Genomic DNA, 144,179 nt, shown 5'->3' with positions numbered 1-144,179 from the left:
TGTAGGTTGATTCAAAGTAGGCAAGAAGGTCATTGTAGTTGTCTTCATCAGGGAACTCTGCTATCAAGTCATTGAACAGGCCTCTGACATCCTCCACTGGCACAAATTACAAATTTTGGTAATTTAAAAAAAGATAAAAATCAAAAATGTTACGTTTTAGCATGTTTTAAGAAAGATTCAAAAAATAATAGAATTCAACTTACCTGTTTCAAATTTTTAAAAGGCAAATTGTATATAAAAATGCATGCTTGGATAATGTATTTTTACATATTTATTAACAAGTAGCGTTTTTAAATAAAATAATGCTCGATGTGGGGAAACGGAGGGCACGCTTTTGTATCAATGTGGGAGTTGTGGAAGTGGGGAATTGCAATGTGGGAATTGCAATGTGGGGAATTGTGATGTGGGGAATTGTAATTGTGGGGAGTTGGGAATGTGGGGAATTGACTGATGTGGGGAATTGTCTGGCCACCAGTTTCAAATCTTCATTGTTCAAATTTGGGAAAACTGATCTAATGAAAGCATACAACTGAGTGCAATTTCTGTCCTGTTCCATATTTGTAACTGTAAAGAAAAGTGTGTTTTCTAATCTGTCAAACAAAAGTCTATTTATAAACAGTATAAACAATATATTGTACATCCCCCATGTGATTTAAAATAAAAATTAAACTGATAATGGCATGTGTTTCAGGCAAATGATGGAAGGTCCATGACTTCTGTAAGCTGGCAGAGGATAAAAGTCACCAAGACATTCAAAAGTACAGACTGTATACACTCAGAGTCCTGGTATATCTGAAACAAACCAAGATGTGGTACAAATGCAGAATAATATTTTCTAACAAAAAAATGCAGGTTTTTACTATCCTTGATTACCATTATCTCAATTTCACCAAATTCCAAATCTGAACCTTTATTTAGAATCACGAAAAATCCCTTTTTGTATAGTGTACCTTTAAATTGCACCTCCTCTGACAGAACTCTATCTGTCTCATCAAAATCAAGGCCCTCCAATGCTCTAAGCACAGTTTCATTGTACAAATTGGCACAAAAAGGGATACTTTTCCTTATTTTTAAGTCAGCAGAAAAGAAAGTCCCAGAAAAAAGATAGGCTTGAAGTAGTTGATGATGTTCAGCAAAGCTTTGACAAATGTTTTTGAAATTCTGAAAATGTCTAGCACACCTCTTAAAATAGGAATGTTTACTTTCAAATCTCATTGTCCATAAGTGTATAAGTGGACCAAATTTAAGAATTAAAGCAGCATAATGCCTTAAGTAATGGTGCTTTGGTTTCAGGGGCTTTTCAGGAAATAACTCTTTTCTCATTTCAAGATATTCCATTATAATCACTTCCAAGTATGCAACCAGTGCAGTAGATATCTGTGGTGCACATACTAATGCTACAATTTCTCTAAGCTGCAGTACAAGCTGCCAAACAGAATCGCTGTAGTTTAATATTCTGTCACCTACTACCACAGGTAAAAGTCTCAGCAAATTCCAGTTTTGTACTGCTTGTCCACCAAGTTTATCATTTTTCCCTCCAAACTTACAAGGTTTGGAACTGGCATCTGACCCACCATACTTGAACTGCACAATGCGTCTATTTAACCGAGAAACAGAAAACCATTTTTTAACATGTACAAAGTACTTCAGACACAGAGCTAAATCACTGGACACTACACCTTCGAACAGATCATGACCTAAGCATGGAGGTAGACCAGGTTGTGAAACATGAAAAAAATGTACCACATTAAACAATGAGTTAAACTTAATTCCTTCAACTTCTGAAATCTCAGAAGTTCTCATCATGTTAACTGCTACATTGTGCTGCTCCACTGAACGCAAAGGAACCATAGCACAATCATCTCTTACAAAGACATTTCTTTTTACAAGGTAGTACCTACAAAAATACTCACTGCTACTGAAATTTTCAGTAAATCCTTCAATGCTGTGAGATCCCAAATTATCACCAACAATGCAAAACAGACTGCCCTTTAACAAGCAATCAGAAATTTCCACACCATACTCCTCCAAGTTCTTAATGTCCTCTACTAATTTTGAGAACACCTTTTCCTGGCCAAATCATTTTAAATCTTTCTCATGGCACAGCATCACCAGCTGCATGTTGTCAGTATTACAACGATGATGAGGTTGACAATTTCCAAGAGTCAAATAAACAGCCATGACTTTGTAATTTTTCTTAGCTGAGCCAAGAGGATTGACAATCTCAAATGCATCTTGAAAAAGAACTAGCTGTATTGCAGAGGTAGACTGGATGAACAGAACATTTGAGCTAAACACGGAGCCATCGTGTATGTCAGAAAGAAAACTGGACCGTGGTTCAGAAACACTTCTCCATGTACATTTTTTTAGTACATCTTTATTGCTTAAAAACCCTAATAATGTTAACTTTAGAGGTACATACTGTAAATATCTTTGATTTTAGTTTTCATCAGTGCCAAGATAAACAATCTCAGGTTTTATGTAATTAAAATATGATTGATAAAAACTTTTTCTTGTGTGTACACTTCTTAAAGATGTTGCATTTGAGGCAGAAAACAAGTCACAATTGGGAAATATATTCATAATGCTACACACATTTTCATGCGACACTGATAACTTGCTCTTCAATTATAATTCCGGCTGTTGTTTTATATATTTCTGAGACATGGCATTCAAGTCTTCCATCTCTTCCACAATTCTCTGGACTGTGGAAGATGGTACCAGATATTTAATTTGCAATTTTAAATAAAACATTGCCAGGTTCCTTAAGTATAACTGTTCTAGATTTTCCACACCATCACCTATGTCATCCTCTGTGGGGTTATCTGTTAAGCCGCTTTCATTAGCCATACTGGAAGAACTTTGAACAGAGGTACAATAACTATTCCTAGAATTAGACTTGTGATTTCTTGAGATATGTGCAGTGAATGAAGACTTAATCTTAAAACTCTTTGTGCAGCCTTTGTAAGGGCAGGTCACAGTTTCACTCCTGGCCATATGTAACCTAAGATGGGAAAAAAAGATCCTTTTCATCTTTGCATTGCTTTTTGCACAACAATGAAGTGCATACAAATGACCCCAGATCACTGGGCAATTTGGGGAGTGTGTAGTTTGCATGATTTCTGTAGACATGACTTTGGAACGCATTGTATTTCATAAATTCACGTTTACAAGATGCAAGGCCACATGAAAAAGTTGCATGTGCTTCACTTTTGTGAAGCATACAATGGTCTACATATGGCTTGAATGTAGGGAAAACTGCTTTACAAAATTTACATATAAACATTGCAAAAAATGAAAATCAGTGCAGACTAATTGAAACGTGTGCAATAAGCAAGGAATTTGACTTTTGCGCCCACAAAGCACTGAAAAGGCACAAAAATGGATGTGACACGCTGGTACTGTTACCAGTAAAAGAACGCAAATTTCTCGTTTGCGTTTGAAAAACCGCTTAGCACGTGCTTTTTTCTCCCCAAGGCCTATCTATCTGTTTCGGCTCTGAAAAACTCTATAACACGAGGGCAGTAAACGTCGCGTAACCAATTTAGCTTCGTACAAATGTTTATATAACCATATTACAATTTTTTTAACCAAAAGTATCCAATGACAAAAGTAAAATGCCTCGCTTTTCTATCTTACTTTAAAATGAATATCGTTTACATCGTTTCAAGAGCAACTGGCGAAATAAACTAAAGTGTATCTTTGCATTTCAACACAAAGGGGACTTGCTTATTATTTCAGAACAAAAATAAGTAATTTCAATTGCCCTCAAAAGGTAAAGTAATTTAAACTGCTCCCTATTTTAAACACACTTTATAACTTTTCTGTAATACGCTAACTCTTCGACAACTTTGAAACGCCAAGTACTTACACAACCACATGACATAATAAGAACGAGAGACGTGCATGACGGGAAAATGACGAACACGTGTCAATCACATTAGGTAGCCACTCATCGTGTCCAAAAGAGGAGTCAATTATAAGGCGGAAGTATTAAAACATCTGCTACTGAACGCTGGCTGTGGAAGAATAATTCAATGACGCCCCTAGCAAACAGCAAAGTGTAACTGCTTGAATTTATACTGCTCAGTTGACGACATTAGCGGTTTCTGTAATAAATGAAAATAACAGTTTCAGCGAATGTGTGAATGCAAATAGCGTATGTGACAGAGTGAAGCATGTAATTTTGTGGCCCACTTCATGCATTTGGGGATGTTCGGTTTTGCCAAATGCCAGCAGAAGTCAGATAAACATCAACATACATAGGCAATTAAATTGGTAGTTTATGTATGTATTTATTTACCACTAGCAGAATACCCGCGCTTCGCAGCGGAGAAGTAGTGTGTTAAAGAAGTTATGAAAAAGAAAAGGAAAAATTTATTGTTAATGTAATTGTTTTGTCATTGATATGAGTGTTGTTCTCATATCTATATATATATATCTATATATATATATATATAGCAAAATACCCCGCTTAGCAGCGGAGAAGTAAAAAGAAAAGGAAACATTTTAATAATAACGTAACATGATTGACAATGTAATTGTTTTGTCATTGTCATGAGTGTTGCTGGCATATATATATATATATATATATATATATATACACACACACATATACTATTGGGTGCCAAACAGGCAAATAAATTGATTTTGTGAATATATAAAGTCGGAGGCAGAATATATAAAGTCAAAACTTGAATATATAAAGTCATTCCCGAATATATAAAGTCAAAACTTGAATATATAAAGTCCGCGTCGGTATACATAAAGTCAAAACTTTTTTCTGAGCTTTGACTTTATATATTGCAGCGCTTACTTTATATATTCCGACGCTGACTTTATATATTCAAGATTTGACTTTATATATTCCAGCTGACTTTATATATTTAAGTTTTGACTTTATATATTCTAGCGCTTACTTTATATATTCCGAAATATTCCAACGCTGCCTTTATATACTCAGGTTTTGACTTTATATATTTGAGAATGACTTTATATATTCAAGTTTTGACTTTATATATTCCAGCGCTGACTTTATATATTCAAGTTTTGAATTTATTTATTCCGACAGTGACTTTATATAATAAAGTTTTGACTTTATATAGTTAAATGTAGTCATTATTACATCATTTTTCTTTACCATAGAAATTTAAAGACTAAACTCAACTTCCATTCCTAACAAAGATATTTCTGGCGACTAAATAGAACCTACTTATATCCAAATTCGAGCTATTGAGCTGTTGCCTGCCTGCCTGAATAAGTCACCCTCGCTTCGCTCTTTGTTTTTTCCCGTTCATTTAACCATGGCTAGTGGCGGAAAAATTATAAAATGGAAGGAGGATTACACTGAGTATGGCTTTACCAAAACAATTATTGATGGCGAATCGATTATTCATAAAGCTTGAATTGGTGATCTGTTTTTCTGTGTTAACCTCATATTTTTTCATACTTCTCAAACCAAGGGGGTGCGAGGTTAAAATGAATCAGGAAGCGCTGATCAATGTAATCGGTGTACCAGTAAATCATGCATTGAGAGAAGTTCCCCTTTGCTTGGAATGCAAAGTGTGATTAAATGCGTGATTTTTAACGCGTTATGGAGCACATGCATCAAAGCTTCTCAGCTGTGCTTGTGCTAAGAAAAGGAAACATTTTAAAAATAACGTAACACGATTGTCAATGTAACCTTATGTAAATAGTGCCTGGAGGATTCAATGTGGAGAAACTGTAGAGACAGCGTGTGTATTAACTTGTGGATTTTTCTGTGAGTATTTGGTGGCAGCGTCACAAAGTCGCTTCCGTAACACTGCGGGAGTTAGCTGCAGAGCTCAGCTCAGAGCGAAATGAGGTGAATGGGAGGGGAGATGATGACGTGACTCCCCCACCCATCTTAACTGTCAATCCCCCACAAACACAGTCTCTCAGAATTTGCATAAGCACAGCCCTTCACGTGCCATTTTAACTTAGTTACAAAGTGATCAAAACTCTCGTTTATATCCTGCGTCCTCTCATTAAACTTGTATCCCGCATTACCCGTGGACATGACAAACGCCAGCGGCAGCCTGTCTATGAACTTAATTTAAAGTGTAGGTTTACATCGTGCTTTGTTTCCGAAGCAGCAGCACTCATGAATATGGTTGTATATGTCATTTACTCGCTTCTTATTGTTTCGCTGCCTTCTCAATTGTATAATGCATGTTTTCTTCAGCGCTTTTTGGAGCTCTTCGTGGTTTTCTACGCACTACGTTGACGATCAGTTCACGTGATTATGTGGGAGGCGTGATGATGTCACACGAAACTCCACCCCCTATGGCTTTCGAGCTCAACTCCATTACAGTAAATGGAGAAAAATAGCTTCCAGTTATGACCATTACGCGTAGAATTTCGAAATGAAACCTGCCAAACTTTTGTAAGGAAGCTGTAAGGAATGAGCCTGCCAAATTTCAGCCTTCTACCTACACGGGAACTTGGAGAATTAGTGATGAGTCAGTGAGTGAGTCAATCAGTCAGTGAGGGCTTTGCCTTTTATTAGTATAGATAATATGCAAGCTGAAAGTTTGTCGCCATTAGTTGAACAATACAAATTGCATCATGTATATTAAAATACATGTATATACTTTTTAAATGTCATCTTGTTTAATAAAAGTCCACTTTTTACACACTAATAAAAAGCAAAAATGTGTGAAGCTAAGAGAAAACCACCCAAACACAAAAATCATTAAAGCATTAAAAAAAAAAAAATTAAAACTAAACGTGCATGTTCGATTACTACGTAGCAAAACAATACTTCACAATACCTACAGCATTAAAGGCAGTGTTTGGCTAAGCTTAAACTGATTTAGTATCGATTAAGTTTAAAGAACTAAAAGAATCAACAATATTTAACTTTATTGTGTTATTAAAGATCTGTTAAGTAAATAAGGTGAAGCTGTAACATTTAGGATTTTGTATGAAAAAAAAAAAAAAAATAGCCCTACAACAAAACTAAATAAGGTACTTAATAAATTTTTGAGAAAACCTGGACATTAAAACTTTAATAGTACATACAGTATTATTACAAACATTCAGTGTTTTTATACAAAATTAACGTGAATTAATGGCAATACAACAGTTACCTAAAAAATATTCTTACACATTCAAACAACTAATTGACAATGGCCGCTAAAACACTACTTAAATGTAAATATACATACATTTTTCTGTTTAAATACATTTTTATACCATTAATTGTACTACGGTTTATTACTGTGAAAAATATACGCTAATTTACTGTATTTTTACTGTAATTTTTTACAGTGTAGAAAGCATTTTAAGATGGAGAATCTTTTATCTGTGGCACCTCTGCAAGAGAACCACCTCTTTCAACCCTCACAAACATATGCAGTTTTTAATATCTGGAAAAGATTTGGGATTAAATTGCTTAGAGATCTTTATATAGACAACATCTTTGCATCCTCTGAACAATTACAATCCAAATTTAACTTTCCAGCTACACATTTCCTTCACTATCTTCAAATTAGGAACTTTGTTAAACAGAACCTGCCTGATTTTCCTCATCTTGCACCTTCCTCCATTCTGGAAAAAATATTGGACTTTGACACCATCTTTGCAATATATAAAATTATTTTACAGTTAATTTCCAAGATCCAAGAGGACAATGGGAAACAAGATCTCTTAATCAATATATCAGAAAAGGAGTGGAAAATAGCAATGCAGAGAATTCACTTGAGCTCCATATGCGCAAAGCATACAATTATTCAACTCAAAATTATATATTGAGCACATCTGTCTCGCTTAAAACTATCCAAAATGTTCCCAGGTCAAGATCCAACCTGCAAACGCTGCAATCAAGTCCCAGCTTCAATGGGTCACATGTTTTGGGCAAATTAACACTACTTTGGACCAGAATGTTTAAGTGCCTTTCAGACAGCCTTGGTGTCACAATCCCTCCTAATCCATTAACAGCTTTGTTCAGGGTTCTTCCAGATGGGTTTAAAGTGGAGAAGGACAAACAAACTGTGATTGAATTCACTACACTATTGGCACGCAGACTTATTTTGCTAAACTGGAAGAATCCTGACTCTCCTCTTTTAAGTCAGTGGGAAACCGATGTTTTATACTATTTGAAATTGGAAAAAATCAAATATTCAGTTAGAGGATCTGTACAGAATTTTTTCAAAACCAGACAGGATCTAATCAATAATATTTTAGAGTAAGTTCTTAAAAGCACCGAGGAAGCAATCCTTTCTGCATTTCATTTTCTTCTCCGTTTATCTCTATTGCCCTTTTAAACTAATCAATTTAGGTATGTTTTCAAACTTTAAGTTTTACTCCGTTGGCCATGCTTTCTTTCTTAGGGGACGGGGATAAGTTGTTTTCATCCTATTTGTTTCTGTAAAAATGTATCTATTGGTATGGAATAATTGCAATATAATTAATAAAATTTCTAAAAAAAAAAAAAATGTTTATGGATGGCCATACATTATTACTTGAAAATATTCAGGCAAAAAAAGAAAATATGACTTTACAGACTTGAGTTCATAAACAGAACTAACTAACAGGATGAAACTGGTCTATAAATATGGTGGAATAGAGGAAGAGGTGGAGTCAGGGAGGCCAGAACATGAACTGATGTGGCAGGAAGATGGGTTCTGGGTACCAGAACTGATGTCATCAAAGGGTGCCAGAAGAGATGTCATCAGTGGGTGGACTAGTGGTGATGTCACTAAGAGGCACTGTCTTCAGCTTTTCTGCAGAGGGACAAAAGGAGAACTCCTATGTGCACATGTGTAACAGTATCTACATACTGTATATACAGTGAATTCAGAAAGTTCTCGTGTAACCTACTGCTACACTGCTCTTCTTCTCTTCTCTTTAGGTAATACAAAAGGTAACATCAGTTGCCTTGAATCTCTGAAATTGTTTTTCCCTTGACACCATGGAGAGTAAAAAGAAATACAGTTTAACAGAGACTACTTTCTGGAGGGTACTCCTATTTCTAACTTTCCTCTAAAATATAGAAAAACATTACAAACATGTTTATAAAAAATAATTTTAAACAGAAATTGATTTCCACAAAGCCCATCCTTATTCCAGTAAGGCAAGTTTGTGTCTATTAAAGACAGGAAATGAGTCTGTGCTCTGGGCAGGAGCTCTCCCAATAATGTCTATGTTAAATACGCATTGAACAAAATGGACACACAAATTTTGGGGGAATACAAATAAAAATATTCATATATAAAAATAAAAGTATAATATCAAACATGAATTAGCCTTGTTGCACTCGGACCCATTAATTGTCTGCGTGCTTTAATGTGTTGTAGATTTAATTTTAAATGGATACATTTTCCATTTTTCCCATCAACCTACATTCAAAACATATAATTATAAAGTAAAAAAGATGTTTACAGAAAGGTTTGCCAATGTAAAAATCAAAAACTGAAATCCCTTATTTATGCAAGTATTGAGACCCTTTACTCTGGCACTTCAAATTTTGGTCTGGTGCATACTGTTTGCTTTAATTCTCCTTGGGACACGTCCAGAACTTCATTAGAGTCCACGTGCAGCAAACTAAATTGACAGGATAATGTAGAAAGGGACACACCTGTGTATATGAGGGTCCACAATTCACATTGCATGCCTGGCCAAAAAACAAGCCAAGGAACTCTCTCTAAATCTCCACAACAAAACTGTGGTGGGGCATAGATCAGGGTATGGGTATAAAGTCATTTTTTAATTCTTTGAATGTGCCCAGAAGCACAGTGGCCTCAAAAAGATGAAATGGAAGATGTTTGGAAACCACCAGGGGCCTCATGCATAACGCCGTGCGTAGAATTCGCACTATAACATGATGTAAGCACAAAAGCCGAAATGTGCTTACGCAAAGAAAAATCCAGATGCAGGAATCTGTGCGTATTTCAACTTCCGCATTCTTCCGCTCCGTAAATCCCAGTCAGCGTGAAAAGTAATGTTCGTACACGCAAGTGCTGTCCTGCCCAAACTCCTCTCAGAATTACGCCTCTTTGAATATGCAAATCAATATAAATAGCCCTTAAGCTCAGCATTCTGTGAAAAGACAATGGAAAAGCACAGGGGAAAATATAAGAATTTCAGCGAATACCAAGTGGAGGCAAAAGAAAAACATACTATTTGTTGATTTAAACAGTGGAATAAACAACGAAAGGAAGTTGATCGAGTGACAAAGTGTGTCGGAGAAACTCGAAAGCTGAAGTTCACAAAATCACACAGTGTCAAAATAAAAAAAAGTCACAAATCAAATCTTAAATTCATTTAATTTACTAGTTTCTCAAATTCCATCGTAACTAAAGTAGCACGTTAAATGCTTTGTTTTGTATTTGATCTTCAATGTGCTCAATGTGTGTGAATCACTACGTGCTCCTGTTCTTTCTTTTTCTCCGATGGGACACAGAATCCATTACATTCATGATATTACAGCTCTCTGAATAATACTATGGCTATTCTCTGGGCCATTATATTGTTACAGGTAATATACAATCAGATGCATTACACTAATAAACAATATGCATTTAGTTTCAGTGTATTTATAAAGCCACATCAGAAATAATGTTCTAAGAAATAAAGGGTAACCACACAGGAACAGTAGCACTGCTTTGACGCTGGGTGCCGCCAGTTTGCAAAACCGATCACAGAACTTGCGTACAACAGGGTATGAGGTACCGTGGAAAAGTGCGTGGCTTTATGCCAAGTGTAGGTTTTATACATCATGATTTGAATGTGGAAACGTTCTTATGCAACATTTCTGTGCGTATGCACCGTTTATGCATGAGGCCCCAGGACTCTTCTTGAAGTTGGCTTTCTGAGAGACAGGGCAAGAAGGGCCTTAGGGCCTTGGTTATGAAGATGATCAAGAACCCAAATGGTGAGAGCTTCAGACGGGAGAACCTCTCAGAATGATGACAATCTCAGTCAGGTAGAACCTACTGTTGACTAAAAGGAATATGACAGCTTGCTTGGAGTTTGCCAGTGATATTCAAAGGACTGTTAGGACATGAGAAAAAAGATTCTCTGGTCTAATAAGACATAAATTGAACTATTTGGGCAGAACCCCAAGCAATATTTCTGATGAAGACCAAACACTGCTCCTTACCTGCCTAATACTATCCCTATGGTGAAACATGATGATGACAGCATCATGCTATTGGGGTGCTTCTCAGTGGCAAGGATGTGCAGACTGGTCAAAATTGAGGGAATGATGAATGCAGCCAGTTACAGAAAGGGTCCTTGAAGAAAAGCTGCTCCAGAGTGCATGCAACATCAGACTTGGGCAATGGTTCACCTTTCAGCACGACAGTGAATTGAAGCATACAGCCAAGACAATGCTGGAATTGCTTTGAGACAATTCTCTTACACTCCTTGAATCACTTAGTCAAAGCCCGGATTAAAACTCTGTAGAACATGTGCGGAGAGACTTGAAGATGGCAGTTTACAGGTGCTTTCCATTAACACTAGAATTACCAAAACCTGCAAAAAAATGTGTAAACCTGGCCCACCTTGAATCCCTTCGCACCTCTCTGTCAGCGTCTTTTGTCTTGTAAATATGTCGATAAGCACAAGCAGCCTGCTATACCATCCCCCCCCCACCGCCGCAGAAACGGGAAGAAGTTCTCTTAGTTCAAGCCTTGATTATCTGGGAGTGAGCTGCCTAGAGTTGTATAGGGAAAATAATTTCATGTGTGTTCTGTGTCTACAACAATCCTTGTAAACACATCGTTAAAACAGAAACTTTTTCATGTTTTAGTAATAAATGGCAAAATATAGACATGAACTGTATAATGTCTGAAGGCTGAAATCCAAATATCAAATAAACACTTTCACGAAAGGTACAAGTACAATACGACAGCTTCCGTGGTGCAGCAGTAAGAACTGCTTACTTAATCTAGAGGTCGCGAGTTCAAAACCAGCTCCCTCGTAAATTTACCATTTTGAGTATTCAGCTGCTTTTTATTGTTAATATTATACAATAAAAATATATATGCGATTTGTGTCTGTAACAGCCGGTGTAAATTTATAGTACTTGTCAAAGTTAGCGCTTTTGTTTTTACTTTTATTCTTTGAGTCATGATCATGATACAACAAGAGATCTAACTCTGTGTGAGAACCAGCCCGGACACCAACAGTTCTTAAAAACACACGCTTTATTTAAAGTAGTGTCCTCAAACACAAGTCCCGCACACACACAGTGCTCCAGCACCACCACACCCTTACTCGAGCCTTCAACTGTCCGAGGGCCACCTTTCTTCCTCTCATCACTGGAGCTTCGTCCACCTCCAGCTGCCTACTCTAGCTCCTCGACTGTAGGAAGTCAGCCCCTTTTATATTCACCTGGATGTGGTCCAGGTGCTTGCTGATGACCTTCCGGCAGCACTTCCTGGTGTGGCGGAAGTGCCGCACTAGCACCCGGAAGCACTCCGTGTGTCCCTGGAAGGTCCATCCTCCACCTTCCCAGGTGTGGCAGAAGTGTCGATCTCCCGGGCTCCACAACACTCGGGGCTCACCCTGGCGGTGGCCACGGGCCCCAGATGGATTTGAGCCTCCTTACTCCATCCCCGTGGTCTCCTCATCCCCTCATCATCCAGGGCGGTTGCCCCCTCGTGGCCTGGGGGACATATAGACCACCTCCCGGTCCTTCCAGGCATCCCAGCTGGGTATGGCCCCCAGCTTCCTGCCACAGCTGTTAGTTTTTATCTGAAACTGGGAATAACAATAGATGTGAGTGGTATTTTGAGACATTGGAACTGGAAATTCTCTGATCTGGATGGACAAAAGCTGACACACAAACACTGGTGAATCTGTCATCATCACTTGAAAATTTTCTATTCAGTTTTATTAAGTTTTCCTGCTCATACTGAATTAGTATGCACCTTATGGTCCATGATGTCAAAGCTGCACTGACAAAACCACAGAGACATATGTATATATGATATTTGGAATAATTAATTTTATGACATGTATAGTACATTTTGGAAAACATTGTGGCACTGATGCAACATTATTCATATTCATTTGCATGCCTTCTTGCAGTTGTAATCAGTGACCGCGTTTTTTGTTTTTCCGGTCTTGCCCAATCTCAACATTTTGGTGCAGGGTGGTGTTTCTTTTGTACTCCGGGACATGAAGAGGATTTTTGATTAAAATGCTTTGCAGTGTGTAAATTTTATTTATCACATACTGAAGGAGTAAACAATAAACAAACTATAAAAAATTATAGTATCGCCCTTTACAACACCCAGTCATATACAGCATATTCCAATTTGTGTTGTGTTTTGATGCAAGTACTATTTTACTAGATACTAATTCTACTATTAGTTACTCTAAAAGATATATCATTATCAATTAAAGCAATCTTAGTCCTAATACAGTGATAAATAAGAAAGCTATAGGATAGCAATAGGAAATCTGAACATTTTTTTAAATCAACTTCTTGCATCTTGAACACCATAATTTTCAGAATAATTTTAGAAATAGCACACATATAAATACAGTATATCTATTAAAAGTTGAAGACTCTGATAACAAAGCATATTTTTCTCATTTCCTTCATGATGTCTCCAAAATTAACATTCATTTACAGACAAGAACTGCATAAAACAAAACCAATACTTTTTACAATTCTTTCTACTTCATTTTGCAAAAATAAATAGAAAGTAGTCTCACCTGCTGTACTCTGCTTGATGGCAATGACCATGTTTCTTAATTCCGCTGTCATCTTCTACTGCCATTTTCCAATTTGTAAAACCCTGATTTAAAATAGTTTAGAATGCCAAAATTCCATCAGTGAAAACAAAAATAAACAACCTTCTTAACTGAATATTCCAGCCAAGACTGGGACTTGTGCATGCATGTTTACAGATAACTTCCTAAACTTTACAACATTGTGGAAAATAAGACATTTTTTCCAGACAATGCTGTGAAAATATTAGGAGATAATTATATGTTTGTCTGTATGTGCACAAAAAATCAATATTGATAGTCCAACCACTTGAATGCAACCAATGTTCTGACAAACCAAATGACATTCAACAGTGTTTTCTTCTAAACTGTGTTATCTTCAAACCAATCAGAAAAGACTGGAAGACTGCATCTTCTATCAATTTTTGATTGGGTGTGCAAAGAATATGATTAGGTCAGTAAAGCCTAACTCTATCCAATCATAACTCCACCCCTATCTCTAGATGACTTTTAAATTTTGCATTTGATAGTCCTTCATTTACTTTGTAAACCTCTAACCACATTTAAAGCTTTCATGGTTTGTAAATCACTGAAACACTCCCCAAAATGGTATATGAATGCATAAAATGTAATTCTTCATTAAGTGTGTAAACATAAGAGAAAGACAGAAAAATTTCCAATGTGGACTTTTTTGTATTTAATTTGTCTTGTTCTGATATTTTAAGAGTTATGAAGTTTGAATTTTATATCTTAATGTGATTAAGCACATTTAGCGTAAAAGTGTTTCCAAATAACCTGGGGTAGCTGAGACAGCATGCAAGCAGACTACATTAGGTTGTTAGTAGGAAGCTATATGTTTTTTTACTGCATAATAAAGGAAACCGCCTTTAGCTTCTGTGCTGATAAAGAAAGGAGCTGAAAATGGCAAAAACACGATGCTAGAAATGAACGATCTGTGTATAGGACAATTGTACATGTTTTTGCTAACCGTGCTTACTTATAATTTTAGTATGGTTAATTTTGTCCTGTGTCTGGCTAGCAACTGGAAGCAGCCTATGATAATAATAAATATTGCATGATGTAAGTGATCTAATTTTGTACCTTTTACTTGTGCATAAAACAACCTTAACTAGTAGAAAAGGTGTGCTTCTAGTTACAGCATCCTGAAATAGGAGTGCTCCCTCTTAGAGAATAAATGGTACACGATTTAAACTTACTCCTGCCTGTTTTCTCTTAGCGGTTTCGGGTCACCTAAGGGGTGACAGTCATGACTACCACACTTATGGCAGTGGAAGTAATTTTGCAAATAAAAAAACAGATACTGTATGTAAATTAACTTAGAAAGACTTTTTCTAGAAACGATGATCGTGATTTTTACGCCACAGAATAAATGACAACCAGCAAATAATGGATATTGTTTCAGTTCATACTGAAAGTAAATTTATCACTACACTAAGATGTGATGTATTGTTCCCATGTTTAATTTGAGTATGAATGGATGGTAAATAATGATTTATAATTTATAAATAATTATAATGTTACAGCTTTTACTATGCATATAGAGTTATAAGGACAACTTTCTGTGTCTCGTCTTTATACATTATTCTTTATAATTGTGTATGTGATAAAGACGTTCTAAGATGGCATCAGTGAGATCACATGCTCATCTCTTTTTCTTTTGGCATTTAATTCTTTCATTAACTGTATTATCTGCACAAGTTAGTTCCTACCTAAACAAAGAATATGGTATGAGATGGACACGTTCTATTCTTTTTATTTCAATTGGTGTAAAATGTTGAAATATAGTTATGCAACTGTTTTATGCAAATTATCCCAGCCTTTCTTATTTCATGCTCTTTTATATTTGTTAGCATTTGTGATTGTGAACTCAGATTATTAATATGTGAGTGCGCCCTCAGATCTGTTAAATAAAGGATGTCCACTGAAACAACTACAGGGGTGAACTCACCTGTTATTAAAAGGAAAACCCCTAACAATAGCATAAGCTATTTTAACTTAAAGATGCACCAGCATCGGCACTCTTCATGACCACAAAGTATATCTTAATATTTTCTCAGCTTCTTTATTCAATTATGACTACCCTTACTACAAGGTGAGCCAAAATGAAGTACCACATTTCTCAAGGTCATTGCGCAAGGTAGAGGTAGCCGAGATGGTTCGGGTGTGGGTCCTTTGATAGGCTATCCAATGTAGCTTTCAGTCGGCAACATGCTTTGGTCTCGTGTGCACCGTGCTTTCACTGTCAAAGCGTTGTTCAAAAACAACAAATTATTCATCACTACACAACTCACCTTCCGAATGCACTTCAGCATTCCTCCTAATGGTGATGTCCCAAATCAAAAAAAAACAATTCTACAGTGGATGGCTAAATTTAGATAGACGGGTACATCATTGAACAGAAAATATCCAGGCCATCCTTGGACTGTACAAAAACATCCAAGCTGTACGGGCATCAATTTTGCAGTTTCCTAGACATTCAGTGCACAAACATGCTTCTGCTTTAGGCATTTCCAACATGGCTTTGAGGAGGATTTTGCATAAGGACCTTAATTTCCATCCATATAAAATGATGGTACAGCAGGAACTCACTGAGAGAGACTGGGAGAGCCATAGAGAATTGTGCATGAACATTCTGTAAACCATTCATCAAAATGCCATCGTCATTTGCAGCGAAGAGGCACATTTCCATTTGAATGGTTGCATAAATAAGCAAAACTTTCTCTATTGGGCTGAAACTAACCCTTGTGAACTTCATCAGAGACCCCTGCACTGTGAGTATGTTACAATTTGGTGCGCCGTTGTAGAATTTGGAATTGTAGGCCCTTACTTTTTTGAGGCGGCGGGGAGCAATGGTCAAAGTCCCTTCAGAACGTTATATTAAAATGCTAGAAAACTTTTTGCAGCCCAAACTGGCAGAATTGGATGTGGTGTATGTCTGGTTTCAACAGGATGGAGCAACAGCTCATATGGCTTTGAGATCCATGCAAGTTTTGCAGGAGATGTTTCTGGGGAAGCTGATCTCCCTGCATGATAATGTCGGGTGGCCTTCAAGTTCACTTGATCTTGATTTCTTCTTCTGGGGCTATCTCAAGTCGAAGATATACATACCCCAACCTCAAAACCTTGAAGCCCTCAAGGACGCTATTCGCCACCAAATCGTTTCAATTCCTCTTGAAATGGCCGAACAAGTCGTGCAAGTGTTTAGAAATCATCTCGAAGAGTGTATCGCTAAAGATGGCCACCACCTTGAAGACATCATTTTTATAACACAGTGAAAAAAATCCATTTTGTATACCCTTTCTTGTGTCATAATGAAATTTATTTTATCTTCTAACGTTTTTGAAGAATAAAACGTTCGAAATGTGGTGCTTCTTTTTGGCTCACCCTGTACTAAGATTTAAAATAAAAAATACCTTAAAGTTTTTACGGACTACCAACCACTTCTCCTTCTTTTCCAATTTTTCTTATACATGATGCTGACATGTTTAAGCTCTATTTCAAAATTCTTTGGAAAGGGAAGAAAAACCGTAAATGTGCATAGTGAGTAAAATAACACAGTGTATGCTATGTACTTTAGACCTTCAAGAGATCAGAATCTCATCATCTCTCCCAAAGCTTTATGTTTAGAGTAATTTCCAATAAATTGTAAAATACCACCATCAGAACTGCTGCTCCCTGTGGGTTATTTCATTTCTGTTTTTATTTTTTCTCTGTTTTGAACACAATCCTAACCTAAACAGTGCGTTAAATGATGCCTTAGCTCCCATAAATATCTTCCTGCCTTACCTTGTTCAAATCAAAATGTGAATTCCTTTCCTAGGTTATCAGTGTGACATATAGAGAGCCTACCATGTTTTCTTTAAGGTTAATCTACAAACATCATAATCAAAATCACACCAGTTACCATTGTGATCTACAAATTGAGGTGCTGAGAATGAGCAGCAAGCTCTACTTCATAATAAGGTAATGTTGACTAGCTGATTATGACCCTTTGATTGAAGAACTAATATTAGGATTTCTACATTTTCTATGTAGTGAAAAGTCAAGCAAAATGACACCTTTTATTGGCTAACTAAAAAGATTACAATATGCAAGCTTTCAAGGCAACTCAGGACCCTTACATCTTGCCTGAAGAAGGGGCCTGAATTGCATCAAAAGCTTGCATATTGTAATCATTTTAGTTAGCCAATAAAAGGTTTCATTTTGCTTGACTATTCACTGCATTCATAATGGCTAACACGGTACAACACCCTAGTACTTCATTTTCCATAAAATACTGAAGAACTAACCAATTCTGTCTAATATATAAAAAGGCCTATCACAATATTATTATAAAATTACTGCGTAAGCAGTTGTACTCCACGTGTAATTATGTGTTTTTCCACTTTGAGATTAGCCAGAATACAATTAGTATAGGTCATATTTTTATATACTGATGTCAGACTTGGAGGGTGAGAAGTGCATTTTGTTCTGCAATTTTCTTATTTTTTCATCATTTTTTGTACCCTTCATTTCTTTAACATTACATGTGCTTGAGTGTGTCAGTGCATAATGTCATATAGGCCATGTTGTGTAAAAAGTAGACAGCAAGCACAGCTTGTCTGAGGGAATTTCTGCTAGTTTAAACAACTTGTTTATTTTTCTTTTCTCAAAATAAGTATATGAACTCATTGCTAAATCTTGCCAATAAATTAGAAACTTTGCTTGCTCACTTGAATGATTTTTACATTTTCATCAGCAGTTTGTCATGTTTCTAATTTTGAGTTTGGTTCTGTCTTACTTTAGAGGTCTTGGTTTGATAACGGTTATGATCTACTCCAAACACTGATGGCACATTTAAAGAACAGTTTACTTAACCTTTGCCACGTAATTATTAATTAAAAATCTAGAAAACAACGAATAATATTTTTTTTCTCTCCTAGACTGTGATAACATAAGGGAATCTCAACAGCTGAAAGTTGTGTTTCTAGCTTCTTTTCTTCAGCACATGATAAACTTGAATAATTTCATGATATTCAAAGACTGATTAGCAGTAACTGAAATACGGTACTAAAGCCATGCTAATCTAATTAAAAAGAACCTCATGAGATTCAAAAGAAATTAGATAAAATTGTGTGTGGAAATGTGCCAGATCACTTTTATATGAATTGCTTCTCAAAGCTGAAAGCATTCTTGTAAGCATCTCACATAGTTTTAATAGCTGATTTCTCATCAGACTTTGTACACAGAATGTTGAAAATCTGTCACAGATTGTTTCACTAAATCCCATGTTGCCTGACTAACTGAACTGCTTCTACTTTCCTAAAACTCAAACCTAATTTCTCAGGATAGCAGCATGTCATTTTGCAGCCCAGCAGTGAGATTTCATGATTAATACTTCAGCTTTCCATATTGTTTGTATTTTCCAGATGAGTATGAGTAACATACGAAGTGTGCTCAGAACACAGATAACTACAAAATGCATTTAGTAATTTCTTCAAACTCAAGTTATCTTAAAATGAGGTATTTTTATCAGGAAGTGCTCATTTTATAAAGTACCTTCCTAGTTAGTATTTCACCCATTTTTATTTCACTCTAACAGGTCAAGACTGAGAAAAAGTAGGCTTGAATTTTTACTCAGAAGGTAAGACAAATAAAAGGACAATGAATTAATCTGATATTTAGAGAAGAAAAATATATTTTCCTTTATATCATTATTCCAATTGATTTTTCACATTTAAATAAGTGTGGGATGCTTGGCTTATAACCACAGATCTTTAAAACTTTGAAAAGTGCTTTTTATTTGCATAATCATTAGGGTATTTATAAATACAATCACACATAATGAGTTTAGCTGCTTAATAAAGGAAATGGAGTTTAAGCTGGCTGAAAGTATTATTGGGTTTTACAATACAAATAAAAAGGAACAAATGTAAATTAGAAACGAATAAGTATTTATTTATGAAAACTTGTACTAGGCATTGTAGTCATTTGCAAGCAATGTGGCTAGGAGGCGCTATGTTACAGAATAAGTTGAATTTTATATTTCTATATAAGAACTATTCCTATTTTGCCTCTTAAATTTATATCAGAGCAAGCACAGCAAAATTAAATAATATGGCTGAAGCCATGCAAGAAGAGATACAAAATTGTGGCAACCACACCATGCCGAAAATCAAAATGTCATCACCAGAATGATATAAACAACCAATAAAAAAGACTAATACATGCAAACTAAGGCAAGACCTGTGCCGTATTTATCAAGCGTCTTAAAGTAGGTAAATGGTTGTGGCTGGTTCATAAATGTCAGAGCGACGCATATGTTGTCCTAGTGTTAGAAACAGAAGTAAAGGTATTTAATCCATTTTTGTAATTTAGGAAACTACTCCTGACTTTACCAGGATTTAGGAGAGCTTATGACCTGTCCTACGTCACTAGGAGCTGACAGAATTTGACATTCAGGCAGAGATCAACACACACATGCAAGGAAATGCAATATGTTTTGGAGTGGAAAACAGTGAACTCTCAAAAAGATATCTATTTGTCAGAGAAGAAATAATATTTATAACAAATCTTGTACATTACATTATCACTCCATCTATGCAGAGAAGCCATGCACTCTATCAGAGAAAATGAAAGTGTTGGTATTGTTATATTTTTTGGCCACAAGCAAAATGCAGCTTTGCAATAGTGATGATTTGGGTATGTCACAACCAAGTACTTCTCAGCTTTTGCACCAAACTTTAAAAGTCTTTCGAAAGTGTGGAGTAATAGGCAGATCCATTCATTTTCCCACCACTCCACTTGAGGTGATGTTAAAGCAAACTGTATTCATGTAGATTGACACACATAAAGTTTTCTGCTTCAAGTGTGGCTGAGTGTGCATATGTGAATGGCAAGTGATATCACAGTATCAAGGCATCACCGGTCATGGATGCAGACTGTATTGTAGTAGCCAGCAAATTACCCTGAAGATGCTGTAGGTGGGGCAAGATGGCTGATTGGAAACAAAATGTCACAGAGGTATGCCACAGAAGGTTCAAGATGCCAGGCAGAGACACTCAGGGTATAGGATAATTAGGGCCTCACAGAAGATAAGGGGGGATCATGGAGAGAGGCAGAGCATGCCACAGTAGGAGACGATTGGGAACACTGGAAGAGCGAATGTGATTTTAGAAATATCACCAGTTTCGGTATAACTGTTACTTTACCAGGTGTTTTCAGTGGCTATAACAACATGACAGTGATTATTCTGAAAGTACATCTGTAGATCATTTATTGTTAAATAAATGTGCTTGCTTTTTGACTTTGCTCCCATTCTGTGTATGTGTTCGGACACTACTTCCCACTTCTTCTTACTGAGTTATTCGTGATGTTGCTGCGAAGTGGCAACAATGTGCAGCTTAACACAATACCCTACCTTGTTATGTCTTCCTCCTATTTCTTCGTCTTTGAATATTATTATATTTATCCTCATGGTGAAGCCTAAGCATCATGATTTCCTAGGACACTACAAAATATTTTCATGATTGCCATTTTTTGGTTCTGCGTTTCATAAAATCATAACATCATTCATTCTCAAAAGTAAATGCTTACTCCTCATTGAGAGCATGTGTAGGGCACTTCATACTCTAACTACTTGTTATGTCCTACACTGGGGTAGGGTTAAATTTTATCCTAATCAGACTTTTAGTGCAATTCCTAGGAGTAATTGTGCAATGCTTGATAACTACAACTACGATAAAAAATAAATACTAAAATAAATTCAGTTATTGCAAAATAAAATACATGTTTTTGAAAGGCACTAATCATGTTGTAAAGTTTCTAAACTCTTTTGGGACTCCCCCCTACTGGACGACATGCCAAAGAGCGTCCCGAAGCGTGATTGCCGCATCTGTGGAAGACAGTTTATAAGTTGCTGGAGCAACTGTAGATCTCCCAATGCAGAAATATAGCGAGGGATCACTGTACTCTGTAAGATGAGGGAATGTGTTATAATGCACAACAAAACTGTAAATTAGTAATTGGTAACCAATAACAATAATATCTCTGATAAAAGCTACAGTGAGAAACTTTTAACGTAACTAAAGAGGAGTCGGAGTTGAACTTTGTACCATTTCTGAGTTGGGGTCTGAAGCGTATCTTAATGGATCCAAAACTTTGTTTAAAAGGAACAATTACGTTTCATGCTTAATTTTAGTTTGATTATGAATTCTTGTAATATTTCTAAAAATACAGCAGACTTGTAACGATAGTCTTTAAAGCAAATATTTGTTCTCATCACTGTGAATTGTTAAACTCCCTAATCTTTGTTCAAGAGGGCCCATGATTCAATGATGAATACTGCAGATTGTATAATTAAAAGCCAATTTGTGTTTTGACCTGAGCCATTTGCTTAAGTAGATTACTTGCATAAATCTGTTCTTAGATTGTAGATACTCAATGCATCTACAGTAAAACAAAAAAAATCAAAAATGGCCATCACTGTCATTTCTTATTATACAAAGAAGACCCTTTTGCCTCTGGCTGGATTGTTTAATATTGACCTGTATTTGTTTTTACTAAAATGGCTCTTTAAAGGCAGGCAATTTGCAATGAATGAGCACAGGTGTATCTGATAATTAATTAGTTTTTCCTCCGAAGAACAAACTAATTTGCACCTGTAAGCATTCTCTAGAATTTATGCCACTTTTGGAAATAGTTTAAGCAGAGAGTGCTTAGTAAGCACATGTTAAGATTAGTAACAATGTCGTGCAAATAAAATGTGTTGAACTTGGCTCTCATCCACATTTCTGTGGAAAAAAAGCTACATATGCTGCAGAGCAATTTTAAATCTACCTTGGGGACTGAATCATCTAATAAATAAATGGTAATTTAAACCAAGAGTGCAAGAGAGTATGGTATCTGGCCTCTGACTAAGAAGTTAATTGCAGTAAAAGCTGCCTCTCTCTGTATGGGTGATCATTAGTATATGATGAAAGGTCAGATGTATTTCCTAATATGAAATCAGTGGTAAAACTTAATTTGTATATACCATTTGACTTGTTAAACATACAACAGAAAACACAAATCAAATGATTACATTCAGATTAAATGGTACTCTTACTTAAAAACAATTATGACAATATTCTGTGTGGGTTCCAGTATGAGTGTGGCACAGAGTGAACTGGTACCTTGTCTGACGTTGGTTCCTCCTTACACCAAATGTTGCCAGGATAGGCACTGGTTTTCTGTAGCTCTAGCTTCAATAAGCAGGTTAGAAATTGAACAAATGGATAGAGGAAAACATCTTAATGTGGACATGTACAAAATATGTTCCATGTAGAGTATGCAACATTTCAAATTTAAAGAATATCAAAAACTTTACACTTATTTGATTACATATAATTCTGTTGGGGTAGCTTGAAGGTGCAGTGGTTAGTGCAGTTGGTCACTCTGTGTGTGGATTTTGCATATTTTCTGTGTGTGTGTGTGTGTGTGTGTGTTATGTATCACCTCCCCTGACAAATCTTACGTTCTTATGCTGAAATAATTAAATGACACACTTGACAGGGTGCTCTGCACATTTCCCCACAGAGTATTTCATAATTAAAAACACCTGTATAACCTAAGTTATTTTTGTTTATCCTTGTAATGTTAGTATAATTTGTACTTCAAGATCACAGAAGTGCTGGTGTACACATATTTATAATCTTTAAGTGTGAATTTGAAATCAAAGGTAAACTTGAGGCCAGTAAAAAATAAAGACTATGAATCTTATGATTATACAGGTAGGTCTTGGGTTACACTAATTCTTTTCAACTGAATTTCAGTTAAATTAATCTAGTGACTTCTGTTTTTCATTTACAAATGAAGCAAACAAAATGTGACGTAGGTGATTATGTAGCAACCGTCCCCCACAGTAAGGAACAGTATTGCACTCGTTGGACTTTGTCTACCATTTTTAATCATTTTGTGCTTTTGTGTACATGTGTGGCCAAATGTAACCAGTAGCATGTGTAGTTGACCAGTACACTCGATCACAGGTAAGCACCTCAATCAGTTATGCTAGCTATAATTCACAGCATCCTTAGTAGGTGTCCCAGATGCAGAGTGTGCATTTCTTTGGTTTAGCACAGTTTTCGGTTCAGAGGCTATTGTAACTGTTATATCGTCTGTTACATTTGTCATACATTACTATTCTTGTCAAAAATGTGATTATGGCAGTGTTGCAACAGAGTCATATATCATTTATGCTGAAGTGTTTTTATAACACAGTACAGCATAGCCATCTTCCATTTGTCACAGAAACACTGTAATTATATTTCTTTAAAAAAGTCAAAGCCAAAAGCTTTCCTTTGCAAAAAAAAAAAATTAACAACACTTAATTTCATTACATTTCCCAATAAGCATAGCAGGCACAACAGTCTACTCCCAATACATACTGTAAAGCAGAAGGATGTTTAGCACTTCTAACATATACTGAATCAAGGCATTCATCTGTCATTAAAACATAAGACAACTGATAGGAAAAGACAAAAAGAAGGTTTTGTTTTTTTTTTTAACTATGGATCATATTAGTTGTATAGTAACTCTTCCTTGATCGCGGGGGTTGCGCTCCAGAACCCCCCGCGATAGGTGAAAATCCACGAAGTAGAAACCATATGTTTGTATGGTTATTTTTATATATTTTAAGCCCTTATAAACTCTCCCACACTATTGTAAACATTTCCCGCACAGTTATACAGCATAAACCCTTTGTATTCTCTTAGATAGTAGGTAAGATTCATTAAAATTATGTATGTAAACACACTGTTTATATACAGTAAAACCTAAATATTATTTTAAAGATATCAAGTGTCTCCGATATCACGTATGTTACAGACATTACGATAGACAGGCCACCAGCAATAAATACGTGCAATGCAAGAAAAATTGTATACAGTAAATGTGTGTACAGTGAAACTAAACGTATGTACATGTACTAAGTACTGTAAGTTGAAAATTAATTATGGTTACTCGTCAACAATGACACGATGACTTGTCCGATAACGATGAGTTTAGTTTTACTGCACAACAAAGGAAAGCGTTACATCTCTTCTAAAGGAGCCTCTTCAGGCGACTGTGTAGCACCGCCGTTGTTCTTCTTCAATCCAAATCCCTAAAGCAGATTCCATCCAGACTACTGCCTTATTACATCCACTTACAACTCGTTTTGCACCCTGGTTAAAAGGACACTGTGGCCGTAGATCTTTTATTCCTCTCCTACTTTTTAAATAAAAAGAATCGTAGCCTCATTGATGCCGTAATGGCATCCTATAGCAGTGTAGCTTTTCCCTTCCTTCAACATATCCAAATCTTTTACCTTTTCAGCAGTCGTTAACATCTTCCGTTGGCGCTTGGGCACGGCCCCTGAAGCAGTAGCAGGAGCAGATTGTTTTGGAGTCATAATGAAGGGCTTGACTATGCACAAAGATAAACACAAAAGTTAACTCTTTACACAGCGAAACACGTTGATGCTGAATGAGCGAGACAAGACTTCCTGGTTAATGCCGCGGAATCGAATTTGGCGCTCTGTCGCTGAGCCATTCAGCACACAGGAACTTAACTGCATGCTCTGATTGGTTAGTTTCTCAGCCATCCGCCAATAGCGTCCCTTGTATGAAATCAACTGGGCAAACCAACTGAGGAAGCATGTACAGGAAGTAAAAAGACCCATTGTCTGCAGAACCCGCAAAGCAGCGAATATATATATTTAGATATGCTTACATATAAAATCCATGATAGAGTGAAGCTGCAAAAGTCGAAGCACAATATAGCGAGGGATTACTGTATAGATTTCTAAAAAATATTTTCCTAGGCAAATTTGCTTACCCGTTATCAGACTGTATTGTCACTGTGAATGAACGATAATGCTTCTCCTGTTTCTCAAGCAGATATTTTCACTATAATTAGTTAATGAAGATTTTAAAAATTCTAAATCAAAGAAAACAGCATTTCAACCTTACATAGTGGTTTCTAAGAGACAGGTTTAATATACTGTATATAAAGTCAATAAAGACGTTATATATACAGTGATCCCCCGCTATATTGTGGTTCAGCTATCGCGCCCCCGCTACATCGCAGATTTATTAATACTATTATTATTACTAGTTGGCTCTCCCCCCTGCTTCACTTCACTTCATAAACGATTTGAATAGATTGTTATTTTCATGGGAATTGTTACACATGCATTATTTTCATTTTTACTTTAAAACTTTTGTAAAAACAATATTTGTCCTTTATTTCCTGCCGTGGGCGTGGTTAAATCTCTTTCTCGCGTCACTTATAAGGCAGCTTGCTTTGTGAAGTGGGGTTCTGAACGCACACTGAAGAGATGCGATCGGTTCAGCTGGTGTCTTGCTGCTGCTGCAGGCCAGCTGTGTGTTGTGCTTGTTGCGCTTTGCGCCAATCACTTAGAAGTCTGTATAGCAGCTGTCCTTTTGCCACTTTGTGTCTCTGCTGCTCGCTTTGCAAAGGGGGGGAGCTGAATGCACGCTAAGCAGAAGTGGACGGATTTGCTACTGGCTTTCTGCAGCTGCTGGTGGCAAGCTACGTGTTCTGCTTGTCATTGTTTTAAGAGCTGGGAGCACCTGAAGTTTGTCTGCCAAAAGCATTCCAACAACTGCTAGGGTAGATGTCAGTGAACTTGTTTTAAATTGTTTGTACGTAGGGCGCGACGTGCAAAAGTCACCGTCTCACAGGTTTTGCTTCCTAAAGTTGTAAGTTCTAGTTTTGCGTGTCATCAAATTGTCTGTCCGAGATGATCTGGTCTCCATCGCTTCGCTCAAACCCCACCGGAGGTGTCCTACGCTCCTGCCACTTCGCGTTGTGAAGTGGGGGGGAGCTGAATGCACGCTAAGGCAGTGGCAGGGGTGCGCAAAGAACAAAAAGTGGGGTGCAAAGATGTGAAAAAAAGAAAACAAGAATCAAAAATATTAAAAAAATATCTGCTGAAACCAAAACAAATTAACTTAAACTACATTCTGATACTAGAACAATTAAATATAGAGTTAGATAAATGTCGATAAAAGTTAAGTAGATATTTTTTTTCTTCTTCTTTCTTGGGAAGAATGACTAATTGCAATTTCCTTTAGTGTGACTTGTTTTATATTCTGTTGGACACAGTGTTCCACAAGGCAGTTCACTCATCCCCTTAATGATCTTTTTGGGCATGGTTGACCTTCCTGAGTTTGTAGTCACTCAGTTACAAAAATGAAATCTATTGCCACATACCCAAAAATATGTGGACCTATAGAACAACCAAGTTTATTTCTATAGCACATTTTCATATAAAGGATACAGCTCAAAGTGCTTCACAAGATGTCAAAGAAATGGTTACAAGCAAAGAAAAACCAACTGAAAACTTGACAATAATGGATAAATAGTACATTTCCCCAAATAATATAGCAGGTGTAGTTCAAATATATATTTTTATTTTACATAAAAATATATTTCCTTCAATATAACATAATAAAAACATTTTCAAATATATTGTGTACAAGACATTCTGTGTTTGCAGAGACAAGACATATCATTCATGCCTTATCTTTTTACCTGGTAAAGACTAAACACGATATACCCCATGTTGAACTCCCCATAACTCACTAAAAGTACTTCACATAGGAAGTTGTGCTGTATCACATTGCAATTTGGTCTCAGACATATCTTAACTTTAGAAAACTAATTAGATATCTATTGGAAGTGAGGAAGAAAAACAAACAACAGGCTTACTAATTTGACTCACAGAAACATAGTTATATTTGTAATTCTGCAGAATTTAAGACATATGGTCAGAAACCTCAATGTAATGTCAAGGTGTCTATCTGATCCTTCGAATACAATTGCTTTTATATATTTTCCTCCATCAGATGATGCCATGGTAGTATGATTCTATCAACGTCTAATTACACGTGTAGAAACAAACAGAGTCAAGTTTAATAGATTTGCTGAATTCCCTTTTCTATTATTATATTTTTGTGCTATGTTTGAGCAGCTCTTATCAACTGCCTGCTATTTTAATATGAAAGAACAATAAGATTTCTACTACAAATTAAGATCTGAACACTTACACAAAAGAAATTTTCAATGCTGTTTTAATATATTTTTTAAACTATATGCAAAAATGACAGGTATCTTGAAATATAAACTCTAAAATATATTGTATAGTATGTTATAACTAGACTTTTTCTATCCATCTATCTATCTATCTATCTATCTATCTATCTATATATATATATATATATATATATATATATATATATATATATATATATATTGTCACACACATGCTCATGGGAGGCAGCTAAAGGGCTTAAGTAAGGGCAGTTCCAAAGCATGCCGGGATGTGGCAGAGTACACTGGCTCTTTTTCTCCCTTTCCTGTAGACCATTCACAGGAGATCCCACCTGGCTCTTTTGACGTCACTTCCGGGACCAAGCCTATGAAAGAAGACCTTGCCGGCCCCGGCCCCTGTGATGTCACATCTGAACTTGAACCAATGGCTGAAGACCATGAGCCCGATCCATATGATCTCACTTCCTGTCTTCCCCTTTAAAAACCTGCACCTTTTCCCTAGTCCCTCAGTTCTGTTTTCGACTCAGTTTTGTGCACATCAGTGCTGTATTTGCTAAAATATTACTTTTGCACCCAGGATACCAGATTATACAGGTGGCTGCCCCAAACCTTTATATGACTCTGTCTGATATTTATGACAATATATATATATATATATATACTGCTCAAAAGAATTAAAGGAACACTTTTTAATCAGAGTATAGCATAAAGTCAATGAAACTTATGGGATATTAATCTGGTCAGTTAAGTAGTAGAGGGGGTTGTTAATCAGTTTCAGCTGCTGTGGTGTTAAATGAAATTAACAACAGATGCACTAGAGGGGCAACAAAGAGATGACCCCCAAAAGAGGAATGGTTTAACAGGTGGAGGCCACTGACATTTTTCCCTCCTCATCTTTTCTGACTGTTTCTTCACTAGTTTTGCATTTGGCTACAGTCAGTGTCACTACTGGTAGCATGAGGCGATACCTGGACCCTACAGAGGTTGCACAGGTAGTCCAACTTCTCCAGGATGGCACATCAATACGTGTCATTGCCAGAAGGTTTGCTGTGTCTCCCTGCACAGTCTCAAGGGCATGGAGGAGATTCTAGGAGACAAGCAGTTACTCTAGGAGAGCTGGAGAGGGCCATAGAAGGTCCATAACCCATCAGCAGGACCAGTATCTGCTCCTTTGGGCAAGGAGGAACAGGATAAGCACTGCCAGAGCCCTACAAAATGACCTCCAGCAGGCCACTGGTGTGAATGTCTCTGACCAAACAACCAGAAAGACTTCATGAGGGTGACCCAAGGGCCCCATGTCCTCTAATGGGCCCTGAGCTCACTGCCCAGCAGCATGCAGCTCGATTGGCATTCGCCATAGAATACCAGAATTGGCAGATGCACCACTGGTGCCCTGTGCTTTATACAGATGAGAGCAGGTTCACCCTGAGCACGTGACAGAAGTGACAGGGTCTGGAGAAGCCATGGAGAACATTATGCTGCCTGTAACATCATTCAGCATGAGCAGTTTGATGGTGGGTTAATGATTGTCTGGGGAGGCATATCCATGGAGGGTCACACAGACCGCTACAGGCTTGACAAAGGCACCTTGGCTGCCATTAGGTATCAGGATGAAATCCTTGAACCCATTGTCAGACCCTATGCTGGTGCAGTGGCTCCTGGTGCACGACAATTCCTGGCCTCATGTGGTGAGAGTATGCAGGCAGTTCCTGGAGGATGAAGGAATTGATACCATTGACTGGCCACCACACTTTCCTGACCTAAATCCAATAGAACACCTCTGGGACATTATGTTTTGGTCCATCCAATGCCACCAGGTTGCACCTCAGACTGTCCAGGAGCTCTGTGATGCCCTGGTCCAGATCTGGGAGGAGATCCCCCACAACACCATCTGTCATCTCATTAGAAGCATGCACCGATGTTGTCAGGCATGTATACAAGAACAATTTTGAGTTGCTGCAATTAAATTTTGGCAAAATGGACTAGCCTGCCACATAATTTTTTCACTCTGATTTTTGGGGTGTCTTTGAATTCAGGGCTCTGTAGGTTGATCATTTTCAGTTCTTTGGACAACAATGAGATTAGAGGCATGCTCTTTTTTTCTCATGTTTCTATGATTTTTCTCCTGAGAAAAAATACCCTGCATACAACCAAGACAACGCTGAAGTGGCTGTGGGACAAGTCCCTGATTGTGTATGAGTGGGTCAGCCAAAGCCAAGGCTTAAACCCAAAAAACATCCGTAGAGAGATCTGAAGATGGTCGTTTACAGATGCTTTCTATTCAGTCTAATGAAGCTTGTGAGGATCTGCTAAGAAGAATGGTATAAAACTGCCCAGATCCAGGTTTTCAAACTTTGAAGAGACTTCCAACTTCAAGTTGTACTGAACAAAGTACTGAATTTTTTTGGAATCCACAGTGTTTGTGTGTATAAAGTAGAGAGAGAGAGTATGAGTATGATAGTATGAAATTGTACCTTGTGGCCCACAAGGGGCACACCCGCTCCCCAAACATGTCACAAGCAGACACTGAAACAAGCCTCTGCAACATTGTGGCTGTGGGAAATGCTTTCAATTGTTTCTTACCTGCAGTACATATTACAAAAGCACAGTATAGTCACAAAAGCATACTTTTATTTTTTCTCTTCTTTTTTTTTTTTTCTTCTTCTTCTACTCAGTCTTTCCCAGTCTGGTTCCATTCCTCCTGGCAAGTATTGTCATTATCATCCCCCTCCGACTCTGGCTCCCTGAATGAAGACAGGCGGCATCTTTTATGCTGCTCCTGGGAATATTCTAGTAGCTCCTTAGCGAGATCTGAAAGCACTCCCAGGTATGGCAGGAGTCTGACAAAGTAGGGCTCTGCAGCTCTTGCAGCACCCCCTGGCAGTGCCCCGTAACCCAACAGGGCTGTGCTGAAACCCAACTCCAATGGAGCCCTGAGGAAATCCGAGGCAACACTACAAACCAGGGGCACTGCCATCTACCGCTCTGGGGGAGATAATGCCTTTAGCACACGCTTTCCCCTGGTCCCTCCATTACGGAGGCATCCCAGCCAAACAAAGGTCCTGGTCGTCCTCTACAACTAATAATCAAATAAAATGCATAATTGCTGTCTGGTCCATGGTATTTGATTGGAGCCCCTGAAATTGTAGAAGTAGTTCTATAAATTTAATATCTGAATACTTTAGTACTTTGTTAATAATTCTTGTAATTACTGGTAGAAGAAATATATTGTATTCCTGTTGGTGAAGAAATGCACCTAGGGGATGTTGAGTAAAAATGTCTTTTAAAAAGCAATACACTCTAGTGTTTGTAACCTAAGTAACTGTTTACAGGACTCACAATAGCACTAACATTCAATACTTTACTCAAATGTGTCTAGTAATATCCTGGAATATATTTAGAATAATGTATTGTTTGTATTTTAACGCTAACATTAATTAACATTAAGCAAATCTTTTAATCTGCCTGCTTTTAATTAATATGCTAAAGCAAAACCAGAATAAGCTAACAAAGCCTGCTACCTAACTTTCTGTAAACAACTCTCTTTCACTGTTAATTATGTGTTTTTAAGTACAATATTCACCAAGAATTTTTTTTGCTCATATTCAACTTTAAACAAACCAGTATATTTACTAAAAATATGACACTCTTAAACCCAGTGAATCCAGTGGACTGCTGAACTTTATTCTAGTAGCATTGGGTACAAGGCAGGAAAAAATCCCTGGGGGTCTCATTTTTACAATTTTGTTTGGATTCATGAAAAGTACGAAAACATGAATATGCCAAAAAGCAGGAAAATGTGCAAGCCAAAAAAAATCCGATTTATAAGCCTAGTGTTCACACATAGAACACAATTTACCTTTATAAATCATAATCATCTCCTAAATGTGCATACGTGAATGTGCTTGCGACCTGTAACATCCATATATGGATCTTGCTATTTAACTTCATACATATGCAGTCACTATTCTTCAAAACTTCATTGGCTGACAGAGGTCGATCCTTTCTGAAGCATCGAGAGCCCAGCTCCTGCATTCTAAATCATGCATGGTATCATAGTGAATCTCCTCTGCATTCTAGAGAGTAGAGGGAAGAGAGTAAGGTGCTGGCATTTAAGCAGGTAGCTGCTATAACTTGGCATATGCAGTGGCATGATTGCTGTTACAATGAATAGTAAGTGGATGTAAGATACACCCCAAGGCTGGCGTGTGAGTGAGGAGGGTCCCGTACTTCTCCCCTCGGTACACTGCGTGTCTCTCGGATTTTTGCAAATAAGTTGATGCTGCAAGCGAATTATGATACATAATGAAAAGACAGAAGTTGCAAAATCAACCAGAATGTTCAAGCAAATAATAGAAAAAAAACTAAATCCGTTAATTAGTTCTCTTGTAAAAAGTGGACAGACAAACAGACATTTGGATTTTATATATAGAGAGAGATGTATAATAATGTGACTGATTTTTTTCAAAATAAGGAAAGGTTTGTTTTTTTTTGAAGTTTTATTAATTTTATTGCAATCCATACAAATCAATCAATTTTCTACAAAAAAAAATTCAGTTAAGGACAAATCGATCCCCATCCCTGAGTAAGGGAGCAAGCCAAACGGCGTGAAATTTAAGGCTTGTAAACATACCTAAATTAATCAATTTGATAAGCCAATAGAGATGAATGCAGAAGACAAAGAAGTACGGAAATAATTGCTTCCTCTGTGCTTTAACAGCTCATTTTAAAATATTACTGATTAGATCCTGCCATGTTTTGAAAAAAGTCTGTACAGATCCTCTAACTGAGTATTTGATTTTTTCCAATTTCAAATTATATAACACATCGGTTTCCCATGGACTTAAAAGAGGAGAGTTTGGGTTCTTCCAGTTTAGCAGAATAAGTCTGTGTGCCAAAAGTGTAGTGAATGCAATCACAATATGTTTGCCTTTCTCCACGTTACACCCATCTGGAAAAACCCCAAACACAGCTGTTAATGGGTTAGGAGGAATTGTGAGACCAAGGCTGTCTGAGAGGTAATTAAAAATTTTGGTCCAGAATACTGTTAACTTGGTGCAGGCCAAAATAAGGAAAGGTTTATATTGAATTTCCTTCCATCCTTCCATTATTCATTTGGAGATAAATGGTCGTAGTAATATAACTTTTACTTAATTCAAGTCTCCAAACTTTATAATTAAATCAAGTAAATACTTGGCTCTAAAAGAAGTGAATTCCAACTGAATTAGTTATTTCTTTGAGTTATTTCTCTTAAAAAGATAATTTATTAACACTCTTGTCTTTTTGTTTTTAAACTGATATATTATGCTTTCTTTCTAGTACTTTGAAAAGAACATTGAGGCAAAGTCAAAGCCATTCACACATTTTCTGAACCCAAAAGATGCATGAAAGTGTCATTAAATATGTAATTAGTTTCTCTGTAGATCGATATATTTCATCCAACTTACTAGATTTAGAATACCCTACAAAAGAGAAAAAATGAACATTTCTGCCATCAGGCATCACCACATTGGATTCCAAAGGAACTGGCCAGTCGAGGGTGGTACAGTTGTCCAGTAGTTGTGTTACAATCTTGAAATTAGGAGATCAGGGTTTGTGTCTCAGGTACTCCCTGTGTGGAGTTTGCAGGTTCTCTGCTTGTCCATGTGAGTTTCTCCCAGATGCTCCAGTTTCCCCACACAGTCCAAATTGGTACTAGTGATGGTGTGTGTGTGTGTGTGTGTTCACATTGTGGTGCACTGGCGATCTATGCTTTGTCCTGATTGGCAGGATTGGGCTCCAGCTGCTATGCAGTCCTGTCATGAATAAGAAAATAAATGGATTAATGGACAGGATGATGAGTTCCAGTACTGCAGGTTAGTTAAAGTAGGCAGATGCCTGCAGTATCTGCACTAGGATCATGGATTTTGCCAAGCTCATAGCAGACTCTGTGCGATGTTGCCAATTAATTCCTATTTTTACACTAGTGATATGCCTCATTAGTGTTTTTGAACCCTGTGTTGTGTACTCCATTTCTGTTATCCTGTTGCTTTCCAAATCTACGCCACTCAGTGTTTTCTGCTTGTAAATATTTTTATCTGTACATGACAGCTGGTCACGGCAGTAGCTCAGACTTTAATTATTAAATAACCAAATATTCATGCATTTAGCATAAATGTGAAGGATTTGTCTATGACTTATTGTATATGATTTTATTAAATTAGGCACATTTTATTAATCTCAGTTGGAGATGTAGATACATACAGCAGCAGAAACATAAAAAAAAAAACAATGATACATACTCAAAGCACAAAACACGTAATCAATCAACAAATAAGTATTGTGTAGGAATTGCAAAAGAAACTTAAAGAGTTCAGGCATTTAGTTTGTGGCTTTGAGAGGAAGCATTGAATTGCTTGATAGAAGAAGGCAGAAAAGATCCATTAAGGCACATCTTAAGACACTATAGAGGAATTTTGCCACCATCCGCTTTTCCACAACAGCTTCCAGTATCTCCAGGGTTAGCCATGTGATGGAGTAGGCTTTCGTGATAAGTTATTTCAAGCATTGTGCTTCTTTTAAACTTAAATTGCTTCCCTATGAGACTTTCCCATTTCTACTGTGCTCCAAAACTTCAGTCTGTGACATCCATAGTCCCCTTATTCTTCCCATAACTTGCCCTATAGATTTGGAAAGGAACAGGTGCATCTGCCACACAAATGGTATACTACACCTGTCTCTAATCTGCCCAATCCTCTGCCAACTTGCCCAGTTCCTCATTCTGCCAAAACCCACACCATAATGTCAGCACCCTGACCTCTGTAATCTTCCAATAACGTACACATCCATCTGTCCTATAACATATCCATTGCAAGTCCAACCCAAATCTTATTCTGCCTCTGCTAATAGAGTGCCCCGTCCTTGGCCATTTCCACTATATTCCATAAATCCACATCATACAATTACTAGTCCTCTGATTTTCTGAAGTCTTGCATCCCAGTTTTTCATGTACCACACTCACAGAGTCATTCCCACCCTAATTTTATTCTACACTTGCTGCCAGTATGCCCAGTCCTATGCAAGTTCGTCAGGCTTACCCCACCTGGGCACAAATTCACATTGTAAGAGCCACAGACTCCCACATTTTATCTCATCCCCAAACCTATCTTGGACTACACCCACAGGACCAACCTTAATCATATTCTCCTATTATGATCAGGATACCTATATTTCCTTAAACATACATTTTGCCTTCCTTTACTTAAAGCCTAAAAATTTCTTAGTTACTTTTTAATTAAACTGAGTCATTTTACTAAGCCTGTCAAAAAATTAGCCTCATGCTATTGTATAGTTCAGTGTTCCCAGCCTTTTTTCTTTGGTGGCACGCTTTTTATAACCAAAATCATCCCAAGCCACACCACTATCTTACTAACCACAAACATATTATATCTGATACATGTGTTCAGCTCTTCAAAGGAGTGGGACTACTGGAGAAGCTGGTAAAAAAGGAACTCCTAGATCAGCGTTCACAGACACGGCAATTAGTGAGCACTTTGGTGGCATCACCAAACTGGTTCAGCCCTTTGCCTGCCTCTCTCTGCCTCAGAGGCAACTTGTATTTTCACTATCCACTGGTCCTGTGAGACTCGTTGGTGACTACACACCCAGGGCAGATAGACTTAAGCAGCCCAAAGCACCGTGTCTGCGACAGAGCGATCACAGAACTGCTTTTATGCCAGCTTCTCCAGGTAGACCTGTCCTCTTCAGACATGTCTCAACCACCTGCGGAGTTTGTCCCTCTCAGGTTCAGACCCAGTAGCGCTACACTATTATTTCCATGGCACACCGTGGTAGCTTTCATGGTGCACCACTGTAGCGCACGGTTCACCGACAAAAGCATGATAGACATATGTGCCCCGATAAAACCGCGATGGACAAATAGATAGATAGATAGATAGATAGATAGATACTTTATTAATCCCAAGGGGACATTCACATAATCCAGCAGCAGTATACTGATACAAAGAAACAATATTAAATTAAATAGTAATAAAAATGAAAAAAATTAAAATAAAATTAATGTTAGCATTTACTCCCCCGGGTGGAATTGAAAAGTCGCATAGTGTGGGGGAGGAACGATCTCCTCAGTCTGTCAGTGGAGCAGGACAGTGACAAAAGTCTGTCACTGAAGCTACTCCTCTGCCTGGAAATGACACTGTTAAGTGGATGCAGTGGATTATTCATGATTGACAGGAGTTTGTTTAGTGCCCGTCGCTCTGCCACAGATGTTAAACTGTCCAACTTTGATCCTACAATAGAGCCTGCCTTCTTAACAAGTTTGTCCAGGCGTGAGGCGTCTTTCATCTTTATGCTGCCACCCCAGCACACCACCGCGTAGAAGAGGGCACTCGCCACAACCGTCTGGTAGAACATCTGCAGCATCTTACTAAATGAGCGCCGACAAACTGCTAACTGGTTTTTGACAAATGCGCACCGACAATATCGCCACGATAAAATTGCGAGAGAGGCCAAGAGAGTGGGACGCCCTTGCTGCAATTCTTCCTACATATGCAGGGCGTGATCTTAAGGACTATCTGCGTGCTGTGCTGATGGCATGCCGCGTCTCATAATATTGACTTCTAAAATAAACATTATTATATATGCTTTAAACTAGTAATTCATATTTAATGAAACTTTCGCGATTTTGTCGGTGCGATTTTGACGGTGTGCATATGTCTATCGCGCAAATGTTGGATCACATAGCGCACTGGTTGAAAAACACTGCTCTAGATTACTGTGGCTACTTTCATGCCACTTGCATTTTTCAGAAAGATGTTTTAGGTCTCAAACCCTTGTCGATCTCCACAATGCTTCAATACTTTCAAACAGCAAACAGGGAAAGCAAAACAAAACGTTACTTACAATACATTCAGCCAGCTCTGTTTGTCATAAAAAGAGCAGAAAAAAGTCTGTGTGTAAGGTTGTCCGCGATCACTTGCCAGCTGCTTAATTCTTAAGCAGGTCGGTCCTGTCCAAGCTCTTTTATCTTCTTTTTTTTGTTCAAGTGAACGATTTATGAAGGGGTATTTTAATTAAAAAATAACAGAATTTTCTTTGATTTCTGCAGTCCAATGTGAAGTTGCCATCTCCGTACAGTTGTGCTGCTCATCTGTAGTTACGTTTATGGCGGGTGTGAACTGTGAACCACTGATGTGAACTTGAAATAGTGCGTTGACAACTGTCCAATCACATTAGAAAAAAAAAAACAAAAAACAAAACTAATTTGCTGCCAATAAATCTGAGAGTGTCCAGGGTACAGAGAGCTGTGTCCCTAGAGAAATCTGAAAGCAACAAATGAAAGGGTCACCTCAGGTCACCTGCTTGCCAGAAGATCAAGGACTTGCATACACTCTCATTTCAACGGTGTCCTTCACTCAGGAAGTATAGGTTTTCACACAGAAATTAAATAAGTGCAAAATCCATTTTTAATGGATGTTAACATGCACTGACACCAGATATTTTGTGCAAATAAATCTATTTCTTAATTGTTGCACATTACAAAATTAATTTATGTTTTTTTAATTTTTGGAGGGGGTTGGAGCCCAGTACTCCACATAACAAATTGTTCTGAAACTGCATTTTCCATTGTAGGGTGTCATGCACATGTGCGTAGGGGACAGCGTAATTGTAATAACTCGCTACTCCAGGGGTTCACACTGTGTAATAATGTCTGTTGTTGTCCTCCCTCTTCTGACTAGGTGATTGATATAGTTACTACCAATGATGTCACTTCAGGTGTCCGTCCACCTGGACCAGTCTCTTGCTGATGGAAGTCCTGAAAGTCGGAAGATCCGCCATATTAGATAAATTGTGTTATGAACTCATATCTGTGAAGACATTTCCCACATTTTTGTGTGTTTTCTTTACCTTAAAACCATTCAATTATATTAGATTACCAGGGTGAAGCCCCAAATCTTTATTGTGATCTTGTCTGTTCTGTTAGAAGCGTTACAAAGAGCCAAACTTAGAGCATTGTACTTAAGGCAGGAAGCAAGCCTGAACAGGATGCCGGTCATTACTGATATTCACACATATAGTACAAATCAAGAAGAGTAGCCACATGACCATCTTAAAAGCTTCACAGACCCCCAGGCAAAGTAGTGCACTGAAGCCCCTGTTTTGATAGCAAAACAGAGACATACAAAGGCATCAGAAACACCCCGGCCAGTGTCCATTGTGCCCATACATTAAGACAGCCCAGTTGTGGAACACACCAGAACTTTTAAACTTTTCACTGGTAATGTGTACGTCAGGATGAGAACCCAAAGTCAGCCTTTCTAAACTGGCCACCATGCCAATTAAATTTATTTAAACTTAAAATGTTTTAACATCAGATTTTTGCTATTCAGATTTTTAAATATGCAGTTAGCCATGTATAGTACGATATGTACAAAGGTAATATCTATCCATTGTGAGGGACAGCCGGGATGCCCTCAGTCAACATGGAGAGGTGGAGATGGCATTCACAAGGCATTGTTTCCCTCAGAGCACTAGATGTCAGTATCCCTGGGTTGCAGCTGCATCACACATTCTCACAGGGCATCGTGGGACATGGAGTTTGTCGGCTCAGTCCTGTGGTGTTCCATGGGTGCCATCAGGGGGTGCTGCGGGGTCTGGAGAGCCCTACTATGTTGGGCTTCCACCTTACCCAGAAGTGCTTTCAAGCCATGCTAACAGACCACTGGATGTACTCCCATGTGCAGCATAAAAGGAGCCAGAGTCAGGAGATGGGGGACAAAGCTTGCTGGAGCAGGAGTGGAAGCAAAAGGGTAGAGAGAGAGAAAGAAAAGTGTCCTTATTGTGCTTGTAGTACTGTGCTTGGTGCTGCACTGATGGAACACGATTTGGTAAGCGTCTCCCACTGAAATAAAGCCTTGTGTGTTGTGCTGAACTTAATGTCCATGTCTGTTTGTGTCGGATTTGTAATGCACAATTAAGTCAACTATGTTCCTTTTAACCAAATATTTATATATTCTTGCTAGTGTAGTAACTGTCACAGTTGACTAAGTACTTCAGGTTTTGCCAAGGCCTTTCAGCTCATATCTGACACCCTGCCTAAATCTAATTTAACTGAATGTTTAGTTAACTCCTGGCAGGCATCTACTGGAAAGATTCAGAATTTGGATAAATGGTTCTTGTAAACTGCATAAATCTTAACTTAGGATTTTCACTTTCCAGGATAATTATAATGATACATTTTCTTTATATATTTGAGTCTGAAAAGCCTTAGCTGAAGACACAACAATTTTTCCACCCATAAAGAATCGATATATGAGATAAAAATTATTCCGTTTGCTAATATGCTATTTCTTATTTGTAGAGTACTTCAGAAAATCATTATGCAGCTACCTAGGAACATAAAGGGGGAGGATGTATGCCAAACTGGTACTGAGAACCATATAATTAGATTTGCAGTGTGACACTTTCTGTTATTTGATTTGAAACATACTAGATATAGATTGAATGCTGATGCTGTTTGTTTACTAGAAGCAGACATAAATCACAAATGTATGTGTTATATTAACTGTGAACGGACACCGCCTACTGTAGTAGCCAGTTTACGAGATGCAGAAGTGGAGAGGGTAGGTCATCCTTCATGATCAATAACAAGCTGAGTAACAGAGCAAAGTAGGTATAAGTAGGCTGTACTCTGATGAATTTCATTGACACCTTAATAATATACTTAATAAATTTCATTGATCCCTGTAATGTTTTGCTGGGACGCCCCAGTAAAGAAGGATGGGGGAAGGCAGCATATCAGTGACACTGCCTCTTCCAGGATGATAGATGGTAGCTTCCCTGGACTACAGCAGTGCCCCGGATGCTCGTAGGGCACTATGGGACTTGGAGTTCGGCAACACAGCCCTGCTGAGTACCGTGGGTGCAGCCAGAAGATGCTGCAGGGAGACTGGGGAGTCCCTACTGTTTACATAGCCTGGAAGTACTCCAAAGTCACAGGGATGGAAGCACAGACATATATCCGGGCTGGAGAAAAATACTTTTCTCCTTCAGACCCGGACGAGTCACGTGGACGGAAGGATAGAAGCACTTCTGAGTCGGGGACTATATAAAGGACTTTTGGAGACCCAACAAGCGAGCCGGAGTTGGGAGTTAGAGGACTGTAGCACTGTACAAAAAGAAAAATCATTAAACAACTTTCTGGTGCTTTTAACTCGTGTTTTCAGTGTCTGTGTGTTGGGTTAAATCCTGGTATATCGCCATCTAGTGTTACATCCCTTAATAATATACTTAATTAGAAAAAAAAAAGTAATAAAACAGCAATATTTGAAAGGGCTGCTGCCTCACACCTTCAGATCTGATTTGTAATTTGTCTTGAGAGACGCTGCTATTTCTCCAAGATTATAAATAACAATGCTAGTAATCCCAGAGTCTTATTCTCTTCGATTGATCGCCTACTAAACCCAGGTAGCTCAAAGGAATGCCTCCTAAGTGCTTCCAGTGAAACCTGTGAGGCTGTCGCTGTATTTTTCAATCAAAAAATTAATGATATTAGAAATAACATAGTATATCTCCCCAACACTAAGGATCCTCCTAAACCCCAACATCCTGTTATAAACAAATTAAACTCTTTCACTAGTATAGATTTACCTGATTTAAAGAAAATAATCTCTCAATTAAAAACCCTCCACCTGCGTCCTTGACCCGATACCAACAAGGTTTTTCAAAGAAGTATCAGGCGTGCTAATTAATAATGTTCTGGACATAGTAAATTCGTCACTAGATACGGGGGTCTTCCCAGACTGTCTTAAGACTGCTGTAGTTAAAACCCTACTTAAGAAACATAATCTGACCCTCAGCTCTTGAAAATTTTAGACCCATCTCTAACCTGCCTTTCTTAAGTAAAGTTCTGGAGAAGGCAGTCATTATGCAGTTAAATGACCACCTAAATAAACATGCTATTCTTGATAAATTTCAGTCGGGTTTTAGAACAAATCACAGCACAGAAACTGCACTCGTTAAAGTAGTAAATGACTTGCGGGTGAATGCAGACAGAGGCCATTTATCTGTTCTCATCCTCTTAGATCTGAGTGCTGCATTTGACACCATTGATCACAACATTCTTAGAAATCGCCTTAGTCAATGGGTGGGCCTCTCTGGCAGTGTCTTAAATTGGTTTGAATCCTACCTGACAGGGAGAAAATTTTTGTTAGTTGTGGTAATTACAACTCAAGACACATGATATCCAATATGGTGTTCCACAAGGCTCTATCCTGGGTCCGCTGTTATTCTCAATCTACATGCTTCCGTTAGGTCAGATTATCTCAGGGCACAACGTGAGCTACCACAGCTATGCTGATGACACACAGCTGTACTTATCAATAGCACCTGATGACCCTGATTCTATTGATTCACTAACAGAATGTCTGACTAGTATCTCAGAATGGATGAATAGTAATTTTCTCAAGTTAAATAAAGAGAAAACTGAAATTTTAGTGATCAGCAATAATGGATACAATGAGGCTATTAGAAATAAACTGGATACATTAGGATTAAAAGTCAAGACGGAGGTAAAAAGCTTAGGGTGATTGTTGACTGTAATCTGAATTTTAAATCACATATTAATCAGATCATTAGGACAGCATTTTTTCACTTAAGAAACATAAGTAAAGTTAGACCGCTTATATCACTGAAAGATGCTGAGAAATTAGTTCACGCGTTTGTTTTCAGTCGACTAGATTACTGTAATGCACTCCTCTCAGGACTACCCAAAAAGATATAAATCGTTTGCAACTAGTGCAGAATGCAGCTGCTAGAATCCTAACTGGGAAAAGAAAATCCGAACACATTTCTCCAGTTTTAATGTCACTACACTGGTTACCTGTGTCATTCAGGATTGACTTTAAAATTCTGCTTATGGTTTATAAAGCCTTAAATAATCTCGCCCCATCTTATATATCGGAATGTCTGACACCTTATATTCCAAATCGTAACCTCAGATCCTCAAATGAGTGTCTCCTTAGAATTCCAAGAACAAAACTTAAAAGAAGTGGTGAGGCGGCCTTCTGCTGCTATGCACCTAAAATCTGGAATAGCCTGCCAATAGGAATTCACCAGGCTGATACAGTAGAGCACTTTAAAACACTGCTGAAAACACATTACTTTAACATGGCCTTTGTATAACTTCATTTTAATCGTAATTTAACTTAATCCTGATACTCTATATGTTCAATCCCCTCAAAATAACTATTCATGGTGGCTCTAAAATCGGTACTGACCCCTACTCTCTTTTCTGTTTCTTTTTCCGGTTTCTTTGTGGTGGCGGCCTGCGCCATCACCACCTACTCAAAGCTTCATGATGCTCAAACAATGATGGACGGATGACCATCATCATCATCAAGCCCTTCCGTGAGAATGTTAATGTTGATTTATTTTGTTTTATAATTGTGTCTTTCATTTTTCTATTCTTTAATATGTAAAGCACTTTGAGCTACTGTTTGTATGAAAATGTGCTATATAAATAAATGTTGTTGTTGTTGTTGTTGTAATTTGGTTTCCTGCCATGTGGAGTTTACATGTCCTCGTGCCACCATGAGTTTTTTCCAGTTTGTTTATACGTGACAAAAACGTGCTTACTAGATTAATTTTGTGACTCCCAGATATATTTGGGGGGGTGATATGTTTATGTTAATGTAATGGATGAATTCAATGAATGTCCATCTGGTGTTTTAATGTCATGTACCAAGTGCTACCAATATAAGTTCATTCAGCAAACAATGTGGCAATGAGGAAAGTGTGTTGCAAAAATGGATGGCTTGATGAATACTAATTGCAACTCAGCCACAAAGACGATGCACAAACCAGTGTGTTTCTTTGCGCCGGTCCCAAGCCCGGATAAATGGGGAGGGTTACGTCAGGAAGGGTATCCAGTGTAAAATTTTGCCAAATCCATATGTGGACAGATGATCTGCTGTGGCAACTCCTAACGGGAGCAGCCGAAAGAAGAAGAAGAAGAAGAAGAAGATGAATACTAATTGCAAGCTTTACTGTACCTAAACAATGTAATGTGCTATAATCCTCTAAACTCCAAGTGTCTTTCAGTGGCTTACCAAAACATTTTGATTTGGTCAGTGTTCTCCATTAGCATAAAGTGATTAAAAAATAAATACCTATAAGGAAAAAAGAAGAAAAAACACAGCATTTAATAGAAAACTCAATCTTCCTTTAAGGGCAACAATACACCCACACCGTTGTACACTTTGCATCTGTATCTTGTGTGCCAAAGGGCAAATTGGGACTGTTGTCCATCAGAGTCACAGTTTACATCAGTGTGTAAATTGTGCTGTAATTTTCTGCTCAGTAGGTGGTGATTGTGGTTTTTATGATATATTTGCCCTTCTGCAGTACACATATGGTAAGATTTTTCAGTGTCAACTGGCTATATGACAAGTGCCCTGCAGCAGGGTCACATTTATCATTAGGTAGGCAGACAATTGCATTTATGTTGGGGTCAAGGTGACTGATACTTCCACCCACAAACTGCTCTTCCATAAGTGGTTTGGTTTCCATTCACAGGAGTGCACATTTAATAGTAACTCATGGAGAAGAGCTTCTACTTATGGTTTCTAACTTAGCAGTAGTAGTCCATTGACATTTCATTATGCTTTTATTAGCATTTATAGCAAGCATAAACCTTTAACAGCAACCTGCATGCCACCTTAGCCCTTCATTCCAAGATAATACCAAGGCACTGCAAACTAAATTGGTAGCTACATGTATTTGTCATGTTAAGAAAAAATAAAAAGCTTTTTTTTCATTTTTTCTTTCATTTTTGGTAATTGTATCTTATTTTTTGTTGAGCTTGGAAAAAATAGATTCCTGAAAAGGTGGATTGGACTTCAAGGCCATATTTCTGCCTTTACTGAATCACATAGAGTCATCTGTTCTGCAAACACAGTCCTCCATGTTTTTATATTTATTGATTACAAGGTTTTGTGGTATGGTGCCTGAGATATATTTAGCAATATTTTATAAAGTGTCCTACCACAAGATACACCCCATCTTGGGCCTAAGCCAAAAAGTGCTAGCATAATATTAAAATAAAACTGTAAAGCATAATCTGAAACTGTATTTGGCTAAAATAAGCTCTTTTACTAGATTTATCAAGGAAGTGCTACAGATGGGCTTCCTGTGTCCAACTGGACCTTTGGAAGTATTAAGTTAATGATAATGAACATATCTTGAGCTTACCTTGATCATATCAGATTCATTGGCTGGTGGGTTGTGTTAGGAAGACACAAAATAGGTATTATACAGTATATTACACATATTATGGTGCCTCACAGTATGGAGACCATGGTTCATATCCTGGGTCCTTCCTGTGGGGAGTCTGCATGTTCTTCCCATGTTTGTGTGGGTTTCCACCCACTGTTCAAAGACTTGCAGGTTAGTTGAATTGGCGAGGCTAAGTTGACCATAGTTTGTGTTTGATGTTGGATGCATGTGTGTGTGTGTTTGTGGTGACCCTGTGATGGACTGGCACCATGTCCAGGGTTTGTCCCTGCCTTACACTCTGTGTTGCTTGGGTAGGGTCCTGGGGACTCGGGTTTGGATTAAGTAGTTTAGAAAATGACATGACATATTACAAGCTGCAGTGATGGGGACGCCTCCACGTTGGAAGGACCAGGGGCCTCATGTATAAACGGTGCGTACGCACAGAAATGTTGCATACGAATATTTCCACATTCAAATAGTGATGTATAAAACCTAAACTTGGTGTAAAGCCATGCAAATTTCCACGGTAGCTCATACCCTACTCAAGTTCTCCTCTTGGTTTTGCGGACTGGCGGCACCCAGCGTCAAAGCAGTGCTACTGTTCCTGTGTGGTTTATCTTTCTTTTTCAGATCCACATCCCTGACACGGCTTTATAAATGCACTGAAATTAACCACATATTGTTTATTAGTTTAATGTATCTGATTGTAATTAAACTGTAACAATATAATGGTCCACAGAATGGTCAAACTATTCTAAATACCATAGCTGCTTTAGCGTTGTTACTTTCACTGCACCTTCTTCTTCTTCTTTCAGTTGCTCCCGTTAGGGGTTGCCACAACGGATCATCTTTTTCCATATTACTCTCACTGCACCACTTGGAGCAGCTGATCAGAAAGAGAATTATCGGTATACAGCATCAAGCACACGCAGCCATTTGAACTGCTTCTCATATGGCAAACGCTTCAAAACCATTCCTGTACGGACCTCGTGGTTCAGAAACAGTTTCATCCCAAGAGCTCTAAACGCACTATATCAGTCCATCAAGTGCTCCTGGTAGAACTGTTTGTACTTATAAGTACAATTACCTCACTGTAAACTTGCGACAGTTATAATATTACACAATCTGAGCCACTTTATAAAGCACGTATTTGCATAAGATGATGATATCATTTTTAAGATGAAATGTCGCAAAATATGTTTATTATATTATACAGATAAAACTTTAAGTTCATTTAAATAATCTATATTGTTAATAATTAAAGGACACGGTGTCACTACGCTAGCAAGGATCTGGCGCTCCGTTCACGGATTGTTCCTGCCTCACACTGTATGCTTCACTGGGACTGGCGTGAAGGATAGAATAATAAAACATGTACTACGAAGATATTTCAATGTTCCTTAAAAGTTTTGAAGAATCGGCATTATAAGCTTACAGATGGCTCAACATCTATTACAGAGCAGATTGTGTGGTGATTGAGTATTTGGAGAAAGAAAAGGAAGAACAGGAATTGAAGGTTAGTACGTTTGAAAGAGACAGTACTGCTGCAATAAATTATTTCATCGACGGTCGCGCATAATTACTGCACGACCGTGTTCCCATGTTTAATAACATGCTTTCACTCCTATTATCATGAAAATGATATCACGTATACATCTCAGTATTTTAGTTATTCAGAGAGCTGTAATATCAAGAATGTAATGGATTCTGTGTCCTGTCAGAGGAAGAGAAAGCCGGTTTAAGAAGCACGTAGTGATTCACACACATAGAGCACATAGAAGATCAAATACAAAACAAAGCATTTAACGTACTACTTTAGTTACAATGGGATTTGAGAAACTAGTAAATTAAATGATTTTAAGATTAAGTTTATGATGGTCTACTTTAATGACAAAATAAACTACGTGATTAAAGTGGAAATGTCGAGATTGAAGTTGACATTTCGTGCTTTTTCCTCACTGTGTGCATTTTTTTTTCTCTGTACCCTAATAAGCTTTCATATGACACTCAGATGGTGGGCTACAACTCGCCTTTTCACGGCAACTTTGATATGTGACTTCTTTTTTATTTCTGGCACTGTGCAAATTTGTGAACTTGAGCTTTTGAGTTTCTCTGACATGCTATGTCACTCGATCAGCTTCCTTTTCTTGTTTATACCACTGTTTAAACCAACAAATAGTACGTTTTTCCTTTCCTCCACTTGGTATTCGCTGAAATTGTTCTATGTTTCCTTGTGGTTTTGTCATTGTCTTTTCACAGAATGCTGAGCTTAAGGGCTATTGATTTACATATTCAAAGTGGCGTAATTCTTGGAGGAGTTGGGGCGGGACAGCAGGCTCGTGCACTTGTGTTACTTTTCACGCTGATCGGAATTTATGTAGTGGAAGAACATGGAAGTTTGCGTACACACAGATTCCTGCATCTGGATTTTTCTGTGCATACGCACATTCCCACTTTTGTGCTTATGCCATGTTATAGTGTCAGTTCTACGCACAGCGTTATATATGAGGCCCCAGGGGAGGAAGTATATCCAGAGCATTACTTCCCCCCGGAACAATAGATGGCAGCCCACTTGAGTTGCAGCGATGCCTCGGACTCCCGCAGGGCTTCATGGGTGCTGCAGCTGCTGCTAAACTCCTGAATGCAGCTCTTCTGCCACACCCGGAAATGCTGCCAGAACTGGGTTAACAAGCACCTGGAGCACTTCCAGGTGCCTTATAAAAGGAGCCAGCAGCCACTACTCCAGGAGCCAGAGTCAGGTGAGATTAGACATAGCTTGTCTGGAGGAGTGGAGGAGAAAAAAGAAAAGACGAAGAAATTTGTGTTGTGCTGTGCTTGGGGACTGTGTTGTGCTTGTGGGAAACAGTGGAAGGCATTTCCTATGAGGGAAAAAGGAAATAAAAAAAATGTGTACCTTGAACTTGTGTTCCACTCCTGTCTGTGTTGGGTTGGGGCAGCGGTGTGCCCCCTGTTGTGTCCATACTGCAGTTTATTGACTGATTTGTGACAATTATACTTTTATAAAGAAATGCCTATTACAACATTTATTTTGTAAATTAGGACTCTTTGTAGGATTGGAATTTATTTACAACAACAACAACAACATTTATTTATATAGCACATTTTCATACAAAAAAATGTAGCTCAAAGTGCTTTACAAAATGAAGAATAGAAAAATAGAAGACACAATAAAAAATAAAAATAAGTCAACATTAATTAACATAGAATAAGTAAGGTCCGATGGCCAGGGTGGACAGAGAAAAGAAAAAAAAAAAACTCCAGAGGCTGGAGAAAAAAAATAAAATCTGTAGGGATTCCAGACCAAGAGACCACCCAGTCCCCTCTGGGCAATCTACCTAACATTAATGAAACAGTCCTCTTTGTATTTAGGGTTCTTATGGAAGGACTTGATGATGATGGTCACGTAAACTTCTGGCTTTCAGTCCATCAATGTTGGAGCATCATGATGCTTTGAGTAGGTGGTGGTGGCGCAGGCCGCCACCACAAAGAAACCAGAAAAAGAAACAGAAGAGAGAGTTGGGGTCAGTACGAATTTTGGAGCCACTATGAATAGTTATTATGATGAATTGAACATAAAGCATTTAATTAAATAACCAAAAAGATTGATCCTTTAAAGTCAAATTCATATCTTTGAAATAAAAAAAAATAAACTTTAGAAGCAATACAGAATAATACCACTTTGAATACCTCATACCGTTTGAATTATCCATCCATCCATCCATTTTCTAACCCGCTGAAGCAAAACTAAAACAAAAACATTTCTGTCTTTTTGATATTTCTTTTTTTTTTTGCTGATTTTTGCTGCACTTTTTACAGAGACCTAGAATCATGTGGTGTTACACACATTGCAGCTTGTAGATTTCTTTTTTTATTTTTCTGCTGGACTAACATAAACTTAATATTTTGCCCCTTGATAGTTTTAAAATGAAACATATTGCAAAGATAAATATATACTTCAGATTTTAAAAAAGCAATAGCGACAAATTGTGCTTTTTTAGTTCTTTATATTTTCTTTGGACAATACACCAAACTTTTGTATTGGAAACATGTTCTCCTACAGCAGCGATATCAAACTCATTTTTATTGAGGGACAAAAGTAACACTTTATATGCCCTACATGGGCTGGAATATATCAACAAAAACGTCTACCATATTTTTTTTTATAGGCAAGATACTCAATTACTTTTCTGTTCATCATGATCATACATTTTTTTTGATCCCATCTTAAAACTGTTGATTTGCTTTTAACCTAATTTTGTTAAACTTGATTTGTTTGTATGGAATGTTATTTGACTTTAATAAAATCAATATAATAAAAAGTCGTCCTCCTTATCAATGTTTCTTAAATGGTACAGTGGCAACAAATTCAACAATGATTGAATAAGTTAAAGCTCATAAAGTTTGGTGAGAGCGGCAGTCTGGACAAGGGTGAGAATTTGCAGCTACAGTAAAGTAAAGCCCCCCAGTTTGCACTTGCAATTAACATGGGTCAAGATCAAATGGCATTTGGCCACATTAAAAAAATGGGTGTAAACACACTAGTGATGGATCACACAGACCACATTCAGAGTTGGGCAAAAATGGACTGCAGTCACATTGAATGTGAGCAGAAATGCAAAAATTAAAGGAACACTGAAAACACTTCAGATCTCAATGGGAAAAATCCTGCTGGGCATCTATACTGATAGGGACTGGGTAATGTGTTAGGAATGAAAGGATGCCACATTATTTGATGGAAATGAAAATTATCAACCTACAGAGAGCTGAATTTAATAACACCTCGAAAATCAAAGTGAAAAAATGATGCGTCAGGCTAGTGCATTTTGCCGAAATTTCATTGCAGCAACTCAAAATCATACTCAGTAGTTTGTATGGCACCCACGTACTTGTATGCATGCCTGATAATGTCGGGGCATGCGCCTAATGAGACGATGGACGGTGCCCTGGGGGATCTCCTTCCAAATCTGAACCAGGGCATCACTGAGCTCCTGGACTGTCTGAGGTGGAACCGGGCGGCGTCGGATGGACCGAAACATAATGTCCTAGAAGTGTTAAATTGGATTTTGGTCAGGCGAGCATGAGGGCCTGTCAATGGTACCAATTCCTTCATTCTCTAGGAACTGCCTGCATAGTCTCGCCACATGAGGCCGGATATTGTTGTGCACCAGGAGGAACCCAGGACCCACTGCACCATCATAGGGTCTGACAATGGGTCCAAGGATATTATCCCGATACCTAATGGCAGTCAAGGTGTTGTTGTCCAGCCTGTAGAGGTCTGTGCGTCCCTCCATGGATATGCCTCCCCAGACCATCACTGACCCACCACCAAGCCGGTCATGCTGAACAATGTTACAGGCAGCATAACGTTCTCCATGGCATCTCCAGACCATTTCATGTCTGTCACATGTGCTCAGGGTGAACCTGCTGTCATCTGTGAAAAGCACAGGGCGGCATTGGAGGACCTGCCAATTCTGGTATTCTATGGCAAATACTAATCGAGCTCCATGGTGCCGGGCAGTGAGTACAAGGCCCACTAGAGGATGTCGGGCACTCAGGCCACCCTCATGAAGTCTGTTTCTGATTGTTTGGTCAGAGACATTCACACCAGTGACCTGCTGGATGTCATTTTGTAGGGCTCTGGCAGTGCTCATCCTGTTCCTCCTTGCCCAAAGAAGCAGATACCAGTCCTGTTGATGGTTCCAGCTCTCCTAGAGTAACTGCCTGTCTCCTGGAATCTCTTCCATGCCCTTGAGACTGTGCTAAGAGACACAGCAAACCTTCTGGCAATGGCACGTATTGATGTGCCATCCTGGAGAAGTTGGACTGCCTGTGCAACCTCTGTAGGGTCCAGGTATTGCCTCATGCTACCAGTAGCGACACTGACCGTAGACAAATACAAAACTACTGAAAAAACAGATGAGGAGGGAAAAATGTCATTGGCCTCCACCTGTTAAACCATTCCTGTTTAGGGGGTCATCTTATTGTTTCCCCTCTAGTGCACCTCTTAATTTCATTATCACCAAAGCAGCTGAAACTGATTAACAACCACTTCTGCTAATTAACTGACCAGATCAGTATCCCAGAACTTTCACTGACTTGATGCTACACTTGGATTAAAAAGTGTTCCTTTAAATTTTTTTGTGTAGTAGCAGTATATATAAGGTTACAGTCAATATATGAAATGACTGAAGGAAATTAACGCTCATTCAGGGGTGTATGAAACATATTTTAAATACTGATGAGGTGGCTTGCTTTATAATGGTCCATGCACTAATAAGGCCTTTGGGTCTTGAGTTTGATACCCCTGCCCTCCTGAATTAATAAGATTTCCTTCCCTGATTAGAATTAGGTTAGTATTTTTCCAAACTATATTTTTGTCTTTTGTGTTCTAATGACAATATAAACAGAATACCGAAAAATAATGGTAAGTAAATATGGTGCTACACTAAACGCAAATGAATACAATTATAGTAAACTGTGCAGAAAATTGCTGAAAAGTGGTATCATGAGGTGTAAATCTGCAAAGGTCTTTCTTTCTTATATTTGCTGTGAGGTCATGCTTATAATTAGGAGAAATCACTTTGTCAAAGTTTCTGTGTACAAAAAAATCACATAGCTGAAAAGTTAAAAACCAATAAACACAGCATTTACCTCTTTTGTATGAAGAATATCCTGTTGTTCATATCATGCAGTTCTGGCAAAATAATTTAAAAAGACTGCTAATTTCATTCAAGCACGACAATAACAACAACTAAACAATTTCATTTCTCACTTCTGTAATTCAAACATTACTATCATTGGCCAAAAGAGAGAAGATCCTGTCAGCACTTGGTATCTGGTTTTGACACAGCTGTCAGGAATCTGGCTGTTCTTCTTTTCACTCCCCATGGCTGTCTGGCTGGTTTACTGGACTCACCTCAAAGATTGATTTGGTTTTCAGAATAGCTCTGTTTGAACTGAATCATCTTCCTCATTGACATTTCAATAATTTGCCGACTTCTACCTGTGCTGTAGTTCAGGTGTAGCTGCGTTTACCCAAATTACCAAAGTTCTGCAGCTTTAGTTTGCTTCATGGGATTCTGGCAATAGCTTGATGTGTTGAAATGATTCCACGGACAAAATATCTTTGTTTTTAAAAGCTTTTGTAAAAATTCAATGTAAAACAGTTCACACAAAAATAGAGAAATAAATGATATAACAAGGAAAATAAAAGTTCTTGTTTAAGAAAAGTTCTGTTTAAGGCTTATTTATATCGTTTCATTCTTTATGTTTAGTCATACAGATAAGCCATTTCTAAATGTTCAGAAAACTGTATGCCTATCCCACTTACAAACTGCAAATGTGTCTTTCAATCCAAACACACTGACTTAATTAACACACTCTGTTACAGATATAGCTAAGAAGGTTCTATCTCATCTTAACTTACAGGGGGTCAAAGGTTATATGATAATCTATAGCTATGAAAGAATATTATATTCTGTTCAAATTAAGCAAACACTAAAATAAGTTTATCTTAAAGCTTTAACTTTCTACAATTGGCTCTTACATCAGGTGAACCACTACTTAAATATATGTAGTGGTCATAACAGTCATCTCTCTTGAGCTACATAAACAGACTTTGTCCTTAGTGTTCAAAGTGGCAAACTGGCCTTGCCGGCATCCACTTACCCCACTTGAGCAGGTGTTTAGTCATGAAGGGGCAATAATGCAGCCACGTCAATCACAAATAAGTGATGTAAACTTAATTTTCTGCAAATGCAATATATTGTAAATGACGGGGGATTGTGGAAATCTTTTTGTTAATTTACAAATATGCAAAAATATGTAAAGAAATTATTTGAAAAGGAGAATTGATTTTGTAGGTACATTATTCTGAAGTGACATGGCTTTTTATAATTTATTTTCTTTAAATGCACTGTGTTGTAGATGAAGTGTACATCGGAAACTGGAAAATTGCTAGTACATATGCAAATTACTTCAAACTAAACCAATTATTTGCATGACATTTGCTGTTACTTCTCATTAAGAATTTTTTTCTCTGAGAAAGTCTATTCTCAGTTTAGATGTCAGTATACATTCTGAATTATCATAATTAGATTAACAGCAAATAGTGGTGAAAAGGTAAACACTTTTTACTCACGTCTTCTCAACTACAGTTTGGCTTGATATGCTTGAATGAGATCATAATAACTTATGTCTTGAATTGAAACTTGGAGTTCAAGCCTACCTGAGACTTGCATATGTAGGACTTTGTCCCATCTCAGCTGGGGTGTCACACTGTAGCTTTAAAGTATACATTGTATGTGATACCACTTCCAGGTTTAGCGAATGCATGTGTGACTTGACCCTCATGATCTGATATGGAGTAAAATATTTTCAATTAGTATGTGAAAAGATGAAAATGTAAAGAAACAAAAAAGAATAATATATAAATTAGGCTGCGGTGGGTTGGCACCCTGCCCAGGATTGGTTCCTGCCTTGTGCCCTGTGTTGTTTGGGATTGGCTCCAGCAGACCCCCGTGACCCTGTATTCGGATTCAGCGGGTTAGAAAATGGATGGATGGATGGATAAATTAGGTGTTGTCACACAAGCAAGCTGTGAGAAAGACTGTTGGGCTGTGGAAGGACAGGTATGGGGAAGGAAGACAGAGCTGCATTGTCTGTAATTGATTCCCTTTTAATTCTCTTAACTTGAAGAACCCGTAGAGTGATTAACAAAGATAACATTTACAGCTGGTAATCATGGAAACAACCACTTTAAGAGATGAAAAAACCCAATTTCACTCTTGAGGAGAATGCTTCCTGCGAAAAGCAAGGCACAAGCAAGAATAGGTGAATTGGACCATCAGTTCTGTTCTTTTGTTCTGTATAGAGCCTAAGTGGTCCAAATTAAGTTGTTTATTAAATGGGGACTACCAACCACCCCAAACTGATAATGCTGCCTTTTACTTGTTTTCTACAGCTGTGTTTCTCAACGGTTTTGGTGTTGTAACCCACTTTTTCTCACATAAGCGTCTTTGTGATCAAATTAAGAACTATTAGTCGAGCAGGAAGGTGATCACGCATGATTGTCTGAGTGGCAGCCCACTTTGTGTCCCATCATGATCCAATTTGTAACAATGTGACCAACTGCCAATATAAACAGTAGTGGGTCATGCCTCAGTGGTTGAGGGACGCTTCTCTGAAGTATGTCCAAACCAGCTGTATATGTTCTGCATAGTCTTTTTGTGGTCTATTATGTTGTAGTTTTGTTGAATATTACTTTGCTTTCCTGAACATTGTGAGCATGTCTCACCAGTTTCAGCCTTGTTACATTGGTTACCCATGCCCTTTTGAATTGACTTTAAAATAATACTAATAGTATATAACACTTTAAATAATATTGCTCCTTCTTACATTTTGGAGTGGTAATCCCCATACATTTCAAGTTGTAACCTTTGTAGCAGTAGGGGGCACTATCGCTCCCTTGAACCATCAGGTACCACACCAAACACCAGGTAAAAATGCTACAATAATTATTTTTATTATAATAATGTACACTAAGCACCCTCCACTCCACACTATTCATAAATAAACCAATACTATAACCAATCTTCTGACTCCCAGACGCGTTGCCACCCTTTCACCCAGCTCAGCTCATCGTCTGGGAGTTCCCAAAGTTCTTATATAGTTCCTGACCCGGAAGTGTTTCTCATCCTTCAGTCCATAATTCCTTATCACTTCTGGGTCAGATAAAAGTCCTTTTTTTTACCCCGGAAGTATATCATTCCTTCCGTTCATGTGACTTGGAAGTAATTCCGGGGCGTAGGGCAAATAGCAGTCCCTGGAGCAACCCCTGATGGTCCTGATATTATCTAGCAGGGCTTAACAGGAAAACTCCATAGTCCATGATGCCCTGCTGAAATCTGAAGCATCTCCATGTCGTAGGGATGGCTCCATATGGTGGCCTGGGGGTATTGGCCGGTATAAAAGGCTGGCCATGGACCACAGTACTCCCCTCCCAGCGAAGAACCAGGGTTTGAAGCGGCCAACCCTGCGAGGGACATCTTCCTCCAGGCGGCTGTATCGGTCGGGCCTCGGTAATGTTCTGCATGTTCTAGGGAGAGGCTGGGGGAACATTAAATGAATGAGACCTCCTTTCTCCTCTTCCCTGAGAACAATCTGGCCATGCGTGACCCGGCCTGTGGCATTCACATTCATTCCCTTTGTTCTTATCCCTCTGTGGGACTGAAAACACTTTGGCATCTCTGACTCCGCCCTTTTTCCTGCTGAGTAAGAGTCCCCAGCCGCCTCTGCTACTTCAGCTCCCCTTTTTACCTTATCAGGAGACCCCTTTGTCTCACTTGGGATCTCCTTTTTACTCTTGAGCTTGTCTACAGTTTCTATGGGGAGAGAGAGAGCCCTTTCACTGTTTGCACACCCTTCGATTTATTTATAACTGGAAGCGGCGTGTTTAGTAACGCATCATTCCAAGAGACAGCACTTTTCAGCTGCTCCGGTTCGATTGGCGCTTCCCCCGCTCCTTCTGTCATCACACAACACTCTCTTGTTGGGTTTGCAGTGATTTGGCACCCGGTACATTAATCGCAGGCCCGGATCGCACTACGTACCTTTAAAATGTACGATACCGGTCCCACTCACCTGTACCACCGCATCAATCATGACGGGAGACTCCCGACCAAAACGCTGTAGGTATTCCTGTACCCTTTTCAGCTGCGCTTCGGCTGTCGCTCCCAGCTCCTCGATGATCTTTTTAATCGCCATCAGCGTCTGCAAAAAACTATGCACAGGCTCGATTAGCTTTTCGAGTACCTACATGTCCATAAAGTTATTTAATTCGGCCGGAGGAGAGATAACTTCCGCATTCTCCTTACCTACCGGCCGGGAGCCAATGAGCATGCCCGTTGTCAGCATGTGCTCTGACGGGCTTCGTGGAGGCTCTTGGGAATTGGAGTCTCTAGAGGATTGGGTGGCCGCTACCGGCCGATTGCGATCTGCCTTTTCTAATTTGTCAGCGGACCGTTCAGTCACGTCCCACTCTTCTTTACCTTTATTTAATTCCGACGCTGCTTCACTTGCCTCCCCCTTCCCCTTCAGGGAGCTCGGTTCCACTGGGGAAAAAACAACCTCACCAATAGACCGATCCTGACCTTCTCCTTCCCGAGATCCTTCGGGCGGGATCACGTGTCCCGTTCTGGTTAATAGGACGGTCTCTTCCTAGTCAGGTGATGCCGTGTTTTGCTTGTGGCTTACCCATCCTTCCCCAGGATAGCCCATGTGACTACTTTCGACGAATAGGCTTTCCCCTTGTAGAGTCCTAGAATGGCTCGACTTCTTCATATCGCGGCCATCTTGCCTAGGTGTGAGGCAGGCGTCCGATTCACCATCTGCATTCTGCAGGCAGGCCTCTGCCATATAGGAACAAAAAATCCCGGTGCTTCAGGCATTTTTCCAGCACATACCTCTGAACTTAAATGACGTGTTCCCAGTCCATTTAGGAAGTCCGGCGTGTCTGATATCTGACAGCGCTCCTGCTGTCGCGTCGCTCAGGATTGCTCTGCCTTCCTCAGTGCTCATGGCATCTGTTAGGATTGGAGTCTTTTTTCCTGACTTCTTCCCCATTGTGGATCGAGGTATAGCATGGCTTTTTGTTGCAGCGCTCTCAGTAGAGGGTAGCGTTTTCACCTTCATGCATTCGAGCAGGACCTTCTTAGGGTCGTCTGCATACACAATATTGCCAGTGTAGCAGTAGGGGGCGCTATCGCTCCCTTGAACGCTCAGGTACCACGCCAAACACCAGGTAGAAGTGCTACAATAATTATTTTTATTATAATAATGTGCACTAAGCACCCTCCACTCCACACTATTCATAAATTAACCAATCACAAATACAATAACCAATCCTCCGACTCCCAGACGCGTTGCCACCCTTCCACCCAGCTCAGCACATCGTCTGGGAGTTCCCAAAGTTCTTATATAGTTACTGACCCGAAAGTGTTTCTCATCCTTCAATCCATAATTCCTTATCACTTCTGGGTCAGATAAAAGTCCTTTTTATTGCCCTGGAAGTACATCATTCCTTCTGTTCATGTGACGGAAGTACTTCCGGGGTGTAGGGCAAATAGCAGTCCCTGGTTCTCCCTGGAGCGACCCCTGGTGGTCCTGATGTTATCCAGCAGGGCTTAACAGGAAAACCCCATAGTCCATGATGCCCTGCTGGAATCTGAAGCATCTCCATGTCGTAGGGATGGCTCCCTCTCGCAGCCTGGTGGTATTGGCCGGTATAAAAGGCCAGCCATGGACCACACCTTAGATCTTCTAATAGAAGCCTGGTTAAAATTCCAAGATGCAAGCATAAATAAATGTTGAGGCCACTTTTTGCAATTATGCAAAAAAAAATATCAGGAATAGTTTACCACTGTAGATGAACCAGGCTAATACTGTGGAACATTTTAAGAGATTCCTAAAATCCTACTTTTTTAATTTTGTATTTTACCCCTAATACCCTAGATATACATAGAACTATCATTCTCTACATTGAACCTGCAATTGTGAATCTGCCTGTGAATGAAAGCAGATACTTAACTAATCTCAAGACCCAATGCACTGAATCCTCTAACACAAAGCCTAAACAAACAAACAAACAAGCAATTCCCAGTAGGGGCTGAGTGGTCTTTTGGCCTGGAACCCCTGCAGATAGTTTTTTTTTCTCCAGCTTAATTGGAGTTTTTTTTCTGTCCACCCTAGCCATCTGGCCTTATCATCAGATTGTCACTTAGAAACTAAAATATATATATATATATATATATATATATATATATATATATATATATATATATATATATATATATATATATATATTTATAAGTACTCTATTTCTCCTAATTATATATCGTTCTTATGTAAGAGAGACAGAGAGAGGTTGGGAGCCTGCACTGATACAGCGCATTGCTGCACCCACCACATGACAAACCTTCTCAGGACCCCAAATCAGGACCTGAGTGCAGCAGGTGACACCTCAGCAACACCCTAGAACAGTGTGAGGATTTTTAAAGGGGCTGGAGTGTCAATCCTGCCACCAACCTCAGAGTTCTCCCAGTAACTTAGAGGACCTGCTTGCAGGGCTGGATGCAGATTAACGTCACACTCAGGACAGAGCAATTGCAGGTTAAGGAAGTGTGCATTATTTAACTGTTTTTGCATACTATTTATTATTCTTAGTTAAATTTAATTTGTTTTTCTTTTGCATAAAGCTACCTCTTTGACATGTTGTTGTAAAGCACTTTGAGCAACATCCTTTGTATAAAAATGTGACGTAGAAATAAATGTCGTTAAAATATATTAATATATATCTTATAAATAAAAAATAATTTGTATGAAGCACACATTTTTTCAGACCTACACAATATGTAATTAAATAAACTTAATTTTTATAAGATTGGTGTAGTTTGTATTTCTGAAATCTGTAAAAAGTATCATCTTTGTAGGTATACTGAAATGCTGGTGTTTGTAGTTACCGCTGTGTGTTTGGTAAAAATTTTAATGTACTAACTCTCTTAGAATGTACCATTTTACTTTTTTTATTTAATGATCTATCAATTAACCATTATCACAATATTGGATATAGCTTTTTGAATAAAATGTTTTGTAATGTACATCTTGGTAAATTTGTCCTTTAAATTTTGAACAATTCTATTTACTTAATGTATTTTTTTATATAATTTGTTCAATTATATTCAATGATTAATTTGTTAAAGTAATTTAAAAACATACATTGATGTGAGGACAAACTCACTGCATCTGTTAATAAATGTATACTATATTTTTGTCCATAATGTCAAGTAATACAAATTATTGAGTAAAATGCAGAGAATTCTAGAGATTTCCATGTTTATGTTAGCACATAGTTGTCAGAGGCCTGTACTCAGTAGGGTTAAGTGCATTTCTACTATAAAAAACTGTTAATGATTCACATACTGTATACTGTGAGCAGATATAGTAGCCATGCTTTGCTGACTTTTTTAAGGAATATTATTTTACACAAACAGTGCTTAAAAAGTCTAGAAACTGAATTGAACAATGGACATCCCACTGTTTTGGCAGCTTCCATCTAAATTAGGAAACTAGCAATTACATAGTGATAAAGAAAATTGTTTGGAGGAAAAAAAAAACTTGTGTTTCTAAAGGCTGCCAGATTCCTGCTTGTCTCTATACCTACTTTAGAGGTTTTCTTTATAGACCGTGGAATTATGTTAAATTAAGAAATAAAAATACTTGCTAAACCAAGTTTTTGTTAGAATACATAAACATAGTATCATGACTTGGAAAGTTTGCAGTGTGGAACAGTCATCAATACTGAATTATTGTTCCTTCTCTTTTAATAAACAGAGTTTACTGACAAATCCCAGCTTAGTTTAGAAGGTCTTTTTTCAGAGCCAAACCCAATTGACTTTGTCCTTTCACAGAGTCACCAGATCATTAGTCAGTGCAGCGCTCTGGGGTTTGGTTTAATCAACATTCATATCCTTCTCTTGTTGCTCTAACTGAATTTACTCCATGGTGCATTCAAAACACAAGTGACCTTCTCTGTTTCTTTCATTTATGTTTACAGAAGTTTCCAATCAAATTTTGCTTAAGGCTGTTCACCTATTGTTAATACTGATGACCAAGGGCAAAAGGACTGAAGGTTAACCGTTTGTGTATTCAAGATGTATACATTGTTGAAATCTTCTCTTTTTTTCATAATAACAGATTGGCATCCTGTCCAGGTTTGGATCCTGACTCGTGTCCAGTGCTGACAGCACAGGTTGCCGCTCCCCATGATTCTGTAAAAGAATGGATGGGTGTTTTTTCTTTCATTTATCATTATGAGTGGTATTTTTTCCCTAAAGCAAATAATGCTTTAATATCACCCAGTAAATAGTTACTACATATTCAAATTTCTTATCCAGCTTGTTACCATTAATTAGTATATGGAAATCTATACTATGTGTACCCACCTCAGGGAAATAGTAGCATTTAGCATTTACAGTGTGTCCCTGCAGTTGACTGGCACGTCATCCATTTCTGGACCCTCCCCTGCACCAACTGCCTCTTGAATAGGCTTTTGTCCTTATATATATATATCTGTGTTAGAATAGGCAAGATCAAAAAATAAATAAATAAATAGATGGCAGTTACATCTACAAATACCTACCTTTAACTGGTACTGAATATTCCAGTTATGATTTTAAGTCAGGGTAACACACAAGAAAATTTGATATTAAAAATAGAGATGGTGCATTTACAGAGTTCCCCATTACTCATTCTTATCTTTGTTGTAGTCTTTAAGCACTGTCTCCTTCAGAAAAAAAAAAATCATCAAATTTAAATTCCGTTATGATTGATTGACTTAATTATTTTTGACAAGATGATCTCATTGAAATTTGACAAAGAACGCTAGCTGAAATATTCATCTGCAGGTGACAAACAAGTGTATAATGAGTCAAATGATTTAATACCCCTGGGATGTTCATTGGCAAATTAGCGTTTCAGGCAAAGCATTAGACACTAAGAAGGCGGGATAGTATGTGATGTGGACATGTGTAACCTGCAACTGAGAATACCATGCTGTTTATCAACAACATTTTTAACATGGATTCCTGAACATGTACCTTTTACCTACCCTATGGTTCTAAGTTTAGTTATTTATTCCTTTTTTTTAATAGAAGTTGGTAAAAGGTAATTGCAGATGTCAAGCTATTAATCTCTCTCATGGAGAAGAACAGAAGCAAATCTTATGTGATAAACAGCCCGACTAGACATACAGACACCAGATGTCAAATGCCACACACGTTTATTTTGACCAAAAAGTCCCACACAGCACACAGTGCTCCCAGCACCAATCACCCTTCACAGGGGTCTCTTCTTCAGTCTCTGTGGGCAGCCTTTCCTCTCCTCCTGGGAGCTTCGTCCTGCTCCCGCTGCCGACTCTAGGTTCCTGAGTGGAGTGAGGCGGTCCCTTTTATATCCACCCAGATGTGCTCCAGGTGCCTAATGACATCCTTCTGGCAGCGCTTCCTGGTGTGGTGGAAGTGCTGCCCTTGCACTCGGAAGCACACCAGGCATCGCTGGAAGCATCTTCCTCCACCTTCCTAGGTGTGACAGAAGTGCATGTTTCATGGGCTCCACGATGCTCGGGGTGCCCCCTGGTGGTGGCCACAGGCTCCAATGGGCTTGAGCCTCCTTGCTCCTTTCCCGTAGTCCCCTCAACATCCAGGGCGGTTGCCCCCTCGTGGCCTGAGGGACATATAAGCCACCTCCCAGTCCTTCCAGGCGTCTCGGCTAGGTTTGACCCCCATCCTCCTGTGACAGGGGGATCATTGCGGATCTGCCACATGCTCGTCCAGGGTCCGGTCCTGCAAAATATAAAGCAGAGCCAGGGGCAGACACGTTGCACTGATGCCACTGCCTAGATTCATCCATCAAGCCAAAGGGCCAACGCTTCCCTCCGCAGCCTCCGTGCCCCCTTCCTCGGGTTGTGCAACGGACCGCTTGCATTCTCGGCTTTCCCGCTGACTTTGGAGCTTCCCTCTGCAACCGCAGAGGGCAGCCCATCTCCATACTTGAGCTCACGGGCTCACGTCTCACTTTGTGGGAAGAACTGGCTTCACTCCTCCGTTTCTTCCTTTTCCTCTGGGGTGCCCCGACAGCTTGAGTCTCCCTACGGGAAAGGAAGAGACCCCTCGCCGTCTGCACTCCTGTGGTGCGCCATCAGGCTGACGCTGGTTCTGGAAGTAGGCCACTAAGACCCGTAGCACTCATCAGCCGGCATCTTGGCTCCACCCCTACCATGCTTTCAGCCCTCCGCATCGCCTCCACTGTTGGAGGTGCTGCTACTCAGTCAATGGAACCGCACGATACCGGGACACATTCGCTCTCATCTCCATTTCTTTTTGCAGCGCAGGTCTCACTTACCCGCACTGCCATGATCCTCCAGCTGGAGATTCCAGCGGCGCATTTGCTGTGCCCACTGTTGTGTCTGACACGGCGCAATCACCTTCCCCTCCAGCTCGACTATACAGTCTCGAAGGTCACGTATCCCCTGTGGAAACAACTTGGCGAACCAAAGTGAAACCTCCGGGTCACGCCGAGCCACAGGCACAAACAGAGCATCAGCCGGCGGAGGGCTTACATTTTGATCAGTCCTACTCGCCGGCTGTGCACTGTGAAGCTTACTTCCTCCTCCCGTCGGGTCCTCCCCCAGCATGGGATAGACGACACACACCATCCAATCCCTCGCCTGTCACAGGGAGGGACTTTGTAACCTGATGGGGCGGCGAGCCTCCTGCGAGCAGTCCAGCTGCAATGTCCTCCTGACGTGCAGCGGCTTCTCTTCCCTTGTTTCTTCTGGCACCGCCACCATGGCGTCGCTCCCCGGATCGGCCCGTCTCGGCCACAAACGCGGATCCAGGATGTCCTTCCCTGTGAAACATAAATAGGGTCCCGTACAACCGGTCTCCTTTATCCGTTTACTTCGGGGACACGGACTTACCTCCCTCCATGTGGCCATCCAAGACACCAAGCCGACCTGGCAATCCACCATGGCGGCGAGTGTCGGGGAGTTTACAGCTCTCATGCTTCGCCGGGTCTTTCTTCTCCCCCTCAGGTTGGAGATGACACTTCCATGAACTGGCGGCAGTCCCCGGGTGAGTCGCAAGTCAACCGCAGTGTGCATGCGAGCCATGTTGTCATGGCACATGTGGGCGGTTGTCTGCCGTGTCGGGCTGTTCACAAAATATTTTTTCACATAGGTCCCCGCCTTGGAACAGGTGTAAGGTCCCTGTTCGGGTGCCATTGTGGAAGCTGGCCCAGACACAGACAGGTGGACACTGATGGTTCACCAACCAACACACGTTTAATCATTCTATACAATATTTACAGTGCACACAACCCAGTACCCCCTACCAGTCACCCTTAAAGTCCAAGCCTTTCAATAATGCCTTTCACTCTTCTGGTCACCTCCACTCCTCTCCTCCGAGTGCCATCTTCTTCCACCCGACTCCAGCCACTAAATGGATGGAGGCGGCCCCTTTTATGCTCACCTGGACGAACTCCAGGTGCCTCCTGATAACCTTCCGCCAGCCCTCCCAGGTGTGGCGGGAGTGCCGGCTGTGCACCCAGAACTCACTCTCTGATGTTCCTGGTCTTTTTCCCCCTAGCATTTCTGGGTGTGGTCGGAAGTGCTGAGGGCCAGAGCTCCTCAAGCATCCGGGCGCCCCCTGGTGGGTTGAGCTTCTAAGCTCTGTTCCCGTGCTCCCCAAAGCCACCAGGATGGTGGACCCCTCGTGGTCTGGAGGAGGGATAAGCCCTTCTCCTGTCCTTCTGGGCATCCCGGCTGGGTACCACCCCAGCCGCTTGCCACACTTAGAATGTAAATGGGGCATAAAGTATTCTTATGTTTCATTAAAGAAAGATTGTCACATTACATACAGTTCAATTTTGGGGCAGTCCAGTGGCTCTGTTGGTGCTACTGACAATAGTGTGGGGTAATAATTTATTTCTTTTGTTCATCTTACTTTACTGACTGAGAATACCAGCGAATACATAGCTTACAACGATTAAATGATGATGAATTTTGAAACAATGGAAAGACATCTCCTTGAAATTAACAGTTATAAACTTAGTTAGCTTACAGGACTCCTGAATGGTAATGCAAATGAAACAACTACAACAACAATCTGTGTAAGCTACTGGGATACCTTTGAGGCTAAAGAGCAGACCTACACCTAGATCTTGTGAACATTTTTAGAGTAAACAAATGAACCTTAAGTAAAGTTAGGTGATGAACCGTGTATTTTTGTGAAGAATATGTTTTGTGCAAAAAGCACTTTTGTACAACAAACTAATAATTTTGAAGGGTAAAATAAAATACCTTCTGTCAAGAGAGTTTGCTGGACATTATTGCTGCTGCAGAGGTTTTATTCAAGATGTTTTGCATTGGTTCTACCAAAATCCCATCATTTGCTCTACCTCTAGTGGTGGCTACCTCTAGTGGTGGCAATAAGTTGTGTAGCTGTCGCAAAATATATGTGTACTCGTAGTGGCGCACTGCACAATAACATGCAGTGAAAACACTTGTCTTGGGCATTCCTAGTCTTCATTCTCTTTCTTTGTATGATTAGCATTCATTTGCTCAGAGGTTGATGCGCTTGCTGCTTCCTGAGCAGCTCTTCTTTTCTCCACCCTAACGGCCCACATCTTCTGTTCTTTCATCACCATCTTTTCATGTTAAAATTGATTAAGCTAGTGTTTGTGTTGTAATTACTCAGTACTTTTTCTTTTATTTTTTACTTAAGCTGGCACTTAAGTCTTCAAACTGCCTCAAGAATGATTTAAGATATGAAGAAGTAGGGGACGTGACGGCGAAGGTGGTAGGGATGAAAATGGCACCCATACACATGTGCCGCACGGCCACCCTGCTGGCTGCTGCCGAGAGTTGATTCTACAAAATTAAAATAAAAAGAGGAATAACCTTGGAGGTCAATCATCACCCTGAAAGCGGATAGTTGACATCATGTAGTATATGTGTACCAAATTTCAGATCAATAGTGCAAAGGGTTTGTCAGCTACAGGTGATTTAAAATCCTGGACAGATAAATGAACATAAGAAGATATACAGTATATGTAAATTTGATACTTGAGTTTGTGGAATATATTTTATAAATTATATTGCATATTATAATAGTTGTGATGAGATCTTATTGTAGATAATATTTTGTTTTCAAGTGCAACTTTGTTTTATTTGTTTTTGATCTCAATGTCTTTGTACATGAGTATATAAAGTTAGTCCGAACAGAAGGGTGATCACATGATTAAGTTCATCGGTGGAGCAGAAATGCACATATTGAGATACTTAATGTACACTATGCTGAAGAAAAGTGTTTTCTTTTAATAAGATGGATATGAGTGTGATATCAGAGAGACTGTAATAAAGACTCCTGTATTTCTTGTCAGAAGGTGCACACGGTATGTTTTAATTTGTTATCCCTACACGTGTTTAACTCATTTATTTTTAATTGACCAGCCTTATTTTATTTTAGTTTTTCACAGTGTTTGAGAGTTGTAAAAGAGAGGGAAAGCAAATAAATACTCTTCGGACATCAGTCGGAACGTAGCCTTATCTGCACCAGGAGAAAACTTTCAGGAGCAGCAACAAGTAGTGGAGCATTTTGGGTGACAGGTCCCAAAATATCAGTGATGCTCACAAGGCTCTACCCATATCCCACTTTGTTGAGTCAGATATTTTTTTCCTGCCTCTGCATACAGAATTCAAATCATCAGTATGAACAACACAAATGTGGCATGATTGGGGCAGACTCAATGTTCCAGGACTGTTTTGATTGTTTTGACTAGATAATATTCAAAGCAGAAGTCACTTAGATGACACAAACTAACACAGAAGAATACACATCGCCAGTACACAACAGTTGTATCAGGAAATGTGTTAATGATGTCATAACCATCAGAGAGAGAAATTAAACTTTTGGGTCAAAGACCAAGGGAGAACAGTGAATTCTTTGTCCTGATTAAACTTTGTAATAAATATAAATATGGAATCAAGATAATGCTGAAACAGCCAGTAGTAACCTCAAAACCAGTACTAAAGCTGTAAATATATAATATATACAGAAGAAAATGTAGGTGTTCACATCACTGAAAATCGCTTATGGTCCCTCAATATCAACTCAATAATAGTGTCCATCAATTTCTTAAAGTAGAAAAAGCACAAATTGTCACTCCAGATCATGGCCAACCTTTAAAAATGTAAGCTGAAGAGTTTATTGAATAGCTACATTTCCAACTACAATTGGAAACTGCATGGTGGTAAAACATAAGGCTCTGCAGCAGGTAGTTAATATAGTTTGGCTCATCACTATGATCACTCTCCCAAACATACAGGAGATTTATAAGAAAAGATGCTAGTAAACATTACATTCCACCATCTCAGAATAAACACTTTTTTTAAAAAATCCATTCAATAAACAATATTGTGGCATTTATTGGTGTACCATCAGATTACAAAACCATGTGCATTATGTGCTTTCATTTGCCCTAGACAGTTGTTTTATTAAATAAAACTGTATTTAGGAATTTTATAAAATAAAGTGCTTCCCACAGCAACTTAAAACTGCAGCCATTTTCACAGAGCAAAGTTATGTTATGTTCAGAAACTTTTCAGTTTCCAAATTTGTCTGTTTGATTGCTAACTCACAGTGGGGACACTGAATGATAGGACAATGACTGGGAAAGGAACAAAGTTAGCAGATTTGATGGAAAAGATGAAAATGGGTGTGTTGTGTGTGTGGGGAAACTAGATGGAAAAAAAGGGGAATAAATCAAGAGAAGGTGGGGAGGAGGAGGCTTTAAGTTGTTGTAGAGTGGAGCAAAGGAGAAATGGTGTTGGTATAGTAGTATCCAAAGAACAATTCATTTGCTTTTATGCTTTTCTACTACCATTACGAAATCTGACTCTTAATATTTAAAGTTTTATTATTCCATTCAGTCAAATAATCCCACCAGTATTTTCTGACTCCTTTTGACTCTCCAATTTACTTGAATGTTGCTTTGTAAATAGGTGTGATCTGCGGACTCTTCTATTGATGTTAGCACCACTTCATAGGAGGGGGGTTTGGGCTTTCCCATTAGTTTATCCTCACTTTCTAGAGTGGTGTCCATTACTCATTTACCACATTCTATCCTTGGAAAATGAAACTTGTGGTTTCTCAAAGATGAGACTGACCTCACATGCTCAAGCTTTAAACCCCATTTAGTTAACCCTTTAGTTATCTTCAGTCCTTTTCCATATATATATATAAATATATATGGAAGCGAAGGTCTGTGATACGGTTTGCATATTTTTAGCTAGAGATCCACAAAGAGCACAAATGAGTCACATATGTTAAGTCTATTCTTAAGCATTCAACAACCTACCAGGTGTCACCATCAATGGAAAATGTTTAGATATCTAGGAATCAAAGGAAATATAGAGCAAGTGAAGGGGGAGAGGATTGGGTGGGGGGTTATAAAACACATCAACAAATACAAAATGAAGTCATAAAAGGTTTGTGGTAGCCACCCTACAATGAAAAAAAATATTTTGGAATTAAAAAAAGGAACTGTCCTTCATAATACAAAAAATGGCAGTTTTATGGTGATCCAGAGGAAGTGACATCAATGGGGTCCAGAACCGGAACTGACGTCATCTGAGTCAGGTGGAATTTCCCATAGCAAAGTAATTCAGCTTGTGCATTACAGTAGAGGAACAAGGGGAAGCCAAACAGACATTCTGATGTTCTGAAGATCTCATCTGAAAGAGATACAGAACTGTAAGGTCACAAACAGGGAAAGTGTGACAGTGTAGCATAAAGTGGTGATGATGGATTGGAAGATCAAAATCAGCAGGAAAATAAAACCAGAGCAAGCAGCACCAAAGATTAAGTGGTGGGAATTAAAAGAGGAAGGGCTTAGGGATAGATTTAGAGAGAAAGTTTTAAATAAAGTGCAGGCATTTGAGAGTGTGGAAGAATGGTGGGAGAAAAATAGAAAGCTGTATTAACAGTAGGAGAAAAGGTGTTGGGTAAGATGGCAGGAAGCTCACCTGGAGACAAGGAAACATGGTGATGGAACAGAGAGGTACAGGATGTGATGAAGGCTAAGAAGGAGGCAAAGTATACATGATACCAATCAAGGAGGAAGGAACACAGAGAAATGTATGGGCAGGCAAACAAGATGGCAAAAAAGGCATTGGTAAGAGCCAAGGCACAAGCTTTGGAGGTAAAATTGGAGACCAAAGAGGGAGAGAGAATGATTTTTAGAATAGCAAAGGCTGGGAAGGATAGCAAGAATGGGAAGGATTTTAGTCAGATAAAGCAGATGAAAGATGAGTAAGGTGTAGTCTTAAGTGAATGTGATACGATCAAGAATAGATGGAAGAGGTACTTTGAAAAGTTGTTGAATAAAGATATCCAAGGGTGGTATTTGGGGATGAAGTACTAAATGAAGGGCTGGTACCATGAATAAAGAGGGAGGAAGTAAAGGAGGCATTGAAAAGAATGAAAATGGAAAAGAAACATGATGATTGAATGCCAACTGAAGTGTGGAGGAGTTTAGGAGAAGAGAGAGTAGACGTGTTGTAGGGTCTACTGCAGAAATTCTATGAGGAGAAGAGAATACCAGAGAACAGTGTGATTGTACCCGTTTATAAGGAGAAGGGAGATATTTAGGATTGTGAAAACTATAGATGGATAAGGCTGATGTCAAACACAATGAAAAACTGGGAAAGGCTTATAGAGAGAAGGCTTAGGGAAGAGACCACAATAGGAGAGGAGCAGTTTGGTTTTATGCCAGGGAGAGGAACAGCTGATGCAGTCGTTGCATTGACACAGTTCATCGAGAAGCATTGAGAACGGTCTGCATATGATGTTTATTGATTTGGAGAAGGCTTATATTAGAGTCCCATGTCAAGAGGTCTGGAGGTGCAGGAGAAAGAAAGGAATACCAGAGAAGCGTGTAAGGATTGCCCAGGATATGTATCAGGCAGTAAGGACTTCGGTTTGAAGCAGTGTTGGGGTCTTAACACTAGAATTACCAGAGCCTACGAAAAAACTTGTATATCCGTCCCACCTTAAATCGCTTCTTAAATCCGTTCACACCTCTCTGCCAGCATCTTTTGTCTCATCTAAATGTGCTGATAAAGACAAGCAGCATGTAGCCAGCTGTTCCACCCCCCCACAGCTGCAGAATGTGCACGAACTTCTCCAAGCTCATGCCTTGATTGATTATCTGGGAGTGAAGTGGAGTTTTGGAGTGGAAATAACAGATCATTATTTGGAACACACGCATTTCATGTGTGTTCAGTTTCTACAGTAATCTGTGTAAACACATTGTTAAAACAGAAACGTTTTTTATATTCTAGTAGTAGATGACAAAATGTAGGCATAAACTATATAATGTATGAAGCCTGAAGTCCAAATATCAAAGGATCACTTTTACAAAAAAAAGCTGCCTTAACATGCGACAAAGACACTTGTTTATCAAGACTGCCCTTGTGGCGCAATAGAATCAGCTGCTGACTGGGAAGCAAAAGGTCATGAGTTTAATCCTGCACCTTTCCGTTTTGAGAAGTAAACTGCTCTTATTCTTACTATTTTTTAATAAAAACATACATTTGATTTCAGTCTGTAACAGCCGGTGTGATCTATGATACTTTTAAAGATTAGCTTTTTTATTTTAATTTTTTATTAGTCAATTTTTTTATCTCAGCCGCGTTCACGAGCCCAAACACACCCCACCCCCACCCCCACATCTGACACTGCTGTTTTCATTGCTGGTGGACACAAGTGTCAATGTTGCATGTTAAGGTGGCTTTTTTTCTGCAGTTATATTTTTGAATAAAAGCTCAATTGTTGTGTTATATTTGTACCTTTTGTGAAAGTGATCCTTTGATATTTGGGCTTCATACATTATATAGTTAATACCTACATTTTGTCATCTACAACTAGAATATAAAAAAAGTTTCTGTTTTAACAATGTGTTTACACAGATTACTGTAGAAACGAAACAGACATAAAATGCGTGTGTTCCAAATAACGATCTATTATTTCCACTCTAAAACTCTAAATAATCAATCAAGGCATGAGCTGGGAGAAGTTCGTGCACGTTCTAAATTGGTGGGGGGATGGAATAGCCGGCTGCTTGTAGCTTCTCTTTATCAGCACATTTAGAGGACAAAGGACTCTGGCGGAGAGGTGTGAAGGGATTTAAGAAGTGATTTAAGGTGGGACGGATCTACGAGTCTTTTTCGTAGGCTCTGGTAATTCTAGTGTTAAACAAGATTCCAGTTAGAGTAGGTCCGCGCCAGGATCTTCTTTAAGTCCTGCCTCTTTGATCTTGTTATAAATGTATTGAATTATGGGATAAAAGACCAGTCTCTCAGCTGCATGCCTTTTGCTGATGACATTGTTTTGTGTAGCACAAGAAAAGAGGAAGAGGTGAGGAAGTTAGAAGAATGGAGAAGCACTTTGGAAGATCGAGGACTAAAATAGGTAGAAGACAGAATATATAAGGTTTAATGAGGATCAGTATTCAAAAGTGAGCCTGCAGGGAGAGCTACAAAAAAGAGTGGGTAAATTTAAATATCTAGGATCAGTGGTAGCCCAAGATAGAAAATTAGGTTCAGAGGTTGAAGTGGCATGGACATGTGATGAAGAGAGACAATGAATATGTGGGCAAAAGAGTGATGGGAATAATATACAATGGAAGAGAAAGTGTGGAGGCCAAAGCAGCGGTAAAAGTAAAAGTAGATCTGAAGACAAAAGGGCCTGACTGGCGAGGAGGTACAGGACTGAGCTGTTTGGAGAAAGTTGCATTGACTCTACGTAGAAGAAGAAGAAGAAGGTGAAGATATATAACCTATTGTGATAGTAGTAGTGGTATTTTATATACTATACTACTGTATACTATACTATACTATACTATACTATACTATACTATACTATACTATACTATACTATACTATACTATACTATACTATACAACTAGACTCTATTATACATTGCTAATGTGATTCCAAAGCTTTGTTTATAGTAGTTTGACTGTTTTTTCTTCAAAGGTCAAAGTAATGCTCTTTTCCTTTGTCTTTCTGGTAGCACAATATACAATATCAGTTACAACAGGTTTGCTGGAAAACCACAGCCTAGAGAAAATCAAAAAGATGCAACAAATACATGTCTGACACGAAACTCAAACAAGCTAAACTAATGCAGCACATCATGTCACATACTTGCAAGTGTGTATTTTAAAGATGTGTGTCATATGGTTAGGAATGTACTGGATTTTTTGGAACTTATACAATACAATACAATACAATTTATTTTTGTATAGCCCAAAATCACACAAGGAGTGCCGCAATGGGCTTTAATAGGACCTGACAGCCCCCAGTCTTGACTCTCTAAGATGAGAAGGAAGAACTCCCAAAAAAACCCCAGTAGGGAAAAAATGGAAGATACCTTGGGAAAGGCAGTTCAAAGAGAGACACTTTTCCAGGTAGGTTGAGTGTGCAGTGGGTGTCAAAAAGAAGTGGGTCAATACAATACAATACAATACACAGAACAAATCCTCAATACAGTATACAAATAAAAATTTTAGAAGTACGTAACAGAATTTAACAGTAGATGATATGAGATAATATGATTTGGATTTGTTTAGAGTCCTGGAGACCTCATCCATCAAGCTGCTTCCCCCATTTGGCCATTCCACGGCTGAAACAGTGCTGGGCCAGCCAATCCGATGAAAGGACCCCTCTTTCCTATGATTCTTGCGATCCTCCATCAGGGATGACTTTACTTTAGGCAGGCAAAACAACTTGGCAGGTGGGCCGTGGCACCGAGTGCCACATTTGAGTACCGAGAAGAGAAACAGAATAGGTGAGGGTTAGTATCCAATTATAACTATCATGTTACTTATGTTTTAGTGCTAATGACTAACAACAGAGATGCAGTCTGTACAGTTAATCAGCAGCTCTAGTCAGGATATGCTAAACTGAAGTAGTGAGTCTTCAGCCGGGATTTAAAAGCTGAGACCGAAGGGGCATCTCTTATAGTAGCAGACAGACCATTCCACAGTTTAGGGGCCCTGTAACTAAAAGCTCGACCTCCCACTGTTATTTTATTAATCCTTGGAATCCTAAGCAGACCGGCATCTTGAGATCTTAATGTGCTCTGGTTTGTAAGTCATGATAAGTTCAGACAAGTAAGCTGGACCTTGGCCATTTAATGCTTTATATGTTAAAAGGAGGATTTTGAAATCTGCCCTAAACTTAACCGGGAGCCAGTGTAAGGATTTAAGAACTGGAGTTATGTGTTCGTATTTTCTTGTTCTTGTAATAATTCTTGCAGCAGCATTTTGGATTAACTGGAGGCTGTATAAAGAACATCCAGTGAACACCTCATTGCAGTAGTCAATCCTACTAGAAATAAATGCATGAATTAATTTCTCAGAATCCTGTTTATTTAAAAAGGGCCTTAATTTCCTAACAATTTTAAGATGGAAGAAACGTGATTTGGAAAACTTTGTAATATGCTCTTTAAATGACATGCTAGAGTCAAAGATAACTCTGAGATTTTGGGCTGATTCAGTGAAATTAATGGGGATCCCAACTGAGTTAAATGAATACAAAATATTGTTGTGATCAATGTCATTCCCTCCAACAATTAACATCTCTGTTTTATCTGTGTTTAAAGACAAGTAGTTCTCATCCATCCACTCCTTTAATTCACTAACACAACTAATTAAAGAAAACATTGGAGAAACTTCATTTGATCTAAATGAAAGGTATAACTGGGTGTCATCTGCATACGAGTGAAAATTAACATTATGTTTCCTAATGATAGATCCCAGTGGAAGCATGTAAAGTGAAAACAGTAAAGGTCCCAGTACTGAGCCCTGCGGGATACCATATTGAACTTCTGTGTATAATGATGGAGTGCTGTCAGCACATTTCTGTACATGTTGGAATCAATTTGATAAATAAGAACTAAACTAAGCGAGCATGGTGCCTGTAAGCTCAACATCATTTTTTAGCCTATGCAGTAAAATAGAATGGTCAGTGGTGTCCAATGCTGCACTTAAGTTTAACAACATATCATCAGAGGATATCAGAATGTCGTTTACAACCCTCGTACATGCTGTTTCTGTACTATGACCAGTGCAGAAACCAGACTGGAATTTCTCAAATAAATTGTAATGCGTAAGGTGTGACTGAAGCTGATTGGCAACTACTTTTTCTAGTATTTTAGAGAGAAAGGGTAAATTTGAAATAGGCCTATAATTATTTAGTATGTGTGGGTCTAGGTCTGACTTTTTAAGTAATGGTTTAATGACTGACACTTTTAGTGCATCAGGTACTGTGCCATGCAATAATGAACTATTGATAATGTTTAGAATAGGCGCTGCAAGAACATCCATGGCACTTTTTACTAGTTTTGTTGGCACTGGATCTAGAGAACAAGTAGTGGGCTTCATTTTAGAAATTAAAGTTAAGACTTCCTGCTCAGTTACAGGATTAAAATTATTAAAGTGCTGATTGCAATCTGAGACAGGGTCTGCTAAGTTAGTAATTGGTTTGTACTGTGATGCTGAGATCTGGGATCTTATATTTTTAATTTTCTCATTGAAGAAGTTCATAAAGTCTGTACTGCTAATATCTATTGGTATTTTACATTGTAGATCTTAATTCCCATTTGTTAATTTAGCCACTGTTCTAAACAGTACCCGAGGATTTTTATTATTGCTTTCTATTATTGTAGAATAGTATTCTGAGCGAGCTTTAAAGAGGGCTTTTTTATATTTATTAACACTCTCTGGCCATAAATTTGAAAGACATGTAAACCTTGTAAAGTGAGACATTGTCTCAAACAATCAGCTTTACAGATCAGTGTACCAGCTCCACATCTACTCCCTGAATGGTAACTGGGCATAAAGGCTGTTTGGTGTGACACAAGTCAATAACCAATTACTTGGTTTTGATGATGCTGAGCTGCAGACAGTTCTCTTTTCATGAAGAAAAAAAGTTCTGAATATGACTCTGATACTCTGTTTCATCCCTCTTATTAACACACCCCATTACTGCAGAATCATCAGAGAATTTCAATGAGTGACATAACCTGGTATCATATTTATAGTCCTAGGTGTGCAGGGGGAACAGAAAAGGTAACAGGACTTTCCTTGTGGTGCTCCAGTGTTGCTCAGATTCACACTAGAGGCACAGCCCTTGAGCCTCGCAAACTGTGGTCTGCCTGTCAGATAGTCCATTATCCATGACACCAAAGGCCCATCCACCTGCCTCAACCCTTAACACAGATGGTACTGATGGATGGTACTGAAGGCACTGGTGATGTCTAAAAAAATAATCTTTAGTCTGCTGTCAGCTGTGTCCAGACTTTAATTAGCCTTAGCCTTTTGGAGCAGATAAATAATTGCATCTTCCACTCCAGTCTCTGTCCTACAGGCAAACTGCACTGGGTCCAGGTGAACTTTCACAAGATGACTTAAATAGTTCAGGTCCAGCCTCTCAAAGGTTTTCATGATGTGGAACCTACAGGCCTCTGGTTTGTAGTTATTAGAAGAAGAGGCACCTGCCCTCTTTGAAATAATACAGGATGTATTCCACAGCAGTAGCACCTTCTAGAACCTTTGTGGCAGACTAAAGAGATAACTGAGGCTTGGTCATCAGTTATGAACAGCCTATCCTGATTGTCAGAGGTGGACTCATCAGTGCCCATACCAAATGTAGTGGTAGGAATTGTTGATGCATCAGAGATGGTTTGTACTGGACATTGGAAGAAGGTGGCAGTGGTAGGGAAAATCTATTCTATGTCGGTTCACGACATTAGCTTTGTCCACATTCTCTTCCAGCACCTTTGTGGATTGCTTGGGACAATTACTTATGTCCAGTGCATTTCAAACATTTTACAAGATATTTTGAGTGAGTTTTTGTATTTTAGCTCTGTATGCTTACTTCCCTTGACTCAGCATTTTCTTCTTCTATGTTGTTATGTTTTATTGACCACTGCTTTTCTGTTGCTGTGCTAAGGACTGTGCCATTACTATGTTTGCAATGCTTCATTATCTGTATTGTATGCAAGACAAGAATCAGATGTGGACAGATCACCAGTCCAGTGCAGGGCACACTCATTCACATCAAACCAATTAGGATTCTTCATTCTGCCCTGCCCACACATTGTTTAGATAGGAGAAGAAACAGGAGTACCCAGAGAAATAACACAAAGATGTGGCAAGAATATGCAAATGTCACATAGACATTACCTTTGTTCAGTTTGACCCCAGCACTCTAAAGCTTTGAGCCCGAGAGCTGATTACTGCATTATAATAGCACCCTTGTGATAATACAAAATATTTTTGCTTTATTAGTTCATCAATTTACTGAATTAATTTTGCATGGCCACAGCCAGTCAGCATTGGCTGGGTTCTGTCTCCCTGACTCTGTCGCCAGAAGGTTGTGGTAAGTCACACTATGGTGTCAATGTTTACCTGTGCGTGCGATATGGGTGTTCAACTAAAAGTTTTCACTTTGGTTTAAACAGTTGCATGAGGGTGCTGATCTTGAGCATTTTAAGGTGGTGCCACTGAAAGAGCTCCATTAGTAAGAAACTGCGATGCAGGTACAACAATACGCACATTTGTAGCGGTGCAGTAGAGAAGCTCGTGGTGTGCCACATAAGTCAGCCCAGTTGGGATGTGATTAGGCACTCAGGCACAAGATACCGAATTGCAAGTGAAAGAGGAAAAGTTAACAAAGCTGTTTCAGGGTAAGTAAAGGATTGTAGGCTTTCTTCTTCATTACACCACATAGAACAGACAACATAGAGGTAGGCTTGGTAATTGGAGGAAGAAGGATGAGGCGTCAATTGGGATTGGTGGAAGGAATCTCAGGAGCATATCAAAAGGTCAAAATGGATGTCAGAGGTCATCTTCGTTGTGGTGTGTAAGATTTTTAATGGTCAATAAACAATAAGACGCCTACCCAGGGATCCCATAATAATGTGGATTTTGAGAAAGAAATGTTAACTTGGTTAGTTATGAGTTTTGCCTTCGGCAATACTGGAAATTAATCAATTCGTCAAGGCTCCTACTTTATTTACCTTACCTTTCTCTGTTGTAGGGGATGGGTCTGTAGCCTTTGGACTTATATCAAGGTAACTGAAGCACACTTGTTTTAAGAAACAGAATAATACAATTTATTGATAAACACAAGGAATATAGAAGTATGATAAATTCATATGTACCACTGACATATAAGACTGACTCATTCTGTCAGACAGACTAGACAGAAAAACATATAGCATATAGGCTGGCTGTTTACTGGTTATTATAGTTATATTTTATCTTGGCACAAGTAAATAGTTTTGCAGTACCAAGTCTTTAAAGATAATGTCAGATGTTCTGTGAAGTTGTTGCTTTGTTGTTGCTCTGGACTTAAAAGGAGGATTTTTCATGTGTTGGAGTGCACTCTTTCTCTTTCCTGAATGATCCTTGTTGGTGCAGCTCCTTCCTCGGATTGCCCTCTGCTCTCTTTTGCCACTTCATAGGGAAAAAAGCCATTAGTCATTCTGGCCAGGAATGTAGAGCCTTGTGAGAGTACTGCCACACAGTTTTGGCTTGACAGACTGGGTCTCAACTTCAGGTTCACAAAGAGAAGAGTTTTGTTGGATTTGGCTGTCCAAGGAAGAGTGGCTCATAACCTCTGAGGTTTCTGAGACCAGGTTTAAGAAGGTCATTTTGCATATGTCCATCTCCATGAGAGAATCCCAGAGAAGGTGCCCTTAAGGAATCCCCAGGGAGTTCAGTGAGTGTCCAGCAAATATCACAGTGAGGATGGTGCAGAGAGTTTTAAGAGAAGGTTGAACCTTTTCCTGATTGGATTAAAGTCACTTCTAGTTATAAAATCAGTTTTCTAATAGATGAGTTCTTCTGTCCATCTTAGTTGGCATCCCGTGAATGATCTTTTTCCTTTCTTGAGTCTATTATGCATTTTTTGACTCAAGAGATCTGTAGAGGGGTCTTGGAATAGATGTTTTATTAGAGGATGACATCCAGCCAGATCCTGGCAGAAGCTCGAGTTCAATTACTTAGTTTGGAATGTAAGTGGGGGAAGGGGCAGATGGGTGCCTGCATCCCTTTTAAATCCACTTTATTAATGGACTAGGTGTGCTACTAAAACCTAGCAGAATGGGCAATGCCCACTTTGTCCTGCATCAGCAAGTCTATCGGTAGTGATGGGTGCACCACATTACTCCTGGGCTGCCTGAGAAAGGACAGTAGGATACTCTTATTTATGCCCTAGAGCATAAAGAGGGGCTGATAAATGTGGTGATATGAACATTTTCTTTTGGAAGAAGTCCTTTGTTACCTGGAGCAGCCTGAAACAAGTGAAGGAAGGAGTACTGAAGAGTACTGATACTGTATTTTTGTTGTTTTTGTTTCTGGACTTTGGAAGTCCTTGGTAGTCTCTTTAAGTAGCCTGGACAAGGGAGAAGGGAACAGAACTAGAGTAGATGAATTTCTGTCTGCTTTTTGAATGTTTTACTCATTATCTTGTCATGTTGACCCCCAAGGGTCAAGTGGGAATATTGTTTCCCCATGGAGATTAATAAAGTATATCAAAATTGAAAAAAAAGTGTTTAATAAAGAACTGTCAATTTTTTGGTACCTTTCTGTCTGTGTCTCTCTCACTCATCCCTGGTTATCCGTAGTATGACTACTAGGCTCATGGTTGAACCGCTGCAGGTTACATATTGGGTATGGGGCATCACCAAGGTGGCAAGACAAACTATTGCAACAACATGCTTCTTATTCAAGCCTTGTGGTTAAAAACATGTTGTTGTGATGTGAGATTTTACATATAACTTGATAAATATTTTGTACGTCTTTATTTGTAATTTAGGCAAAGCAATGTAATTTAGTGTTTACCCAACCCTCCTTTTACGACTGAGTCACTTTGCATTTTACGACAGAGTTGGGAGAGGATGTGTCTTAAACCAGTTTGGCAAGTATTTATCTTTCAAACCCCTGCAAGGAAGCCAGGATGTTTAACATATGGTTTGGGGGGGTGGCAGGTGTTAAGATGTTCTAATTCCCCCATTGGTCTGAGGTATGGCTGTTTGGAATTGGCAACAGGCGGTATTTCCCGGAAAAGGTCTGCAAGGGACTGAGAGAGATAGTCAGTACACTCCGCCACCCCCTGGCCTGGCGTAGAATTACTAGCTGGTTCCCATGCGCACGTGTGTGACAAGGCCCCCCCCTTAGCCCAGACCCACCAGGTCGGGCGGACCTGTCCGAGAGGTCTTTGACTCGAGAGAGGGCATCAGCATTGGCATGGAGAGTACCCTTACGATGAACGAGCGAAAACTTGTATGGTTGGAGGTCAAGAAACTACCTAGTGACCCGTGGATTAGACTCCCTGTGAAGGGCCATCCACTGGAGAGGTGCATGGTCCGTCACCAGAGTGAATTCACGGCCCAAGAAGTAGTACCTCAACTGTGTAATCGCCCATTTTATCGCAAAAGCCTCCCGTTCCACTGCCGCATACCTGGTTTCCCGATCCAGCAGTTTCCGGCTCAGGTACATGACGGCGTGTTCAACACCATCGACGCTTTGGCTCAGCACGGCCTCCAGGCCTGTGTCCGAAGCGTCCGTCTGGAGTATGAAAGGAAGTGAAAAGTTGAGTGCTTTCAATACGGGTGCTGACGTAAGGGCCTGTTTTAGGTCACAAAATGCAGCAGCAGTCTTGTCAGTCCATACCACGTGGTTTGGAGCCCTTTTCTTTGTTAAGTCTGTCAAGGGTACTGCTCTCTCAGAGAACCGGGGTACAAACCGGCGGTAGTACCTGGCCAAACCGGGGAAAGCCTGCACTTGCCGCTTGGTAATCGGACGGGGCCAGTTTAATATGGCATTAACCAGGTATCCCAAATACTTAGCCTCTTTTAACCCAAAGAAACACTTCTTGGGATTAATTCGAAACCCGCCGCCACCCAGCGTCCGCAATACCGTTTCCACCTGCCGCACATGGTCCTTCCATGTGCTGGAAAAGATGACAACATCATTCAAATAGGCAGTACTGAATGTGTTATGAGGTCGGAGCACTCTATCCACCAGACACTGGAAGGTTGCTGGAGCCCCATGTAACCCAAATGGGAGGACCCGGTACTGCCAGTGCCCACTGGGAGTGCTAAACGCGGTCCTCTCCTTCGCGGAGTCCGTTAAAGGAACCTGCCAGTACCCCTTCGTCATGTCAAGTGTGGTCAAATATCCTGCCTGTCCCAGCCTCTCGAGGAGGTCGTCCACGCGAGGCATCGGATAGGCATCAAACTGGGAGACTTGATTCAGCCAACGGAAGTCGTTGCAAAACCTCCAACTCCCGTCGGGCTTACTGACCAAGACAATTGGACTGGACCAGGGACTATAACTTTCCTCAATCACACCTAGATCCAGCATTCGCTTGATCTCAAGCTCCACCTCTGCCTTCTTTGCTTCGGGACGCCGATATGGGCATTCTCGCACGACAAACCCAGGTTCTGTCACTATGTCGTGCGCAATCAGAGAGGTCCGTCCATGCTGCTCACTCACTACGTCCAGAACTGACGAGATTGCTAATTCTAGCTCACGTCTCTGTTTAGCATTCAAGTCGGGTCCGAAGTTAAGGCAGTCGGTCTGAGCAAAGAAAGAGCGGGGCTGAGGTAAAGGGCGTCCCTTCATTTTTAAGGACTTCTTTAGGGATCCCTAGACGTGCAAAGACTCCCACTAATTCCCATGCGATCGCTTTACTAGTAGCAGAGCGCAACGGAACTGCCTCTGGATATCGGGTATCATAATCCACAAGGACTAATATATATTTGTGTCCTCGGGCTGAGGGCTCCAGAGGTCCTACTATATCGACCCCCAAATACGCTCAATGGGAACATCAATCGGGGGAGGGGAACGAGAGGAGCACAGTCCCTCCTAGGAATTTGCCGTAATTGACATTCTGGACAAGATATGCAAAAATGACGAACCTCCTCGTTAATTCCCGGCCAATAAAATCGGAGCTTAATCCGTTCTAATGTCTTTTCGGTGCCTAAATGGCCTCCCATGGGATGGGCGTGTGCCATCTCGCAAACCTGCCGCCGGTAGGTTCGTGGGATTAGCAACAACTTCCGCACCCTGCCCTCATGCTCTGCTATTTGATATAACAGATCATTGTCTAATACAAAGTGGGGCCCACGTAGCATGGGCTGATGAGTGCGTTGGCCATTGACAAGCACAACTGCAAATTTTGCAAACTTCAGGGAGTCATCATTCCATTGTTCTCTCCTGAAAGATGCCGGTGCTTGGTTGAATTGAAAGTGCATGTCGGAGAGAGAGTCCGGTCTGACCTCAAGGGGCGGAGAGTCCTCCCGACTCGTCGAGGCCCGGGTTGATGACGTATCTAAGTGTGATGGCCCAGGAGCCTCCCCATCCTCCTCACAGTCTTCAGGTTGATCTCTCCGGATCATATTCCCAGCTTTGTAGGTGCTTTACCTGCTGGTCTGGGGACAGCTTGTATGTCTCTGGAACCGTGGTCCCAACGGACGGCTCAGTCCTCTCCTCTGAGAGAACATAGTAAGCCCTTTTCGTTTTCCCCACAGGAACCAGTCCACGCCGGTGGGTCTCCTCCACAATCTTCTTGTGTAGGACTAGGGGCTCGTTTTCCCTTGCTGGAAGCGAAGCCTGCACCGTATCACTCCGGACCGCTAAGCGCGCCCCCCACCCGGAAACACGGCCCCGGTACTCTCCTACCTGAGTAAATCCATGGTTCCTTCCCGGTTTCTTCTGGGAAGGTTTCATCCTGCCGACTACGCCACTGTGATAAGAATGAGTCGGAGACATCATAAAGATTTGCGGCAGCCACCCATATAATTGAATCGGCTGCAAAAAGTAGTTTTAAATAGCATGATGTGCTTAGTTCGGAGTCCAGAACAGAACTGCCTGTACTGAGGCAAGATGGCGGTTTTAAAGGGCTGGAAGGGAAATGACGTCATCTATGCCGGAACTGGGAGTGGTGTACTTGTGCCCAGAAGTGACATCATCCTTGGGGCCGGCAACAGGTGGGATTTCCCGGAAAAGGTCTGCAAGGGACTGAGAGAGATAGTCAGTACACTCCGCCACCCCCTGGCCTGGCATAGAATTACTAGTGTTTAGGCCCTTCAGCTGGTTCCCATGCGCACGTGTGTGACAAGATATAGAAGGGAAGGTGGGGATAAGTCATATACAATAATACCTTATAAACAGTGGTAAGTCTGTGAGATTAGGCATTCTAAGGCTACATATTAATAATACAATAGGGGAAAGTAGAGGAATATATATATTACTCTACCAAGATAAAACACATGTTAATAACCATTTTCTTACATTAGTGTAGATATTTACAGACAAAACAATAAGAATGGGAAAAAATGAATACATTATTTTGTTTTTACTTATACAGCACCTTTCTCAAATCCACAATATTTAAAAACATAAAAACCCAGAAAAAAAATAACAAAACAGAGCAAACAATATAGCCTCAATATTTGGCAATTACATTCTTCAAAGGTTAAAAATTTAAAACTGAAGATACAGTATATTTGTTAAATAGAAAATTTTTCAACATCATTTTAAAAGACAAAAGTGAATGGCAATCATACAGATGCTGAGGTGAGAAGTACCATTTGTGGGAGTCCATGACACTAAATGATCTGTCACTACAGGAAGATGTTTGCTGTAGGACCATTCGGAGCTCAGGGCATGTGGAGGATTATATTTGTGAAGGAGCTGACCAGGACATGTAGGAGCAAATGGTTAAGGGCAGGGTGCTCTGTTCGCTTGGTGTGTGTGAAGACTCTAGCAGCTGAGTTCTGGATATGTTGCAGTCTTGTGAGAGTTAGATATATTCAATCAATATCTATTAAAGGAAAGTAATGTTACTGAATATGATAGGTATTTAAGCATTTCCTTATTTTATTGTGTTAATCTTAATATCAGCTATGCCTGGAAAGACAAATCTCTATTGTGCTGTGCGCATTTGTGCTTGATAATGGTGTAATTCCTTCATGAATGTGGGTGTACTTCAATTTATGGTGATTTTTCATCATAAACTTCATGTCATGAATTGTAGTACTCTTTCCCTTAAGACCACTTCTCCTTTCTATGAACATTCATCCCATTGTTTTATTGCTTTGCTATTGTTCTTAATTTGGTAATATTACTCACTATGAAGATGACATGAAATAAAGACAGATGACACTCCAGGAACACTTGAACCAATGGTTTTATCCTGCTGGAGGAATATCCATCACCAATTTGCCCTACAGAAAGGGTTATCTGTTGCATATTATAAATTTTCCTTACGACACAGATTCCTGGGAGCTCTCCTACTCACCATGATATGTGATAGCAGCAGATCTGCCATATGACCATCGCCAAAAATTGCTTTCTAAGAAATGAGTGATAGAATGGTAAAAAGAAGGAATTAACAATATATAACCATGATCAGTTGCCAAGTCTCCACATATGAGCAAGGACTTCTCAATTTATATATTGTAGCTTCTCCTACCATATATTGAACAAGGAGTTTAGAAAAAAAGAGAAATTAATTTCTTAATTTAAGATTGGGACACTTTGTTTTGTAAAAGTGAAACTAACTAAACATTAATCTCTTAGTATTTCATTTGCAGTGATAAACATTAAATTTATTAAACTGAAATAGGTATCTTTAAAGTAAAACATATATAATACATTTTCAAATAAAGAATGGAAAAACTTTAATGTTTGGTATGATAAGATATTTAAAACCTTATAATAACCTATATCAGTGGTTCTCTGACTCAGTGCTGGGGGCCCCATGTGGCTACAAATTTTTTTTCCAACCAGTTTCCCAATCAGTGAGCCATTTTTCCTTCTAATTGTTCTCATTTAATTAGATGTACTTCTTTTTTTCGCTACTTTTTGTCACACATGCGTTTCTGTGGATACCCCTATAGGCTCATCTGAAGCCGGTACTACCACCCCAGGTCGAGAGCGCAAACTAAGCTTCTCCTCTTTCACCTATGGAAACCTGCATTGCCTTATTCGACCATAGATTTCAGGGCACACATTCTACATTCAGAAACACACAACAGTGTGATGTTTACGTTAATAAGATATTTAGAAATATTTCTATTTTTGCTATAGCTTTAATTATTTAACTCAATTATGTTGTTTTCTGTTCATGTGTGATTTTTTTGTGGCGTTTGCTCCCTTAATTGTATCCTAATAATGACAATTAACATTGGGCAAACGACAGTGAGTGCTAAAGACTGAAAATACTTCAGCATCAGACCCATTAATGTGCTCATTAGCAAGTAATGGTGTTCTGCCTTGCAGATTTAGTTAATTTGTTATTCAGAATAGTGAGCACTATCTTATGAATATTCATTTAAATGCTTCGGAGGAAGCAGAAATAGAATCTCAGGAAGTCAATGGGTTGCCAGCATGTTTAACAAGTATTCTGAGAGTTTATTAATCCAGTCAGAGCAAAGCCTTGAAGTAATTATGTAAATACATTTGGATATATATAAATATATTACAATTTATATTGTTAATTGCAAATTGGTACTTTTTGTGATTTAAGTCTTTCAGGGCAGATGTCGACTTTTGTTAAATTTCAGGGGTAGAGGATGGTAATCAGCTGTAAACTGCAATAAAACTCACCCTTACATTTTTTTTTTGTTCTTTATTTCGCCTTATACAATTTCTCGTATTAGGAATTTGTTAGTTTTCGCATACCCCTTGGGGTCAGAGCACAGGGTCAGCCATTGTACAGCACCCCTGGAGCAATTGAAGGTTAAGGGCCTTGCTCAAGATCCCAGCAGAGTAGGATCTTTTTTGGCAGCGACAGGGATTCAAACCAGCAACCTTCAGGATACCAGCACAGAGCCACCACTCTGACTCTTTGTGCTAGAGGGACAGTTACGTACAGTAGCTTTGTTGATTTAACTTTGAATACCTACGCGTGCATGAGTTGCGAAGGGTAAACAACCTCTAAAATGGCATCGACAACTGGCGAAAGACCAGATCGAATGTGCAAAGCAAAATGCTCCATGGACGTTTCACATAATTTTGTTGAATAGGACACTGACTTGTCAGACTCTGACCTGGAGATGGATATGAAAAATGACAGTGAGGTACCGGCATCGTCTGATCGGTCTCTAGCTGATTGTGGTGCTGAACACTTTTGTGTAGCTGATGCGCCTACAGCAATGTTCACCTGGGAGGACCACCACTTATGATGACAAGAGGTACAAACCAGATTGCGTCACACTGCGACCTCCATTGCCACCCGCCTGCTGTGCAAAGACAGCCAGGCAGCCAGTCCACCGTGCATTCCTGCTGACCATTGAGGTACCCGTGCACAGCAGCTGCCGCCAGAGATGCCAAACATGCGCCAACAGCAACCACAGCACATAGCAACAGATATTTTATGTTGATTTATGTGAGAAACGATTGCTTTGTGTGCTATTCCGTACTGACCCCTACTCTCTCTTCTGTTTCTTTTTCCGGTTTCTTTGTGGTGGCGGCCTGCGCCACCTCCACCTACTGAAAGCATCATGATGCATCAACATTGATGGACTGAAAGCCAGAAGTCTACGTGACCATCATCATCAAGTCCTTCCATGAAAACCATAAATACAAAGAGGACTGTTTGATTTATGTTAGGTAGATTGCCCAGAGGGGACTGGGCGGTCTCTTGGTCTGGAATCCCTGCAGATTTTATTTTTTTTCTCCAGCTTTTGGAGTTTTTTATTTGTTTTTTTCTGTCCACCCTGGCAATCAGACCTTACTTATTCTATGTTAATTAATGTTGACTTATGTTTATTTTTTTATTGTGTCTTCTATTTTTCTATTCTTCATTTTGTAAAGCACTTTGAGCTACATTTTTTTGTATGAAAATGTGCTATATAAATAAATGTTGATTGATTGATGATTGATATTCAGAAAAGTTTTTTGGAAAAAAATATTCAGACCTCAAAGAGTTAATTCTTTTCAGTTTTACTCTGACTTTATATATCTAATGTGATAACAAAGCACTGTCTCCTGACTCTATGAGTCTTTGTGAAGTACAGTTTGGATGATGCTTAGTTTCTGCTTCTAATAACAAAGACAAGAATGGTACAGATTGATTAAATAGCTAAGAACACCTGGACAAACAGAATAAAGATGATGATGATGATGAAAATCTTAAAAAAGTTAAAAAAAAGAAATATGGACAAAGTATTTGTTTTAGCACCATTTTACAAATGAAACACCATTGTACTAAACACTGTTTTTTGGAAGTGTTCATGAGTTTTTCCTGCATTCCCAGTACAATAATTCTTCCTTTTTCAATTTATCCTTTAACACATTTGCCAGATTCAGGAAATCAATGAGAACTCTGTGGGGGGCAGGGTTGAAGATTGCTAATAATCCTAACCCTTACAGGGTCAACAATCTCAGATGCACCAGGCCTTTTTAAAAATGGCAATTAGCCTAACTTGCACATCTTCAGAATGTGGGAGAAAGACCAAAGTGCCCAATAATAATTCATATAGACATGAGGAGAATGTGCAAACTTCACAAAGGCTGTGTTTAGGCTAGATTTAAAACACTAAGCTCTAGAAATGTAAGGCAGAAATGCAAAACACTGTACCAGCATATAAGCTAAAACAGTTACCAAATATGATGATAATGAGCATCCATCCATCCATTTTCTACTGCTTATATGGGTTGTAAGGGCAGCAGTCTAAGCAAAGATGCCCAGGCGTCCCTTTTCCCCACCGCCTCCTCCAACTCCTCCAAGGGAGACAACGAGGTATTCCCAGGCAAGCTGAGAGATCTAACCTTTTCATCATGTCCTGGGTCTGAACTGAGGTCTCCTCCTGGTAGCATAAGACCAAAACACCTCCCCAGGGAGATGTTCAGCAGGCATCCAAAGCAGATGTCTGAACCATCTCATCGGGCTCCTTTGATATAGAGGAGCAGCGATTCTACTTTGAGCTCCTCCCGAATATCTATGCTCATTACTGAGTCCAGAAAAACTGTGAAAAAAGCTAATTTCTGACATTTGTATCTGTGATCTCGTTCTTTCAGTCACAACCCACAGCTTGTGACCATAGGTGAGGGCAGGAATGTATATTGACTAGTAGATTGAGAGCTTTGTCTTTTGGCCCAGCTCCCTGGCTGACAACTACAACATCCACATAACTGTGGATGCTGCTCTGATACATCTGTCAATCTCTCGCTCCCTTTTTCCTCATGTGCAGGTGCGTCTCACCCCAATTACTTCACCAAGTCCCTGCAACTAGACAAGTGCACCCACGGAGATTGACACAGTCAATTGATCATTTAATAAAAGCCATTCTTTCACAGCCACAGACCTCACTTTACCACAATGCCTATGATATTTTGCTCTTTCTTGCCAATGCTTATATAGCCTATAGCAGAATCTTCTTCATGGCCTCAGTCTGTTCTGTTTGTTTGAAACCCAGTCTTGTTATAACATTTTTTGTGCAAAATCTGCTCTCATTCCATTAAATTCCTGATGTTGCTAGTCTGTTTTCCCCCTGTACATTCCTTTGGCTAACTCGTTGAAATATTTAGGCATCAACATAACTCCTTTTCTGCAGGACATTATTTCTTCCAGTTGCCATCTTATTTTTAAGAATGTCAAGGAATCCATTACCTTGTGGTTCTTTCATCCAGTGTTTTTGTTCCAGATTGACAATTATCAAGAAAATAGTCATTTGTTTTAACTTTATTAATGCCATGTTCCTTCTCTCTCCCTCTATAAAATATTGGTAAGAAATCAGATCGGTTTTGTCTGTCCTTCTCTGGAATGGTAAGAGACAGGAGAGGCTGTTTCTGATAGATTGGATGTCTGTGCTTCGCATCCTATTTCTAAAGGAAAGCCCATACATACCTGCAGAGAAAGCTAATTTTGGCTGCTTGTACCCAGTATCCCATCCGTTCAGTCATTACCCAAGGCACATGAACCATAGATGAGGGTAGGTATGCAGATTGACTGGAAATTGAGAGCTTTGTATTCCTGCCCGGCTTCATCTTCACTACTATGGAGTGGCATAATGACTGCATATCTTTGCTTGCCTCCCTGATCCATCTGTCAATCTCATTATCTCTTTTTTCCTCATTTATGAGGGACTAACTCACCTCCAAATCAAAGAGAACAGTACATCTTTTTCCTACTGAGAGCCATGGCCTCAGATTTGGAAGCACTGATCTTCATCCCTGCTGCTTCACACTTTGTCTCAAACCATTCCAATGCATGCTGGAGTTCACACCATAATGAAACCAACAGGACCACAAAGGGCTGAGATGTATTCAGTGCTAGCTTAGGAACTGCCCTTACTGGGAATTCCTCGTTTGTGAGGAGCAATTCAAAGCCCCAGTCCCCATCATGGACTTCAATGATTTATGCACATATTTCGACACTGTGTTAAAACATGTTGATCCAGTGTATACAGTGACAGTGTAGGGCACAAACCTAAATCTGTAAGTCGATTTGTGCTTCTTGCTCAGAAAAAGAAAATGTTCTGCATGAGACCTATCTCTCCTTTTACTGAAACATAGTTTTCTTCAGTACAAGTTGATACAGTGTAGCCTTTGAAGCAGACTTTCTTGTATTGCTTAGATTGAAAGGTGCATGTAGTCTAGCACCAACTGTGTCATCAAGCCTACATTAAGTTCATTTGGTGGAGCTGATCCATGGACAACTTAGGGTATCACAGACCTGTTATTACTCAGTCTCATGTGTTGTTCATGCATGATAGGCCTTGCAGAATTTTTTTTCTGCTGTTCATGCCCACGAATGCAACCTCCTGATGTCTGTCTCTGCCTCATCCGGAGGAACCACAGTGAGAACCTTATACAAAAATAGACAAGATTAGACTACAGGTGTTGCAAAATGGGTTACACTTTTATAATAGTGGATAAACAAATCCATGGGAATGAAATCTGAATAGCGAGAATTTACTGTATATGAATAATTTACTGATGCCACCGCCCATATTACTTATTCTTGGTTGAGACTGGCAAACCTCTATCCGAATTAGGCATAGATAGATTAAGACAAATTAATCAGAATGGGTGACTTTAATATTTACTTTGATCTGGAAAGTGGACCCCATAGCTCATATGTTTGTCCATGATTGACCCTGTAGAATTTTTCAAACTGTGAAAGGTCCTTCTGAGTTTTATTACCATAGATTAGATTTAATTAACATTCATGGTGCAAAACTTCAATATTGGAATAACTCTCCATTTTAGATTATTTAATGTTTTTTAATTTGCTGTTGTTCTTGCTAGAAACCAGAATTGTAGGGCAATAAAATGATAGCACTGCTTAGATACACTGCAAAAAGTGAAATCTAAGCTAGTGAAAAGTATTTATGACATTAAATCTCGTTTTCCTTATTGTAAGAACTACTGACATCAGAAATTTGTATTCATGATTATACAGCTTACTTTAAGAAATCATGTCAAGTAAATTTTGCTTACACCACTGGCAGATTGTTGTGCTAAATAAAAGCAAAATGACTCCCATTTAAAGTTTTTTGTTTTTGGACTAGTTTTTGCATATGCATTTTTTGCAGTGTTTTAACTGATTTTCTGAAGCATTAGACCTAATCAGGAAAACAATAATCATATAGATCAGATAATAATATGGTGCCACTTACTAATGTAATTAGAAAACACAAAATATATTTTTCTTTATACAGTATGCTAATATTCTTTGGCTGTATTTATCAATAGAATCAAACAGTTACTGGTTACCTTATTGCTTAACTGTTTGGAACAGTGGATCAGAGAAAATCAAATATTCTTTTAGTGGATATTGCAGTGCCTCAAGAAATCCAACAATATTTGCACACTTTGCAGCCTCTGATTTTGAAATTGCAACAGATTAAATTACACTCTTTCATTAGTCTTTCTTTTCTGCATATGGCAAAAACTCTCAATAAGTAAAATAAAATAGAAGTCATAGCTAAAAATATTGATTGCTTTTACACAGTCATTGCAAGCCTAAATACGCTCTGATATATTACAGTATCACAACACAGGACATCATTTGTTGATGGACTGCACTCTTGTGGGTTATTAGCGGATCACATTTTTCAAATGAATGTATGTGAAAAAATATCATTAATATTTTATATACTGGGCAAATTAGTTTCAAGATCCGAGTGTTTCATATGTTTGCCTTTCTCTGTTTGACACAGTGTATTGGAAGCAAAAAAGTGAACCAGAAACCTTGGTGTTTAATGATACTCTTACCTGTAACCAACTACAGTATGACAGAGACTTTTAAAAGGAAGCTATATAACAAAGAAAACAAATCACACATTTGATCAGAAGTACAAATTTGGAAGAGTGAAAAAAAAAAACATTTCAAACATTGAGAAATACAAATTTAGGACCACACTGCCTAGAATTGGCCATTCAGTAAAACTTCTTAGTGAGGTCGGTGCAAGACAAATTGTGATTCTGAATGCATTACACAAGTTAATAGATGAAATTAAAGATGGTGTTCAAGGATCAAGAATCTCCAAGGCATTTCATAAGAGGGGCCTTTGTAAGAGAGTAGCAAAGATAAAGTCCTAGCTGAAGAAAGAGAAACACCATTCAGCATCAAACTACAAAACTTCACCTAAAGGCCAGATGAGACCAAAGTGTACTTGTATGGTGTGAATACTAAGTGGTACAGGGAGCAGAAATCAAAAAACTGCACACCTACTGGGTCTCACCATTCTCATAGTTAAACAGTAGGGAAGCTTTTATCATCAGTAATTTTGAGTCTTGTCAGAGCTAATGGAAAAATGAAGGGGCACAATACAAAGAAATACTGGATCAAAACCTAAAACTGACTAAGAATCTATAACACTCATGCAGCGTAATTTAGAAATTATCTCTAACTCCATATTACTATCTCAGTATGCAGAAAGAGCTTCTCAGAGTGTTTAATAGAACTACTTATTTGCCACATTGCATAATCTTATTAAGAAACTAAATTAAGCGTTTGGATCAAATTTTTATATTCCAGCTGCGAAGACTCTGCTTACATCAACTGTATAAGTTATGTTTTGACCCTTCTACCTTGCAGCATAGCATTCAGCAATGATGCCTACAATGACAGACTTGTGCTGCTATTGCTATTGAATCATTTGGCCTAAATCTGTATACCCAAAAAGAAATATGCTGAGTTGGAAAATATGAACTTAAACAAAAAGTGAAATATTCACTTTAAAAGTGTTAAAAACAATAGAAGAATCCAGTGAATTTTACAGGTTTGGGATCAATTTGGAGGAAAGTATCTTAACCCATTTTGATGTTTCTGCACAATGATCTAAATATGAAGGTTTTCTGTTTACCATGTCATGTCAGTTTATGTGTCTATTACACAGCACTAATTAAATTTATGTGGCCTACTGGATCAGATTAAAACAGACTAGCCTCCTTGTGAAATATTCATTTATCTTTAGTTGCAAGAATTCACATAATTAAAGAGAATTAAAAAAATCAAAAACATATTCTTGTAGCTCACTAAATCTATTCTCAGTTACATAAACACATTTTAAGTATTTGGTAAGGTATAATAACTGTGTTTATTTGGAACAAGATCAAGCACTGACTAAATATATTAGTATTGGTGTGCCCTATTGCAAAACGTAAAGCCTAACATATCTTACCTATTATTTAGTTTAATCTTTAGGCAACCTCAGGGTTTGGGACCCAGAATTGAATCAACAGCTGTCAGGCTAGGCTGGTATGGATGGCCAAGGAAAAACAATGAAGCATCTTTTAATCTTTAAGATATGCTGTCTGTTGCTATATTCAAGAATTACTGCAAAACCAACAGAAATCCAGAGGCATAGATCTCACTGAAAATCTCAAGCTTTTGTTTTGAAGACAGGAATCTTGATTAATGAATAACGAAAAGAGGTGGATCGTCAACTCAGAAGCTCAATATGAACCTGTTTTTCTGAAGTATCTATTTAACTGTATTTTAGCAAAAAATGCATATGATTTGGATACTGTGAACATACAACTGGATAACTCTCATGTGGATTATGCAGGTAACTTGAGAAAAATGTTCACAAACATTTTAATATTGTTTGATTATTCCTATTGATATTGAGCTTATTGAAGCCAGTTGTGTCATAAACTTGACATCATTATTATCCATGGAAACATGAGATTAATTTTTTTTCTCAGCAAACAATACAGGGTAAGTTACAGATAAGAAAACATACTTTTTTAATCCTTTTTATGGTTGCTTCTATGCATGTACTAAATATCTCTTTAGAAGCTACAGCCTTAATCTGCATCAATGGATTAGGTTCTGCAAGTGAGAGACTGGATTGGCTGGCATCATAACTAGGTTTGGTGATAATGTAAAACCCAGCCAGGAGGTTATAATGGATGGAGCACAAGAACTGAAGTACAACCCAGATAGAATGGTCTTCAGTTTATATCCCAGTTGAGATGACCAAATAATGGATAGGCAAGTGACAAAGGGAGTACATGAACAATTTGTCCCCTAGCATGAAAGGGGGCTGTGCTCTCCTGGCTGGAGCCCTGTTGAAACACCAGCCGGGTTGTCTGGGAACTGTAATATGGAAGGGAAAACCTGTTGGGATCCTAGGGTGCTGCGGGGGAGATTGGGCACTGTGAGGAATTGACCTCCATGTTTTTAGGAACTTCTGTATAACTATGAAGGGCCTTTGTTGGGCAATGTCATGACAATGGAAGCTCTCCTGGGTCCACCACAATAAAAAAGCCACTTCCACCGCATGAAAGTCAGAGTCAGGAGGAGGTGGATGACACTTGTGGAGGAAGGACACTGGTGACTAATTGTGTGTTTTATTATTCTACAGGAATGATTTAGCCTTGTGACGGTGTTATTGTTAATATTTTATTTTACATGAAAGTATGTAAGATGTAGTGCTACTGTTATGATTCATCTCACACACTAGCCAAAGTAGTGCAAGTAATGTTACCAAATTTTCTGGGTCAAAAAAGAGGACATAGAAATAAAAAAAGACTTTGTCCTTTTTATTGGAGTTTCTCTCTGTGCAAGTCAGTGCGGGTTTAGGTGTGGAATTGGGTTGTAGCAGATGCCCAAGGGAGGGTATTTACTTTTTTGCTACCCTGATATGCACAGTGCATTTGGTGCCACTGCATGCCAATTGTTAAGATTTATACGGTATGCAAAACTTAAAAAAAGGATGTGAATTGAAAAAAGTAAACTAGACGTCAGGATAGGCACCTAAAAAGCGGACATGTCCAGGAAAACCCATACATATGGTAAACCTACAAAAACAGCCAAGGAAGCTGGCCTGAATCCCATCAGTATATCCAATGAGGGTTGTTGGGATCACTCATCATGATAAGATAAGTCGTTCATCAAGAATTTCAGAGTGGAGCTCTTGTTTCTTCACATATTTGTCAGTTGAGATGGCTTCATATGTACAGTAATTTAGAAAGTTACCTGGAAAACCTTCAACAAAGAGGTGTCCCTGGCTCCTAGAAGAAGACCTAGGTGCAGACTCAGGGTATCGTGGAGAGATTTTATCTCTTAACTGGTATGGTAGCATCTGGGAATTCCCAGGAGTAGCCGGAGGAAACTGCTGATGATAATGTGGCTTAGTCAGGACAGCAGAGTGTGTAGCAATCCCAGCCCTTATCAGGAAAAGCAGTAAAACAAATGGTCATAATGTATATCAATGGTTAGTCTCTTTCAAAATGATGCATATACCACAGTTCTCTTTATCTCAGTCCCTAATTAACTTATCAAAAATCTTCTTGGGATTAGACTCTATATGTAAAAAATATTTTTAAATCGTCACATATCTTGACCATATGCACCACAGAGATGTTAATCCAATATACCTCTTTCTTGCTGGAAATGACGGTGGATATCTATACAGAATAGCTTATTCCATCTCATCTCACAAAGACTTGATTAAATTCAAACCTGTTTAATGTGAAGCCAGGGCATTAAGCTAAACTTATTTGTACTTAGAAGCACTCCAAGACTTTCTTTTCTCGTAGCACGTAGCATGGCCTTTCCAAAAAAACTGTAATCCCAAAACGGCTCTGCCTCCAGAGTATGCACATTTTTGTCTGAGCCTTTGCTTCATCTTAATTGTATTCATTAAACTATCTATCTATTTATTTTGCACAGCATTGCATGCTTCAATGTCTTGTTAGTTATGTAGGTTGCAGGTGTAAAATAGGCTGTGATAGACATCATGGATGGACTGATATCCCAAAAGGGATAAATGGTGCTCACTTGGCCAGGAGGCAGATATGGTTGAACAGCATGAGGATGACTCCTTCTCCCAGTCAAGAGGTTCACATGGACATTGGGTGACTACCAGGTCCACATGTTCCCCATTCCACGAGGTGGCTGCATCTCTCTGGTGTAGCTTCTACGTTGACACCTGCTGGGAGTCTTGGGAGTTGTAGTTCTGGAGGGCTGTCCTACTGGGGTCCTTGGGGGGTCATAGAGAGGTTAAGGTTCCTCCTGATCTGAAAGTGGTTCTTGGAGGCAATGTCATTGCACCAGAAGTACTTCTGGGCATGACTTAAAAGAAGCTCCTCCACTTCAGCCAGTTGAGTCAGAGTCAGATGTGGAGAAGAATGTAGCTCACCTGGAGAGGAGTGGAGGAAAAAGGGAAGAGAAAGAGAAGAGAATTGTTTTGTGGATTGTAAGTTGTACAGGCTGAGCCAAAATGAAGTACCACATTTCTCAAGGTCATTGCATGAGGTAGAGGCACCCAATTGGGTTGTGGTGTGGATCCTTTGATAGGCGATCCCTTGTAGTTTTCAGTCAGCAACATGCTTTGGTCTTCTGCACACTGTGTTTTCACTGTCGAAGCATTCTTCAAAAACAACAAATCCATCATCACTATGCAACGAGCCTTCTGAACACACTTCAGCATTCCTCCTAACGGTGACGTCCCAATCAGAAAACAATTCTACAGTGGGTGGCTAAATTTAGACAGACAGATACAACATTGAACAGAAAATCTGCAGGCTCTCCTCAGACTGTACAAATACCTGAAAACATCTAAGCTGTAAGGGCATGAATTTTGCATTCTTCTAGACATTCAGCACACAACATGCTTCTGCCATAGGCATTTCCAACACGTCTTTGAGGAGGATTTTGCATGAGGACCATAATTTTCATTGGTACAAAATGATGGTAGTGCAGCAACTCACTGAGAGAGACTGGGAGAGCCATAGAGAGTTGTGTGCGAACATTCTGCAAACCGTTCATCGAAATGCCATTGTCATGTACAGCAATGAGCCACACTTTCATTTGAATGGTTGTGTAAATAAGCAAAACTTTTGCTATTGGGCTGAAACCAACCATCGTGAACTTCATCAGACACTCCTGCACAGTAAGCATGTTACAGTTTGGGGTGCCGTTGTAGAATTTGGCATTGTATGCCCTTACATTTTTGTGGAGGGGGAGCAATGGTCACCATCACTTCAGAACGTTACACTGAAATACTAGAGAACTTTTTGCGGGCCCAATTGGAAGAAATGCATGTGGTGGATGCCTGGTTTCAACAGGATGAAGCAACAGCTCATACAGCATGGAGAGCAATGCAAGTTTTGCAGAAGATGTTTCCAGGGAAGCTGATCTCCCTGAATGGCAATGTCGGGTGGCCTTCACGTTTGCCTTATCTCGCTCTGTGCAATTTCTTCTTTTGGGGCTATCTCAAGTCAAAGGTAAGCACACTCTTACCTCAAAACCTTGAAGCCCTCAAGGACGCAATTCACCCTGAAATCGCCGCTATTCCTCTTGAAACAGTCAAGCAAGTCATGTGAGCATTCAGAAATCATCTCGAAGAGTGTATCGCTAATGATAGCACCACCTTGAAGGCATCATTTTTACAACACAGTGATAAAAATGTATTTTGTACACCCATTCTTGTGTCATAATGAAATTTATTTTATCTTGTAGCGTTTTTGTAGAATAAACATTTGAAATGTGGTACTTCTTTTTGGCTCACCATGTAGAAGAAGAAGCCTTGGAGAAGGTAATCTGATCAGTAAAAACGTGTTTGAACCTGAGACTGTGTACTTTATGTTTTGTCAAGGGTTTGGGCTTTGAGATGCATCCCACAGATCACAAGGCAGAGTATTTGTGGGCACCTAATAACATGTTGAGGTTTTAGGCACTTAGGGAAAACAGATTTCTTGAATTATCAATAACAGTCATGAGCTCTTTTTCAATTCAATGACCATATCATTTAGCTGCATTTGTTTATGAATTTTACTTTATTTTTTGCCTTGCCTGGGACTCCCATCCCAGTCAGGGTTACCTTATGGCTTGCATTCAGTATTATTGGGTTAGGTTTCAGCAACCCAACAACATTTAAAATGTAGTGTGTTGTAGTGGTTAAGGCTTTGGATGTCAATCCTTGAGGTTGTGGGTTGAAAGCCCACTACTGACACTGTGACCATGAGCAAGTCACTTGACTTTCCTGTGTTATAATTGGAAAACCAAAAAGAAATGTAACCAATTGTATCATAAATGTTGTAAGTCATCTTGGATAAAAGCAAAAAAATGTGAATGCATAAATGTGTCGGGAAATGAATGGCTGAGTGGTTTTAGGTTTTTATATTTCCTCTCATTCATTGTAATAGGTACCTCTTCAGTGATCTGCATGTCTGCACTGTTTTTGTCAAATACCTCGCCAACTAATTTATCCTCAACTGGCTGTGCTACCCATCTAAGAAATCTAAAAAAATCAGCACAGAACTCAACATTAACCATACAATGTATACTGTACAGTATATCTGTGTTAAATGCCAATTGGCATGGTATTGTAAAAGCAGCAACAAATATTTAGTCCTGTAAAAGTTCATTTACATAAAGTCCTTTCTTCAGGCTTAGGTGCATGAATCCATAAAAACTGTCAGACACCTAATTCACTTGCTGTATATTCTTCTGACTTCATTCCACACCATCACAGGTTCATTCCACCTCTGCGACCAAATGTGACAGTGTGGGTTGGACCCATGGCAACTTGAACCTTTACCTGTCAATGACGAAACTAAGGATAAGATGGGCAAATCAGGACATCACACAATCAACAAACATAGTTGCAAGTGCTTTTATTTGAAACAAGCAATGTCCTAAAGTACACTGCTCTTCACTCAATAAATAAATAAATAATCCATAAAACCAAAGTGATAAGTGTGGAGGTTAAAATCCTATATATAATAAATAATCTTTTAAATTGAAGTTAAAATCCAATGCAAAATCCTTCACTTAAAACAAATCAAGGCATGGAGCTTCTATCTAAAACCAAAGTCTTCTCTGATTACGATCATCAGTTTCTTCAGCAAAAGCAGATGTCAACCAGCAGGCACAGTCACCCTTCAAATTATGTTTTGGTTTCAGGCTGCTGGGCACCACACTGAGCCGTTATCCATTCTCCTGCCCACCATGCCTTGGCCATCTACTGGAATGACAGAGATACAGCAACAAGATAGACACACAGAAACTTATGCTTTTATTAAAGTAGATTAGTCGTTCCATGACTGTCTCCGTTTTGTCACCCATTTTAGAAAATACTACATTATTAAGCTCACAATTCTGCATACACTATAATACTACAAGAAAAAATTTAACTTTTATGAAATATGATTGTTTTAATATTTATAGAGCTTTCTTTAGCCATTCTTCCTAGTAAGAAATATGCAAAGTATTAGTACTTTTTACTCTAATAAGAAAATCATTTTTAAAATACTGCTTGGACTGGAATTATACAACTTTTTAAATTGCAAAGATAAATACTGCATAGGGTAATCATGGATCAGTATATGGTGCTTGTGGAATGTGCTTTTCATTCTTGACACAGAGGTATTGATTCAGTCATATAAAAATGCCAGGAGCTGCAGTTTTCACATAGTTGTTTTTCATTCTTGTAAAAAGCTGGCATAAGCATTTGGTTTCTGTCACTGCAAAATTCAAATTCTTCATGGAAAGGATGACACACTTAGAACAGTGAATTCACTGGGTGTCTGTGCTGCAGTCCTATACAGTTTCTTCCTTGGGTGACAGAATCTTTATCTGCTCAGATAACGTCAGCCAGTGGATTTCAATGAACCTTTGTTATTTGTTGTTCTTATAAAGGTTGACATCATTCTCGAGCTTTAGTTCATCAGACTTCATTTCCATGTCACCTTATTCATTAGCATTTGGACCTCTATAATAGAACATACAGACGTGCCTAAAAATATCGATCCCTTTTCACTGGAAAAGAATAAAAAAACTGAACTGAAACTGACAGTTTTTTGTTGAATTAAACTGAAATTAAAAAAAGTGTTTAATATCCACAATTCTTTATATCACATTTAATAGAACAGAAACTTTGCTCTTAATTTATAACTGAACATGGGCAAAAATATTGGTACCCCTAGCCTAATATTTCGTAGCACAGCCTTTGAGGAGAATAACTGCAATCAAGTGCTTTCTGTAGGTCTGAGTGAGAATTCTCCACTTCTGCAGTGGTGGTTTGGCCCACTTTTTATCAGAGCTCTACAATTTTGATGACTGCCTCCTCCCAGCTGCAACTTTCAGCTCTTTCCACAGATGTTTAATGGGACTTAGATCAGGACTCATAGCAGGCCAGTTCAGAATGGTCTTCTCCTTCATTCTTGGGTGTGTTTTGAGGTATGTTTCATTTTGTGATCTACCTGGAGACAGCTTTCTAACAAGGACTGCACATATCACCTCAAAATTCGTCTCCAGAGATCTCATGCATAACATCTTGTGTCGAATTCACATTATTACATGGTGTTCAGACATATGTTGAAATGTGCATTCGCACAAAAAAATCCAGATGCATAAATCTATGCTTATGCCATCTTCCACGTTCTTCTGCTCCATAAATCCTGGTCAGTGTGAAAAGTAAAGCTCGTGCACGCGCCTGTTGCTCCACCCCGACTCCTCACCGAATTATGCCTCTTTGAATATGCAAATCAATATAATTCACCCCTTATGTTTTGCATTATATGAAAAAACAATGGCAAAAGCATGGGGAAAAAGAAGAATTTCAGCGAATACCAAGTACAGGCAAGGATATAAATAACAAAAGGAAGTTGATCGAGTGGCAGAGAGACTCAAAAGTTCAAGTTCAGAAAATTGCACAGTGCCAGAAATAAATAAGAATTGGTCAGATTTCAAAGTCAGTGTGAAAAGATGAGTCATAGACCACCATCTGAGAGTCATATGGAAGCGTATTATGGTACAGAGAAAAGAAAAAAACTTGGACATAGTGTGAAAAAAGGTTGAAATTTCTACTTTACCTCTATATACCTAGTTTATTTTGTCATTAAAGTAGAATGTCATAAACTTCATCTTAAAATCATTTAATTTTATAGTTTCTCAAATGCCATCTTAACTAAAGTAGCATGATAAATGCTTAGTATTCTAGGTACTCTAACATTGGGTAAACCAGTATGTGCTTCTTAAATGGGCTTTCTCTTATGCCAACAGGATATAGAATACATTACATTCATAATGTTACAGCTCTCTGAACAATTTAAATACTAAGATGTATACTTGATATAATGTTCATGATAGAAATTATAAGAATAGAAACATAAGAATTATGTTTTTGTACTTCTCTAGCGCCTTCAACACCATCCAACCTCTGCTCCTTAGGGATAAGCTGACTGAGATGGGAGTAGATTCACACCTTGTGGCATGGATTGTGGACTATCTTACAGACAGACCTCAATATGTGCGTCTAGGGAACTGCAGGTCTGACATTGTGTGCAGCAATACAGGGGCGCCGCAGGGGACTGTACTTTCTCTGGTCCTGTTCAATCTATATACATCAGACTTCCAATATGACTCGGAGTCCTGCCACGTGCAAATGTTCGCTGATGACACTGCTATTGTGGGCTGCATCAGGAGTGGGCAGGAGGAGGAGTACAGAAAGTTAATCAAAGACTTTGTTAAATGGTGCGACTCAAACCACTTACACCTTAACACCAGCAAGACCAAGGAGCTGGTGGTGGATTTTAGGAGGCCTAGGCCCCTCATGGACCCTGTGATCATCAGAGGTGACTGTGTGCAGAGGGTGCAGACCTTTAAATATCTGGGAGTGCAGCTGGATGACAAATTGGACTGGACTGCCAATACTGATGCTCTATGTAAGAAAGGTCAGAGCAGACTATACTTTCTTAGAAGGTTGGCGTCCTTCAACATCTGCAATAAGATGCTGCAGATGTTCTACCAGACGGTTGTGGCGAGTGCCCTCTTCTATGCGGTGGTGTGCTGGGGTGGCAGCATAAAGATGAAAGACGCCTCACGCCTGGACAAACTTGTTAAGAAGGCAGGCTCCATTGTAGGATTAAAGTTGGACAGTTTAACATCTGTGGCAGAGCGACGGGCACTAAGCAAACTCCTGTCAATGATGAATAATCCACTGCATCCACTTAACAGTGTCATCTCCAGACAGAGGAGTAGCTTCAGTAACAGACTTTTGTCACTGTCCTGCTCCACTGACAGACTGAGGAGATCGCTCCTCCCCCACACTATGCGACTCTTCAATTCCACCCGGGGGAGTAAATGCGAACATTAATTTTATTTTAATTCTTTTCATTTTTATTATTATTTAATTTAATATTGTTTCTTTGTATCAGTATACTGCTGCTGGATTATGTGAATTTCCCCTTGGGATTAATAAAGTATCTATCTATCTATCTATCTAATTAAAGCATGTATAAAACATTGAGGCATGTTGGCCCAGTGGTAGCAATGAGCTGGTGCCCCTTCCAGAGATTACAGCACGAGGCAGGAACAATCCCTGAACAGAGTTCTCACACATTTAATCAATAACAATATACATTATTTAAATGAAGTTGAAAATGTATATATATAATGTAATATATATACTTTAATACATTTCATCTTTAAAATGATATCAAGAGCTCCACAAAGACAGCACCTGGAAATTTAACTTGACTTAGAAGCCAGTCGTCATCATCTGTAAATATGCGCTCTCTTCTATTGATTTGAATTTAATTCCTTTATTGTTATTACATGTTACAATGATATTCAATATGCAAATCCTCCATAAACTTATTTTCCTATGAAATTGTAAAATAACAACAAAAATAATAATAATAATAGGATAAAAACAGTGAAACATATACAATATGAAAGCATAAGTGGCTCAGGTTGTGCAATATTACAGTGAGGTAATTGTACTTATAAATTCAAACAGTTCTATTGGGAGCAATTGATGGACTGATTGAATGCATTTATAGCTCTTGGGATGAAACTGTTTCTGAACCATGAGGTCCGTTCAGGAAAGGCTCTGAAGTGTTTGCCAATTGGGAGAAGTTTAAATAGACTGTGCACATGGCTGAGGCAGTGTGTGCTAGAAGCTCTATCCCGATATTTCTCCCCGCTCTTGATACAATCTGCATTAGAGCTTTCCAGTCAGCTGCTGTACAGCTGTGATTCCACACTCAGATACAATGGGTTAAATACTCTGAGTGGTGCACTGAGAGTAACAACAGTAAAGCAGCTATGGTATTTGGAATAATTTGGCCATTCTGTGCATCATTCTATGGTTACAGGTTGATTACAATCAAATGCCTTAAACTAATAAACAATATGCAGTTAATATCAATGTATTTGATAAAGCTGCGTCATGGATGTGAATCTGAAAAATAAAGGGAAACCACACAGGAACAGTAGCACTGCTTTGATGGTGGGTGCCGCCAGTTTGCAAAAACGAATAGAGAACTTGCGTACACCAGGGATTGAGCTGGCATGAAAATGTGCATGGCTTTACGCCAAGTTTAGTTTTTATACATTATGATGTGAGCGTGGAAACGGACATACTCAACATTTTTGTGTGTACGCACCATTTATACATGAGGCCCAAGATCTTATTGTCCTCGCACAGATTCAGAAGGGCAGAAAGCAAAATCCAGACATCACTGAGCCTCCTCCATCTTTCACAACAGAGGCAGTGTCTTTTCTTTGAAAGCTTAGCTTTTTTTAGTGTGAACACAGAGTTAGTGTCATTTACCAAAAAGCTTTCTTTTTGTTTTTTTCTGTCCAAAGGACTTTCAGAAGGACTGTGCCTTATAAATAAGCACTGAGGCCAACTCCAAGGCTTGTTTGTGGTTTTCTCTTAGAAGTGGGCTCTTTCTAGTTTTTCTAACATGGAGCCTGTTTTCACCCAGACAGTGACAGATGGAGGGGCTTGAAACTGATTCACTTTGAGCTTGAAGGGCCTGTTTTGAAGTTTTCCTTAATTCTTTCTCTATTGTTCAAACAGTTCTTCTCTTCAATCTTGGGTCGCTTTTCCCAAAGTGCAGGGATGTCAGCTATAGTCACCTCAGCTTTAAACGTCTTGATAATATTGGCAAGGGGCCATATGAACATCAAACAGTTTGTAGATGTTCTTGTCACCTTTACGTTGACTATATTTGGCTCTTATCTGTTTTTATTCTGTTTACCATGTTTAGTGTGACACAAAATATTTAAGTGAGTGCTTTTCTCCATTAAACTGGATGAATGAATAACTGCAAGATTGAAGACAATTGTTATAATTATTAAAAGACATTAGTCTGCTTGAAGAAGAACTACAAGACAATTTTTCTTGTAAAGTGTTCCAATAACTTTATCCTGGTCATGTATTCATTTATTTGTAGATAAAGCAAGTACTGAGATCTTTTCACTGTTTTTTTTTTTGTTTCACTGCAAAACAAAAGAAATCAATATACAGATGACAAATTATTATTTCATGTCAATACTTTTCTGGAAGAATGGTGCATTATTTGAATAAAATGGAAGGATACCAAAATTTCTGGCAGTGTCTGTTCTTTAAATGAAAAAATACATACATCCTGGTTTACCTCATTTAGTCCCAATGATACATAATTAAAACACAGGGGCATTAAATGCTCAAAAACATTTTCTCCTTTAGCATTATGGATATCTCAGTCACCCAAATAAACAACTTTGTTAGTGACATTATACTTACTCTTTTAGACACCAGCCTGTCTGCATCTAAGGCTCTTCATGTGTCTTGTAGGACACAGCCAGACTGATCTATTAAATTCAATCAGAGTGATAAATCACAATAATCCTGATTCACCTCCTCAAAAGGCAGCATACTTGCACTAAATTATCCAGCATTATGACATGAATAATAAAACAATCCAATACAAATTTTAGTGAAGTAACCGTTTTATCAAAAACTGGATGCTTTGAAAAACATACTGTAAATACATGAAGTACAGGAAGATGCTATTTAATTACTTAGGAAAACCCTTAGGAGCACATCTTAACAAAGACAGTTCAAAAATATTTTATGCATGCAAGAATTTTAATATATGGGATTCATGTACTCAAGAACTCAAGATGTTGAAAAGGAAGAATCCAGACATTAGAACAGCCAAAGTAATAGCTGTTAAATTATAAGGATTGTGCTGAAGGATTATGCAGAGGGACCCTATAAATCTATAAACCTGGCACTCAAAATGTCTGAAATGATAGTGGCAAGGCACGTTTTATTTTTTTCTAGGCACTATTACAAGCTGTTTTTTAGTTTGTATTTTCTTCTTCTCTTCAATTTTAATCTACAACAGGCGTTGAGTGTATAATGTGTGAAGACTGAAGTCCAAATATCAAATAAACATTTTCAAAAAAGGTACACGTATAAAAAAACAAGTGCGCTTTTACTCAAGAATATAACAGAAGAAAAATAAATCAGGTTAGGGTACCTCGCAGCTGCAACTTCTTGGGAGGCACAACGGTAAGAACTGCTGACTCATAATCAAGAGGTTGCAAGATCAAATCTGCACGCCCTCCAGAATTACCATTTTGAGTAGGAGCTGCTCTTATTCTTACTTTTGTACAATAAAAACATACAATTGATTTGAGTCTGTAACAGCAGGTGTAAATTTATGATGCTTGTAAAGGTTAGTGTTTTTTTTTATTCTGTTTTATTCTCTCAATCACATTCACACTCGCCCCGATTTGACATCTAATGTTTTCAAATAAAAAAGTGCTATAACAGAGGTGAACTCAGATGAGGATTCTATATTGGAGAAAGAGAACAGAAGTCCTCCCCATAAGAAATGTCTACTCACATATAAGAACAACGCAGCTGCACCAGGTATAAAAGAGAAATATGACACCGTTTGAATGAAGCAACAGATCAGGCGTCATCCTACCAGTCAGTCTGCCCCACGTGTGTCCTTCAAAGAAAAAGCAGGGCATGCTAAGCTCGCCAAGATATCGTGCAAAGTCCTGTTTGTAATAGTCTTTCTATAAAAACATTTATATGTTACTTATATAAAAGCCAGATCAAATGTCATTTACCTTGATTTATTTACTTATATTCCTACAGTGTAAAGTCACAAGTAGACTGCAGAGCTTCCTCTGTTTGATAGACATGGGCATGCTGATACTGTACATGTGTACTGAAGTGACTTTAGCTGCAGGTTCACCTCTGTCATAGCATGTCTTTATTTGAAAACAACAGTGTCAGATCGGGGTGAGCGTGAACATGACTGAGCAAATAAAACTGATTAAAAAATAAAACGCTAACCTTTATAAGCACCATAATTTTACACCAGCTGTTACAGACTCAAATCAATTGTATGTTTTTGTTGTACAACAGTAAGAATAAGAGCAGCTCCTACTCAAAATGGCAATTCTGGGGGGCACCCGGATTCGATCCTCATGACCTATGATGTTCTTAATCATAACTTCTTGCGCCACCCAAGAAGTTACATCTGTGATGTAATATTCTTAAATAAAAGCACACTTGTTTTGTTATATGTGTATCTTTTGTGAACGTGTTTATTTGATATTTAGACTTCAGTCTTCACGCATTATAGACTCCATGTCAAAATTTTGTTGTTAGTACTATAACATGAAAAAAGTTTCATCTTAGTTATATGTTTAACATTTCTTGCATTTCCAGTGATCCTACACTTTTTTTTTTTACCCAGGTTGTTGCAGACATGGAATACACATGAAATGCATGTATTCCAAATATCAATATATTATTTACCTTATGTAACTCAAGGGCCTCACACACAGATAAAGAAGACTTGAGCTGGGAGAACTTTTTGCCCGAGATGAGCTGCATTTTATGGGATAGCAGGATGCTTCTGCTCTTGTGCTGATAGACACAATTACAAAACAAAAGACACGCTGTTGGAGAGGTCCAAATGTATTTAAAGTGGGCCAGGATTCCGAGTTTTTTCGTAAGCTTCAGGGATTCTAGTGTTAACATAGACATTTAAGGAGCATATTATGCAACAAGTTACTCCCGCACTGTAATCAAAGGTATGCTAACAATTCTTTGGACAGACAGATTTTTTAAGATATCAATATAGTAGAGCAGCTTTAGTAATGCAAATCTCATACTGGTGATGCTTATCATGAACAGAAGTCCAAAATAGTACCTAAAAAACAGGTCACGATCTTCACTGGCCTGTTCAAAATAGCTTTGTATCAAGCCAGCCATCCTCCAACTACTAGCTGCAAGCTTCAGCCTAATCAAGGCCCCGAAATGAGGAAACTGGATTCTAAATTAAAGAATTAGCAGAGTCCCAAAGCTCTCAAAATGTTGTGCAAGGGAGAGAAAAATATAAAAAAAGAATCTTTAGACATAACAATACTTATTTGAAAATCACAAAAATAGGTACACAAGGGCAAAAGGGATTTGCTTTAAAAATCAATGCAAAGTGAACAATTTGAGTCTGTAAAGCAGCAATCTGTAGTCTCAAGAATATAAGCAAGAGATCCAGAATCCAGAATAATCAAAGACAAGCGATACTTAAAACTCTAACAACAATCAATGATCTGCTAAGGGACTCGTTCCCCAGCCTGTATTTAATAGGCTTGAGGCAGTCCCACATCTTGGTGCTCCACCCACAAAATACAAGGAACATTACAGAACAATACAAGGTTCATGGATACTGAATAAAAAATTATATTAACAAAACATTACATTAAACACATGAAACTTACTTAAAAATAAAAAAGGAAGACACAAAAAAGAAAAATACAAATAACCAAGGAATAAAAACACTGGAAAAATAGAACAATATTGTTTCATCAGCCATCATTGTTTTAATCAGCCATCTCATCTTGAACCTCTAGCAGGAGTTTTATCTTGTGTTGGTCCATGCCCCTTTTCTCTCATACAAGAAGAGCAGCAAAAACAAAGAAACTATGAATTGATGATGTTCATCAATCTTCAGCAAGAGGTTTTGATCACAGCCAGGTATTCAAGAAATTCATTAAAAAAATGCATGAGAGATACTTTAAGAAGTTTATAATAAATCTCTGGTTTTATTCTTTATAATAGAAGATTTGGTAGAATACAAATTGCTCTTGTCTACCATTCTCATTTTAAGATTATTAATTTTATGCTTTCTGAAAATAGAGAAGGAAAAAGAAAAGAGTCACATAAAATCGAAAATTATTCTAATTTAATTGATTTACTTATTGTGAGTAAGGTGAGATTGCGGGAATATTCAGAAACTTTACCATAAAGGGCAAAATGCATTGAAGTCAATGGGGAAGCAGGAACCAGACTAGTTTTGAATGGATTATAATGATACAATGTTTTTTAAGCGTCCCTGAGGACTTTCATCTATACTGAGCTGATTATTGTGGCCATAAATGGGACTGAGCTGTGAAGCAGCAGTGATAACCATTGGACCAGCGGACCTCCAACAACAAAAGACACAGACGGAACGGATACCACAGACAAAAATATAACAAATGGCCTCAAACTAACAATAAGTAAAAAATATATCTTTTTTTTTTTTTTTTTTTTTTTACCGTGTCCTGTTCGGCTGTGAAGCAATCAGAATTGATGTCTGAATGCTGGCGACTAGCCTTACAGTTTTTCTCTCAGGTGGAGCGTTACAGCTTCTGCTGACGTCATGCCTGATACCAAAACTTTATTAAAAAATATTTTTAGATGTTTTTAAGATTCGAACCGGACACGGAGACAAAAGTGAAAGAAAAAGAAGAGAGAGAAGGAAGAGATGGAGGTAAAGGGGGAGGGGGGGGTTTCGTATAGAATAAACAATAAATGAACCAGAATCCGCTTCTAGACCTGCAGAAAGAGGGGGAAACAAAAAACCACAAGACAAAAACATTGCTGCATCAGCTACATGAAGATATATAAAAGTAAAAATGTTTGCTGACAATCATACAGTAATTATTACTGAGGCATTTAAGGCCACCACAACCTTAGATCATGTGCTGAAGATGTCCAAGTCATACTTATGAAATCACCATGTGAGCACCTGTGTGTGTACGCGCTTGTATGTGTAAGGTTTCTCTATAGGAGCATCCAATAGTGAGTGTGAAGGGCCACAGACCTGCCCCCAAAAACGTGCGGAAGATGGAGGGAGTTCCAAGCCCAGAGATCCAGAGGTCACCCCAGAGCTGGAGACCCCAGGGAGGCCGTCACCAGAGAAGCCCCAACCCCCACCCGAGAGCGCAGAGGATCACCCGGGGTCACAACCAGCAGCCGGCAGAGTCCCGGAGATATCAACGGCAAGCCCTCAGGCCCGCCGCAGCCGCTCTCCCGAGTCGGCCGGGCCGGAACCCAGCAGCCCGGGACCCGAGGCGACCCACCCGCCGAGGATCCAACAGAGCCCAGGGAACCAGATCCCACCAGGCAGCCACCGGGAGCGACCAGACAGATGCTTAAGGCAGGGGAGGGTAGGCAAAGATGTTGTAGTATTGCCAGATGTCCCAGGAGAGGGAGGAGTCCAAAACCCCACCTGACATATACAGTCACACACAAACACAGTCATACACTCCCTCCCTCATGCTCTCACATACACATACAACCCAAGACTTACAAGGATGTACGCCAGACACCCATTCACACTCCCCACACACACCCTACCTAACTCTGGTCCCGGTGCTGCCGTACCTGAGGTACAGCCATTCCTGGACGTCAGAGTTAGCCCGTTCGCAGGGGTAATAGTGAGCAGGCACCCCATCCAACGTAGAGCAAAGCAACCCACCACTCCAGACCACAGGCAGACGGCCAGCTCCCACTCCTAGCCTCCAGCCCCGGCAGCTAACTGAGAACAGAGTGTGATAAGACCTCTAGTCTCCCTCCGCCTGCTCTAATGTAGTGTTGGTGTGTGCTGATAAGGTGCATTTTGTGGTTGGGGGGGCGCAGGCAGTGCCGGCACCATGTGGCCTACACCAGCTGATGCCAACACACAGCCCCACCTCCCCCAAAACTCTCCGTGACTAGGTGCAGTTTAAAATTGGAAGTGGACACCGCACTCGGAGTGAGGCTGAAATTTCCCCACCGGATGCCGTTGAGTGTGCCCACTCCCAAGGCCCTAAGTGTGCATTTGTGTGGAATGTTTTTGTGGAAGTGTTTAATGTGCAAATAAAATTGGGGTGTAGGCTGCCACGGGACTGTGGAAACGGGATCCATACCCGCACCCCCTGACTTACCCACACCCCAAGGCCCTATGTGCATGTTTGTGTGATGATGTGAAGGAGCAGGAGGAGGGAAATGTCTGTGGATGGGGAGGAACGGCTGAGGGGCCTGAGGCCCCAATAGGCACCTCCGTTCCCAAAATCCACCCGGGGCACGGAGGCCCCAGCCTATCTAGCCATGGCCCGAAGCAGCAGCATCACAGAGCCCCACGGAGTCTGAGGCCACCAACCCACACCACCCCAGCAGAATATTTACTCCCATCCCCACATTTACTCAACATTCAGATTAAGTAAGACATAAGACACCCAGGATAAAGCTGGATCCTCCCTCCCGGACATCCCTCCCCATGGTGGAACTGCCGCGTTCCGCCCTCTTCCCGGCAGCGTACATGCCAGGACCCAATCCCCAAGGCCCCACCCATATCCCCATCCGGGACGGCCGCCCCAAACCCTAAGCCACCAGGCCCACACCCAGACCAACCCAGGGGCATTGCGCCACTAGGCAGCGACCGCAGCCACCGTCAAGACCCCCTAAGGCCCTACACACAACCACCAGAAGCCCACCCCCGGAGGTAACCCAAGCACCACCAGAGTCGGGCAGCAGCCCCCCAGCCCAAGACCCCCCTAGTGAACCCACCCCAGGGATCCTCCAGATACTCCAAGCTCAGACTCTCCACCACATCAACCACAGCATCCCGCAGGACCATATCAATGACCCTCCATCATCGCTATGTGATGGAACCGATCAAAGGAGCCCAGAGATTGATTTGAAGTGGAGGCAGAGGCTGTCTCAAGTGTAATATGATCCAATAAAAGATTTCTATACTGGTTAATGCAAAGATTATCTTTGTTTTTCCAGTTTATGAGGATAGTTTTCTTAGCGATGCATATGGCAGTGAGAACCACGTGAACCAAATTTGTTTCAATCGGGACATCCTCTAGGTTCCCCAGCAAGCAAAATGAGGGGGAAGTTGGGATATCACATTTCAGACACTTTGACAGGTCTTCACATACTCTATACCAGAATCCCTGAACAGGTGGACATGACCACAGTGCGTGGATATAACTGTCAGGAATGTTGTCTGTGCAGTGTGTGCAGGTGTCAGATGGCACAAATCCCATCCTGAACATCCGATGACCTGTATAGTGTACTCTGTGTAGAATTTTGTATTGAATTAGTTGTAAATTGGGGTTTCTGATCGTTTTAAAAGTTTTTAAACAGGTTTGGGACCAGAAAGTCTGATCAAAGCTAACTAATAGATCCTCCTCCCATTTGCCTATAGGAATTGCTATTGTATCATCTATTTTGGTCAATGTTTTATATACTTTAGACAGTAATTTGGGGTGTTTGAGATTACAGAAGTCTAATACCCTTGATGGTGTTTGTAATTCTACTTTAAGCTTAAATTTTTCTTTAACTACTGATTTAATTTGGAGATATTCTAAAATCTATTCTTGTCTATCCCAAATTGGGAGACTATTCTGTTAAATGGAATGAAATCCAATCCTTCAACTATGTGTTCCATGTATAGAATTCCTTTACTTTTCCAGTATGGGAGGTTCATCATTTTATTGTTTTGCAATATGTCAGGATTATTCCAGATGGGTGTGCGTCTGCATGGAATTAGTGAAGACTCCGTCATTTTTAGATATTCCCACCATGCTGTCAGTGAGGTACTGATATTAATACTTTTAAAGCTTTCATGCTTTCTTATTTTTGAGCTAATAAACGGTAGGTCCGAAAGCTCTATAGTATTGCAAAGTGTCTGTTCTACATCTAACCAGGACTCATCCAGCGGGTTATGTTGCAACCATCTTGGTATATATTGGAGCCTGTTGGTTAAGAAATAATGATAGAAGTTGGGTAGATCCAACCCTCCTCTATCTTTGGTCTTCTGTAGTGTTTTTAAGCTAATTCGTGGAGGTTTATCCTTCCAAAGGAATTTAGTGATGGAGGAGTCCAGGGATCTAAACCAATCAGATGATGGCTTGTTTGGGATCATAGAAAATAAGTAATTGATTCTTGGTAAAACCATCATTTTAATTGTGGCAACCCTCCCCATAAGTGATATCGGTAAGGATTTCCATCTAGCAAGATCATCTTCCACTTTCTTTAATAGTGGGATGTAGTTTAGTTTAGTTAGATCTGCCAGCCTGGGAGACACATGAATGCCCAGGTATGTAATATTCCCTGATTCCAATTGTGTATTAAGGGAATTGACAAAAGAGAAATTAATTGGAAGAACTGTGGATTTTAACCAGTTTATTGAATAATCTGAAACTCTTGAAAAGGAGTTTATTAGTTCAATTGCCTGGGAGAGAGAGGATTGAGAATTCTGAAGATAAAGTAACACGTCATCTGCATAAAGACTGATTTTATGTTCTATGTTCTTACACTTTATGCCTTTAATAACTGTAGTTTGCCTGATTGCTGCTGCTAGTGGTTCAATAAAGATAGCAAATAGCGAGGGGGAGAGAGGGCATCCCTGCCTGGTCCCCCTCTGAAGACAGAAGCTATCTGATGTTTGGTCATTTGTCCTGACGCATGCTGTTGGTGAACTGTATAAAATTTTTAACCAGTTTATGAAGAAGTTTCCAAAACCAAATTTATGTAAAGTTGCAAATAAGAACTTCCAGTTAACTCTATCAAAAGCCTTTTCTGCATCGAGAGATAATATACTGGTTTCCATGTTTCTGCTATAAGAAAAGTCTATTAAGTTGAGTAATCTACGTGAATTTGTGGATGAATGTCTCCCCTTAATGAAACCAGTTTGGTCTGGATGTATTATGAAAGGGGTTACCTTCTCTAATCTTTTTGCAAGGGCTTTACAAATTATTTTCAGGTCAACATTAATAAGAGAAATTGGGCGATAGCTGGTAGGAAATATAGGATCTTTGCCTGGTTTTAACAGGAGACTAATGTTGGCTGAATTCATGTTTGGCTGTAGTCTACCATTTTCTTGTATTTCACACATCATTCTGAAGAATGTTGGCGCCAGAATGATCCAGAATTCTTTGTAGAACTCTGCTGGAAACCCATCTGGACCTGGAGCCTTCCTATTAGGCATGGAGTTAAGAGCTTCCTGAAGCTCATCTGATGTTAATGGCGAGTCCAGGACTGTAGCTTGGCTATCTGATAATTTAGGAAGTATTATCCTGTCTAGAAACTCATTGATCTCATTATCTGATGGGTTAATCTGTGGTGAGTACAAGGTTTTGTAAAAATCTCTGAAAGTGTTGTTTATTCTTTCAGGGTCATATACTATATTCCCAGTTGAGTCTTTAACAGCAGATATGGCAGTTTTCTCTTTGTTTATTTTTAACTGGTTGGCTAAAACTTGCCTGATTTATTACCGTGTTCAAAGTTTTCTATTCGTAGTCTTTGTGCTAAAAATTGTGTTTTTTTGTCAATAATTCCTTTAAGTTCTAGTTTACTTTTACGCAATTTGTTTTGTAATTCTTCTTCTGGGGATGCCTCTAGAGACTTAATGATTTCTTCTAATTCCTGAATACGTTTGTTTTCTATTTTTTTCTTATGTGATGAGAAGGAAATTATTTTACCTCTCATCACTGCTTTCCCTGCCTCCCAGAGAACAGATGCTGATGTTCCAGGAATGTCATTGTGTTCTAAATATAAAGCCCACTCTTTTTTATAATATTCCACAAAACCTTCATCTTTAAGCAGTGACGTATTAAACCTCCAGTTTTACCTGATGGGATTGTTTTCTTATTTAACAGAGTTAAAGAAACTGGAGCATGATCGCTGACAACTATAGGGTGTATCTCAGTGTCTGAAATGTCAGCCAATAATGAGCTGCTGACTAGAAAATAGTCCAAACGTGAGTGAGAGTGATGAACATGTGAGAAAAAGTATACTCTACGGCTGGGATAAAAGATCGCCATGCATCACAAAGCCCATAATCACTCATATACTGTTTGACTATATTAGTGGAATGCCAACTGCGCTGAGTCCCAGCTGTACTGAGCCTGTCTGAAGAATGATCCATCCAAAAATTAAAATCTCCGCAAGTATAAGTGGACAGTCCAAGTGTTCGGAGAGTACAGAGAAAAATTATGAAAGAATGCGGGTCATCTATGTTTGGACAGTATATGCTAACAATACATAAGCTTTGATTTTGTATAGATAGTTTTAGTATTATAAATCTACCATCTGGATCTGAGACTGTGTCCAATACTTTGAAATTTGTATTTTTGTGTATTAAAATAGCTACACCTCTTTGTCTAGAGTTATAGGCGGCAGAGAACAGTGTGGGAAACTCAGATGTTTTAAGTTCATCTGCAACTGTGGCAGACCTATGAGTCTCTTGTAATAAGACAACATCTGCCTGCAGTCTTTTAAGCTGATCAAAAATCTTTAATCTCTTCTCTCTAGAGCCAGTTCCATGAACATTCCAACTGACAAACCTTAGTGTACCCATAGTTGTGTGTGTGATTAGCTAATGTATGGTGCCTTCAGGTGAGTTAGTTAAGTAAATAAATGTATAATTTAATCTGAAGAAAAAAAATAAAAAATAAAAAATAAATAAATAAATATAAATAAAAATAATATATATATAAATAATAAATAAAAATATATGCATATATAATGCTAATAAATAATAATAATATATTATAATAATGCTAATATGATAATAATATTATTAATGCTGATGATAATAATATGAATGCTGAAAATAAATAATAATAATAATGCTGATGATAATACTAATGCTGATAATAATAATAATCATTCTGATAATAATACTAAAGCTGATAATAATCAGACAATAATAATAATAATAATAATAATCAGACAGAACCAAAAGTGTTTGTGGTTGTATGATAAAATGTAATAATTATAATCTAGTGTTTGTATGCGCGCGTTGTGTGTGTGCTGACGCAGTGTAGGAAAGTTGTGTGATTGTGTCATGCGGATGTAAAGTTCCAGAAGCAGGTAAAAGAAGGAAAGGAAAGAGTGATAAAGGTTAAGAAAAGAAAAAAAAAAGTAAAAAGAAAAGGTGTTAGAGGTGTGGGGTGGCGAGAGAACAGGTGATCCCATCATCTAAACACGGATATAGCAGCTTTTTTTTTTTTATATCCTGACATGCTCACACCCAGTGAATCCCGATAAGAAAAATAAACTTGTGACCTGATGTTGGGCTAATAAAGCCAGTCTGTCACTCCTCGCTCCTTGTACAGCCTGCAGTAAAAATATATCTTCGGGGCACTATTAGGCCACGCCACATAGTATTTTTTGAAGTTGCATATCGACCACCATGCATAATTTGTTAGTCTTTTTTGTTTCAGATTTATCTGTACAGATGCTTCTGACTTTTGCTTCCATCAAGAAGATAAAAACTTGTATATAGTAATAAATCTTTTGTCATTATTATTTTATTTATGGGTTTCTTAATTTAGGGAGAGGAAGGGCTCCTTTAAAAATTGTTTTCACTCATTGCTCACCACATGGTTAATTGCATATGCATTCAGCTAGCATACAAAGTTAGCAACAGAGCACAATCAGATCAACATTATATATTTGACAGCAGTACTCATAATATTCTCATTATGGTCAGCTAATTTGTGTACAACACAAATGAAAATACTGCATGGGTTTTATTCTTTTTAACACATGCAGGGTGCAAATCTGACTATGTTAGGACATACTGTAAGTGGTGACATCATGCATATGTGAAGTAGATTGGACAGCTATGTAAAATATGAAGTACAGCATGTATACAGTATGCATGTTAAGCAGCTGTGCATGGCTGCTACAGCTACAGCTTTGTTATGCCACGCTGGCCTCAAAAAGAACATGGGACTCTGGGGAAAATAATGTTAGTCTAAGCCGTCTTCATGACAAATTTTCAGGAAAATATTTGGTGAACCATATATAGTGAACCATATTTGCTGTGAAAATACTTTGGCAAATTTCACCAATTAAAACTACTAACAACTATTAATAAAACAATAATTAAGGCCTGGAATTGCAAAAGATTATACACTAGGGACACAATAAATACACAAAGGAGAAACAGCCAAGTTGTCAAAAATATACAAAGAGAAAAGTGCCAAGAAATCAAAAATATGCAAAGAAGAAAGAGCTAAGTTATCAAAAAAATACACAAAGAAAGAGGACCAAATTATTTAGGGTGCCAAGCAATACAAAAAAAACAACATTACTGCAAGACAAAATACTTTTAAATATAAACCAAACATAAACAGTAAAAGATACTTTTAGATACAAGAAGAGCAGCAAAAATAAAAAAATATATGAATAGACGATATTCAGCAATCTTCAGCCAGAGGATTTGATGACAGCTAGGTAAAAAAAGCTAAAAATGCAAAATTCTAAATAACCAAAACACCAGAAATACCAAAAATTTCAACAAATAAATTCCAAAGTACATATTACACACATCACCCCTTCACATTTGCAAAGGTTAGAGGCAAACGATCCCAGAAATGTGAACATTTACAAATAATACTTGGCCTCCCCTAACTAGCGTTGAGGCATATCACAGCAGAATCCCCTGCACGTTAAGTAGTGCTGGAGTTCATGTGGACTCACCTTAATGAGTTCATTGCTGCTCAGCATGGTGAGTGCATGACATCAGCTGGGTTTGACTGCACAGATAAAAAGGAGAGGGCAGGTAAGAAAGGAGAAAAAGAAATCGAGAAAAGAACAAGTGAGTACGAGCTCGAGAAAGGCAAAAGCAGAAAAGGATGGTAAAAGCTCTATGTGGGTTTTCATTTCGTTTGAACCAGCCTGGAGGAGATGGCAGGATCTGCTAAATAACTAGGGAAGGAGTGAAGTCAGCTGGTGTAGATCCCACAGTTCTTTTTGTATATCAAAAATAAGTTTTAATATTAAAAATATACTTATACTAACAAATATTAAATAACACTAATGTTTATATATTAGATGATTTCATACAAATCATTTTCAGTATTGTTTAGATATATTTTTGGCTTACACTGAATCTGTTAGTTTCTGTGATCTTTTGGAAAGCCCCAAAAATGTTTCCATTGAATTTTTCATGGGCAGCTCATGAATAACTGAAACCATGATTGTGAAATTCTTAAATCTGAAGGGATGACTGTCCTAAAGTTATAATAGCACCAAAATATTCAAAAAGTCCAGCTTTACAAAAAGAAAAAAACCTTGGGAATGAATGTTGAATGAATTAGGAAATATGGCTTTTCTTTTCATTTTTATGCTGACGATGCACAGCTTTAATTGCCATTTAAAACATTACAGGAAGGTTCAGCACACCTATTACATGACTGTTTGTGTTTTTTAGAAATGCTCTTGGTTCTCTGGTATCATATGAGAGGCCTTATACCAAGAAGTTGGGGTTTATTTTTGAGAGAACTTTTAAATTTGATAAACAGATAAATGCTGTAGTTAGATGCTGTTTCTATCAATTGAGACTTTTATCAAAGGTCAGGGCCTTTTTATCTCAAAATGACCTCGAGAAAGCAGATCACGCGTTTATAACCTCTAGGTTAGACAATTGTAATAGTCTGTACCTTGGGGTTGATCAGGCATCCTTACATTGCCGACAGATGGTGCAGAATGTCGTGGCCCATTTTTTAACTTGCACTCGCAAATGTGACCATATTTCTCCAGAACTCATCTCTCTTCACTGGCTTCCAGTTCTTTTTTGAATTAATTTAAAAATTTTGTTATTTGTTTTCAAATGCCTAAATGGACTGACACCTTCTTACCTCTCTGCTCTTTTAAAAAGTACACCCAAAAGACAGCACTTACTGTAGGTTGTCTAGCCAGTTGCTCCTAGTGGTCCCTAGTTTAAGGTATAAACAGAGAGGTGACCGTGCTTTTTCAGTAACTGCTCCCTGACTGTGGAATAGTTTACCAAAGTATATCAGAATGGACACCTCTTTAGTTGCATTTAAGTAATTAAGTCACATACTTCTTCACACTGGCTTTTGAATCAGTTGTGTTAAGTGAGTAATTTTTTCTCTTATTGTTGTCTTGCTGCTGCTCTTTTAATTTATTCTATTTTCCTTTATTTTCCTTTATTTTTAATTCTATGTGCCCAATGTTAATGTGATTAATTATATTTACTTGATCTTTAAATGTACAGCACTTGACTGTTTTTTAATGTGGTTTATGAATTAATTTTTATTGTTGTTGTTGCTGTTGCTGTCATTACCTCACATAGCAGCACCATTAGCTGCTCACATGCTTAACATACAATGGGAAAGGAAAAAAAACTCCATTTACACCATTAAAAGACAAAGGGAAACTTACAAAGACAAAGGGAAACTTATAAAATAAAAAAAATACTAAAAGAAAGTAGCAAAAATTATTTCATTAACAAAATACTTTATAAAGTCAAAAATATATAAATATAAAGCAATACACAAAACTAAAACTAGAGATGGAGCATTGACCCATACATGGTTTACTACAAGATAATCTTAATGACTGTAAAAAAAATCTATTTTCATATAAAATACATCTGGAGTTTAAAACAACAGAGGTATAAGACAGAATTTGTGAAGGCAACTTCAATGTAACTACAGAAAGTTAACAATCAATGGTTGTAATTTTGGAGGTAAATGCTGCTAAGGGGCTCTAGAAGATGCCCACAATATTTGGCTGCAGTCGTGCTTGAGTCAGCTCTGTCAGTTTTTACAAATCACAGAGGATGAAAGGAGAGTCTCTGGCAGCTGAAAACTGAAACATCCCAAGTAAGGGAAGGAAAGCCCTTGAAGTACACCAGCCGGGAACATTTAATCCCTGCATAGCATAAAAGCCAACTTAAAAGGAAACTGCTGTGTTATACTTTGGATTCTTAAGTCTTAGGCTAGGCCTACTGCCAAAAACTGTGGAAAACTACTGTCTTGTAGTTAGACAGTTTAGTCAAACCTAGACCCACTGCTGAAAACAGTGGTTGATGTCAGCAAGGGCATAAAGATGTAAAACTGAATGCCAAAATATATCAGGGCTGGTAGGTACAGTATATTAATATTTGAAATGCTACAGCATTCCCTGTTGGTCAAACATCCCAAATCTACATAATGGAGTGGTGGTGCCAGAGAAGAGTGTTTGTGTTTTACTGGTGCTGTACTGGTGTTTGGGACTGTGTTGTGGCTGGGGGGAGTACGGGGAAGACGTGCTCTCCAACTGAAGAGGAATAAAAAATCCTTTTATTTTACACGTACCTCCCGTGTCCAATCTGTGTTGGGTCAGGCGCTATATAGTGCCGTTTACAGCAGTTAAGAAGGTATATACAAGAGAACCTTCCAAAGCACCAATGCCCATCCAAGAGTCTCTTCTTTGCCAACACTGTACAGAAACATGCAAAGAAAAGCAAACGGTCAGGCATTTACTGAGGTGAGTTGACTTTGCAATGTATGGCTTCAACTAATTGCATATAGAGCAAATCTATAATGTGAGAGAATAATTTGGAGGTAACAGTAGTATTTTGTTTTACAAAACTCTTATTAATATATAAACACTTCTTTTCCTAATGTCATGAAAAGACTGCTGATATGCTAGGGGGACTGTTGCAGGGAGATGGTTCAAGAAACTGGCTGATGTTCTTTCACACACCTAGTAAGACTTGCTATTTGGCACGTATACAGTTTTCATCTATACTAATAAAAGGCAAAGCCCTCACTGACTGACTGACTGACTCACTCACTCACTCATTGACTCACTCACTCACTCATCACTAATTCTCCAACTTCCCGCGTAGGTAGAAGTCTGAAATTTGTCAGGCTCATTCCTTGCAGCTTACTTACAAAAGTTAGGCAGGTTTCATTTTGAAATTCTACGCGTAACGGTTATAACTGGAACCTACTTATGTACATATATACCGGCCATAGCCTGCAGCTCGGTCGGAGTGTGAGGCGGAGTTGCGTCCCTCATCGTCACGCCTCCCAAGTAATTGAGTGCCTGCCCATATAAGGCCATCCGTCAGCGGCAATCCAATAGAAACACTCTGCCGCTAAATATTCGCGGGTGACGTTCTGTGCTTATGCAGACAAAAATGAGATGTTCAGGGTGGTGTTTGGCATAAACTCAGTAAAACTGCAAGAGAAACTTTTAAGTGCTGGGTCTTAGCTAACATTAAATAAAGCCGTGGACATCGCACGAGATAGCACAAGCACAGCTGAGAACCTTCGATGCATGTATTCCGAGCAGCTCACGTGAACTGACTGTGAACGCAGTACGCAGACAAAAAGCAACAGCTGCAAAGGGCGCTGAACCAAAATCGCATTACACAATTGAGAAGGCAGCAAAAGAATATGAAGTGAGTGACACATACAAGCATATTCATAAGTGCAGCTACTGCGGAAACAAAGCACACGGTGGAAAAAGTAAATGTCCAGCTAAAGGAAGACAGTGTACAAAAACCCATGCATGCAGTGTGTGACGTCTCAAATAAAGAGGAAGATGAGCTATTTATTGATGCAGTAAGAAAGGAATCGATGAATGAAACCTGTTATCTTTACAATGGTTGACAAACACGGAATGTAATTTGAACACAACACATCCTCCAAATAAGAACCTGATTGAAAGAAATAATGATAATCAAATCCTTAATGACAGCAACACTTATAACAGTCACAAAACAATTATATTGACAATCATGTGTTACGTTATTTTTAAAATGTTCCCTTTTCTTATTCATAACTTCTTTAACACGCTACTTCGCTGCAAAGCGGGGTATTTTGTTATATATATATATATATATATCCCGATCTACATACTGTCAAATAAACAAACCAAACCGCCTCTAGCACTGACGTCCAAGGTTCGATTCCCGAGAGGGGGTGCAGTGAGTGTGTACACCTGATGAGCCCAGAATTAGGGCGAAACGCGTGTCACGTACTCTTTGCATTATTTGACAGTAAAACTATTTCAACCATTCTATGATCTGCTTCTCCCAACTGAAAGACGGCACCGTGGCAGATGTTAGCCGACTTGCTGACCAGGTATATACACACACAGTTTGACAAACACGGAATATAACTTCATAACAACATGTCCTCCAAATACGCAAGGTTTGCATAAGAAGGAAGACTTCGTAATCAGGACGGTTCGGTGCACGTAGAAGGTGTAACAATAAGATTGTTAAGCCTTATGATAATGTTCCCGCACGGAGGATTTAGAGAGACGCACTGGGAGAAGTATAATCTGAACCTCTCTACAGTTTCGTTTATTTTCGGGTTGTAATGTTCATCAAATTTACGTATCATCTGGTCCAGTGGCGGACCATGCATCTCACACCTAGGCCTTCAGTAGTGCTCCGTCTGAATCAACCGCCTCAAAACTAATTTATGGATATAAAAACCATCTTAATATGCAGAAATACAGTATAAAGAGCCGCTGCATCACAGATAGATAACTCCTGTAGTGACAATAAATGCCTTTATTGAATAGACAAACCAGGGGTGAACAAGTTCCTTTCTACTGCAGCTACAGCTGCGACACACATAAAAAACATCAATAATAACTCATAAACTTGCAATATTATTTAGGAAAATCGCAACATTTTACTCGGCAAAAATTCAGATTATTTGTAAACAAAATCCATCCTCCTCTCTTTCCTCAAAAACAGTTCAATTACTCTGTCGTACAGATTATCCATGCGCTTCAGTTCCATCAAAAAGTACCTTCCTATCGCCATCGAAGCTAATGCGGAAAGTTGAACCTGCCCTGTCGTATTTCTGGCATAAGTTTTAATTCGCTTTAGGGCTGAAAATGTCCGCTTGACAGAAGCAGTGTACATGGGAATGGTCACTGCCAAATATACCAATGTGAACAGCTGCCCCATGCTCTCATTCAGATTTTTCTGATAAAGGAAGTCAAAGAGATCAGTGGGAGATTTTCCTGCAAAATCATCCATAGCATACATTACAGTCAGTTCTGTTTTTAGCCAAGACAGATAAAAAACTGCCCCGTTGTTCTTGTGTTAAACTGGAGAAGGCTGCATGTGGGAAATTTTTCTTGTATTCCTGAAACTTCTGGGGGTCGAGGAGCGTGACAAACATCAGTTTTTCGTGGTCTTGAAATCTAGTCTGTGTCTGGGAAATAATATTGTCCAGAATCCTGCCATGGAGTTGGCGGTAGTGCGCGCGAGGATCTTGTGCTCGGAGCGCCTGCGGTGCGTTCAGTGGCCTAGAGTTCCTCATATCAGCTTCTATCCAATCAATAGGTCTGAATATGGTGACATTGTCGTATGCCTGCTAGAGGGCCTTACTGACACCAACTCAAAATCTGATTGGTTGAAGCAACAGTTTAATCAACATTAATTCTGTGTTAGAGTGCCTGCACAACAGATTGTGAAGGCCTCTCTGCCTGGCAACCTGTTTAGCCACTAAGTACTCCTCAAGAGTAACCTCTTGAAACACCTAGCTAGACCATCACCTAACAGCCTGTGGTGTCCATTGTGGAAGAATAATTTTAGGGTAACATAGCTTTCATCTTAAAGAAATAGCATAATGACTTAATATGTCAGAGAACTGTTCAGGCACACCAGGAAACCAGACAAAGGTCAAGTGAACCAAAAAATGTACACTGAGATATAAGAATTGCTTTAGGAAAAATACTGAGATGGTCAAGTAAATAATGTACCAGAAGAAAGGTTGATGTAATATACAAAATGTACTGAAGGATGTCTAAGAGATGACTAAGAAATCAGCAGATGTCCTATAAACAAGAATGGATAGTTGTGATATGCACAGAAATTTCAAGGCTGGTGGTGCAACTCAAAGGTATAAGAAGAACAAGAATATAACAAACTTTTATGTTATATAAATCATTTGGGTGTAAACCAATGAACCAACCAGAGTAAAATGTATGAATTGATTGACACTGTGTGTAAAATGAACCTCTATTTATTTTTTGCTGACCATTCTGTAACAGACTGTTTTTGAAGAATGCTCTCTCCAAGGCATTTTACTGAGGAGTAATTAAAAGATATAATGAACAGCTTTTCTCCTGACTGATTACTGATTTGTCCTGTTAGGGGATGTTTCTTTCTTTAATAAGACGTTAACATACCATACATTCCTAAATTTTTTAAGATATCTTGCAGCACGAGAGATGATGCTTACATTTCCTGTTCTAAATAAAAAAAAAAAAAAAAGAAACTGACTCTCACAAAGCCTTTTACTTCCTTCCAGTTCTCTTGGCTTCCATAAATATAGTCTCCATGTTCGTAGAGCACTGGGAACTTTCACAATGCACGGAATGATTATTATCCTGGCTACTCTTTACCCAACATTCTTTCTATCCTAATCTTACTCATGTTTATTTTTAATAATTTTGTTTTCACTTTTACTATAGTTACCTGTTAGTATTAAGAGGCATTAACCATGATATGGATGCAGCTTGCTATGTTTGGTCTAAGCATGTGTGTTTAGAAGTCTATCCTTCAGTTTTCCAGATATTAAGGTAAAATAAAAACAATACTCTCACTGAATGAATTATTAGGAACCCCCAAACACCTGCTTTTCCATGCAATTATTTAATCAGCCAACCATATGGCAGCAACACATTGCATAAAATCATACAGATACAGGTCAGGAACTTCGTTTAATGTTCACATCAAACACTAGAATGGAGAAAGAAAAAAGCAATCTCATTGATTTTGATGGTGACATGATTGTTAGTGGCAGATGTGCTGGTCTGAGTATTTCTGTAACTGCTGATCTCTCCGGGATTTTCATGCACAACAGTCTCTAGAGTTTACTCAGAATGTTTTAAAAAACAAATAATATCCAGTGAGCAGCAGTTCTGCAGACAGAAACCCAAGTCATTGCTGATGAGACTTAAATACATGAAAAAATACTAGAAAATTAGCACCAGTCTCACTTTACACATCACAATATATTTGAGAAATTCCAGTCTGGCTTCTGTACCTTTCATAGTACAGAAACAGCACTAACATGTGTTGGAAATGACATTCTGATAATCTCCGATGAAGGAAATCCACTGTAATTATGTTGTTAGGTTTAAGCACAACATTTGAGACCACTGACCATTTTGCTTTACTATACTTACTATCTTTTACTGTCCTGCTAGGATCCATTGGCTGCAGGGACCCAAAATTGTCGGAAAAGGTTGGCTAAACTTTTGGTTAGGTGACTCCTCAGCTGCAAGGTCCCATTTGGGGGATGAGCTGAGGAGATAATTGTTTTAAAGGAATGTGCATGGGATTTGAATTTAAAGGATATATACCTGTCAATGTTTTTAACCTCGTTTAAATGGATATTTATTTATATGGATATTTTAAACTCCATTGAACACTTCATTTGATTGGATTATTTATTCATTCATTATTGATTTGATTGATTTTAATAAAAGCATTTCTTCACTTTTGTACTTACCCCTTGCTATGTATGTGTTCTCATTTACCTGGCTCATCCTCAGTTAAGACTATAGACAATCCGCGATTAAGAGGCTCCTGGGTGAAATAAGTAGAATGGAGCTAACCTGGACCGTCATAATTCTCATAATGTTACAGTTCTGTATTTAGTGAGTGGTGTAATCTATTCTTGCATCTTTCCTTTAGTTTGTACTATCGTGTTGTATTTCTGAGGCGGCAGTAATAGATTGGCCATTTAGCTATATGAAGAGGATTACTTTTGTTCTGTTTATTGTATTTACCCCAGTTTTTGACACCCATTGCATACCCAACCTACCTGAAAGGATGACTCTATCTGAATTGCCTTTCCCAAGATTTGATCCATTTTTTTCTCTGCAAGGTTTTTTTTCTGAGTTTTATTTTGTCTGCTTAGGGAGTCAATGTTGGGGAGGGCTGTCAAAAATAGAGCCTCTTAAAGTCCATTGAGGCATTCCTTGGGCTATACAATAAATAAATGGTTCCTGTTGTTGATGACGAGAGAGGTCAATGGAGAAAGGCCAGCCTGGTTTGAACTAACAGAAAGGCTACAGTAACCAAGACCACTACTCTACAACTGTGAAAGGCAGAAAAGCATTTCAGAATGCACAACAGGTCGAACCTTGAGGGGCTACAACAGCAGCAAACCATGTCAAGTTCCACTCCTGTCAGCCAAGAGCAGAAAGCTGAGGCTTCAGTGGGTGCAGGTTCAAAAAAACTGGAGTTGAAGACTGTAAATACAAAGAATGGATTCTGTGATTAATCTCAATTTCTGCTGAGACACACAGAAAGAAAGGTGACAATTAATTCATGCACTTAACCTGTCTTGTGTCAACAGTGGTGGTGTAATGGTGTGGGGAGTGTTTTCTTGGCATGCTTTGGGTCCGTTAAAACCACTCAATCATCACTTAAATACCACATCCTATTTGGGTATTGTTGCTGACTGTGTGCATCCCTTCATGGCCATAATTTACCCATCTTCTAATGGCTACCTCCACCATAATAATGCACCATGTCACAATGCAAAAGTCATCTCAATCTGGTTTCATGAATATGACAATGAGTTCAGTTTTTTTCAGTGGCCTCCTCTGTCACCAGATCTGAATTTAATAGACCACCTTTGGGATGTGGTAGAAAGGGAGATTTGCAGCAAGAATGTGCAGCTGATCAATCTGCAAAAACTCTGTGATGATAATCATGTCAACGTGGACCACAATCTCAAAGGAATGTTTCCAAAATCTTGTGGAATCCATGCCAGGAAGAATTGAGGCTGTTTTGAGAGCAAAAGGAGGCCATACCCCATATTAGTATTGTGTTCCTAATAATCTGCTCAGTGATCATATACTGTATACTGTAGATAGTATAAAACAAAGAACCTTGCTGTTCATTTTTGTTAACCATTTATGATCTTGGATGTTTATAACAACTAGTATCTGTCGATTATTAATCACTTATTCCAGCGTAACACTACTGTATCATACTTACATTTTTTAGTATATTATTTCCTCAAATGAGCAGATTTCGGACATGAACAAGCTGTACAATGAAACATCACCCTAAATGCTTTCTTTACAATTCCATACAAATCAATAATATCTTAATTTAGATTTAAACATACAGTATGTGCTGCAAATGTTGATTTCAAGTAGAATATGAACTTTATACCTTTTAAAATTTTAGAGTCTTTCTATGAGCTGAATCTAACAGTCAAACAAAAAACTTCAAGGGGAAAATATTGTAAATTAATTCAAAAATAATCACTGGTCTTTTTTCCGTATAGTATGTAAATAAACCTACTATGGCAGTTACATGAAATTTATTGTGTTTGTCACATATACTAAAAAAAGCTTAGAACTTTTACTGAGGGTCACCAACAAGTAACTTAACTATGAATAATTTACAAATAGAAAATAAAGGTAAGTTGAAAAAAAAAAAAATCCAGGTAAAAAAAGACAGTTTGCAAAAAGTGAATAGGTTTCTTACATAAGGATCTGTGAAGTACTTCCTCTTCAAAATGATAGCAAAATTAAGCCATCAAATTAACCAGAAGTGCAATTAACTACCTCCTCAGTGTGCCTCTGATTTATACATTGGTTAAAGAGAAAGCCAACAGTTATAAGCCTACTTGAGGATCTGGAAAGAAAACCCCAGGGGTAATTTAATGTGGTGCTTGGACTGCAATACTGTTAGGAATGCTATTACTTTCGGAGATAGTGCAGTGAACACTAAATATAATAAATAATTAAAGCCTCACTGATTTGTAGTTTAATTGGTTTTATAGACATCCATGTTCTACTTTTTTCCACTGTTAAAGGTTTACACATAGATTTAACTTATATCTTTCGAAATTTGCATATTGTTTAGCTTACACTTGAAAAATTATTTTATTTAATGCACACAATATAGGAGAATCATTATTGAGCTGTTAGAAAATGTACCTTTTCAAGTGTAAGAATCCAGACACCAAATTCTAAACAAGATGGGGCTGAAAGTCTTAAATGACCAAGAATTTTGTAGAATTTTATAGTTGCTGTGAGAAACAGGGACAAATAGGAACATTCAGGGCATTCTTTGCACATATCTATGTACAAAATATTTGAGTGTGATGAAAATATTCACTGTGAATACGCTGAGTTCATTCAATAAATATTGTCCTGGAAATTCATTGTTCAGACAGTTTAGATTCACTTTTTCCTAGTACCCCACAATGGGAATGTCACTATCTAATCACACATGCGGAAAACTTTCACAAATGTGTACTATAAGCATACTTCACTTCACACAGTGCTACTCAATCTGCTTTGCACATGCATGATTAATTTATGGTGTATATAAAGATGATGTCACTAACTGGAATGGCAAACAGATTTGCACCCCACATGTTTTAAAAACAAAAAAAAACTAGTGCTATTTTCATTTAAAGGGTATATTAGCTGACCATAATGAACACATTATAAGTACCACCATAAATCAAGAACTACTGGCAAATATATAACGTTGCTCACTGTACGCTCACTCACTCACTCACTGCTGTGCCACATGGCTAATTGTGCATGCCAGCTGAATGCATATGCAGTTAGCCACACAACATGGTGGGGGGTCAAAACAAACCTTAAAGGAACCTGACCTCCCCCTCCCACACTAAGAAAGTACATGAAATCTTATGAAATAATAATGGAAGATGTATTAATATTTACAAGGCATATCCATCTTTTTGATAGAAGAAAAATGTGTGAAACTCAGATAAGTTGGAAACAAACAAGAAGTGCTAACTGTGTGGAGCCTGGCTTCAAAAAATACTGTGTGGCATGGCCAACTTGATGACCCAGTAAGTGGAACTCTGTGTGCGCAATTGTATTTTTTTTTTTTTTACTTATTGCTAGTTTGTGACCATTTCTTATAGTTTGTCTGTGATTTTCATTCTGCCTGCATGTTTTATTTTGTCTGAGGTATAGTGGCGCAGTGGTTAGCATTGTTGCCACACAGCTCAGATCACATTTTTCCCTACAATAATCAATCCAATTGTTGGCCTACACTCCTCTATCCCTTAAGGATGCTTAAAAGATAAATGCACAATTATAATCCAATTAAAACCAGTACATTCTTCCATTTAATTCAATGTATTTCGCTGAGTTCAACAAAGATTCTGAACATTTCCACGATTTTGGCAAACTCACACTAAAGTGAACTCTTTGGGGTTCGCTCATCACTACTGATGATAAAAAAGAACAGCTAACATACTATGCTACTGGCTGTCTGTCTTAATGTTGGCACATTACACTGCTATCCAGAAATTCCATCCAGCTTTTGGAAATCTTTTCTCTAAACTAAGCCATGTGGACAGGGCTGAAGAGCCAAGAAGTCAGCAACAGGCAAAACATTGATTGACCCGTTTTCTGTTTTTTCACTTTTGGGCCAAAGACTCTTATTCTAACTATGATGGTATTCAACTTGCTGTAGAGATACTTGTATGCCTGAAGTTAAGCTAGCATTAAACGTCAAGCTAAGTTTTATTTTTCTTCAGCATTCAAGTGTTTTCTCTTTCACTGACTTGATGGTGACCTTGACTGTTTTAGTGTCCCTTTAAAATATTTCTCTGTAATAAACCATTGAAGAATGTGCTTACAGCAGCAAAAATGCAGTAAAATCAGAAAGTATAGGATTGTACTATGGAAAATCAAACCAAAAAGCATATGACATACAAAGTTCAAATGTACATGGTGTCACACAAGTGCGCATAGGAGGCAGTCAAAGGGCTTAACTGAGGGTATGGTGTTGAATCGGGGGTTGATGAAGTATACTAACCTCTTTTCTGCCTATTCTACAGATCATCAGAAGGGAAACCCAGCTAAACCAGCAACAACTTCCGCATCCCTGTCCACACCATGCTCTCCGACTGACCTCACTTCTGCCACTTCCCTCACAGACCCGCCTCCTCCTGCACAACACCTAGAAAAGCCAAATGCCAGTTTAACCCTTACATTCATTGAACACCGCAACCAGCTATAGTCTGTTCCCAATGCAATTTGCCAACATGCCGGAACTGAGTATATTTGGCGATGTACATTCATTGAACGCTGCAACCTGCTATAGTCGCTTCCCAGTGCAATTTGCCACTACGCTGGAGCTGATCAGTCAGTGCCGTACATTCATTGAGCAGCTAGCTTGACCACTGTTGCCCCCTAGCGAATCAGCATCACTGTCCCTGGGATTCAGCTGCTGCACTAGACTAGTCTGCAAGCATTAGTATTGGCCTTGGTTTGCTTGCGTGCAGCCAGTTCAGGCGCAGTTGGCTCAGTGATTTACTGAATTTTCAAGGCACCAGTTGCACCTTGTACATATAATAATAGATTGTTAAAGTAGTTTTTTTTATAGTTTTTACAATTCATTGGCATTGTGTAAAATGATCAGTGTTGTAGTAATTATGATGCGCTGCATAAAAAAAAAGTGTTCCATTAAAATTTCACTTTTTCTTGGTGAATTGTGATGTTTCCTTAAAAAGTGCAACAAAAGAGCATTTGGCATCCAAGGGTGCATTAACCCCATAAGTATATGGCAGTTTAAGGGTTAATTCTATTCAGACTCCGCCCTTTGTGACTGCTCGGGTGACTTTATTTTGGTGCATTTGTCTGTTGTACTATACGGGGTGGATCCCCAAATCTTTCCCTCATGGTCTTCTCCTTATTACAATGGATAATTGGGAAAATACACCCATAAGGCTTTTACTACTGAAAGCTGTAAGATAATCTTCAATGTACCTTGGTAGCAGTTCTACAACTGTATTGGGGAGAAGACAACAACGTTAGTACCTAAGAAATTCTATCATTTAATCTTTGAGAATGTAAAAGACACTTTCAGGTGCTACACCAACATTTCCCATAAGTGATCAGGTAGTTTGAGATCTGCTGACTGGGACTGTTATGATATATTTGTATACTTTATTGTCACTTCAAATTATTAATTGAGCACTTAAGCCCTTCATATGTGGACTTATCCGAGAAGATTCAACCTTTATACTTCTCCATAATGTTAACATAATCATTTAGAATTACTTTGCAATTATTTAACTTTCCTTCTAGGGAATCTAAACCATGCCAGGAAAATGCACACCAAGTCATTATGGAGCCACCATAGCACTTTATTGTGTAAAAGAAGCATTTTAACTTGTAAACATCCGCTTCTTGAGAACAAGGTGAATTGTGACTTAATTAACTAGATGACTTTTTTTGACTACTCAGTAGACCTACTAAAGTGCACTTTATGGATGTAATATGTGTTTTTGGTTGTTTTTTTTCTACCACAGACCCACCACATTATCCCTCTCCGTGAAGTTTTTGGTATTCTTGATGAAACCTCCTCCATCTACATTAGTCTAATGAGTGCAAAGTTAATTGTCTATCCTGCACAAATATCACAGTTGAGCAGTTTATGTTTTTTCATCAGCTCCACAAGTTTATTGCCAATCAGTCCAGATTTGTCAGCAAAGTTTCAAACAAATGTGCTCCAACAGTCAGAGTTCTCTTAAAGTCACTTCTTCAAGCCATGATGGGTAAAATAACGAGCAACTCATTGTACATGACCTTAAATATAATGGCAAGTTAATTGTTTAATTATTTCAAGATTTAAATGTCTGCAGATGCCTCTCTTTTCAAACTAAGTTGCTATAGTGGCTAAATTATTAGATTTTAAAGCACAAGTTTGCATGATCATCTCCTATTTCTCACATAATGCAACACATCTATACAGTATATATCATCACCCCAGTCCTTGTATTTATCTGGTGTAGTGAATTAAACTGGTAAGTACTCATTTAACTTGTAAAGTGAGTTAATACCAAACTGAAAACTGTCACTCTCAGAAAAGAGAGCTCTTTTCCCTGAACATTTGTGCCGTCTTCTGTATTTGTAGATAGGTTTCTCTGTCCTTATGGAAAGATGCCTTTAATTTTCTTTATTGCTCACCATTGAGTTTCTTGTGATGTATAAACAAATCTCTGCTTCTCTAATATCTCCTTTACTGTCTCTGGAACTCTACCAACAAAACAATTATCATAATTAAGATGGCCCTCAAAGCCCTACAGTGGTTTGTATAAGTCCCCGTCTCCTGATGCTATTCTGCTGCTGTCTTTTTGTCAGTAACTGCCAAGACATTTGCACTGAAAATTACTAATTTTTGTAATGAATCTATACCACAGTAGCTCAGATATTGGCAAAACATTATTTCCATGTACACAGATTAAATTACAACATCACAATAATGTTAAAAAAGGAGAATCCTTCAAATGGCACCTACTATAATTCCCAGCTCTACTTTATGAGCTACGTAAAACCAATGAATTTTAAAACAACATGAATTCCCCTTTTTTGGTTCTCAGAGGGCTGCAGTTTTGCATAAACCATTAAATTTCTCATCTCACCTTACTCTACTGCAGAAATAATCAGAGGCCAGTATTAGTGTAGCTGGTAATATTTTTTTAACTTGTTCAGTGTTACGATGGTCTTGTTTTTGACTTACCTTTACAAATTTTTAATAGATGTGGTTGTGACCTTCTTAATTGGTACTTCGTTACAAAGAACACTATCATAAGGTGTATTAAAAAAAAAACTAAGGACACAATTGAAAGTAATCAGATGTTGTACAAGAACAAGGTACACGATAAATTAGAACTAAACACATTTTGCAGTGTCTACTTTTTCCAGTTTAGTGTTGTGAGAAGCCAAAGCCTAGCCCAGCAATATCGAGCATGAGGCAGGAACTCAGCAATGGTGAGGGCTCTCTTCATCACAATAGTCACATGAACATGTATGTTCATTCATACCTGGCCAATCAAGCCTAATGTGCATGTTATGGGATATGGGAGGTAAACCAAATACATGCAGACACTGAAGAAACATGCAAAGTCCACACAAGCCTGTTCTTCTGAAAGCATGAGGCAGCAGCATCAATCCCTGTGTTACCATACCATCTACTCTCAAAATGGCTCAATAAAATTATGTCTTTAGGGTTAAGAGTCTCTTGTTGGCTATAAATAACTAAAAAGGACTAAACAGTATAAACAAAAAGATTTTCTTGAAATTCATAATCTTAGTCAAGTTACCTGATAGGAACTGGAAATATAAAAAGGCCACAGCACTTAAAAATTATATTTAATATTTATAATTTTTATATTTATACTGTAATATATATATATATATATGTAGTCAGATGCTAGGGGTCATTTTTGCTCAAACCCAACAAATAGATACACTGGACACAGTTTCAAATCACCAAGAAGATATTTTAACCTTTTTCTTCCTGTTATAGTTCCCAAAAGCACCTATGCCACAATAAATAGACAATACAACTATATTAATCACAATTATGAATACTATTCTCTCCTCCACACCTCCCAGCAAGCACTGTCCTACTCCTCCTGACTCCTTTATATAGTCCTTGACCCGGAATTGCTTCTGGCCTTCTAGCCATGTGACTTGGCACTTCCAGGTCTAATGAGGAACTGGCTTTTTTCTTCAGTACTTTGGAACTTCCGTCCTTGTTACTCGTGAGTATTTCCAGGCTATGGATGAGGCATGGCTCATCCGATCCTCTCACAGCTCCCCCTGGCAGCACCCATGGTACCAGGACACCATTACACTCCAGGGGAGCTGCCATTTAGAATTTTGTGGGAGGCAGTGTTCAAAAGTAGCTGCCTCCCCCCATCCTCCCATCCTCAGGGTGTCCCGGCCATCTATCACTATATATATATATATATATATATATATATATATATATATATATATATATATAATATATATAAACAGTGATCCCTTGCTATATCGCCCTTCGACTTTCATGGCTTCACTCCATCGTGGATTTTAAATGTAAGCATATCTAAATATATATCACAGATTTTTCACTGGTTCACGGTTTTCTTTTTTACTTTTAATTTATAGTACATGCTTCCTCAGTTGGTTTGCCCAGTTGATTTAATACAAGGGATGCTTTTGGCGGATGGCTGAGAAGGTACTCAATCAGAGTGCATATTACATATTAAATAAAACTCCTCAATGATATACAATATGCTTCCCATGCAGTGCTTCGCATACTTAAAAGCCCGAACAGCACGTATTGAGTTTTGATTGTTGGCTTTTCTCTGTCTCTCTCGCTCTCTTTGACATTCTCTGCTCCTGACAGTGGGGGTGTGAGCAGAGGGGCTGTTCGCACGCACTGGCCTAGAGGATATGGACGCTCCTCTAAAAATTGCTGAAAGACTATCTTCACATTGCTCCCTTCCTTGCAGCTACTTTTTCCGGCGGTGCTTCGCATACTTAAAAGCCCGAACAGCTCTATTGATTTTTGATTGTTTGCTTTTCTCTCTCTCTGTTTCTCTCTCACTCTCTGACTTTCTCTGCTCCTGATGCACATCTGTCATCTCTGTCTTGTCATGGAGCACGGTTTAAACTTTTGACTAAAGGGTGTTATTTCATGTCTAGAGGGCTCAAATAATTTTAAAAAACATATTTAGAAGGTCGTAAACAGGTCTTCTATGCTCTAACTGCAAAAATATTCGATTTATAAATAAAGAATCCTACTTTGCGGAACGGCAGAGGACGTGAGGTAATCATGGTAATAAACTGGAGCTGGAGGTGACGTAACTAGAAGGGGTATCTTCTGGACTGGAAGTGATGTCATCGGGCTCGTGAACGAAAGGTGTTTCTTCAAGGCCGGAAGTGACGTCATGTGGCTTCTGACCGGAAGTGACGTCATGGAGCCAGGGGCATTTTCCTATAATGTACCTGTAGTGGAAAAAGAGAAAGGATCAGGGCATCTTGCTACCCCCTGGTCTGTTGTGGAATTACCTTCCTTTGTGCCCTTTAGCTGCCTCCTATGCGCATGTGTATGACTATATATAATATGAAACATTGAACCTGTATTGGGTTGAGTATAGAAGAAATAATATTCTTATAATAGTTTAACCTGAAGAAAATAAAAAAGTGATCCAGAATGTAATCTTGTGCAAAATAGGGTGAAATAATTCCAGTTGCCATCTCAGTAAAGTTGTGCCTCCGCTCCATATATATATATATATATATATATATATATATATATATATATATATATATATATATATATATATATACTGAATATTTTTTATGATATGACCTCTTCTGCTAGGCTTTTCACTGAAAACTTTTGTGAACCGACAGACTGTCATATACATTTGAGGGAAGAAATTCAATTGCATTTTTATTACATCCTTCAAATGAAAAAATATACATCTCAGTTCATAAGCCTAAAGCAGCATTAAATTTTAAATATGAGAAATAAGCTTCAGCTACCCAAACAAAGCTTCATGTTCTGTTGTGCTAGAGAGCTCAGTTCTTAGTCCAACATGTTGACATTATTTGTTTTCTCCAAAATAATAAACAAGGACAGGCAACAAAGTAAACAACCACAAAAGAAAGAACTCGTGCTTTGATTGGAATTCTAAACTGTTTGTCAAAGACTCTCAGAAAACATTGTTGCCTCCACTATTAGAACAATTTGTGCAATATGCGCATTGAAACGACACTGGACTTTTTTCTGGAATATGGCTCCAATTGTTCATCCTCTGGTCACAAACGATTCAGTCTTCCATCAGTTCTTTAGGGCTGTCTTCCGCCTTGAGGCCAGGATTTCTTGCCCCATGACCCCAAATTTCATTAAGTGGGTTTGAGAATACAGTAGTATGTTATGTATTATTTAAAAAAAACTGCAATACAACCTCATCAGTCCAGATTTACACCTCAACTTGTCTGAGAAAACATATGCAAGCTTACTTTATTATGATGCTACTTTAATTCTTATTTCTTATTCAGCACTTCTTAGACTTGATGATGAAAAACATTAGTCTGGTGTCATACATGCCAGCCAGGGGAATGTCTAATATTTTGGGGAAACACAGAGGCTGAAGCACTGACACTGTTTCTGCTAGAATGGAGGAGAAGACATCAGAAGACGAGTGATGTTACTGCCAGACCTGCCTCACTGAGGACCGGAGAAGTCCTCATTTAATTATGGATGTGCTCTTGAGAAGGATGTAGCTCCACCTCTGACAGGTAATTCTTATTCTCTTTAGGCAAGAATAATGGTGAGATACTGTTTCCTTATTCTTAAATTAGATGCCATTAAATGGGGTGGTCTTTCACTCTTGTTTTTGCTTTATACTGGATAAACTTTGAGTTGTTGAGAAAGATATATCACTGCTGGGGTTTCACTTTTGGTGCCTGTTATCCAAATACTTTGTATAATATAAATACTTTACTCCAGCCCAGTCATTGATATTATTAAAAACACCTACATTTTTTTTTTTTATCTCTTCTCAACAAAACATTGTACTTTGTAATAGTTTACTTTTTTCTCACTTTTGTCTATTTTTGCCTGAGCCTCTGTTGGCAGCCAACCAAAATTTGCAGCTCTTTACATCTATAACAATGAAAGACGTCTTCATGTTGTCTCATTTTACACCAGATGACATTTTTTTTTACTTTAAGACAATGTTCTCATTGAATGCCCACGTATTCAAAACTCCCTTAAAAAATTTAATTATAACATAAGCCAGCTTTGTTTTGTAACTCAACTCTTTAAGTATGCAAGTTTCTATTCTTGCATACCAGTAGCACTAATCACTTCAGATATCTGCCTGCTGACATTTATGCTTCCCTCAACATGGCAGCATCTTTGAACTATTGGTGTATTTTATTGAGGATGAGCAACTAAAGCAATTGGGGATTTCCTTTGTTGCCTGTTAAAATGAATATACTGTAGTTAGAAAGTTTAATTTTACTAGCCCTGACTCCCGCCCATTTCCTTATCCCACACCTCTTATGGGAAACGGCCACCTGGATTCCTTTCAGCAACATGCTCTCTAAGGAGTTTTAAATTTATTTTTAAGAGATTCTAACCAAGGCAGTTTGCCTAATTCTACTTTCATACCAACAGTGAGATGAAACCTGCAGATGGCTCATTTGTTGAGTTTGGAAAATAAATAACATAACTCAGTTGTATCTGTTAAAAAATGAATTTATTATAAGCAAACAAATATCACACAATTCTCAATCCTTCTAAATAACTCACACCTTGTACTTTTAATGGTATACATTGAGCACAATTTTAAATGCTACATTTAATACATAAGAGACAATAAAAAATCACACAGTTAATAATGAAATGCAAAGTTTGTAAGTATTGCCTGCTGCAGAAAAACAAATGAAACTGTAGTGAAATCTCATACTGTCCCAAATAATTAAGATATTTATCTCACTGATCTTGTATCAACAGAGTGTCAAATTGGTACACCAAGGTCTGTAAAGGGTATGCGTGTTTCTTTCCCAGGAGGAACAGATGTAGAAGAGTTGTGGTGTATTGTTCTCCAGCAGTTTCAGCAATCGTCACTAAATCGCACGTAGCTGGCAAAGAATGCATATACTTTAAACAAAAGGTGACATAGGTTGACACAAATCATAAATTGTATTATGAAACCTCTAAACGTCTCATCCTTTAGCTTCATGTGGATCTTTTAAAAGTCCAGGACCACAGCAGCATTGTAGTCAAGATTCAGCTATAGCAGATGAAATAGACAAAATAACATTTTAAATTAAGTACAGAAGTATAGGCAGAACAAAACGAGATGTTCACAGAAAGACAACACTGACAAAATCCTAAAAAATATTATATAACACCTTTACAGCCTTTTAAAACATGCTGTGTTTTTACCAATAGAGAGATAAAGCAGACATTTGTCTCCCTTACTTGCTGATATCCAAATGGCAAAAAATATCAGGAAATTGCTTTCTTGCTCATTGAAGCTTACTATCGAAAACCAACTTTTGTCACCTTAACATTTTTTCTGTACAATTCACATGTAGTTGCTTACAGACAAAAGACAACAATATCTTGCTTTTAAACAATCTGTATATAATAATTATCTATTTTTATATCCACTCTATGTGGTTTAATGGGGCATCCTGAGTGACTTCTTACTGTTTTTTTAAATATCCACATACAACTCTATCCTTCTTTGAAACATTTCTGTTATCACTTTACTTTGTTCTGTATTTTCTTTGTTTCTATTTCTTCTCAAGGTCTCAGTTCTTGGTTGAATATCTTATTATGCAAATCCTCCTCCTGGTCGTAATCTGGGGCCTCATTCATAGCAGTATGCGTAGAATTCACACTAAAACATGGCATATGGACAAAAGCGGAAATGTGCATACGCACAAAAAAATCCAAATCTGTGCGTACGACAACTTCCACCTTCTTCTGCTACATAAATCCCGGTCTGTGTGAAAAGTAACTGTAAGAGCCAGTCTTAGAAAGTTAAAGTTTTGAGTTAAACTCATATTAATGTTTGCTTAATTTGAATAGAATATAAATTTCTTTCATAGTCATAACTTATGGTATAGTCTTTTTCCCCTATAAGTTAGCAAGAGATAGAACCTTCTTACTGTAACTGAGAAACAGTATGATAATAAGCTCAGTTGTTGTTTAGAACAGGTCTCAGTAAAGAGGGACTTGATACTCCCATTTTAAGTTTAGAAATGGGATAAGCATACGGTTTTCTGACCATTTTGAAATGGTTCAGAAATGTTAAGTAAGAAGTAACGATTTGAGATGTAACAAGATTAAGCTTAGAACTGAACTTTTCTTAACATTAATTTTTCCTTTTTTGTTATTTTAATTTTCCTTTTTTTTTGGGAACTGTTTTACTTCAAAACTTAACCAAACTTTCAAAAACCAAGATATTTTGTCTGTGGAATCATTTCTGCGTGTCAGGCTTTTGTTGAATCCCATTTTTTGATTTGAAGCTGATGAACTTTGGTAATTTTGGGAAAACGCAGCTGCAGTAATACATGTTCCCCGCCCCATCCAGACTCCTTCCAGAATTATGACTCTTTGAATATGCAAATCAATATAAATAGCCCCTTATTGGATGTTTTGCGTTCTGCGAAAAGACAATGACATACGCATGGGGGGAAAAGAAGACTTTTAGTGAATACCAAGTAGAGGCAAGGAAAAACATACTATTTGTTGGTTTAAGCAGAGATATAAACAACAAAAGGAAGCTGATCGAGTAACAGAGTGGCAGAGAAACCTGAAAGTTCAAGTTCAGAAAGTCGCAAGGTGACCAAAATAAATAAGAAGTGGTCGCATATCAAACTTATCGTGAAAAGGCGAGTCATAGCCCACTGTCTGGGTGTCATATGGAAGTGTATTAGGGTACAGAGGAAAGTAAAACAAAATAGGGGCACAGTTGAAAAAAATGTCCAAATGTCATCTTTAATCTCGAAATTTCCACTTTTATCATGTAGTTTATTTTGTCATTAAAGTAGAACATCATAAATGTAATCTTAAAATCAGTTAATTTACTAGTTTCTTAAATCCCATCGTAACTAAAGTAGCACATTAAATGCTTCGTATTGTATGTGTTCTTCTATGTACTCTATGTGGTGAATCACTACGTGCTTCTTAAACAGACTTTCTCTCTTCTGTCGACAGGACACAGAATACATTACATTCATGATATTATAGCTCTCTGAACACTTTTAACACTAAGATGTATACTTGATATCATTTTCATACTGCTAGGAATTAAAGCATTGGGACACTCTGGCGCAGTATTAGCGATGAGCTTGTGCCCTGTCCAGAGATTGTTCCTGCCTCCCCCAAGATGCTTGTTGTGCCGTGCGCGACCTTCACTGAAATAATTTATTGCAGCAGTACTGTCTCTCTCAGACATACTAACATCCAATTCCTGTCCTTGCTTTTCTTTCTCCAAGTAACCAATTGCTACACGATCAGCTCTGTAATAGATGCCAAGCCATCTGTAAGCTTAGAACACTGACTCTTCAAAACTTTCAAGGAACATTAAAATATCTTCATAATATATGTTTAATTATTCCATCCATTTATCCATCCAGGGTTGCACCAAACCCAGCAAGCATACAGCACAAGGCAGGAGAAATCCCTGAACGGGACGCCGGCTCATCGCTACCGCTGTCCACCATGTCCTCACATGTTTTATTAGATATACAATATACATTATTTTAATGAAGTTTAAAACTTATCTGTATAATGTAATAAACATGCTTTACTGCATTTCATCTTAAAAATGATTCCAAGAGCTCCAAGAAGAAATCTAAATCGACTTAGAAGCCAGTAATAATCATATGTAAATACGCGCTTTATAAAGTGGCTCAGGTTGTGCAATATTACAACTGTCGTGCAAGTTTACAGTGAGGTGATTGCACTAATAAGTACAAACAGTTCTACCAGGAACACTTTATACACTGAATGAGTGCGTTTACAGCTATTGGGATGAAACTGTTTCTGAACTGCGAGGTCCCTACAGGAAAGGCTCTGAAGCATTTGCCATTTGGTATGAAAGGATTTCAAATAGACGGTGTGCATGGCTAAGCCAGCATGTGCTAGATGCTGTATCCCGATAATCCGATCAGCTGCTGTACAGCTGTGATTCCACACTCAGATATAGTGGGTTAAATACTCTGAGTGGTGAACTGATAATGACAACGCTAAAGCAGCTATAGTATTTGGAATAGCTTGGTCATTCTGTGCACCATTATAGTTTTATAGATTGATTACAAGATGCCTTAAACTAATAAACGATATGTGGCTAATTTCAGTGTATTTGATAAAGCCATTTCAGGGGTGTGAACATCAAAAAAATAAAGAGAAAGCACACAGGAACAGTAGCACTGCTTTGGCGCTGGGTGCCTCCAGTTTGCAAAAATGAGTTGAGGACTTGCGTACGGAAGGGATTGAACTGCCATGAAAACGTGCGTGGCTTTATGCCAAGGTTAGTTTTTATACATCGGGATGTGAGTGTGGAAATGGGTGTATGCAACATTTTTATGTGTACGCACTGTTTATACATGAGGACCCTGGTCATTTACTTGTGTTATACTATCTTAACTCCTGCATAGTCAAGGATTTTATACAGTGTTACTGTGTTCTGTGGTTTTGAATTGGGATATACAGTGATATATTTTACTTTGTTCTTATTACAGTTCATTTAGGTATTATTTGATTTTCTCAGTTATGTCCGTTTGTTTATTGGAGTGATATGACATAGATCCATTAGTAGCTGTAAGGTCGACAGAAAGCTTGATACAAGCATTTAAGCCATGTCTGTGTATGTTATTGGTGGTAATCTTGTAGATTTGTGTCCATATGAAACTTACCTCTCTGTACTATTCTTTCCTCTGCATGTCCTGGAGTACAAAAGAAACAGCATATAGCAACGTGGAGACTGGCAAGATCAGAAAAAAAAAACCAACACATGATCACTGATTACAAGCGCAAGATGTTATGCAAATGAATATGAATAATGTTGCATCTGTGCCACAATGCTTTCTGAAATGTACTATACAGGTCATAAAATGAATAATTTCAAATATCATATATACCTATGTCTCTATTTTTTTTTTTTTTTTGGTCAGTGCATCTTTGACATCATAGACCATAAGGTGCAAAACTGAATTAAAAAAAATGAAGTGATGGTGAGATACGAAGAAGGCAGATTCACCAGCGTTTGTGTGTCAGTTTTTATCCCTCCAGATCAGAGAATGTCCAGCTCCATTGCCTCAAAACACCACTCACATCTACAGTTATTCCCAGGTTGAAATAAAAACTATCAGCATCAGATCCCTGGGTGGGGGGCGGTAGTATGTATCATGATCGTGACTGAGAGAATAAAAGTGAAAATAAAATGGTAACTTTCACAAGTACTATAAATGTACACTGTCTGTTACAGACGCAAACCAAATGTATGTGTGTACTGTATAATATTAACAATAAGAGCAGCTCACTACTGAAAACGGCAAATATAGGAGACAGTCGGGATCGAACCAGGGACTCTTGATTAGAAGTCAGCAAATCTTGCCACTACGCCACAGCAGCTGTGGTGTTTGCCTTGAACCTTCTGTGAAAGTGTTTATTTGATCTTTGGACTTCAGGCTTCACACATTATATAGTTTATGCCAACATTTTGTCATTTACTACTAAAAAATGAAAAACGTTTCTGTTTTAACAATGTGTTTACGCAGATTATTGTAGAAATGGAACACACATGACATGCATGTGTTCCAAATAACAATCTATTATTTCCACTCTAAAACTCCAGCACTTCACTCCCAGATAACCAATCAAGGCATGAGCTGGGAGAGCTTTGTGCACGTTCTGCAGCTGTGGGGGGATGGAATAGTAGGCTGCTTGCTGCTTGTCTTTATCAGCACAGTTACAAGACAAAAGACACTGATGGAGAGCTGCAAATGGATTTAATGTGGGCTGGATCTATGAGTTTTTTGTAGGCTCTGGTAATTCTAGTGTTATGCTCAAAAGATGCAGAATGTATGAACAAACTTATCAGGAAACTCTGCTCCATCACAGGGTGAACCCTGGACATACTGGAAGCTGTTGTGGAAAAGAGGATGGTGTCAAAATTTTACGCCATCATAGAAAATCCCATTCATCCTCTCCAGGATGCATTGTCTGAGAGCAGTTTTAGCCACAGATTCATTCAAACCACAGTGTGCTAAAAAGCACCTCTGGGGATTTTTTTCTCTCCGCTGCTATCAGGTAATTCAATGCTTCCTCCCGACATATTCTTTATGTTCATTTTGAAATATCTGCACAATATACATTTATTTATTTATTTTATTGATTGATTAATTGGTTGTATTATTTGTCCTGTGAGCATGTATCCTTCATTCTGCATGTTTCTGCTGCTGCTGCATGCATCTGAATTCCCCCCACTGGATTAATAAAGTTTACCTAATCTAATCTAATGAAAGTTTGAGGAAAATATAACCAAGATAGTGAAATTAGTATAGTTTTCTGTATTGGTTAATTATCTAATAAGTTAAGAGTTATATCCAGAGTTTGTGAATCCCCAAAAAGGAAAACAATTAAATTCAGGTGGGGCAGCGATGAGGGCAAGGGTACAAAACCATTTCGAAAGTTTAAAGTGGTCCCAGGAACACAATGGCCTTATTGATTGTGAAATGGGTGCAGTTTGGAACTCCTAGGACACTTTCTAGAACTGGTTGTCTTAGGAGACTGCATTCTTCAGAACAATTATCTGCCTGTCCTTGAGTGGCCCTGCCAAAGCCCAGACTTAAACACTGTATAACATCTATGAAGAAACATGAAGATGGCTGTTTATAGACACTTCCTGTTCAATCTAACGTAGTTTAAGAGAATCTGCCAGGAAGAATGAGATAAACTGCCCAAATGCAGGTGTGCAAAGCTTGCAGAAAATTACCAATGATGACTCAAAGCTATAATTGCCTGTAAAAAGGCTTCTACAAAATTCTGAATTAAGGGTCTGAATACTTACATAATTGAAAGATTTCAGTTTTTGATTTTTAATAAATTTGCACCCTTTCTGAAGATATGCTTTCACTTTGCCTTTATGGGTTATTACATATAGATTGATAGGCGAAGATGGCAAATGTATCTATTTAGAATTAAACGCACAACACAAAAAAGCATCCACAAAAGTGAATGAGTCTGAATACTTTCTGAATCCACTGTATATTTTATAGAATGCACAGTGGTTGACCGGTCAGTCTATTCGCCTTGGAAATCTTACAGGTTTGTTTTCCTCAGCACCTCACCAGCTGGAACTTTTGCTTTCATTTCCTCCCTGGCAATCTCACCATAGCACCAGACTTATCATTATAATCATTAGAGACCTAAAAAAATAGCTCAGTAATTGAATCCATATGGCTGGATACTGCCATTTCTATTACTTACTTGTTTATGTGTATTAGGTAAATTGACATTTATCTTATTTACTATTTTTTTGCATCTCATTTTATTTTATTGCTTATTCTTTAATTGTTTATCCTGTAATTATTTTTTTCTTCTTGTAAAGTAATTGTATGAAAATATGCTATAAAATAAATGTTTTTATTTATGAACTATGTTCTACTTTACTATTTTACCTTGCTGTTGATCAATTTCTATCCACTATCCATCTTATTGAAATTCTTTGTTTACCCCAAATATGTTTTAACTGGATAGTGTGCTATTTATTCTATATTATCAGCTTCTTATAGAAAAAATAAATAAATAGAAAGCAACAACAAAAAAACAACTTAGTATATGTTTGTCCACGTTTAACTCCTAAGACGGGCATTTCTAACTCTGGAGCATTAGCATTTTAGCCGGTATCTGCCTCAGCACATGTTAACTGATACAGTGGGCCTTAAGAAGATGGTCATGGTATTGTTCACTATTTTTACATCATTACTTATTATGTTGTCCACATTCTGTTGCCCCTTTACTTTTCAACCATTGCTCCAATCCACATTAATAGAACACAAAAATACAAGTGTGTGCAGGTCATAGAAACTTAGGGCTACCGACAGATGGTTATACAGTTTTATTGCTTTTGTTGATTGATGTTAGTGATGGAGTGACTAAGATAAATGCTTCTGTTCTCTGTTCTGTTCTTTTTACAACATCATATTCTTCTTGTGTGTTTTCTTTTGAAAATAAAGATAAATTATTCTTTATATTTAAATGTCTCATTAATGATTTATTTTCTAAGCTTTAAATTTTACTTTTTTTCAATAATGTATATAATGTATTGAATATGGAAGGATAGTGCCAGCAAAGAAAATGAGCTTAAGGGGCCACCACAGTTCTTGGCATGTATTATGTGAGTGCTGCTTAATCTGAATTCAAAGTGATCTTACCTGTTGTTCAGATGCCAGGCAAGGGGAGAGCAAGCCAAAGCTGTTTTGGAAGAGTCTTTGTATACAGCAGATCTACCGATGCCATTGTGGGGATTACTTTGGCTGAATTGAATTTACAAATACAACAAGACTCAAGGCCAGAAGAGGAATCAGTAAGTAAGGCTGTTCTAATGAAGGACACCTGTTATGGAAGTCCTTCCAAGTGCTGCCATTTCTAAACCTTAACAGCTTCTTCCTGGTAAGAAATATTTCGTTATATTAATTAACTGGCAGTGCTGTCTCCCTACATAACATTAACTTTAATTTATGTCACAAGCTTATTTTCACCCATGGACTATATTTCAAGATGGTCATTGCTTGGTTATTTTGTATTGTTGTGTTTGGAGCTGTGTTATATTGTTATAATTACTGCATGGATGTTGCAAAATGTTGTGTTCTGTATTTTTGTAGGGGAGAATTTACTGTATGTTTCTTTGTTCTTGTTGCAATTTGTTATAATTCATTTATGTGCTACTCAAGTTACTCATTTATTTCTGTCTGCTTCTGAAGGTAATTTGACACTGAGCAAATAGATGCTGTAATATTGACAGAAAGCTTGATCCATGCATTTAACCCATCTCTGCGTAAGTTACTGGTGGTTTTATCATACATTTGCTTTGCTATAAAACAGTAAATGGTCATATGTTATAAATGAAATGAAATTATTATTATTATTTATAGAAACACATTGACTTCTGGTCAAAGTTCCTGCCCCAGTAGTTCACGAGTACCAGATGGTTGACACTGTAAGTGTTAGATGGGCAGCAGATGGTGGAGCTGTCGTCTTCTTTTTCCTGCTACATAACTGACTTCTACAATTGCTGCACACTTAGGAGTTGTTGCGGCTCTACTTTTTCTTTCTGCCATGTCACCTTCTCAATCATTTTCCCCATGTAGTTTTTTGTAGTGAAAATGCAAACCCTGATAACTTTGCAGAGGTTGCCACTAGGCATGTTTTCTGCTTCAGAAGTGCTTATTAGTCATAAGTATGTGATCAAGACCAAGATCAAGATTCTAGACCCAGTGGTTTACAAGTAATCATGTAACAGACAGACACGGCCCTAGAATTTTATATATAATTGGGGCCCATCAGATATACGCCCTTTTTGCTTCCCTTTACGGGGTTCAAACCTTGGATGTCAGTGCCCGAGGCAAAGCCACAAATGTTGTGACATGGCAGTTGGTTCGTCTACTTTGCATGGTGTAGATCGGAGTATTATGTGCATAGGTCTGTTCACAATCTGATATTTGGGTGGTGACCTACCATGTAACACGTGTCATTTACTATTTACATGATAGTGATACTGCGATCTACACCCTGTCAAATAAATGAACCAGCTGCCGTGGCGCAACATTTGAGGTTTGATCCCAATAAGGAGAAGCAAAAGTGCATACACCTGATGAACCCCAATTAGGGTGAAACGTGTTGTGTACTCTGTGCATTATTTGGCTGGTACTATATATCATATATATATATATATATATATATATATATATATATATATATATATATATATATATATATATATATATTGTGGTCCCCGGCCGGGCTCCAGGAAGACCAGAGGAGGGCTTGTGCCTCCTCCAGACCGAGAGGGGGCGTCCGTCCTGGTTATACTGGAGGCCTCAGGTAGAGGGCTTGGAAGCCCAGCCCTGTAGGGACCCGTGGCCACCACCAGGCGGCGCCCCATGCCTGATTATCGGGAGCCCGGCACTTCCGCTACACCAGGAAGTGCCGGGGAAGACTTTGAGGACACCCGGAGAGCTGCCAGGAGGACAGCCGGTACTTCCGCCACGCTGGGGCGTGGCCAAGGGAAGAATGCCGGGAACACCTGGTGCTCGTCCGGGAAGCATATATAAGGGGCCGCCTCCCTTCAGTGAGCAGTGGATGTCGGGTGGAAGTGGACAGAGCTGGAGAGAGGACTGGAGGCGGCCAGGAAAGAAAGGCACAAGGACTGTGAGGCCTGGACATTTGGGGTAACGGTGCAAAAGGCACTGGGAAGTGCACTGAGTTTATTATCTGTAAATAGTAGTGTAAATAAACAGTGTGTTGGGTGAAAACAAAGATGTCCGTCTGTCTGTGTCCGGGTCAAAGTTCACAATATATAAATATTGTGCCCACCAGCTCCCTAACCCTGGCACAGACAGACATGGACACAAGTTTACCAATACATTTTTCATTAAAGTGTGGGAAACTCTTTTCTTTTTGCTTCCCACCTGCTCAGAACAATTCCAAGCACAATACATGTCACACAGCAATGTACTGTATGTTCTTCTTTCTTCTTCTCTTTTTCTTCTATCTCTCTCCCTTTCAGTCCACCTCTACTCCTCCTGGCATACTCCATCCTCCACCTCTCAACTCTGGCTCCCTGAGTAGTGGCATCTGGCTCCTTTTATGCCATACCAGGTGACTTGTTACCGAGGTCCAGAGGTCCTCCCAGGTATGGTGGAAGCCAGATAAAGTATGGCTCTGTAGTTCCCGCTGGCAGCACCTACAGAACCCAACAGGGCTATCTAGAACTCCAAGTCCCTTGTCTTGAGGGAATTTGAGGCCTAGCTGCAACCTAAGCGGGAAGTCATCTAGCGGCCCAAGGTAGGTACTGTTCTGTGTCTGTTCTCTAGCCCGGTCCTTCCAGTACTTTGTTTTTTTTTTTGTAATCAGGCCTGTAACACTTGAATGTGTTCTTATGGAAATGTATGTCTTTTGTCATTAATCTAATTTACTTTTACTTTACTTTTAAATAATTGTTATATTTGTTTACATTTAGAGCTGCCATCAATCTTGTAAAACTAAGACCTGTTTCTATATTGGCCTTCAACTTGTTAAGAGGGAACAATTGAGAAGTGAGGTTTTGACACAGAGAATAATTTAAATGAAGACAACACCTAACCAAAAAAAATGAATGAATCTGTGAAATAATAATCTTAAATTACATTTTAGGTGAATATCTAACAAATAAAACATCACATCAAACTAGAAGTTAGATAGACAAACAGACAGACAGTTAGATAGACAGATAGATCTTTACTTGTTCTCGGGGGAAGTTTGGCTTTTTACATAAGCTGTTTAAGTAAATAAATACATAAATAAATCGATATATATATACACACACACACACACACACACACACACACAAGTTTATGATTAAAAGAAAGAAAACGTACTGTATTTTAGTTTCTGTGTTTTATGAAGGCTAGAACTGGCATGCAGACAAGGCTTGAAAAAAACTGTCAGTGAAATTAGTATTTTAATAAAGAAAAGTCAAGATCACTGTTAACAAATAACTCCAGCTGCTGTGCATCCCTTATTACAACAAGCTTGAGGGAGTCTGCCAAGTGAACAGCCCAATTCTATTTGATATGACTGAGTAATATAACAAAGCAAAGATCTTAAGTATGTTACGTATATTTGTGTAGCACAGTCAAGAAACACATTAGTTCTCACAAATCAGCATAAAGATAAATAGTATAATCGTTAATGCATCTATATCTACTACCTAATGGTCAAAGTCTCTGGCACACATCTATATCAAAAGAAGAACTATTCATATATAAATTCTTACTAAGAACTAAACAAAAAGTCATTATTTCATCATTCCCTTGGAAATGTACTAGGTTCAAATGGAGAACAAAACAGGCACAATCAGAATCAAGTCCACATAGAAAATAAAACACACCAGTATACATTGTGTTTTTCTGCTATACTGGTTTACTTTGTGATTTTCTAATGATACTTATAATTTACTAAATGGCACTGCAGTTAGTAAAAAGAACATTGTGAAATACTGAAACTTGAGAGCTTATACTGGAAAAAGCATGGTCCAGAAATGATGGGCACACTACAATATTTGTAGCATGCCATATAGCAAATTCATCTACATACTTTCTGAACCATTTTCCTATGACAAAGTCACTGATAGCTAAAGGATATTCCAAAAGTATCATTCACAAAACATGACCTACTCCTACCCAGTACAGTAACTCATAGTGAGTAAAATTCACACACATTTTCACTAAAAACTGGGCTAATTTGGAGCTAACACTCAACCTGACATGTATGTCTTAGGGCTATAGGAGGAAACTGAAGTAGCTGGTGAAAAGTTCTGCAGCGTTAGTATTCTGCACTAACATATTCTGTTGATTATGTGGACCTTTGTTGAGGTAAAAACAGTTATTTATGCCTAAATATCAGATGTTATACAATACAGTTTGTGAAAAATTTGCTAGGAGAAGTCCAGTACATTTGAAACTGTATACCTGCAGTTGAAACATCAG

This window comes from Polypterus senegalus, chromosome 17 (assembly GCF_016835505.1).
Source record: "Polypterus senegalus isolate Bchr_013 chromosome 17, ASM1683550v1, whole genome shotgun sequence".
NCBI classification, from domain to species: Eukaryota; Metazoa; Chordata; class Cladistia; order Polypteriformes; family Polypteridae; genus Polypterus; species Polypterus senegalus.
This window is presented reverse-complemented; position numbering follows the sequence as displayed.